General features: G+C 42.2%; 2 protein-coding genes across 2 annotated transcripts; one reads left to right on the forward strand and one right to left on the reverse strand.

Moving 5' to 3' along the window:
- Positions 1 to 18,084: 18,084 nt before the first annotated feature.
- trrap (transformation/transcription domain-associated protein) lies at positions 18,085 to 112,593 on the reverse strand. The gene is made up of 72 exons (XM_085761863.1): positions 112,466 to 112,593; positions 111,719 to 111,900; positions 111,136 to 111,185; positions 110,780 to 110,890; positions 110,526 to 110,630; positions 110,301 to 110,384; positions 110,117 to 110,173; positions 109,876 to 110,001; positions 107,873 to 107,950; positions 107,495 to 107,583; positions 106,842 to 106,938; positions 105,921 to 106,059; positions 105,112 to 105,190; positions 104,262 to 104,496; positions 103,822 to 104,158; positions 103,612 to 103,709; positions 103,287 to 103,481; positions 102,960 to 103,151; positions 102,706 to 102,871; positions 102,356 to 102,612; positions 101,776 to 101,976; positions 98,226 to 98,377; positions 95,967 to 96,166; positions 95,492 to 95,709; positions 95,113 to 95,310; positions 94,656 to 94,916; positions 94,293 to 94,454; positions 93,963 to 94,059; positions 93,496 to 93,617; positions 91,775 to 91,945; positions 90,527 to 90,595; positions 88,657 to 88,776; positions 88,237 to 88,356; positions 87,769 to 87,933; positions 87,399 to 87,580; positions 86,637 to 86,835; positions 80,555 to 80,683; positions 72,789 to 73,055; positions 72,147 to 72,353; positions 68,779 to 68,937; positions 68,395 to 68,532; positions 64,984 to 65,094; positions 64,019 to 64,165; positions 62,045 to 62,258; positions 61,662 to 61,790; positions 60,651 to 60,800; positions 59,053 to 59,252; positions 58,469 to 58,590; positions 56,625 to 56,838; positions 56,245 to 56,424; positions 55,806 to 55,952; positions 55,305 to 55,424; positions 53,541 to 53,828; positions 52,564 to 52,701; positions 52,246 to 52,358; positions 51,380 to 51,515; positions 49,179 to 49,370; positions 46,589 to 46,784; positions 45,833 to 45,951; positions 45,318 to 45,464; positions 43,276 to 43,376; positions 40,681 to 40,882; positions 39,013 to 39,174; positions 34,200 to 34,290; positions 33,603 to 33,808; positions 32,271 to 32,532; positions 25,798 to 26,023; positions 25,167 to 25,384; positions 24,188 to 24,372; positions 22,956 to 23,159; positions 21,083 to 21,277; positions 18,085 to 19,282 (listed from the first exon to the last, which is right to left on the reverse strand). The coding sequence occupies exons 1-72, from the start codon at positions 112,573 to 112,575 to the stop codon at positions 18,998 to 19,000; spliced, it is 11,724 nt and encodes a 3,907-aa protein (XP_085617989.1). The 5' UTR covers positions 112,576 to 112,593; the 3' UTR covers positions 18,085 to 18,997.
- Positions 112,594 to 116,537: 3,944 nt separating this feature from the next.
- Positions 116,538 to 121,639, forward strand: nptx2b (neuronal pentraxin IIb). Its single transcript, XM_085761527.1, has 5 exons — positions 116,538 to 117,281; positions 117,891 to 118,110; positions 118,645 to 118,889; positions 118,993 to 119,172; positions 121,272 to 121,639. The coding sequence occupies exons 1-5, from the start codon at positions 116,820 to 116,822 to the stop codon at positions 121,500 to 121,502; spliced, it is 1,338 nt and encodes a 445-aa protein (XP_085617653.1). The 5' UTR covers positions 116,538 to 116,819; the 3' UTR covers positions 121,503 to 121,639.
- The last annotated feature ends 6,356 nt before the right edge of the window (positions 121,640 to 127,995 follow it).

The following is a 127,995-nucleotide window of genomic DNA, read 5'->3' on the forward strand; positions in this document are numbered from 1 at the left end:
CACTATTTGCTAATTCTGCAACAGTGTTCAGCTGCTTTCAGCATTCACATGCATTTCCATCAGGAAATGCTACTTTATCTAGTTATTTTTCATCTTCCGGACGCTTTTTCGATTCGCTACTAGTCCTGCAACTCGAAGAGGACAAATTATATATCAAAACGTGCGTCCTGATCGGGATCGGTGTGCTATTACTTTTCTCAACAGTGTACGAATTTTTCGCGACGTAAGTGCATTGAAGTTAATGGGACGGGTGGGAAAAAAAGAGCGAAAAAGACCAATCATTGGAGTTTAACAAACGTCTACTGCTCAGGCATACTTTCACCTAGAGACTCCATTTAAACTTTAAACAGTATACACAAGTCTTGTGTATTGTCGTATTACTCCATGTTTTGATAGGTCATATAGTTTTTGATCAATCCCTGACAGGGGTGCAAACTCATCAGGGGTAAAAAAGGTGACAAGATAGCGACCCCCTAGGGGGGTCCGGGGGCATGCTCCCCCGGGGAAATTTTTTTAAAAACCAACTTTAAAGGTGAATTTACAGTCAATTTTAGCACGAGACTAGGGTCCAGATTTACTCAGGTTTGCACAGCTTTTGCTCCTGTTAAACCTGCACAATCTGTCTCTCTGTGTTTGGTTTTGAAATATGTGAAGGGGGTCTTCAGCCTATGCAGGTTTAGCATGAGCAAAAGCTGTGCAAAACTTAGATAATCTGTCCCTCGATGTCCATCAGATGAACCTTGCAAACCTTGCCTTCAAACTAAATCAAATTTAATACAGACTGATTGGTTCATTGTGAAACATTTATTTATTGATGTAAATGTGTTTTCTGTACGTAGGCTATGCTCCGAGGTAGCGCTGCTCTTTCTGTCCAATAACACACATGAAGCTTAAAAATGCCATAGGTTACATAAAACATATTAAGCGGCAATATGTATTTAAAAGATGTTCAAGCAAACGGTTCGGTTCACGGTTTTGTCGTCATGGTTTTCGGTTCGGTTTGGTATACTTTGATCGTTGGGAAAATCAATCATGTCTTGTATATTCAGGTTAAAACTGAAAGAATGAGGCAGTCTGACATCTGATACATCATTGTGACAGTCTGAGGTTAAAAGTAGGTGATCTGGTGGCAAGAGAGGAGACATTGATAGTTCCAACATGATTTTAATTTATTGGGCAAAGAAAGTTATCTAACAAATGCTAAGAACAACTAGAAAATTTCCTCTCGGGAAATTTTGAATGGGCCGCGGGGCTACTGCCGATTTTGCCATCTCTGTCAACATGGGAATCAAACCCACGATCTTAAGCGCAAGACAGAGCTGATCAGACAGACACATGATCATCTTTCTATAAGCACTGATATGGAGGAGCTGTAACCACATTAGGTTAACTGTGTGTGTGTGTGTGTGTGTGTGTGTGTGTGTGTGTGTGTGTGTGTGTGTGTGTGTGTGTGTGTGTGTGTGTGTGTGTGTGTGTGTGTGTGTGTGTGTGTGTGTGTGTGTGTGACACCAACAAGGTTTAACTTTAAAACCAGATGAAATCATGGTTTAAGTTTAAATTCTGTTGCACGTTAACTGTGTTTTAATCACATGAAGGTGTGTGTGTGTTTGTGTGTGTGTGTGTGTGTGTGTGACTGTAATCACATGAAGCTGGCTCTAGAGTCTGTGTGTGTGTGTGTGTGTGTGTGTGTGACTGTAATCACATGAAGCTGGCTCTAGAGTCTGTGTGTGTGTGTGTGACTGACTTGACACATAGTTAGTTAGTAGCTGCATCCTGTGTCAGTCTGATTTAGCTGTGTCTGTGTTTATAAACATTTAAACGAGCGCCAGGTGGATTGTTTATGAAGTTAACGAGCTCTGGCCTGAGGATCAAAGAGGTTACCACGGCGATAGGGGCCCCCGCAGGCTGAGACAGACAGAAACGTGGAGAAAAAGAGCCATTTTCTGCCTCTAAACCGGTCTCACAATTAGGCCTAGCATGAGAAAACGGTAACTCCTATCAGAACAAAACACAGATCAACGTTGCTCTAAGGACTTACTGAAAATTTCGGTACGATTTGGTGTTTCTACAGTAAATATTTTGGCGACGCTGGCAGTTTTAAAACATCAGGCCGTTCTGCTCCTCTCAGAAAATATTTGTATTGGACTCAATGAGGAGCAGAGACAGACGTGGCCGCACTCAGAGGCTGATTCTGTCAATTCTGTAAGTCTCTCTGATATTTTGAGCACATGACATGAGAGATAACAAGTTTGTCTTACAAATTCTGAAAAAATTATGTCTGTAGAGTGTAAATTGTGGCCGTGCTGACAGTTTATCCAGAAAAAATACAGAATGTTTTATTTTTTTTTTTTTTTTTTTTTTTTTTTTTATCTCGTGGTCTTTTATTTATCTTTAATTTCTTTTTTTTTTTTTTTTTTTTTTTTTTTTAATAAACTTTATTTACACAAAGTAGTGTACAAGGCAACTGTCAATAAGAACACGGAATGCTCGAGGTAATGCACTTTGGGAAAATAACAAAACAAAGAAAAGAGAAAAAAAAAAAAACAACATAATAATGACAATAGTGCATGAATCAAATAAAGAGAGCAACAAAGTGAAAATAAATAAATTAAAATAAATCAAATTCATTACATAAGGCTAAAGTTTTTAAAGCTTTGGAGTTTTTGCAAAAATTAAGTGTGTCCAGATATGATTTACAGTAAGAGACGAAGATAAAAAAGTTGGGTTTTTGTTTTGTATATTTGCTGGTATGTATATGGAATTTTGCTAATAGAATAAAAAGGTTGATAATAAATAATTTATTTGTGGGTATTTTCTTATCAAAAAGACCAAATAAAATAAATTCAATTTTGATTTTAAAAGGGGTATCTAATTTTCTATTCAAAAAAAGGTTGAGGTCGCACCAGAAGGTTTGACTGAAGGGACAATCCCAGAAGAGATGACATAGCAATTCATCTGTATGATGACAGAAGGAACAGAGAGGATCAACATGTGCTATATACTTTACAATAGTTGAGTTAACAGGATAACATCTGTGCAATATTTTCAGAGACACTTCTCGCACCTTATTTGAAACAAAAAATTTCCTAGGTAGTAACCATGCTTTTTCCCAGTCAATTTCAAAATACAAATTGTTCCAGACAAATACAGAGGCAGGTTTACTAATTATGTCCCTTTGGATTAATTCCCTTATACATTTGTTATTTGTTTTATTACTCAAAAAAGGATCTGAGTTCCCAATATATATGTCTGTTTGAATAATTTGGAGGGTGAATGTTGGTGGAGGTCTGGTTGTAGAGGATAAAAGAATTTTAATACCTGAGGGAATAGCATCAAAAACAATAGCAAATTCTCTAGGCAGCACAGGAAACGTATACTCTGACAGAAATTCATTATAAGAAAACAGTTGACCTTCCTTGTTAAATAACTGACAGACAAGTATAATGCCATTATCAACCCATTTCTTTAAAAATAATGATTTATGTTTGAAACATATATCCTGGTTATTCCATATATAGTATTTGTGAGGAGAAAAATTATGTTTGTATACCAAGGACCAGCATAAGAGTAACTGTTTATGAAAGTTAGAAAGTTTCACAGGAAGCTTTTCTATATTATAATTACATCTTATTAAAAAATTAAGACCACCTAAGGCATCAAAGACATGTGTTGCAATAAAGTTCCATAAAGAGTTTGGATGTAATAGGTATCTTTTAGTCCATTTAATTTTGAAGGTGGAGTGTAAGGTGTGAAAATCTAAAACATTGAATCCACCATTACAAAATTTATTATACATTACATTTTTTCGAATTAGATGACTTTTTTTTTTCCAAATAAAATCAAGTAAGGCTTTGTCTATTTTTTTAGATAAATTATTTGAAACCTCAAGAGATGAGCTCGCATAAACAAGTCTAGATAAGCCCTCCGCTTTGGAGAGCAGGACTCGACCAGTTATAGTTAGGTCTCTTTGAGTCCATAAGTTAAATCTTTGTTGCAGTAAAGTAATTAATGGATTAAAGTTTTCATTCATTCTCATAACTGGGTCTTTTATTATAATAACACCAAGGTATTTAATTTTAGACTTTACAGGGATTCCTGAGATCTCTCTGTCATTGCAAGTTTTGATGGGAAGCAGATCACATTTAGAAAGATTGAGTTTAAGTCCAGAGGCTGCAGAAAAAGTATCTAATAGTTTTATGGCAATATCAATTTGGTATCTATCTTGTAAAAAGAGAGTTGTGTCATCTGCTAGCTGACTCAGAGAGATGACTTTTCCTGCTATTGAGATACCTTTTACACTACTGTTCTTAATGTAGTTGGCTAAGATTTGCATAGGAAGTAAAAACAAGTATGGGGAGACAGGGCATCCCTGACGGATTCCCCTTTTAATTTCAAATCTTTTAGTAGTTCCATGAGGCAATTTAATAGAGCTATTCCCAAAGGCATATAAGGTGCGTATTGATTTTTTAAAGTGTTCTCCAAAACCAAAAAGATCAAGAGTTTTAAACAGAAATTCATGCTCTATAGAGTCAAATGCCTTGTGAAAATCTAAAAAAAGAATAAAGCTGTCATCTACTACTAAATCGGAATAGTCTAATATATCAAGAACAAGTCTTATATTATCAATTATATATCTTCCTGACATGAAGCCATTTTGTGATTCATCAATGATGTCATTTAGGACTTTTTTTAATTTATTAGCTAAACATATTGCAATAATTTTATAATCATTGTTAAGCAAGGAAATAGGACGCCAGTTGTCCAACATTAAGATGTCTTTCTGGGGCTTTGGGATTAATGTAATTAAACCTTGGGATAGAGAAGGTGGGAGAACTTCATTATTAATACTTTCAATAGAAACATTAAGCAAAAAGGGGGCAAGCTCTGCTGAGAAAAGTTTAAAAAATTCAGCTGTCAGCCCATCTACACCAGGGGATTTGTTCAATTTAAGTTTCTTAATAGCATCTTTAATTTCTAAAATAGTGATTGGAGCATCACATAGTTCTTTACTACCATTTTCAATTGTCCTAATGTTATTTAAAGAGTTAAAAAAGTTCTCAAGTTCATGTATTGATAAATTAGACTCATAGAGAGTTTTATAAAACTGTTCACACATTTCTGCAATGTCTTTAGGGTTACTGATAGATGTTCCGTTCGATGAGAGCTGAGTTATACCATTTTTGTTTTGCCTTTGTTTTTCTAGCTTAAAAAAATAGCTGGAATTTTGCTCCCCCTCCTCTATCCACTTAGCCCTTGAGCGTATAAATGCTCCTTTTGCTCTATTAATATATAACTGATCTAATTTCATTTGTAAAGCTTGTAAACGAACTCTCTGATTCTCAGATAGATTTTCAGGTAATATAGAGGATAAAGAAATTAATTCAGTCATAAGGTTATTTTCTTCATTTTTCTTATTTTTCTTAATACTTGCACCCGTTTCCATTAAAAGCTTCCTTAATTCAAACTTTAAAAGCTCCCAGTATTTTCCATAAAGCCCTTCATTTTCAGCCATTTGTAAGTACTCACTTATCTTGTTCTTAATAACTACAATTAAAGATTCATCAGTTAATATAGAGTTATTAAGCTTCCAATATGCAGGAGTTCTCTTGTTTATTTTATCTGAAGACATATTTAAAAACAAAGAAATGGCTTTATGGTCTGTTAACGGGGTTGGAGTTATTTCAGCTTTGCAGAAAGAGTAGGGTAGGGATTCAGATATTAGCCAAAAATCTATTCTTGACTGTAAAGAGCCAGATTTGTTTTTCCAGGTGAATTCTTTTGCATTTGGATTAGTGAATCTCCATATATCCATCAAGCTTGTGTCACTCATAAAATCAACTATAATGGAGTTCTCTTTATGTTTATGAGGCCATCTATCAATATCATCGTTTATAGTAATGTTAAAGTCTCCACCTAATATAACTTTTATATCAGAGAACCTTTTTGACAAAGAGTCTATGCTAGTGTTTAAAATGTCAAGTAAGGCTTTATTGTTATTGTTGTTATTGTTTTGCTGGTTCATCAGTTGTCCTTCCTGTCAGGTTAGCTACAGATTTCATCTATTTAACCATTACATTTAAACATGCAGAATTTCAATGTTTTCTTCTCCCTTTAGTATTTCTACTGCTTTTTACCTTTCTACAAGTTATATGTTTAAGCTTTTTCCCTCCTAGGGATGAATAAAGTATTCCTCTACTCTCTACTATACTCTACTCTACTCTACTCTACTCTACTCTACTCTACTCTAATCTACTCTACTCTACTCTACTCTACTCTAGCATTAGTCTTTTCAACATTGCTTTAGCAGTTTCGTCAACTAATTTAGCATTGATTCAACAATTTCTTCAGCTCATTCAGCATTGCTTCAGCAACAGCGTTCAGCTGCTTTCAGCATTCACACGCATTTTCTGCAGGAAATGCTATCTTTTTCTAGTTAGTGTGACTGCTGAAGCAGTCACACTATTGTTCTTCTGTTTGGCCATTTTCTTCCGCCTTTTTACGGTCTTCTTCTAGTCCTTCATACTTTGTGCTATTTCAACAATTCATATATCAAAACGTGCAGCTTTTTTTGAACTTTATCGGCATTACTTTTCTCTTTTTAACTATTTATACTTTTTCAAATATTTAACTTTTTCACAAAAAATCTCACATTCATCAAAGTCTCAACCTCTCTTCTTCACAACTCCACTGTAGTGTAGGGGTTAGGGTAACTGCCTGCCAACCCTAAGGTCACTGGTTCGAATCCAAGGGAAGAATTCTTGTAATGTTATGTTCAATTCTGCTCTCCTCCCCCGCCTTCAATTGGTTACAGGTGTTTGTTATCTCCTTGATTACTCATACCAGTTTGCAGCACATCATCACATTACAATGAATGACAACAGATTTGAAAGCAGTGTGCTCTCTGTAGCCGAGTGGCAGAGTAAAGGTTTAGTGATCATATGGTCATGGGTTCGATTCCTGCCTCAGTCTTTTCACTTCATTGCTTGACTTTTGATTCCAATTATTCAGCTGTCATTGGACAGTCTTTGATTCCTCATAGTATAAAGCTCATTGTAACTCAGGTTATCTGTGGCCATATGGTTAGTGTGTTAGGTGTTGTGCTATTTCAACAATTCATATATCAAAACGTGCAGCTTTTTTTGAACTTTATCGGCATTACTTTTCTCTTTTTAACTATTTATACTTTTTCAAATATTTAACTTTTTCTGCAAATTAAACTCTAGACAAATTATTTTCTCCAGTTTTGTAGCCACACTTGTCTTCTGGCTAAAATTCTGGTCAAAAATGCAAAGAGACTTAGATAATAATTTTAAATATTTTTTAAATGCAGCCAGGGAGCTCTCTGCTCTCATTCAGCCCAATGCTGAGAATTCTCCACAACTCTGTCTGAAACATGCTTATGTCTGTGCTCTCTGTGGCGAAGTGGCAGAGTAAAGGTTTATTGATCATGAGGTCATGGGTTCGGTTCCTTACTTTTTTTTTTAAGCAGAAGCCAGTGATCCTCTTATCAAAGGTTTTCTTTACCCCTCACATACTGTCTCTGTCTGTAGCCTAGTGGTTAGCTTGCTGGTCTGGAGACCTGAAGGTTGCTGGTTCAAATCTTGCCTCAACAACAATTATAGTGAATTATTTTCCCAGTTGTCCTCTGTTGACTTCTGATAACTTGCTTCATGTTGAAACTGCTGCTCTCAGCCTGAAATTCACAGAAATTTTCATTCTAAGTCATTCAAGCTTGACTCTCAAGCCTTCTTGATGTCAGAGTGAGACAGTGTGCAGATCATTAACAGACAACAGTCTCTGCAACTGTGTGTGCACTGTGGCCTAGAGGCAGAGTGGAAGTCTAATGACCATGAGGTTGTGGGTTCGATTCTGACCTTGGTCAAACATTTGTATGGTGATCACTGCTTGCACTATTTGCTAATTCTGCAACAGCGTTCAGTTGCTATCAGCAGTCACACCATTTCCATTCTTGGAAATGCTTTTTCTAGTTAGTGTGACTGCTGAAGCAGTCACACTATTGTTCTTCTGTTTGGCCATTTTCTTCCGCCTTTTTACGGTCTTCTTCTAGTCCTTCATACTTTGTGCTATTTCAACAATTCATATATCAAAACGTGCAGCTTTTTTTGAACTTTATCGGCATTACTTTTCTCTTTTTAACTATTTATACTTTTTCAAATATTTAACTTTTTCACAAAAAATCTCACATTCATCAAAGTCTCAACCTCTCTTCTTCACAACTCCACTGTAGTGTAGGGGTTAGGGTGGATGCTTGCCAACCCTAAGGTCACTGGTTCGAATCCAAGGGAAGAACTCTTGTTATGTTATGTTATGTTGAATTCTGCTCTCCTCCCCCGCCTTCAATTGGTTACAGGTGTTTGTTATCTCCTTGATTACTCATACCAGTTTGCAGCACATCATCACATTACAATGAATCACATTGAAAGCAGTGTGCTCTCTGTAGCCGAGTGGCAGAGTAAAGGTTTAGTGATCATATGGTCATGGGTTCGATTCCTGCCTCAGTCTTTTCACTTCATTGCTTGACTTTTGATTCCAATTATTCAGCTGTCATTGGACAGTCTTTGATTCCTCATAGTATAAAGCTCATTGTAACTCAGGTTCTCTGTGGCCATATGGTTAGTGCTCAGCCTGAAATTCACAGACATTTTCATTCTAAGTCATTCAAGCTTGACTCTCAAGCTTTCTTGATGTTGACAGTGTGCAGATCATTAACAGACAACAGTCTCTGCAACTGTGTGTGCACTGTGGCCTAGAGGCAGAGTGGAAGTCTAATGACCACGAGGATGTGGGTTCGATTCTGACCTTGGTCAAACATTTGTATGGTGATCACAGCTTGCACTATTTGCTAATTCTGCAACAGCGTTCAGTTGCTTTCAGCAGTCACACCATTTCCATTCTTGGAAATGCTTTTTCTAGTTAGTGTGACTGCTGAAGCAGTCACACTATTGTTCTTCTGTTTGGCCATTTTCTTCCGCCTTTTTACGGTCTTCTTCTAGTCCTTCATACTTTGTGCTATTTCAACAATTCATATATCAAAACGTGCAGCTTTTTTTGAACTTTATCGGCATTACTTTTCTCTTTTTAACTATTTATACTTTTTAAAATATTTAACTTTTTCACAAAAAATCTCACATTCATCAAAGTCTCAACCTCTCTTCTTCACAACTCCACTGTAGTGTAGGGGTTAGGGTAACTGCTTGCCAACCCTAAGGTCACTGGTTCGAATCCAAGGGAAGAACTCTTGTTATGTTATGTTGAATTCTGCTCTCCTCCACCGCCTTCAATTGGTTACAGGTGTTTGTTATCTCCTTGATTACTCATACCAGTTTGCAGCACATCATCACATTACAATGAATGACAACAGTTTTGAAAGCAGTGTGCTCTCTGTAGCCGAGTGGCAGAGTAAAGGTTTAGTGATCATATGGTCATGGGTTCGATTCCTGCCTCAGTCTTTTCACTTCATTGCTTGACTTTTGATTCCAATTATTCAGCTGTCATTGGACAGTCTTTGATTCCTCATAGTATAAAGCTCATTGTAACTCAGGTTCTCTGTGGCCATATGGTTAGTGCTCAGCCTGAAATTCACAGACATTTTCATTCTAAGTCATCCAAGCTTGACTCTCAAGCTTTCTTGATGTTGACAGTGTGCAGATCATTAACAGACAACAGTCTCTGCAACTGTGTGTGCACTGTGGCCTAGAGGCAGAGTGGAAGTCTAATGACCATGAGGATGTGGGTTCGATTCCGACCTTGGTCAAACATTTGTATGGTGATCACTGCTTGCACTATTTGCTAATTCTGCAACAGCGTTCAGTTGCTGTCAGCAGTCACACCATTTCCATTCTTGGAAATGCTTTTTCTAGTTAGTGTGACTGCTGAAGCAGTCACACTATTGTTCTTCTGTTTGGCCATTTTCTTCCGCCTTTTTACGGTCTTCTTCTAGTCCTTCATACTTTGTGCTATTTCAACAATTCATATATCAAAACGTGCAGCTTTTTTTGAACTTTATCGGCATTACTTTTCTCTTTTTAACTATTTATACTTTTTAAAATATTTAACTTTTTCTGATTTTTTTTGCAGATCATTAACAGACAACAGTCTCTGCAACTGTGTGTGCACTGTGGCCTAGAGGCAGAGTGGAAGTCTAATGACCATGAGGTTGTGGGTTCGATTCCAACCTTGGTCAAACATTTGTATGGTGATCACTGCTTGCACTATTTGCTAATTCTGCAACAGCGTTCAGTTGCTATCAGCAGTCACACCATTTCCATTCTTGGAAATGCTTTTTCTAGTTATTTTTCCACTTCCGGCCGACTTTCGGTCCGCTACTAGTCCTGCAACTCGAAGAGTTGCAGGACATATTATATATCAAAACGTGCGGCTTGATCGGGATCGCTGTGCTATTACTTTTCTCAACAGTGTACGAATATTTCGCGACGTAAGTCGCGATTTACTGCGCAAAATTTTTGCATGTAAGTCAATGGGACGGGCGGAAAAAAAAGACCAATCATTGGAGTTTAACAAACGTCTACTGCTCAGGCATACTTTCACCTAGAGACTCCATTTAAACTTTAAACAGTAGACACAAGTCTTGTGTATTGTCGTATTACTCCACGTTTTGATAGGTCATATAGTTTTTGATCAATCCCTGATCAATGACCAAGATCATTTTTGGAGAAATTATGAGATTATAATGGGTGTGTATTGGACAGAATGTTCGTGTCAGAGTGCGTGACATCATCGGTTAGAGTGGGAGAGAGTGAAGAAACATTCTGTATTTTTTCTGGATAAACTGTCAGCACGGCCACAATTTACACTCTACAAACATAATTTTTTCAGAATTTGTAAGACAAACTTGTTATCTATCAATTCATGTGCTCAAAATATCAGAGAGACTTACAGAACTTACAGAATCAGCCTCTGAGTGCGGCCACGTCTGTCTCTGCTCCTCATTGAGTCCAATACAAATATTTTCTGAGAGAAGCAGAACGGCCTGATGTTTTAAAACTGCCAGCATCGCCAAAATATTTACTGTAGAAACACCAAATCGTACCAAAATTTTCAGGAAGTCCTTAGAGCAATGTGATCTGTGTTTTGTTCTGATAGGAGTTACCGTTTTCTCACCCTAAGCCTAAATGTGAGACCGGTGCAGAGGCAGAAAATGGCTCTTTTTCTCCACGTTTCTGTCTGTCTCAGCCTGCGGGGGCCCCTATCGCCGTGGTAACCTCTGTGATCCTCAGGCCAGAGCTCATTAACTTCATAAACAATCCACCTGGCGCTCGTTTAAATGTTTATAAACAGAGACACAGCTAAATCAGACTGACACAGGATGCAGCTACTAACTAACTATGTGTCAAGTCAGTCACACACACACACACACAGACTCTAGAGCCAGCTTCATGTGATTACAGTCACACACACACACACACACACAAACACACACACCCCTTCATGTGATTAAAACACAGTTAACGTGCAACAGAATTTAAACTTAAACCATGATTTAATCTGGTTTTAAAGTTAAACCTTGTTGGTGTCAAATGCGTCAAATGCCTCTCGTGGGAGCAGCTGATAGAGTCCCCCCCAGCTGAAAGCAGCCCACCCCACCAGCCAGAGGGTCCAGGACCATAGGGACTGCAGTGGAGGAAGGCTGCCTTAACACCCTGCACAATGGCACCCAGTACACAGAAGTTAGACAGGACCAGTCAGCCCATCACCTGGGGCCTCATTTATTATTGTGGATACACGCTTTTTTACACGCTCTTTCCCCCATTTTGTGCGTACGCACTTTTCTCCGCCTAATTTGGGATCTATCAAACCAAAACTTGTCGGGAGTAAGAGCAAAAATTAACGACCAGTCTGACCATGGCGTACCGGCATTTACACGCTTTTTGAAGAACAAGAGGAATTGGCGACGCCGCTGCAGAGTCAGAGAACTGCAGTATGCGAGGGAGAGAGGAGCGCGGACACTGTTTGAAGTAGTGGTGGTGATGATGACCCCCTCCCCCCCACCCCCCCCCCCCACCACCGCCACCACCACCACCACCGCACACGTGTTGACGTCGGCACTTTACATGAAAAGCACAGCGACTCTGATTTTTCCCCTGTGCATTTACACTAGTTTGCTCCTAAATACTGGCTTTATAAAACGAATTTCGTTTTCTTTTGATATCATATTGATATTTTTCCCCTGCATGTAGGCTACACCTCTTCCACAACCCAGTCTGTCCAGTCTGGAAAATAATTTCTGCGACGTGCGTGTGTTACGTAGCCAGACTGGACACACACAAGCAAGCAGCAAGCACAATAATGTCGGCGCAAATCAAAGCAAATGAGAAAACATGATCGATATTTTTTGTGTGAATAATATTTATTGTATTTAACAAAACTGGGTGCTGCCCAACATCATTTTAGGAAAAGTCACAGACTGGTGGACTTCAATGTTTTTTTGTTTTTTTTTTAAATATATAGCTATGCACAAATGAAAATCAAATCTTCCAGTGAACGGAAGTTGGGGGTTAGTGGAAAGGGGTGCAAAGTACTGACTGGCAGTGGAAACCCTGCTTTAAATTATTATGACATAATCTAAAATAAGGGGCAGAATAAATATGATTCTTCTTCTTTCTGTTCTGTTTCATTTAGATTTGGGAGGTTTTTTTGTTTTTATTGTAGCCTTTCAATGCAAGATGATGTTTCTGACTGATATTGCCGTGTTACCGTGTATCTCGCTTTCAGAGAAATTCCGCTTCTTTCTCCGCTCTCCGTCCGTCTGTTGTCTTCACCGTCTTCCACTGACGTCATTCCACACGTTTCCAGAGTGCACATGGCTACTTAATATGCACGTAACTGATTTGCATTGACCACATATGGTTGCGTGGGGCCGTTTAGGGGGCTGGGTATGAGGCGTGTTCTCATCCACGCTTTTCTCAGGTCCGGTGTGATCTATCAAGGGAAATACCGTGCAGCCGTGTGTACGCGGAGTTTGATAGATCTGAAAAGAGTGTATATTTTTTGGTCGTAGAAAAGCGTGGATGAGAACACGCCTCATACCCAGCCCCCTAAACAGCCCCACGCAACCATATGTGGTCAATGCAAATCAGTTACGTGCATATTAAGTAGCCATGTGCACTCTGGAAACGTGTGGAATGACGTCAGTGGAAGACGGTGAAGACAACAGACGGACGGAGAGCGGAGAAAGAAGCGGAATTTCTCTGAAAGCGAGATACACGGTAACACGGCAATATCAGTCAGAAACATCATCTTGCATTGAAAGGCTTCAATAAAAACAAAAAACTCCCAAATCTAAATGAAACAGAACAGAAAGAAGAAGAATCATATTTATTCTGCCCCTTATTTTAGATTATGTCATAATAATTTAAAGCAGAGTTTCCACTGCCAGTCAGTACTTTGCACCCCTTTCCACTAACCCCCAACTTCCGTTCACTGGAAGACTTTGATTTTCATTTGTGCATAGCTATAGCCTATATTTAAAAAAAAACAAAAAAAAAAACATTGAAGTCCACCAGTCTGTGACTTTTCCTAAAATGATGTTGGGCAGCACCCAGTTTTGTTAAATACAATAAATATTATTCACACAAAAAATATGGATCATGTTTTCTCATTTGCTTTGATTTGCGCCGACATTATTGGGCTTGCTGCTTGCTTGTGTGTGTCCAGTCTGGCTACGTAACACACGCACGTCGCAGAAATTATTTTCCAGACTGGACAGACGGGTTGTGGAAGAGGTGTAGCCTACATGCAGGGGAAAAATATCAATATGATATCAAAAGAAAACGAAATTCGTTTTATAAAGCCAGTATTTAGGAGCAAATGCACAGGGGAAAAATCTGAGTCGCTGTGCTTTTCATGTAAAGTGCCGACGTCAACACGTGTGCGGTGGTGGTGGTGGTGGTGGTGGGGGGGGGGTCATCATCACCACCACTTGCTACTTCAAACAGTGTCCGCGCTCCTCTCTCCCTCGCACACTGCAGTTCTCTGACTCTGCAGCGGCGTCGCCAATTCCTCCTGTTCTTCAAAAAGCGTGTAAATGCCGGTACGCCATGGTCGGACTGGTCGTAAATTTTTGCTCTTACTCCCGACAAGTTTTGGTTTGATAGATCCCAAATTAGGCGGAGAAAAGTGCGTACGCACAAAATGGGGGAAAGAGCGTGTAAAAAAGCGTGTATCCACAATGATAAATGAGGCCCCTGGGGCCTCATTTATCAAAGAGCGTGTAAAAGTCCTCTTAAATTTTCAGTACGACGGAAAGGCAAAATGTGCGTACGACCAAAAAATATACACTCTTTTCAGATCTATCAAACTCCGCGTACACACGGCTGCACGGTATTTCCCTTGATAGATCACACCGGACCTGAGAAAAGCGTGGATGAGAACACGCCTCATACCCAGCCCCCTCAACGGCCCCACGCAACCATATGTGGTCAATGCAAATCAGTTACGTGCATATTAAGTAGCCATGTGCACTCTGGAAACCTGTGGAATGACGTCAGTGGAAGACGGTGAAGACAACAGACGGACGGAGAGCGGAGGAAGAAGCGGAATTTCTCTGAAAGCGAGATACACGGTAACACGGCAATATCAGTCAGAAACATCATCTTGCATTGAAAGGCTACAATAAAAACAAAAAACTCCCAAATCTAAATGAAACAGAACAGAAAGAAGAAGAATCATATTTATTCTGCCCCTTATTTTAGATTATGTCATAATAATTTAATGCAGGGTTTCCACTGCCAGTCAGTACTTTGCACCCCTTTCCACTAACCCCCAACTTCCGTTCACTGGAAGACTTTGACTTTCATTTGTGCATAGCTATATATTAAAAAAAAACATTGAAGTCCACCAGTCTGTGACTTTTCCTAAAATGATGTTGGGCAGCACCCAGTTTTGTTAAATACAATAAATATTATTCACACAAAAAATATCGATCATGTTTTCTCATTTGCTTTGATTTGCGCCGACATTATTGTGCTTGCTGCTTGCTTTGTGTGTGTCCAGTCTGGCTACGTAACACACGCACGTCGCAGAAATTATTTTCCAGACTGGACAGACGGGTTGTGGAAGAGGTGTAGCCTACATGCAGGGGGAAATATCAATATGATATCAAAAGAAAACGAAATTCGTTTTATAAAGCCAGTATTTAGGAGCAAACTAGTGTAAATGCACAGGGGAAAAATCTGAGTCGCTGTGCTTTTCATGTAAAGTGCCGACGTCAACACGTGTGCGGTGGTGGTGGTGGTGTGGGAGGGTGGGGGGGGGGGGGGGGGGGGTGGGGGTCATCATCACCACCACTACTTGCTACTTCAAACAGTGTCCGCGCTCCTCTCTCCCTCGCATACTGCAGTTCTCTGACTCTGCAGCGGTGTCGCCAATTCCTCTTGTTCTTCAAAAAGCGTGTAAATGCCGGTACGCCATGGTCGGACTGGTCGTAAATTTTTGCTCTTACTCCCGACAAGTTTTGGTTTGATAGATCCCAAATTAGGCGGAGAAAAGTGCGTACGCACAAAATGGGGGAAAGAGCGTGTAAAAAAGCGTGTATCCACAATGATAAATGAGGCCCCTGGTCCGTTCAACAAATCAGTTTATGCTACTGTGATTTATGTAGCCTAGTTAAATACTACAGTAATCATCATAGTGTATTGGCAGGAAAGACCATTTAAATCTGTATCAAATATCGATTAATGAATTAATCGATAATTTGCATGTTGGTCTTGGTTAAGTACCACCTTGAAAAAAAAAACAATGTTTTGTTGCTTAAGCTATTCAGTCATTCAATGGTATACTAAAGTCCATGTGAAAAAAATGCTTCTCACTGTTCTCAGGTCAAATATTTATATGCGATTAAAATGCAATTAATTAATTACAAAGCCTCTAATTAATTAGATTAATTGTTTTAATTGAGTCCTGGCCCTATTACACAAGATAAACACACACACACACACACACACACACACACAGTTAACCTAATGTGGTTACAGCTCCTCCATATCAGTGCTTATAGAAAGATGATCATGTGTCTGTCTGATCAGCTCTGTCTTGACCTTAAGATCGTGGGTTTGATTCCCATGTTGACAGAGATGGCACAACCGGCAGTAGCCCCGTGGCCCATTCAAAATTTCCCGAGAGGAAATTTTCTAGTTTGTTATTTGCTATTTGCTATTTTCTATTGTCTATATTCTATTTTTGTGTGATATGTGGTTCCTGAGATGTCCTGCGTATGATCATTGTAGTAGTTACTTCTCATGTTATACTTATCATGAGGGAGTCCTACTGTTGGATTATATGCATGTTTGGTCTTCTATATATTGTTAACTTTTCCATGTTTTGTGGTTGGATTGTTCCTTATCTAGCTCAAGGTTATAGGTAATTGAACTTTAAATATGTTAAATCTTTAAACATGAGTAAAATATATAAAATGTAAAAAATGTGATAACCTTGTCCTAGACTTTGAAAATTAGCCATCCTATTACTAGAGGCGCCTCTAATTCATTAGATCTGTATGATGGCCAGTCGGCCTGATGGGTGTTGGTCTATTTAATTATGATGGAGTTTTTGACTGATTTTTGTATGTTTTGGTTTTGCACAAAGATGTGTTTCTGACTTATACATTCCCTTTACCATGTGACTCACCATGTGACCCTCAGGGGCAGGTTTAAAAACGGGGCGTCTGATGTGTATCAGTCAGTCTGATGAAGAGCTATGAGCTCGAAATGTTACTATTGATGTGCTAATAAATATGCACATAAGGGAGCTATTGTGTGCGGTCTCCTTCTTTTGCCTTTCCTGTCTACTATTTTGAGGCCAGCACCTTTTGAACTGGATGTGCGCGACCGTGTCTACTCTTTGAGCTCTATGTATGTAACATTTTGGAGGAACTATGGTGACCGTGGAAGGACACTTGACTATGACATCAACAGGATGTAATACATTTAACACACAGACCTTGTCCTTTGTCATGTTAGCCATTTACCTGATGAAGACCCTCCGGGGCTGAAACATTGTCTCCATTCGCTTCACCTCAAGGCAAGGTTGGTGCTCATGACCATAAAGGACTCTGTGTCTCTACAATGATGTCCAAACATAAAAGAAATAAAATCTGTTAAGTATTTTTAATAGACCTGGTTTATCTTCTCAGGAAACCTTGCAACCTGAATTGAAAGATAAATAAATAAATAAATAAATAAAACGATCTATCAAGCATTTGTAAAGAAACCAATCACAGTCCCACTACACTTATCCAGGAGGGTAAATAAAAAAAATTACGAAAAGAAAATTCATGGTGATTGTTGGAAACCACCTTACAGACCTGAGTGTTTCTTTTATTCTGTGGCTCAGGGAGAAGAGAAATGTTGGAGAGAGTGTGTAAACATGTTGTGAGGCAGAGACTGTGTGTGTGGATTGCATAGAGGCGAACAGAGATATAACCTTTGTTTATGAGTGCAGGCGGGCCTGCTGACAGTGTGTATAAGTCAAGCGAGGCCGGCCCACTCTGAGATCTACTGGCACGCATTAATCAAGCACCAGGGGAGGAGACAAACGCCTCAGCACACCTCTGCAGGACTTTCTAACCAGAGGGGGGGAAATGACCACAAGGTTATTGTACCTCCACAAGACAGAGTCACACTTTTGATTCTGACACTACTGCGCTGAACTGCCTCTCTATAAATGTCGACTAACTGTGAACCACAAGGAAGACGGCAATAGACTGTTTAACGTCAGAGATCGCTTCGTCTGGAGTCATTTCCCAGCATGAGTTATTACTGCAATAATATCCAAGAGTGCGTCCTTCAGGGTGATTATGGCTGCGACAGTGATGCAGTAGATAAGAAGCGCAGATGGGGATTGTGGGTTATTATTGCTGTTTTACAACTGGTAAAAAGACAACTTAGGAAGGGAACTAATTGAGAGTTTCTCTGTATATTACTTAAGAGCACAGTTGATTCATTCTTTGAATTCATGGGTTGAGAGTGTCTTTTTGTACTCTTAATATCAATATTATTTATGAAAAGATAAAAAATAAAGATTGCAAGAGATAAAAGGGAAACGATCTTCTGTATTAAAAAAGAGCATTTTATTAAAACAAAATGCTTATTTACAAGGCAAGAGATAATACCTCTGTTGGAAAAGGCTTTGTACCTTTACAAAAAGGAGAGGAATATGCATACACAGCCAGCTTGGGAATGATATTTGCATTACAGCAGTTTTAGCTTATAACAGTGTCAATTCCACCTTGAAGTTCAACTTTGTCACAACGGGCCTGATGGAAAGACAAAACAAATCCAAAGTAAAATGGCTTTCTGAATAGTCAGACATCTTAATAGAGTTCAAGCAGTGGGTATAAAAAATGAAAGAACATCTATTATTCACAGGACAACAAAATTCCCCATTCGGCAGGGATGGAGAAAGAAGCTACACAGTTTTCTGCTTAAATAAAAATCCAAAATTTGAAGGACAAAATAGTTTTAGATGCAGCTGAAGCACATGACAGGATGTTCCCATCTCATAAGTTTAAAAAAAAATCCATTAGCTTGAGTGAGTGGCTCATTATGATACCTACACCAATATTTGTACAGCCCTCTCGTCAAGTTAAAGACAGGATGACTGGCATCGTAGATAAGACTCCTTGTCATTTTGTTATAAAAATAAATATAAGTCGAAGGAGGAATTGTGTTTTCATAAAAAGGTCATCTATCAGTCCAGGTATGGGTATTCAAATTACTGGCAGGCCCCGTTTACACTGCCACTGTGACAGTCAGGGTCATTGTTTCAACTTGATTCTTCTCAGCCAACGGATTCAGTGTACTGTGATTGAGTCCGACACGTTCGTGTGGTTTCCATCACAAATGAAAAACAACACACATTTAACAGCTGCTGTCCGTTTGTCACGCGTTTAAATAAAAAAACAAAACAAAAAACGGACAAAAAGACCTCGTCTCGCCCTGCTCACTCTCCTCAACCTTTCTCAGAGCCAGGGGTGCCAGGCGGGGTCCATGCGGCACAGATTGTCCAGGCTGTTTGCTGCGGCCACCAGGGTGTTGACTTTACTCTCCCCTCCCTCGAACTGAGCCAAGTTATGAAGGCGGGTCATGATGGCAGTGACAGCCTTCTGGACCAGTGAGACCAACTGCTGGGAGTCCATGTTCTCTGGCTGGCCGGCGGGGGACAAGGGCATGGACGTGTCCTCTTGGGTCTTCTTGTGCCACGCAATGATCTCGTCGCGAAGGACGGCCTTCAGGATGCCGTCCACCTGTCAGACGCAGAGGAAACAAAGACGTGAATTTCTAGAACTAATGTTGCAAAGGTAAGTAGAACAAAATTTAATTTAACATTTTGTCTGTAGCTGGTTCCACAGTCACCGCTCGTGTTGAGACACTTCTCAGCTTGTGTGGTTTTTTGATTCAGGACAAAATGTGCCTGCAAGAGCTACTGTTTTCTTCATCTCATCAAACTCGTCACAAAAAAATGTGAAAATGTGATTATGTTGCTGTTGCTACAAAATAATGATGACAAATGCATCTGGAGGGGGAAAAAAGTCTGGAAAAATATTACTAACTTAATTTAAGGCCAGTCTTTTTACCCAATTCAATCTGTTTTGACAACAACACAAAAATTAAATATTTTCCATATTGTGCATTTTAGTTAATTGTTGACCTTGGAAACAGAGTTTTGGACGTCCCAAAACTAATAAACTAAAGACAAAAAACATCTTCCTCTACCAAACCTCACGGTCCCTTAGAGGTTGTACTCAATAGATGGAGAGTGTGTTTGATTTAAACAGGCGGGATTACAGTTCCCACAAAACACAACTCAAGTTTCATACAACTGAGAACAACCACAAGATGTTGTTGAAAAGCAGCAGAGAAAGTGTGGACCTTAGTGGCTATTGCTGTAAAAACATTTACCACTTTTTCACATATTGTTTTATACTTCAGCAAATATTGCAAAACTCCAGAGGTACATAAACCTCTGCAGTACAACTATATAGGTGGCAACTAATGCATTAATCTGCTCATGAGGTCCCTAGCCAATTTGGTAAGCGCTGCATCTATCTGATTATGTGTCAAGGAATGCTGTTTATATACACTAGGTCTGCCAGTCTCCTGGGCACTCTCCTAAGCCGTGTGTTCAAAATGCCCGTCATGGGAATGTGAGCAATTAAACACGATAAAGCCCCAGTTTATATGAAGCCATTTCCAATCTCAAACATACACATAAAACAAAGCTGTTAACTCCAATTAAGGATGTGTCAATCATTCTCGGGAAAATCTCTGTGTTGTTAAGAGCTCATTATGATGGCACAGAGCTGAAATACATAACCATCCAAACCATGACGGGCCTCAGCTCCAGCAATCATCACCTAACCAGGTACATGCTGTTCCTTACTCTTAGTTTAAGTGTTTATATGGTTTCAGGCAGCACTGGATTGTTTATATGGTTTAAGCCTCCACTATATTGAGTGAATGATTGTTGTGTGTTTGCCGTGTTCTCCTGGAAACGTCCATTTTCTCTGACCGCAAGAAACGCTGGCCTCCGGCACTGGTCCTCAACTTGCTCACATCATTGAGTGAGTGTTTATTTACATCTTAAGTGCTCCTGTTCCCTCCACACCGGCCAGACTTTAAGTACCAGCCGGAGCTATACATAGGCACCACACGCCTGTCATTACTGCCCTGCTGCAGATACATTATGCTACACCCGCACTCTGCTCCATTTTTCATTGCATTGTTTTGGTTGTGCCTCGGATAAAAGCACGGAGGAAGTTCACTCGGTTTAAGTCCAAAACAATACTGGGAAAAACTAGTTGTTAAGACGCCGCCTTAGCACAGAAACCCCAACTGCGTTTTATGTGGACATGCCTGATTAAAGCTCTGAGTATATAACAGCTGAAGTGCAAAAACAGTGGTTCAAACCCTCCATCTTCCACCAAGCCTCTTATTATATGGTTTATTCAATCTCTATGTTTATACGTGTAATAAGATGTTGTAATGGGATGTTGAAAACACTGGATGATCATAATAAAGTCACAAGCTCTTGCAGGGAAATTTACCTTGAAGTTGGGCTGTGCGAAGCAGCGCGCCACGGCAATCATGGAGGCGGTGAGCGGGCCCGACACGCCGATGGTGCTCAGGAACTCGGAGATGTTCGGTGTCAGGCGGAACGGAACGGGCCGATTGGCGTCCAGGTCGCCCGTGGCGTCGTTAATGTCAAAGCGGAAGTAGGAGACGTTGAGTTTTCCAGTGTCCTGGAACAGACAGTGGCTGTTAGAAGTCTGACAAATGAGGGTGTGAGGTGAACTGTACAGGTGAGGGTGACATTTTTTAATAAAGCATTGTTCAGAGGTATCAGCTCAGACAGCGAAACAGGAAAAAAAATATCTATAAATATTCCTCTACATTTTTCTCTCCCTGCGTTCTTAGTCCACGTGGGCCCTAGAAGAAAATGACTCTTCTTCTCCGGGAAGGCTATGGGAGTTACAAAACAAGCTCACGCCGACGAAATGGCTGCCGTTATTGATCCGCGTGCTCTAGACACAGTAACACGTCAAACTATCAGCAGCAGAACATCTATAATCCTCAATTCACTCCCACTCCCCTCTCCTCCGTCGCTCCCCCGCTGACTTAAATTTATACAGCCGAGTTTTCATCTTTAAGCCTGCATTTATGTGCGTGAGGACCGCTACACAAGCAGCCAGCGGGCAGATAAGCTCCCTTATATGAAAAGGTGAGTGGCTCTGACAGCTTTATAGCAGAGCATTTCATTCCAGCTCATGCTCCCTCTCCTCCTCTGCCTCTCCTCCCCTCCCCTCCTTCTCCTTAACCCCCCCCTCTTGTCTCCCTTTCCCTCTCTCCTACTGTGATTTGCTCCCCCGGGCCCCAGAGGAGGGCCTCGAGGCAGTGGGCTGAAACACCAGCCCCCATGAGGCTCCGATACGCCCACAGACAGCTGGATCTGGAGGAGGCGTTCAGAATGCTAAATCACCGGACTAGTGGCCAGCGACGGCTTCATTTTGGGGCTGGTGTGATGACGCAACAGTGATGTGTTGCCCCGTGGCTGTGAACTTGAGTGTGACAAATGACAGATACTCTGTGATTTTTAAGAACAAATGTCAAGTATCAGAGGAGATACAGAAACAATTCCACCGGGCAACTCGGCCGATTCCTCGAGAGATGAGACACCGCCTTATAAAGACGTAAGTTGAGAGAATAAAGGCTGAAACTGAATTAACACACAGCAGGTGCCCTGTGGACCGACGCCTCGCGGCATCACTCTGCTCTATGAGAGACAACTTAAAGGAATTTAAGGTGTCTGTTTAGATGGGGTTAAGCATGGTGCTACTGCTGCGATGTCCTGCCCTTGCACTCTCTCGCTATGTTTGTGTTTGTGTGTGCGTACACGCTCCGCACCGTAATCCTCCTGTGTCTAATGGGATCTGCGGAGTGGAACAGGCAGAGAGGGGGCTTAATACCAGCGCTTAGCTGCCCGGAGGAACGCCTGTCAGCAAAGGCCGATTAGGATCAGAGGGGAGGGGTGGCCGAATGACACAATCATCTTTAATAATGACTTTAAGAAAGCTGTCTGCGGACCCTGAGCACCAGACGGATGCATGTGGACTGAGGCACACAGACACACACACACACAAATATGGACTCTTTAAATTGAAACGTCTTTGATAGCTGTAGAGCAGAGGAACCGAGCAGAACGTTCTGTCAAAACATCCTCCGCATTGACAGTGACTGGCTCAGCGTGAATGTCACAGGGGAGAAAGGTAAATTCATACGGTCGGATACGAGGGGGGTAATGGAGATCTCTTAATGCATCTGTGAGAGTGTATATCTATTCAATTAGCTTCTGTCACATGGATCCCTCTTGCCCTTGACTGAGGGTTTTATCATGTTTCTGTTTGTGGACGTGTTTCCTACCTGTGCTATCTGCAGCATCTCAGGGTTGAGCCTGTTGAGGTGGAGCATGAACTCCGCCAGGCCGATGAGCGCCAGCTGGATGGTGAACATCTTTCTGAAGGTCCAGTAGTCGGTGGCGTTGGGGAAGGTGTGGAGGGCCCACTCCTTCAGCATGCTGCGAGGCACCATGTTGCCCTGCACCTCCTTCAGGATGTCACGCAGGACCTGGTAGTAGAGAAGAAGGAGGTAGAGGTGAGGTATGTGGCTGTGGCTGAGCTCCTACTGCTGAGCACATTCAGACTGGTTTTTACTAAATTATATAGTTATAGTTTAATATAATCTGGTGTCCACATTTCAGCACTTTGACATTTTCTTAATCCTAAAGCCAAAATTTGACAGTATTTTCCAGCTCTCTAAAATATCAACAATAATAACAATATGGCTTTTACATTTACATTTAATAAGATACCAAAGGGTTCTAATTACCACAATGTCACTTCCATCCATCATAGAGGAGGCCATACAACCAAGATGTTAAATTAAAATGAAGCAACCGGCCTAGTGGGCCTTCTTTTTTTTTCCGGATTGATCCTTTAGGGAATAGCCAGTCTCTGGGAGCAGCCACCACAATTTTACAGTTTGTGACCTTGAAGTGTTAGAAAATGACACAGCTAGTAGTGCGTTCAGCCAGTCGGGTGAAGGATTTGTGTTGATGGTTTTTAACGAGGAGCACATTATACGGTTGATGTAGTAGCTTGGCTGACAACCACTGATTAATACAGTTATGAGAGCAAATTAGAGCTATTCAGTGAAAAACCACAACACCACATTTGTTGATTTTAATTTTCTCAAATGAAATGAAAAATCAACTGTTCCCCCATGGGTTGAGAACACAAAACAAAAGCAATTACAAAAAAACTAATTGGACAATCTGAAAAATGAATCGTCACAAATCTGAAAACAGCTGTTTGTCTTAACTTTTCAAGAACTTACATTTGGAAACACGTGGTTTAAACAAGAAATTGCTAAACATGCTCATTAAGCCTTCTGTGGCTACTGTGACATGGCTACACAGTGCTACTCTTAAATTACAATTCAACCACCTTGACTGCATATTAATTCAGGGCATAGAAATGAGGTCACAACTTTACCAAGCATCGCTACTGTGCAAGTGGCATCTATGCTGTGTGAGAGTGTGTGTGTGTGTGTGTGTGTGTGTGTGTGTGTGTGTGTGTATGCAGATGTCTCCATACCTGGTGGCTGGCCTGGGTGCCTCTCGCCTGCACAGTGGCCAGACGATCATAATATCTGGAGATGGGGTTGTCATGTTCGATGCCCTTCTTGGCACAGCGCTGTTTATAGATTTCCACCAGTGACAGAGATGAGGGGTTGTCCTCGACCAGCCGCATCTGAGGCGACACTGCCACCACTCGGGGCACTGGAGAGATGGACGGAGAGGAAGAAGACAGGATACAGGTGGGAAAGAGATGGATAGGGGAAAGGCGATGAAATGAGGAAAAGGGAGAAGAAGAGAGGAGAGAGAGTGGCAGAAAGAAGAAGGCAACAAGAGGGAAAACAACCAAGTCAGTGACACGAGCTGTAAATACCTGGTTGCACCTACTAGTGAAAAGTCCCCGTTTAACCACAGTGTAAACCAGAGATCTAACCCTACAACTAAAACACTCCATGGCTGGGTAACAGCTGCACTGAAGATGTGCCATCCATCAATGCCAGGTAAGGTTAAAGACGGTAAAAAGGCTGTGTATGGGCTGCCCAGTGAAAGCAGTCTCAACATTTACATACACTGGCAACCCAAATCGAATCAATAGCAGCCATTTCAGTTGGGAGGAAATGGGTTGGAAGGGACTGTTGAATTCCCCTTCCATATTTCCCCTTAAACAAACCAATCAAGTGCATAAATGGAGAGTGGGCAAACATCTGGGTGGAGGCAAACCACAAGAGGATGACAAGAGAGGAAATAGCGCTTGAAAGCGAATTGAAATGTGTGTTTGTGTGTGAGTGGGACAGACGCGGCGAGAGAAAAGAAGAAAAATGAAAGGAGCTGGGCAGTGCCAACTATTCCCAGTGGACAAAAAGGCTGGCGATGGTGCTTCAAAAATAAATAAATGAAGATTTGATTTAAAACAAGAAAAATATGCCTAACAACCCTTGCCAGGTTCCGTTCATTGTCCCTATGTTTTGAAACTACATCTCTCTTCTCCCTAGTCCTACCAGTGAAGAAGAGGTGTCTCTTGGTGGTCTCCTTCCTCTTCTCCAGACAGGGGTTGAGGAGGCGCAGGAGCTGCAGGACCCTCTCTTCTCGTCGTGACTCGGTCAGGCAGGCGTCATTCATCACCAGGTAGGGGTAGATTTTGCCATTGTGACCGCGGATATAGAGACGGCGTGCCGCAGTATTGTGTTTCTGAACAATTTCCACTCTGGGCATGAACCTGGAAAAAGGTGCAGAGAAACAGAACTGAAGTAATAAATGGTGTTGGGGGGAATGACACAACAGTTCAGTTCTGTGATTCACTGTGATTCACTGCGCACTGTAGTGAGAACTTTGTGTTTCTGCGTCTAAAAATGATCAGGATTTATCAAATAAGGACTTAAAGTTTGGATTAAAATCACTAGATAATAAGCACGAGGCTTATACTTTGTAAGCATTGTTAATACTATTATATTCGTTTGCCTTTTAAAATCATTTACTGAGAAGTGAGAACGAGTACCTGGAGAAGAGAAAAGAGAATCTAAAATGTAATCTGTGCTTGATGGAGCAGAGCTGGTATTTGGCTCACTGCTGGTGTAAATTCACTCCCTGGTTTATTAGCCCCGGGTGTGTGCGTGTACAAAAGTCCTTTACCTTGCAATCTTGATGTAGTAGTGCGTGGGTTTGGGCATGAGGAATTCCCCGGGGATCTCCACCTCAGCCGTCTGCGCGGAGAAGTTGCTGAGGAAGCGGCATTTCTCCTCGATCAGGAAGAACTTGGGCAGCTGCTTCGTCTTGGCCTCCAGGATTTTGATCCACTTTTTCAGCTTGGAGATGAGATTGTGAAGCTTCATGGAGCCAGGCACGCTGAAGTCAAAGTCTGACGGGGAAGGAGAAGAAAAGTCATGGTTACAACAAAGATCTCATTATAACACTGGACTTTTTTAATCTCCAAAACTCTTCAAGTGTCTCCCACTCTTCTCACCTGTCTTTAAAATAAGGAATAAAAAAAAGGAGAAAAAATATATCACTTGTACATCAAATAGCTTTTAAATTACAAGGACCGGGTGAACTTAATGATTTGATATCAATGACTGAGAGAGCAGAATGTGAAATGAAAATTGGATGAAAAAAGGAACAGAAAACCACAGACAAAAGCATGTGCAGGCAGCTGGTGATTTGATAGTGGCCAGATGAAATCCTCAGGCTGGCTCAGGAGGTCTTTTCAGGAGGTCAATGTGATACACTTTTCCTTCTCTAATTCAACTATCCTCAAAAAAAAGCCCTTCAGCAAGACACTAACCCTCCAACTGCTCCACTGGAGCCGCCAACAATACAAGACCAACAGTAATGCAGCTCCCAGGTGTGTTTGTGTGTGACCTTTAACCTCCCCCACAGCTATGTGCTCCCATACTTGTGCTATAAATACCACTGTTTCTAAATAACCTTGCCAAATAAAATACTATAGATGGTTACAACACAGGCAAACTGGACACGCACATAGTACTGTCAAAATGTACGTTTAAAAAAAATCAAAAAGATTGAACTTGACAGCTTATTGGCCAGCTGATGTTTCTTTGGAGACAGTGCACTGGCTGTTTGAAACCACAAATGGTTAAGATTAATTAAAGTGTGATCTGGGTATTTACTTTCCTGTTATTTACCCAGTAACATGTACTAAGAACACCTTGTTATTCACAGCGATGGCCTGAGGGAGGGCAGCGGTTACACAAACTTACATCTGGGAAATGTCCATTATAAATATTGTGTTGCGCCGTTGGTCACTCCACTCCAGCCGTGTGGTGCAGTGCCTTGCTTAAGAGAACTTCATGGATAAGTTATTCATGGCAGGACGGCAGCACAAGGAGAGCTGTTTGCTCTATCGACTTAAAGCTCCCTGGCGGAGGGAAGGGAGCTGATTAAATTAGAGCTATAAAAATGAGAGTCTTAAAGTATTAAATTCCTGTTTCAAGTCACAACTTATATTGCACATAACATATTGTGATGAGCTGTAGCAATAACAACAGAAGGAGGGGAAGTGAGCCAGGCAGGTTTTCCATTTTAGAGAAAAGCCCCCAGGACATCTCTGTAACATGAATGTGCGCACACACTCGCACACAAACATCCACCTCTCCTATTTCAGTACACCCTGTTGTGCTGCCTGTTATAATGAATCCATGAAACTGCAAGGCCTTGCCATTTCAAACCCGTTCAATCTCTCCCAGAGTGAGACCTCCTAATACTTTAAATAAGCCCTTTAAAACAGCCAATGTTCTTTTCGGAGTGGCCCTATTTCGCTATCCGTCTGCCTGCAATTCACCTGCCTCGATACCAGAGGTAAAATTGAAACAGTCCTGAGAAATTGCAACCCGACAACAATTCAGCACCATAAAAGTGTATAATGCCTACAAATAGAAAAAGCGAGGCATGCTGCACTCCTTCAGAGGCATGAAGCAATATAGTAATATCATTCCATCTTTATTAGATATAAAGCATTTACCTGTTTATCTGGAGACGACTGCACATTGGACAGGCGTTATATTATTAGAACTCTGCCTGAAGATTTTAAGTAGCGAAGACTAAAATGTTTTGTAAAAACACAAACACACAAGTCTTTTCTGGGACAATTAGTGAACTATATTCCACTTGTATTGTGCTCTAAATGTGTCAGAGATAACTTGGGAGTGATCAGCTGCAACACTTCCGCAGTGTTTGTTAAAATCAGATCAGTGGTGCACGCTGCATGACACATTACATGTGAACAAATGATGCACACCCCACCCAACCTGAGGCCACTCAGTGAGGGGAAAAAAAACAATTCCTTGTTTCAGTTAAATCCAATTAGTAAAACTGACACACGCTGAAGTGCCTCCCTCAGGTCGCACTGCACTGCAAAGTGCTTTAGATTCTGCACATGATGCACAGATTGTAGCTACTTCAATTTCAGTATTTTACAATGTATCCACTGTCTCATTATGTTTAGGGTAATATTCTAAATTGTCATAATTAACCCTGTGATAGAAAATTTGTTTTCTTTGGACCTTGAGTCTTAAAGGTGTGACAATGTTAAAAGTACAGACAGGTGCTGTGAGGAACTGCAGAAGGACTCTGTAGTGAGTGCAATTTAGCTTGTAAGACCAGAGGAGAGTTATTTTCAGTCCCCGTGAACTCATCTTTGACCCCTGCTCTGTCAGCTAGCAGGGGGAACGGGATGCTGAGAGAAAGAGTGTGGTGTGGAAAGTAACCAGGCTGCTCTCTGACCTGTGTGTAGAAACCAGGGCTAATATTCTGCCCTACCTGGCTTGCCTGATGGACCACAGCAGAGAATCTGCTCTGCTGTACTAAATTATGGATTCAGACTCCGGGGGTGGGCCACCTCGGTATATAGAACCACCATTCCCCCATGGACTGCCCCGTTACCGAGTGGAGGATAGTATGTGTCCCACGAGCGCAGTGAGATGGAGTCGAGTCGACTTTATTATGTCTGATTGGTGGGTTGTGCTTCTGAGCATTTACAGGTCATGACAGCAGCGAGGGTGGGAGGAGAGGAGTTTCTGGCAATAAAAGTTCACATTCAGAGCTTCTGTCTGCTGACTGAATGACGGTACATAGGTCATAGGTACCGAGCCAAATTGCTAAACAGAATTATATTGATTTACATTTAACTATGTTAAATATAATTTTAGCATGACAAATGACTATTTAGGCCCACAATTCAAAATCCAAGAAACTTGCACTTTTTTTTTTTTTCAGAAAAAGCTCTTCTGACAAAAGTCTCTGGAACAGATCCACTGCTAAAACAGTAACTCATGCAAATAGCATTCGCCGTAATTGGATTTGAATGCCTCCCTGCTGCCAAATGTTATATGTGCAAACATAAACCCATATTTTCCGGCCCACAAACCCTGTGAAAGCGAGTGAGCCACTAACGTGGTGCGGGGAATGGGAGCTTGGCTGCTCAGCAGCTCTGTAAACCCTGTTTGTTCCGCTCTAGAAGGCTTGTGTGGTTTCAGTCTCTGTCGGCCCTGCTCCCACGTCGCCGTGGGGACAGCTGGGTAGCGATGGTCGGCAGGCACCCTGCGAGGCAGAAGCCCCGGTGACGCCTGGCTGCGTGAGCACAGCTGGCACTGCAACATCTGGTAAGATTCATCAGCACAGTGCTCACCGTGAGTCTCAATCAGTCTTGTTTGTGTTGCTCATGCAGTCAGTCCATGTGCTGTTCCCATGCTTTTGCCTGCTAATGTCATCACACCTGTCTTCATGTTTCCTCTTAGGCTCTCATTACTAATGTTACTTATGGTGGGTGATGAATTTTTCTCTGGCTGCTTCTTGTTCACTTGTTCTCCAAGTCCACAGCTCTACTGGCCACTCTCAGGACCAGTGGATGGGGAAAGCACAGTAGACACTGTTTACTACTCTGTGAATATGTATGTGCAGTCGGTCCATAGGAGAGGAGAGGAGCCAGCCAACAGGTTATGTGAACATTGAAAGCTGAAGGAGCTGCGGATGGTCCTCGTTTAAACCAGATCCAGTGGACTGTGTTCAACTCCCTTATGTAACGTAGGAAAACAGCCACGTGGCTTCCAAAAACAGGGGAATGATTGTTTTGAGAAAATGTCTCAGAGGGGGCCTTGGCTTTACAACAACTGCACCTGTCCTGTTGGATTCCACAGCTTGCGTATGAATCTGAACACACAGGCCAAGATACTGGAGGCTTCATCATTAACAAGCAGGCCTCACAAGAACATCCATGAATATCACAGACTTCTTTTTGCTTTCAAATGTGTTTATCCAAAACCCCAAACCTGGGGACAGACCAGAGAACTGCCTCTCACAGAGGACTGTCTTCCAACTCCTGATCTTTGATGCTGCATCAACATCAACAACACCTGAGAGATTACAAAGAATTGGAAAGTAGAAAATGTGCCATAAACGGGGAGTGTGGAGATTCAGCTGGATACAATTTGATATGATAATTCAATGTCGAGTAAAACAAAGACCAACAGATGTTCCTGATGAAAGCCCGGCATTAAAAACCCCTGGATTCACCAAGGATGATACGACAGCACAGCATGAATGGTTACTTGTAGGTAATTTGTTCCCAGCCATGTCTATGGTACGATGACTGATCGTGATTGTATTAAGAATATAATATTTACCCTGGTATTGTTTTGGACTAAAATATAGCAGGTGAATAAAGTGTTTAATCTCTGAGTCAGGTAGAAGTAAACTGATCCAGTATTTTGAAACTATATTCACTTTTGTTGTGGGCAAACAATCTATAAACAGTGCTTTTAATGCAGTGGTTTCCTGACAAAGAAGATAGAACAGCAGGCACAACCTGTAATGTAACAGCAGCTGACTGGGGGCTGGCAGTACTTAGTCTATAGCAATAGATACTTAAATTTACATGTCAGTATAAAGTGGCAAAAGTTGCCCAGTGCCAATATGGTGAAAATCACTTAACTTCCATCGCTATGGCCTTCAGGTGGACTTGGAGTCCATAAAACCTGCATTGGGAATCCATTTTACTCTGACTAGGGATGCACATGATTAACCGTTTAACCGTTAACCGATAACAAGAACTTTGACCGATTAATACTATCGGTTATTTATTTATTTTATTAGATCCTTATGTCGTCAACTCATGGGGGCGTGTCGACACGTGCAGAGTTCACGTGCCTTCAGTCATATTTCGCAGCAAAAAGTTACACAGGAGGACTGACAGTATGTGCAGCAGCCCCCATGAAGGAAGATCAGACAATAAATGTAACCTACACGGACATAGATGTGCATCACCTGTAACAACGGCGCTGGAAAAAAAAAAAAAAAAAAAAAAGAGGACGTCGCTGCTCTCCAGCCTGTTCACCTGCAGCTCTCCTGCAGCTCCACAGAGGAGCTGTCAGAGGAGCTCTGCTGCTTGGCTGCACTTTGTATAAAAACAGTTCTACATTGGACGATCTCCAGAGCGCGATCAGCTGAGACAGAGCGCACTGATCAGCTGTCGCGGCGCACGTGTGTATTTAACGGCAAAAAAAAAAAAAAAATTGAAACCAAAAAAATTTTTTTTTTTTTGGGGCTGTGCGCCGCAAGATTCTTAATCTTATCGGTTAACGGTTAATAATCGGTTAACGAGCGTCGGTTATCGGTCAGAAAAAAAATTCAAAATGTGCATCCCTAACTCTGACACAAAAAACTCCCAAGAAATAAAGTAATTTCATTACAGTGCGTTTCAGTGGAGAGATATATAGTGTTTTACAGACTTGCTACTACTACTCAGACTAAAAACTGAACTTTTACACTTTGAGTTCTTTTGCTTATAGTTTTTGTGGAGGAAGGAGCAAAATTAAGTCTTTTGCTATTTTTCATTAAACCTTGGCAGGTTGTTAAGATCAATGCTGCACCAGCTTAGACTAGAAATGCTATGTAATGAAGACATAGAGCAGACACACACACACAAAACTATTTTTGACCAACCACTAACCCCAACCCCTGACTAAAATCAAATCATCTGTTTGGAAACCATAATTACACCGCACAACACCGATGCTCCAGCTGCTCTAAACGACAGTGCAGTCTCTCCTGACAGCACTAATATGAGCAGCACAAGTGCCCGTGCAGACACAACAAAACCAGTTCAATATATTGCTGCAGAGGCCAGTTGGGCACCTGGCTCATCATATATACTCGTGTTGACTTACAATAACAGGAGAGCTTTATTGTGTGCAGGAAGGTGGTTGATGTCTGAAGGCTTTAGGGAGTGGAGATCAGAGGAGGTGTTGCTGGTTTCACTACCTGGACATTTCTTGCACCTTGTCAGATACTCACAAAGCTGTTTTTTTTTCATTGTCTGAAAACGTATTCCTCACGGTTTTTTTTTTGTCTCTTCAAATTTAAAAGTGTTATGATGAAGTTGGAAAGATGTAATACCAGCGGTGCTGAATGTTAACACGGTTGTCAGGTTTGAAACTTAAGTGAACAAGGAACAAAGTTCAAAAAGCAAACACTGGAAACAGATGGCAGGGATTTGTCAACAACAACCTAAAAAAAAGGGCTCAAAGTTTTGTTTTTCTTTCAATCTGTTATGAATGATTCTGTTTTGTTTTAAAAAAAATAGAGCAATCAACCTGTTGTGAACTGCCCCTTCATCTTCTGGAAAACGGGGTCCTGGGCTGTGGCCTGAGCGCGGCGGGCTAGGGATTCAGAAGCAGCGCTGGAGAACATGGTGGAAACATTGGAGACGTTCTCCAAGCCGACGCCAAAGGTGCTAACCAGCTTCTTGACAAAGTTGAGCGTATGCGGCGTGATCTTGGCGTCTGACACTGCCCCACTCTTTTCAAAGGCCACTGAATAGCATTTAGCCAGGCCCTGCTGGAGCTGTCTCAGGACCTGCAGAGAGAGTTATATTAATATTAATTAACATGATCTTAATGTTATTCTGCAATCTCAGTTAGGTCACATCTTTGTCAAATGGACATAGATTAAAGCTCAAAAAGCTCATCTGACACACATCTATGCAACAAAGACACACACACACACACACACACACAGAAAAGAGAAAGGTGCAGTGGTGTGATGTCGTACAGCAACCGAAGCAGAGGAGCAGGGTGAGGTGATGATGGTGTAGCATTCCTGTGCCCCTGCTTACCCAGTGGAACGAAGCATAGAGCCTGCAGCTGCTGCTGTGCGCCTCAAACCATCACAGATAATCACACGGACACACACACACACATCAAAAAACTTCCAGCCCTAAATCCCTTGCTCCATCCCACACACTCATCGCACCCATCCATCAGCTGTCTCAGTCTTCTCTCCCCCCCCTGCTGCCTCCACCCACCCACGGACAAGTTCCCCAGTGGAGATGCCGTCCAGAATGGCTAAAACAACTGACAACACCGAGTTCAGTTTGGACTATTGCGTAAAGCCTTACTAATGCGCTGGCAGCCACATAACTTGCTAGGGCAAAAAAAGAGTACGAATTGAAAGAGTGATTGAAGTCGACAACAAAAAGGATTTGAGAAAATTCCAGCTGGGACATAATGGTTATGGGGGAAATCTAGTATCTGAAAGTACACTGGCCAATTGGCTATTCTGTCTTCAATATAATCTGTCATTAATATGGTGCCATGGCCTCTTTATGGCAACAGGTTAGTACAGTCAGCGGTGGACAAGACAAGAGATGACCTATTCACAGACAACTTCTATCACCTAAGACTTAAACAGATGTGTTGAACAACAGCAGAGACAGCATCTCCCCAACTGTGGTCATCTGCTTGACCAGGTGGCGTGATACACACATACAAGATTTGCACACCAACTTGCTTTCTCACATATGCACAGGTGCACGACGACAGTCACATCCAGCTGTATTGTTTTCTCACCATCTGATCTGTTGAAATACACAAACGCATGGCGACAAAGTCAGACACACACGCAACCAACACCTTTGTTCTTCTCACCTCTTCGTGCCAGTTCTCCCTGAACCACACCATCTGGTCCACGATGCCCTCCAGGGAAGAGAGCAGGGTGGGGTGTAACTCCCGCTGCATGTGCATGATGCGGCTGCAGCGCCACATCGGGGCAGTGGCCCGGATGGGCCCTGGGTCGGAGGCCCCCGAGTGAGGCTGTGCCCCCACTGAGCTGGGCTGCTGCTGCCCAGATGCATCTGAGGAGAAGAGTGGGTAGGAGGAGGAAAATGGCAGAGAAGGAGATGAGACAGACAGAAAAAAAGGTACACAAAGGAACCAGGAGAAAGAAGGGTTAAAAAAAAAGGATAATCAGGATTGGAGGTGCAAACAGAATGAAAACAAGCTGGCATATTCTACACTTTCTGGCAGTACAAACCATTTTGATGAACAGAAATACAGTCTAGACAGACAACACAGAAGGTTCTGTGGTCCAAAGCACACTGTATTCTATAAACAACTTTTTTTTCACCTATATGTACTTTAAAATGTAATAACTCGGCATGGTAACTGGAGAAATAATTTTAAAAAAGCTTTTAATGTTCAGAGCGTGGTTAAGAAGAAACACTGCACACAGCTATGTTTTCTTACCACTTTTGTAGCGCTCCCTCTGCTCGATCTTGAGCGTCAGGTAAAGGGTGCGGATAGGGAAGTAGACAGCCTGGGGGTACACTCGTCCCACCTACCAGATAAAAGAGGGTCACAGATTACATTTCAAAGACTCCCCCTCAGGACCACAAAGGAGGGAGAGAGAGAGAGAGAAGAGGGAGACAGAGGTGGAGAAGGAGGGGATGGAGAGAGCGAGAGGGACAGAGAGATACTGTTTGTGTCTGGGTGTCAGAGAGAGAGCGAGAGATCGTACTGATACAGCCAGAAACCTCTGCTATAACAGAGGGAGTGTTTGAAGCTTTGAGCCAGGGGAGTTATGGAAGTTAAAAACACGTCATGGCTGATTCACAAAACTGAATGTGACTGATGATGAAATTGCCCTCAAGACTTTCAAGAAAAGTCACTGACAACATTGGAAGGCTTAATGGTTGAAGTCGGGACATATGAGGTTTCAAGTTTTAAACGCATAGCAAATTCACCCCAAACTTAGTGGAGTAGGATTCCTTTGATAAGTAATGCAGCAGGTGAATTCAGTGTGTACCTTTGGTGTATAATTTATAAATCTGTCTCAGGTTACAGCTCCGTGTGAAGGTAGGACTAGTTAGCTACATGGCCTGCAGTTCACCATCCAAGATGCATCATGTTCTGAAGTCAAAAGTCCTGATTTCACTGAAAATCTGAAAATCTATTCTAAACCAAGAAATTAATTAACTTTTCAAAAGAAAATTATTTTAAAATGCACACTTGGATATTCTATTTATTTCTGTTGTTTATTCTAACTCAATTTTGAGTTGTATTTAAAATCACCAATTACTCTCATTATTGCTTCTTAATATGACAGTTTATGGAGGGTGAGTCCTCCATTAGTGAGGGATGCGCAGAACAACACTGTGCCTTTCATAAGGCAACATAGTGCTACTGTAGCTTTCCTTCATTAAAGCAGAAGTAAGCGATCCGGTCGTTTCAGCTAATGCTGCGTTCCAGGCAGGCTTTTGAAACCGTAAATTACAGCTTTAAGTCACAACTTACGACTTTGTAGCGTTCCAGGCAACCCACTCGTGTTTTTCCGACCTGTTTTACCTGTGAAACTGCACTATAACGGCCACTCGTAACTTCCAACCCGTGAACTCGTACCAGATCGAACTGGTACGACTTCACAGGTCGGAAAAACACGAGTTACGGGCTGCCTTGAACGCACCATAACAGTCCTCGTCCCGATGTCACCACATTCACGGCATCCCTTGGCTGCACACACAGCCCTGCATGCCGTTCTCTCTCCTCATTGGATAAAAACTGTAGGATACGAGAAAAGTTTTCTCCTCGGCTCAGAGCAGAGCAGAGTGACTGAGAGACCCGTGTTTCAGACCAAACACTCTATGTAAGTGATTGCTGTCGGAAGATATAACTATTTAAGACTTATATTAACACAAATATTCCGCTTACTTCTGCTTTAATCATTCATTCATTCCTGTAAGCTCAGGTGGCAGGATAGAAACAGTTTATCTAGATACACACCAATTCAGTAAAAGCAGGCAGCAAAATCTCAAACACCCCCCTTCGTTGCCACAATCCCAATTCCACACTTGTCACCAAATTAATTTTTAATTCATAGGAGGGCGCCCACTGTGACACATCGCACACAGAAAATTGCAAAGGAATGAATGAGAGAGGTAAACTAAAGTCGACATTGATGTATGTGTGTGTTTGACACTTGACTATCACCGCGACTGCACAAAGCAAACGCCTAAAGGCACGACATGAGCTGTGACAGAGCTCCCAAAATGCTATGGAGACAAGAGTAAACCCCTGGCATTTTAGCAGAGGTAAAATAAGCTCTTTCCCACAACATTTCCAAATTTGAACACATGAATGAAGAGAAATATATATACAAACATTTTTATAATTTATCTGCTTCATGTCAAGTATCTTATCTTGGAGGTTTATTTATAATGTGTGGGCTTGTCTGACCATTTACATTCCTCCTTGCCCTGGTACACCTTGTTGTGGTGATGTATTAATAATTATTAAAACGATAACTTACAATAATAATGACTGAAAATACAAAAACAATAACTAGGTTGTTAAAAACTAGAGGTGAGTTTTCCATTAGATTCTAGGTGGAAGTCATCTGTAAGCATGGCTTTAGGCCCACTGGTTATTGGGAGAAGACCAAACCACAAGGTTCTCTCAGATCTCAGAGCAAAATTTCACATGCTGCAATTACACAGCTATTTGATCCCTTCTAGGCTCTCTATACGCCTGCAGGGCAGAAAAAGATACTTCCACATCTCAACAACAAAACTGAGCTCAATACTGACTAAAGGTGGGTTGAGGATGGTGGAGGAAGAAGAGAGAAAGAAGGAGAGGGAAACAGAAGAAGCTTTTTTCCCCCCTGATATTTTAACCTAAGGCCAAAACCTTTAGGCTTTTCTTCACTCAGTCGACATTCCTCTGATATCCAGCCCAGGTCTTCAGAGGGGCTTTCAAACTGAACAAATCAAGCTTGCACAAAAACTAGCTCAGGTTTAAGGTTGTGAGAGGTGAGAATAGGTCGGCCAAAAACTAACTAGAACATACTGTTGTTCTCCTTAGAGTTGAGACGACTAAAAGAACTGTTCCAGGTCTCGAGTTCTTCAAAAGAGTCCGGTTTCTTAAATGTGAATAACTTTTATTATTACATGTTCAGTCAGTGGTGTGCTGTAAATGCAGCAGCAAGGCAGGGGAAACTGATGGGATTAACTCAGTGGTAAAGAGGCTGCTGCTGTTGAGGGTCTATGTCTGGGCAGCATGGGCCATACAAAAGGGAAGAAGGAAAATTTGTATGTAATTCACCTACATATAGATAAACATTTTACACTTTCTGTTATAGTTATAATACACATTGGCCACCAGCAAAATACTTAAACTGCTCTTCACTAGCAAAAGAAGAACCACTAAAGCCACAGCCCAAGTCATGAACCACTCAAAATAAATTAGTGTTACCTCTTTCAACTGCAAATTTGCAGTGATATATTAAGAAGCTGGGCTTATGTTTTTAAGTCAAGTGAATACTATACACACATCTCTGCTGCTTATTCAGCAACCACACATTCGCACAAAATGCATGTATCCAGTGTTCTGCAATTGTTTACACTGATATTCCTTAATCTCTCATGTTTCCAATTTTTAGGTAATGAACATACAGTAAATGTTCAGACACATGCAAAATGAAAAAAATTACACCGCCGAGATGAGAAGTGAAGGACTAGAGTCAGGAGTAACGAGAAGAGGGAGTTCTAAGTGGCAGCTAACAGCAGCATTAAAGATGAAAGAGGAAGTACAGCAGAGAGGAAGAGGAGGAACCAGAGATCAGCACGCTAATGGGAAGATAAGAAATGTCATATTTTGGCGAGGTTGAGGTGGGCTGAGGGGAAGAGGGCGAACGGTAGACAAGGAGGAGGCAGCAAGGGAGGATGGAAGTGCATGTGGGGAGGGGTGTTGAGATTCTCTGTTAACTTCTGATTCATCTTCCCGACTGCCCCCAGGCGCTCTTCTCCTCACCTTCATCAATATTTCAACATACGTTTTTTAAACATCCCGCCGCCGCAGAGAAACTCTAAATAATTCAGGGACGCGGCAGAGATAAAGCCTGCCATGCATTAAAATGTGGTTCTCTTTACATAAAAAATGGGAGGAAGAAAAGAGTGCCAACCTTTTACCCTTCAGTCATTACAGGGTGATGAGGCCGACCAAAGGAGGGTTCAGCTGGAAAAACCTCTGCATTCATATACATGCAAAAGGCAGCTGCTAGTTGAAGTGATTCAACTCTAACGCAGAGGCTGCAACCTTGTAACAACCAAATGTCCTGCTGAAGTATTCTTTAGATAGATGAACAAGGTACAAAAGTGTTTTATCCATCTAAAAAAATAATATAATCTAAAAAAAAAAAAAAAAATCCAAGACAAAACAATAAATGCAAATTATTCAACATTTTCATTTAAGATGCATCAAGATAGGTGGTTAATAGGCTTCACAGTAGACCATCTGCATGTTAAAACATGAAACAGATTGTCAAGTGATCATCACTTCATCACAGCCTTGGTCTGTCTTTTCAGGGTCCTTCTACACATGAAAACTGCATTACCCACTTGGATTTCAAAACCCTGTCTCTTCCCTCTCTTCTCCACATTTCTATCATGTGCTCTATACAATATTCCTGCTCTGCTGAGAGGATTGGTTGTTTGTTATAGGAGACTACTCTTTGAAGATCACCCTCTCCAAATTGTGCAGAAATAATACTCCATTAAGCAAAGCAAATTAGTCCTCGGTTTAATTACTAGCTCTGGTCCCGCAGTGCGGATGCGTACGATATTAACTTTATAATCATTTCTTGAACAAATAATTTAAGAACCAATTCAGCAGGGACTGGTGAAAGCCAATAAATTGCTAAAAGGGACAGTGAAAGAGTCTGAATGCTTAGTTTGGTAAATAGAAAGCAGGAGAGAGGCCACTTTGGCGTGAATGCAGTTAATTTATCTTGATTAGAAAGATGTGCTTGAGCACTAATGCTAACACACCAGCCAGATGTGAACCCCCCCTCCCCCAGAAATGGATGGAGGAAGCCAAAGAAAGCATCAATATTTGATCTGAAGGGCAGGCATCCAGACACGAAATTTAAGAACATGAAAAGTAAAAGCAAGAAGCAATTGATGACATATTCAAAATAGAAAGATTATTTGACAGAAGCTGTTTGACGGATGTTTTCATTGGAAGCTGAAACCAATGATTTTGTCTTTTTTGTTTGTTCAGGCCTCACCTGACTGATAAGGTTGAGCAGAGGTTTGCCTTCTGAGCCGACCAGGCAGGTGAGGAGCTGTGGTATCCACGCCAGCCACTGGATGGGTGGGACTCCAATGCAGTACTTGTCCACAGCATCTGCCAGGGTGTTCTTGTCATCAAAGCTGAGCAGCCACAACACCTAGAGGAAAAGACCGGTGAGAAAAGCAGGATTGGAAAAACAAAACAAAACAAATGCAAAACTATCCTGCCAAGGTAGAAATATTCCATGAATTTAACAAAAATAACTATTGTAAGACAAGAGGTAAGGACTCTGTCATTAATCAGACCATTGGTGCTTGGCTTCCCTGGCTCTCTCACAGCAGGGAGGGGACTGCAGAGGAAAGAATGAGTACACCTTCTCCCCATGATCAAAGCTGAGCTAATGTGGAGGTGATCTCTCCTCCCCTGGTGTGCCTCTGTGTGCGTCTAGATTATGATGAAGACATTAACCCCACTCAAACCCCCCAGGCTCTCTTCGGCGAGCCAACCCGGGGTACACAGATTGTGTATAATTACTGATAATGACTGGTCATCTCACTTCATCCATCAGGACTAAGCACTGCCAACCCAGCTTGGCAGCACAATACCAGAGGGGGTCAGCAGAAAAAAAAATCTAACTGGAATAGGAAGCTAGTATGAGCCATTATTAGACCAGATAATGACAGTAATGTCTGATGTTAACACAGAACATGGCAAGACCATATTTACTATTTATCCAACCTGACACACAGTAGTTGGTAGCTTTGGCGCTCTAGCTGAGTCTTTCCAATCCAACTCTCCTGTGGCTCTTTGAAAAAAAGAGACCCAGCGGGCAGTACACTGAAGTTTTCGCAAATTTCTCGTTCCCCTCCAGCCCATAAATTATAGAAAAGAGTCCAATTTTTAAAAGCCCTTTTTAAAAAGTAAAAAAAAAAATCAAGAGAGAATTTAAACTAAATTTGCAATAATTTTCTTGCATTTTGTGCTGTAATTATCCATTTAGATGTTCCTCTTTTTTCTGATATTGAGCACAACCTGACCTGAATATATTATAGCAGAGCACAGGAGCTCTCAACCTAGTATGAGCATAGAGAGGATGCTTGTTAACAACGAGTCTATGCCTTCACCTCCCCACACGGAGCTGAACTGGTAAGTAGTGTAGCGTTAGACTGTTTGCCATTAAGTCTGTTAACCCCCCCCCCACCATGTGCCAGAGGATGGCCTTCACCCCACTATTGATCTGCCATGGGAACCCATCCACATTGTATACCCCAGGACTGTAATCGATCAATCTCTGCTTGTAACTGTGGCAGCATCTGAGAGAGTGGGGGGTGGTGGAGGTGCAGTCCTCTCCTCAGCACCAATAATATATGGACTGGATAGGGTCAGGAAACAAGGGAATTAACTGTGACCCTAGCTGGGGAAAAAAAATCCCAACCGAGGCTTTATTTTTATATATAAAAAAAAACTGATTAGGTGCAGAAACAGTTGCTGACATGCTATTTTCATATGCTCTGGAGGGGGGGGGGGGGGCTTAAGGGTCCAATGAAGACAATAGATAAACAACAGTGATGTATGTTGATTCTACATTTACAAGCAGTCACTAAATTTTGCCCACAACACATACGATCCCCACAACAAGCCTCCTCCTCAGATCCCTTCTCACCTTCGCTAGGTATTTGCGGGACTTGCTTTCGTTCTGGTGGCGACAGGCGTGGAGGTAGCAGGTGATGGCAGAGACCCCCAAGTGGAGCTGGCGGTCCTTGACAAAGATGTTCTCCAGATAGTCGCCCCACATGGCCCAGGCCTTCACCAAGACATCGTGCATCTGTACGGCTGCTGAAAAGGCCTTGTTGGCCTCCTCTGACCTGGAACAAAGAAGCAGGTACAGACGGGTTAAAGTGGCGAGGGCGTGTGAGTGAAGGGAGGCAGCTGGAGGGGGAGGAGAGGGAAATGGATTGAGTGAAAGGGAGGCCAGAGGATAGAGGAGAGACACAAAATAAAGAGGGATGCTAAACAGAGGGGGGGGGGGGGGGGGGTCAGAATGAATTGAAGAGCTGGATGTAATATTTGTGTCAAGACTGGAGAGGGGGGTTGGAGGGGCAAAATAAAAAGAGAGGGATGAAGTGCAGGAAACAGATTATGATGATCATATTCTATATTATGTACTGCACATCAATAAGCGCCATATTTTATTTGCTGTAATCTTCAAGGCCTTTCCACTTGGCATTACAGAGTAAGCATTTAACCCAGCATGAATTAATGTCACCGAGGGTTCAGCTGTTTTGCAAGACTGTAATATGAGTTGAACCCAACTCTATCATACTGTGAAGATCCATTTAATACCGGGTGACATATGAGCTTAACGTCTTCGTATTTAATCAGAAATGACAGAGCCTCAGCAAGGTAAAAAATCTCAGCGCATCATCTGTATACAAATACATTGACCGTGAAGAGCATTGCAACCGCTTAGAGAAATCTGCAGCCTGATAAAACCTGAGGATCCTTGGGATTTTTTTTATCCTGCTAGTGCAATCTAGCAGTCACACTTAAAAGTATTCAATTTGGACACCGTTAAGTAGCAGGTAAGGGAACAGGCAGGTGAAATCTGGCATGAGACCCAAGTTTTGACTGCACCAGTTATGCTGACAGGGAAATATATTCTGACTCATCAGCTGTTTTCACCACGCCAAGCAGTTTCTAACCGCTCGCTGGCACCCACTCTGAATAATCTTCACACACCTTTCAGCCTTTGATTAATAAATAAGATGCAAGAGGCACCTCGAGACGCACTGCCTCGCAGTCAAAACAAGGAGACAGGCCTGTCAATGGAAAAGCCTTCCTGAACTACAGTTGGTAAATGGACCTCCATTTTTAGGAGCGCTTCCAGAACTACTCTCCCACTTACTTACTTATAGTGAAATGGTCTCCCAAGCCAATCAATTAAAATGTGTTATTATAAAAGGCATTTTGGCATGTGATTAAGAAATGGGAGCTTGATTGCTATGGGAGTCAGAGCCGAAGACCCTCCAGTAATACTTAATGGGGTTGCCACAGTCACTTTGCCAGTGTTAAAGTACATTAACAGTTTCTACTACCCGGCTCAACAGGAGCGCAGGCACCCAACAGACTGTCAAATCTCTGACACCCGTTTAATTGAATGATCCCAAAATCCTGTGTGCATGTGGATGCACATGCACACACTCGCGCATTGCACAAGCACACATTGCACATGACGACTCCTTCTCAACCCCTAACCCCCACTCTGCTGTTAATTCTCCCCCAGTGTAGGGGAAACTTAATGATTGCAATAAACCCTGCTGAGGTGGAGGCAAGTTCTGCTGATCCCATAGATTCCTGCAAATTGCCTCGAGTTAATTATTGAGCTGCATATACATTTATTAAGCCTTCCTCAATTTGTCTTTCACCCCTCAGGATGCCATGTCACGTCAAAGATGATGGGTGAAAAGGGGGGTTGCTGAAGGGGAGGGGCTGTTAAAAAGAGCGCTGCTGTGGGGTGTGAACAGCCCAGCAGCATGGAGGGAGCAGTCTAATGCTCCACAGGCAACTCCTGTAGCCAAAAACACATTACTGAGACTGTCACAAGCTGATGACACAGATGTGCATCAACATCAAAGCCACGTCATGGGGGATACCTAGTAACATAATCTCAGAGATGCGTCAGTGAGAAGAGCTTATTAAATACGAATTCCTTGTCCTCGCAGGAGAAAAAAACCACTGACACAGTTTTAGGACAATGCGATAACGAACAAAGGGAAGACATTGACAGAGGGAATTGCTTTACATTGTCAGAAACATAAAAGGTGAAAGAAGCTAATCTAAAGTTGGCCATACAGTGACAGGGCCTGTGTTAAGGTGGAGCAGTACTCAGAAACCCCTGTTACACAGAAATCTGACTGTACTGCTGTTAAAAAGCAGCCTTTGTTACGGTGCCTTTGTTTAGACTGAACCAAACAAGCCGGCGTAACGCTGCCCCGCGTCTGGAATGCAGGTGTGACGGGGAGCACTACGGAGCTGGGCGTCCTGTCTAGCCGTGAAAGCTCTCTTTCACACAGACGTTGGTCCGGCTCCGCGACTACCTCCGCTGCCAACATAGAGGCGGAACAAATGCCCCCCCACTTCTGTGTTTGTACCGTTTTATACTGAACAGCGAGGGGGAATAATAGCACAACATTCCCACCCTGAGCAGCCGCTGTAAAAGCAGCTAAAGACAGACCAGCTGGAGCTCTACTGGACGTACTTGTTGATTTGAGCCAGGAACATGCCCTTCAGAGCGTAGAACTCCGCCGTCATCTCCTTGGTGAAGTACTTCAGGTTGGTGGACTCTATCACCTCCAAACCCTGACAGATAGAGACATATAGAGATTTCACTTCAAACAAAACTGCAGTAAAGGAGATTTGCATTAGAGTGGAACGGAACCCCGGCATTTTGTTTAAGAAGGAGCCATAATTACAGGTGAAAAACAAACAAACTGCAAGGTGTTCATTAAGAAGTAAGAAAAGAGGTGTTAAGGGAACTAAACTTCCATTATGGCGAGCCTCTGATTAGGTGTCCCCTATGTACCGCTGTGACAAACGATGTGTAGCAGGAGAGAGAGACGGAGAGCACCAGAGGATATGAGATAGAAGCGAGAATGAGAGAGAGAGAGAGGAGTGTCTACTGGCACTTTTAATGACTTGTGGTGTGCTGGACTGCTTCTATTAATCAGAGTACTCCATGGGCTTAAGAGCAAGCTCCTGAGTTACACTCTCTTATAAGTCTCCCTGCTATAACTTGTCACCTAGAGCCACCCTTAACACTTCTTGCTCTTACTACTTTTCCCACTCAAAGTATCGCTAACTATGCTTCCAGCTACTGCCAGCAGAAATCCACCCAAGTGCTTAAATGAGACTACATGCATCAAATGTGTTCTTCAGTAGAGATGGGCTCGTTTCAAATTTGGAGCATTCATTACCACGGTCCAAATCTCCTGCAGCTGTGCTAAATTATGGTGCAGATGTTGCATGGGTACGATATATTTATCATGTTTTGATCACACATAATTGGATTGTACAAGCAAAAATGATTTTTGCTCTTTCTGCAGAGTGACTTTGCCAATAAAATATTTCTAGAGTTACTTGAATAAGCTGAAATGAAAATGGTGAAAATATAAAAATGTGTGTATTTGATTGATATTATTTGAAAGATTTTTAACAGGACAAAAAGACTAAATTTATGTGTGTAATATATTACACATTGTGGGGAGAGTCTTCATAAATAATCCTGGAATAAATATACTGAATACATTAATCTAGTGCAAGTATTTCTCTAGGATAATACCACATTGAAAGACTTCAACACTATTAAGTTACAATATCTGAAGTTTTCTTCAGTAAAACATCAAAGAAATGGGAGCAGAATAAGTCATGTAAGTTTATGGTTGCGTATCTATATTTCAGGGATGCAAACGGGTCAGGACCAAAAAAGAGAGGAATTTCCGGGGGGGGCGCTCACCATTAACAAATAAGTACATTACAATATCACGGAAAAGTCAATTTCCAGTAGTTCAACCCCAAGTAAGTATTGAGTGCATATAGATGGACATACTTTTCAGAAGGCCAACATTTCTATATTAAAATGCTTTTAAAAAAAATCCTTTGCAATATTTCCATTTTGGAGATACTTATTTTTAGGTCTTCACTGAATGTTAGTCATAATTATTACTATTAAAATAAACTGAATAAATAAAGACATGGGATGTTTCATTCAGCGTGTAATGGACATATAGCCCTATATAATGTGTTAGTTTCACTTTAATTGAACACATTCTACATCGCGGAGGCGACGTCTTTAGGGCTTCCTTCACCTCTGAAACGGGGCATGTCCGGTGCACAGCTCCACGGACATGCACCGTTAATATAATACATCCATGACACGCACGGGGGAAAAAACAGCGTCGCCGTCGCACCGACTGCACGCGGATACGCGCCGCTTAATGAGCGCGCATGTCGCGCGTCTACGTTTGAGGTCGGCTGTTATCAGTATAATCAGAGACAACCATGAATGAGTTTGCCTCAGTTTCACGTGATTGTCACTGTCAGCCTGTTAGAAAAACATTTTACTGACCCCAGCTGAGACGCTGAGACCCCCCCCCTCTCAAAAACAAAAACTCTTCGGATCTGAACGATTCACACAAGTCACCTAATTGGTCATGAAAAAAGCGAGTTTCGCTTTTCGGCGCGCTGTTTGCATCCCTGATATTTGATGAACAGTAACTGAGAGATGGTCACACCCCATCTTACCTGCATGCATTCATTCTTGCCCATGACGCCAGCCAGCTGTAGATAACATTTGACCTGCTGTCTGATCTTCTGGAAGCAGTCAACAATGGGCACAGTGGGGATGGTGTGGATTCGACTCAGGATGTCCAAAGCCACATTGACCAGACCCTACGGAGACAATAGTGTGATGTCATTTTGCAAATACATTCAAAATTTTTAGAGAACTTAGACTGTTGATACAAATCATGAGTGAGATTGACTGATCCATGGTCTCTCTCTACCAATAATTACTGGCGTTTAAGGTGGTGTGCCTTATATCAGTCTCAAATACTTTGTAAAAGCTCCACATGGCAGGTTCTAACAACAGGTGAACAGTTTTACGGTGATGGTTGACTATAAATAGAAATTGCAATGACCCAATCATATGTTTTTAATGAAAAACTGGCTGACGATGATCAGTGGGTGATCAATCTGGGCATCCCTATTGAGAAAGACAAAGGTTAAACATGTACAACAACAGCAAAGTGAACCATTACCTGTTTGCGTCCTATCTTGCCGTATTGAATGATAGCAGAAGCCGATGCATGAACTCCTAACATGGCATTGTTGTTGTTTGGATCGTGCTGTGTGTTTGTCTCGTACGCTGTCACAATGGCTGTGGAGAGGAACAATACAATCACAAACATGGCATTGTCATGGTTAAAAAAAAAAAAGCAAGAAGAAATGAACTTAGAGCAACGTGAACCCTGGGAATATTCTAGCTCTCTGAAAACGCTGCTGTCACAACACAGAGGGCACTGGGGACACCGAATGTATTGAACATGAACAGTAAATGGGCCATGGCGATGAATTTCATCAGGAATATTTCATTTCACTTTAACATGAGTTTGAAGGCTGTCACGTATAAATGAAGTGGATTTCATTGGCATGGTGCTGCAGAACCAGTGCTATTATTTCAGCTCCTCACAGAGCAAGTTGGAGTTTAAGTTGCTTGAGACATCACATTTTGCAGTGGCTGCCTCTCTGAATGGTTTCAAAGTCACTGCGGGAGAGAGCTGGGGCACTGAGTAAGGTAAATACAGTATGTGTGTGTTACGTCCTGCAGTAAGACAGAGTGCTTTAACAAGCTGACATTTGGAGATGCACAGAGACCCTGAGGTGCTTCTGCACTTTGTTGCCTTTTAAAGAAGACCCCTTTCTGTTAAACATAAGCAGCAAAAAGAGAGGAGGTCTGCATGAGAGCAGCTAACACATAAAAAAATAAATAAAAATCACTTGTGTGTGTGTCCTACCTTGGTAGTGGTGCTGCCGCCACATGAAGATGCTGCTCCAGTGGGACAGGTCATCTGAAACAATGGGCAGTCGGTTCCTCCAGGTTTTCACCACAGTCTTCATGTCGTGCAGGCTGGTGTTGCGGCCCAGGTTAGCTGGCTGAAGCCCTGCATTAATCTGGGCCGCCTCTTGCAGCTCAATTATCTGCTGTGCTGCCTGGAGAGAAATCATAGGGTTAAACCTGAGCCCTCATACGACATCACTTTGACCACACTTCACTCCTTTGACTCTTAACTTTTAACGGCGCATGCCAGATGGCAAATCTGGAGCCACGGCAACTGGTAAATGCTTTTTCGTGATTGCAATGGCTACCTTTTTTGTTTACAAGTAAAATTCTGTGTTTCCAGGCCTGCTCCACAGTCTACTTCAAAGCTTTGGTCCAGACAGTGGACCAGCTGCGCTTAATCTTGTTAATATTTTGTCCACACATCTAAACAAATGTACGCTCCAAGCCAAATTTCCTGCTTGCTTTGCACGGCATTAGACAGCATTGTGTCCATCTGCTGTCCATTCGCAACGGGTCACTTATTTGTAGTTTATGAAATCTCTTTTTCTTTCATGTTCTTTGAATGCTTTAGAATGAAACACAGGTCTTTTGTATTTCTGCCTCATCTTACTCCCAATATATTTTTTTTTCTTTGGTGTTTGATGTCCAGCACAACACCACAGAATATGCCTAAAAATATCTGAATGAATCTGAGGCAAAAGAAAGGTAAAGGAGCATGATAAGAAATAGTAAGATAAGGTGATACCATGGTTAGAAAGCGAGGTGGATGTGGGATATGGGCTGTTCGGAGATCAGGGTTTAAGTGGATAGATGGTGTGGGAGATGTGGTGATATAGATGAAAGAAACCAGAAAAAAAGGTGACAGAAAGACAGAAAAAGAGGGTTCATGAAGCTGCTGCAAAATAAAAGAAAAACTGAAACTCAACACATGGACAGTCAAAAAACATAGAAGTCAAGTAGAAGATGGAGTTAAATTATAAGAAAATACTGTGTGGGTATTGACAGATAAGAAGAAAGAAGACAATGTTAGGGTTTGCCCTCCTCTAGGTCACCAGCTTAAGACTCGTTCTCAACAATCCCATGGACTGAATGCCTCCAAAATGAGATGGATCAAAGCAACCGAAAACCTCTGAGGGCAGCTGAGCTCAGGATCTAAAACACAGCTGCGAAAAAAAGCGATGCTTTCTCTAAGCATCTTGCTGCAAATTAGCACACTTACTGTTTATTAATGACCCAAGGTAATTTGTATCTCCCCTTTCTAATCAATTAGTAGACTTGGGACTGCCCAAAGCACATGTGAACAAAAACATTTTCTTTGGTATCAGAAATGCAGTCCAAGAATATATTTTTACACCACCAAAATAATTTTGCAGGGAAAATCATAATAATTTCCTACAGCGCTTCAATAACTCGAATATGGCACAGAAAAGACAAGGAGATGGGAAAATGATAAGCGAGGGCTTTCTATCTCATTCCATGAAAAGAAGCCTCATTGATTGGCCCAAAGCTGCTTTGTGAACATATGATCAATCATTCCATTATAACTACTCATCAGTCAATATTAATGCCAACTCTCGTAATCAATACGGTGGGTGATAATCCATTGATCGTCAGTTAGTGCTGACAGCTGAGATTTGATGATAACTTGATTCAAATGGTATTTGAACCTTACTGTATTTGTGGAGCCCAGGCTTCTCATTCTCCAAGGCTCATGGAGTCGTGAATGTGAGATATAGAGTTGGGGATGGAGATTTACAACAAGCCGCTTGGCTGGGTAGAGGAATAAATAGCTTGTTTTCTCTCGGCTAGGGTAAATAATTGGACTGCACATATGCGAACGTGCGCATACCCAAATACACACACACAATAACAAAGAGTGTAGTCACCCAATTCAAATACCCATTTTGAAAAGATAAATGTAGTGAATCATAGCTGTACTGAAGACTTACCCCCCCCTCCAAAATCAAATCTCCCAAAACAAAATAAATTAGGCAATACAATATTTTTCACAATTATCTGTTAATATCAGCTGATGGCCCATTTCTAACCTTCATTCAGACCGTCCCATTCATCATGTAAATGTAATTCTGCTGCAGGTATTTAATCAAATGGTATCTGATGGCAGGGAAGTAATTACAGCCATTCTAAACTAACTCCCTTTCTTCCCTCCTCTTCTTCCCTCTCCCTTTCTCCCCATGTCCCCCCTTTCTGCTCTCTTTCCACCTTTTTTCAATTTTCATCGCCTTATCCCTTATTTTCTCATTCTCCTTTTTCATCTTTGCCCCTGTCTATTGTAATCTCCCATGATTTTTTTTTAATCATCTATCTCAATTTTACAAAATGGAGTGAGAGACGGAGATAGAGGCCGTTATCAGTGTTACTCAACAACGCAACGTCTCAGGGCTACGGATGATCTCTCAACATGCATCTCTTCAAGTGCTTATCACAATATAAATGACTTACCGTCACTACTCTCTTCCTGTGTTAGTGACTGCCACGCCACTCTGAATGGAAAAACTACTTTATGCTTCCGATATACTGACCTGAAGCAGCGGCGTGTGCACATGAGAAACGATGTGCGGCAGCCTCCTCCACTCCCGGATGGCCAGGCTGGAGGCCATCTCCACCAGCCGCTCTATGAAAGTCAGCTGCTGCTCCTCTGGGTGGCAAATGGCCAGGTAGCCGCGGTGCATGTTCACCTTCCAAGCCATCTCCTTGGGGCAGCTCAGCTCCACCTAGGAATTCAAGAAGAAGTTACTTTCCATATCTACACACAAATCTATAGCAGCAAATGTTTTTCCTCAGAGAATAACAGACAGACAATGAGTAATCTTTTCTTTTTTTTATGTTGCGCTATCAACATAATTTATAAACCTTGATATATAACTACAGTAAGAAAAGATGAGTTATAGTACAAAGCTCAGCCTTACAATGGCAGTAGTCTTAATGGTTGTGTACAACTGTCTCATACAAGATGATCCATGTCTCTTTACTTTTTTCCCCATCAGTCTTTAATATTCTACCATCTGCCAAAACTAAAATTAAACGTGTGGTTCACTTGACTGCTCTTAATGTTGCCAAGTAATCCTACAATTTTCTTGTAAAATCCATACCAATAGCATCACAGGTGAGAAGGATCACTTTGATGAATCTCACTGAAGGTAATAATAGAGACTGTTTTTATTTCTTAGGTTCTCTGCAGTGTCCTTGTTGACAAAACAATGTTATTGTCTGACTGTAGTGTGTGAATAGCTGACTGACTAACTGACAAAAGCTGTTTGTCGCAGCCAAATAAAGAATGGAGATTGGAAGCACATACAGGATCTATGCCCTCAGTTAATGTATGTCACATGCTGTTTTTCTGTGCGCACTTCACAGCGATGTGAGGGCTTATGACACTTTGCTTGCATAATTTAGTACTTGTATAAACAATGCAGATTCATTTTCTCAATGGTTTCAGCAGGAGTTTTGTACTAATGCCTATTCAACCTGATGAGCCTGACACAGACGGAGGGAAGAGGGAAAAAGGCTCTGCTATCGATTAAAACGCTGAGTGCATTAACACCAAACAAACAACAGCCCCGGGGAGGCTGCGACGTCAAACGTGTGGTCCGCTGTGGGGTGATTATAAGTGAACGAGAGGTAGACGGAATTAAAACCAACAGGAGGACGAGTGAAAAGAGAAAGAGAGTGAGAAAAGCGCAGTTGTGTATTTGTGTAAGCTCTTCCGATGTTGGAGAAAATTACAGTGATCGGTCAAGCGCACTTATCAGGGGTGACGCTTGATGAATATCCTGGAGACAGGCCCGCCCTTATCAAGAGCCAGCTGTAATTGAAAGCAGGGATATTTGGACTTTGGCTCTGAGCTGGTGAGCTTTGGGCAGGCAGGTAACTGAAAGCCTTGCTCCTCTCCTCCGCCATAAAACAAATCACCCTGCAGCAGATGCCAGGGTAATTATTCACACACGCAGCTGTCGTAAATATTAGCTGCTAGAGCCGGAGCTACGGAGCGAGGGATGAAGAGATGGAGGTGGAAGTGAGAGTGGAGAGGGTGGAATTAACAAAGAGACGACCACGTGGAGAGAAGGTGGGGGGGAAGTGAGAGACAAAGGAAAGAGAAATGGGTACACAGAGGAAGGAAGGAATGAAACAAGGAGGAGGGGATATAGCGGAGTTGGTGCTGCCATCCAGACAATTTAATTAGGTGTCACCTTAGGACAGAGCGGCTCAATGGATTGGTTCCAAGTCTCCTTGAAAGAGCAAAGCAGGAGTATTTGTTATATGTCCGGTACTATCACGCGCTCGCCACCCGTCCACACTTTGTTTTAGGAAACACGAGGCCAATAAATTAACGGACCAAACAGCTGAACTGCATTTCCACAGCTTTACGGCCAGCTCTCATTCTCCCCAGGGGTGTGGGGCTGTGTGTGTTTTGTGTGTGTGTGTGGGGACTGGACGGTTTCAATATCAAGTTTCTATATTTCACGCTGACATGAGGCCTGGGCTTAATATACAGCACTGTACCAGAAAATGGGAATAACATGAAAAAAAGAGGACGACAGAGTCTCTAGTTCACAGGGTACAAACCTACAGGCTCCAGTGTGTCTGTGATTGTGTTAGTGAGAACCTGTGGTCACCTTTTGGGAGACAGTGAGAGCGCAACCATGTATAAGAGGGTGTTTGTTTATGTGAGCTGAAATCTATACATGCACACGTTCACACGATGCAACCATGCACTCCTCACCTGTACCAGAGCCTCCTTCATGGCAGCCCAGTTGGAAACCCTCCAAGCACACTCCAGTACCAGATAAGGGTTCGAGTGACCTTTGGATTGGCCGTACTCTGTCAATGGTTCCCACTGGTTCAACTCCTTAGAACAGCTGGATGTGAAGACACAAAGTGGGATGAAAAATTTAGGCAATGGAGATAAAGCAGTTAAATATTTGTGATAAAATATATCCTTTCGTATTTGTCTAATTCAGTGTGTCACTTGAAGCCACCACTGTGGGAGGCTGACTAAAAATTCACTGTTTATCATTCTGACTTTAGAGAAAGAAGAAGGAGAAAAAAAAAAGCCTTCTGGGTTTTCCACATTTGCATGGACCCCCTGAGTTTTCCCAGCCTCACCCATAGTGTTTGTGTGTCTCATTTTAATTTTATGAAAGATTTGCATCCTAGGCTGTGGCAAGTTGGTAAGAAGCCACTTCATTTAGACTGATCACAAAAGGAATGGATTTGATGCAGATTTCCCTGCTGACAGAGACATATTATCCCAGTAACAGCGCCTGTGACACATCCGTATATAAACAAAATTGTGTTACAGGCTGCAAAGAAAAAAGGTGACAAGGACTTGTTTATAGTGGAAAAATATAGATGTAAGGCAATTCTGTTTGTTTATTATATTCTTCAAATATTTTGGTTACTAGATTGCCCTGCTGTATAAATCATTCTGTGGTGAACAGAACGAATAAATGTTCAATATTGCCCAGTCTATATAAAGGTATTAAAGTTAAAATCCACTGTGGTTTTGTTCTCTGGTGGTTTTCACTTGATGTGTAAGACAGAGAGCCCTCAGGGATAACAGCATCTTTTCTGTTCCAGAAGTCTTACCGTATCCAGTGGTCCTCCCAGAGCTGGTACTCAGGGAAGATGGCAGGGGAGACGTTACTCCTCTCATGCTCTTTTCTAGCCTTCTCCATCGCTTTCTCGTAGCTTTCCTGGGCCTGAGTAAACACAGAGTAAAAGTTTTAGCAGTTTTCTAGGAAAATAAACTAAACAGTGCAACATGCCTTCATGATGCAACTTGGTGTAAATACAGAATATTAGAAACACATGAATCGCAATTTAACATCAACCCAAACTACAGCCTCCTAAATAATCATGGTGGTGTGTACTTGGCTTGCAGGAGTCAAAGAAACTTTCTCTAACCTGTTCAAAGAAGCCGTGCTGTTCGTAGGCGATGGCAGTGGCCGTCTCAGGAATCTTGCACCTCTTCTGCCACAGACCTGCCCACATGTCCTCCTCCTGGAGCAGAGAGTAAAGCTCCGCGAGGGAGTCCAAAATCTCCTGTAGTAAAATAGAACAAAAATGTGGATGGCAGCAGAGCAAATTGGAAAATCTGCAGAGAGGAAACTGTGAATTAATTGGGCAGCTTTGTTAATGAACCTAGTTCAGGATAAGAGAAACATGAAGCTGTAACAGACACAAGCTAAATTATATCTCCAGACCTTCCACAGCGGGAGAAAATGATGAATAAAAAGAACATCCACACTTCTGCAATATAATAAACTCTATTAACCTTAATGTTAACAACTGCCGAGTAATTCATGTATGTACAAAATGGTCGAGGCAGTGAGTTAAATTATTAGGTTGATATTGGACTTCAGTAAAATACTTAATCTCAGAAATGAATATAGCTTTAATAATTACATTTATTCCAATGTAGTTTCACCTACAAACACCTCTGAAAAATAATATGTCGCATTTCAGAGGTTAACCCATCAATTAGATTACAGTAGATGAATTAGATGAATTTATTTGTCCTTTTCAAGGAAAATTGTTTTCACTATTGCGTACAAAACGGCCTCGAGAAGTGCAAATTACATTCATTTACATACATTCCCACATTTCATACACCACAAATACATAGAGACATAAGAACATAAGACATAAGACCCCGCACCCCACATTTACATGTACATTCCCCATGGTTATGTTCTTTTCATTGTCTTATTTAGTTCAGCTATGGCAGATGGGATGAAGCTCAAGACAAACATTATATATGACTTATCAGATTTATTGTATAGCATGAGAATGATCAATAGACAGTAAATAATAGTGCAAACTACATAAAGAATATAATCTATCAAATCAGTGGATACTTTAAAAGGTTACAGGTGCATTACCTGCTGAGGTGGTGTGATGCTCTCCTGCTCATAGAACTCGGTGCTCTGCTTGGGTTTGCTGTGCAGGCTGAGGCCCTTTTCAAAGGCCTGCTGCTCCAGCATTAGAGTGGAGCGCAGCCAGAGGTTGTGTGTCTTGCCCAAGTACTTCAGCACACAGGGGCGGATGGGAATAGGGGGCACACACTGAGACATGGCCTCCACAAAGCAGTTCAGAGCGCTGGGCTGGCAGTCCCGCTGGGCCTGGTGGCTGCCACTGCACAGGAATGGACTCATTTCTCCTGACAAAGCCTGAAGAGGCGAGAGAGAGAGAGGGGGAGTTAATCAACTACACAGTTTCACTTGAGCAGCAATACACTGACACAGCATATTGATAAAAGTATTCTGTTGCATGTACACCATGCAACGTGATACTATTTTCCAGTAATAGAGAGTTGTTAAAAAGTTTTTTTTTTTTAATGCAAGAGAAAATAGGTAAGAAGACTGGAAACGACAAATTTTATGCAACCTTCCTGTGTACTGAAATGAAAACAAACATGTTCAACAAGTCACTACTGATGCATTAGTTTCCTGTACGGGTAAGCAACATGTAGTTTGTATATAAATATTTACAGTAGATGTAAATAATACAATAAAAATATTAGTAGTGTCACAGTGACTTTACGTGTGTTTCCCACTTTGCTGAGTTCTATTCGGATGGCTCCCTGTTTTACTATCAATCTATTCACCTATTTCACACTTTTACTTGAGGCAATGAAAGAAAAAAAAACACAGAAGAAAATACATGATTTTCTTGTTGAACTGAACTGCACAGAGCTACACTGTATAATCACAAACCTCTCACAACGCCTACATTTCGATAGAATAGACTTTGAGCGTGACCAGGGGGTGAGTGCACCAATAATCATGACTGACACACACTCAGAAATAAATGATGTATTGGTAATGGATATAATTTTCACTGACTGTTGACAGGCTGGAATAATTAATGCTTTGACGGTCACTTTAATTAGGCTGGTAGTGGAGAAGGCCAATATGTCAAATTCCTCCCTATGAAAAATATGCTTTTCTATCATTCCAATGAAATAATAAGCCCAGACATATAATCGGCGAGCGTGAGTAATCAGTCTATTTTTACCGTAAACTGATATGGTGTAATGGTGGCGTGAAATGCAGAGCTGAGGCACGCATCAGAATAAACGCGTGCCCTATCTGTCACTTAATGTCTGTCACTGGGGGGAAATATTATTCTGAAACCATCTTTTCTCCTCGCTGCATCTTTCAGCTGTTTAAGAGGTCAATCACTTAAAATCAAGGCCTTTTCAATGAGTCTCAAAATACTCTACGCGCATCTCATTCGTTAAACTCATTACAGCTTTCCTCCCTCAGCTTTCTCATTTCCGTATTTAGCAAGAACGAATCTGTCCTCATTAAGTGGAAGTACACACTTTGAGACAGAAAGGGGCGAGCCGAGCTCACGGTTCCTGACGGCTTGTTAATGTCGTTGTTAAAATATCTAAAAGGATATACAAGAACTAGGTGTGTGCATAAAGGATTGTTTTCAAATAAGCACGTTTCGGGTCAAAATTACTTAGAAAAAAAAAACATGTCTGTGTTTATGATTTCTATTTGGCCTTTTTTGTTTGTCAACCAATCAACCTTGCTCGTTGACACAGGAAGCATACTAAAACATGCTGTCTAGATATCTCAAGTTTCCACTTATCTGCTTTGGTTGCAACTAAACAGAAACTACTAAGTTATACTCACATGCTGCTGCCTGTCAGACAGGATCTTCCAGAGGCGAGGGAAGAGCTGAACCCAGGTCCTCTCAGCCAGCGGCGTGGAGATGTGACAGAGCTGGACCAGAGCGTTCAGAAGTGCCCCCGTCTAAAACGCAGACCAGAGAAAAATTATAGCTGCTGACTTGGCGATCTCTGCTTCTTTACTGTCCTACTGGGTGGTTAATTGTATTTGACTGATGTCCAGCGTCAAAATCAGGTTTTGATTTTATAGCCGGAATAAAAAAATCAGCAGGGTTCTGAAAAACTTCTGCACAATAAAGTTTTAACACCTCAAACACTGCAGTATCTTGTAATGCCAGTAGTTACCGCTGAGTAATCGGGGGAAATTTAAAATCCCTTAACATAATGGTCAGATATATCACCCCCCCCCCAGCCTTGTCAAAACCCAGTCAGTTTAATCAACCCTGCAATGCGCTCTGAAGTAACAGTCAGCGTACGAGCTGGTTCCATGAGGACAAAACCTTACCTTGACTTCCCGCAGCGAGTCAAGGAACTTGTCGTGGCGGTTGGTGAGCATGTGCAGTTGGTTGCCCGTGTCTCTCTCGGCCTGCTCCTTAGTCTTTGGGATGGCAGTCTGGTCACCTGGAGCTAACTCGATGTCTATTTCCACATCCTGGGAGAGGAAAACAATTATCTTTTCAGAGCGCTTTGACATTTAGTTTCATGTTGGACACAATGCTGTTTTGAAAGGGGATTACATGACATCAACAACCGACAGCCTCTTGGTAATGGCCGAGGGATGAGAACAGAGACTTATTTAACAGACAGACAAAGAGGCAAAGCTTTAATCTTTTTCAGGATCACAGTATGTAACACACTCCTAATGGGATAATGTGATGATTTGTGTGGGAGACCATTCCTCCTGATGCATTATGCTATCTTTGTGTCTGTTTTGTGCGTCTCACCTCCTCCTTGGTCTCACTGTTCTCCCTCTCGCGCGGCTCCTGTTTAACATGCGTTGCCATGGCGAAGGCGGCGCGGTCGTGGCTGTCAGCCAGGTTGATGACGTTGGTGATAGACGGCAGCATGGATCCCTGGCAGCTGGTGCCGATGATGGTGTTTCGTTCACACACCGCCAGCAGCAGCTAATATACACATAGCGCAAACACACACACGCCAAGACGATCAGTAACAGAAAACATGACAAGTGATGGGCAAGACAAGAGGCTGCTGGAACTGGAAAACAAAAGAAAGATTTATTCTCTGAGTCAACAACACATTCTTTTATATTGCTGGATAAAAGCTTAAAGGCCTGCTGAAAGATCACAGACAGTACTCTGTTTACCTCTATGCACTGTTTGATCCAGAAGTGGCTGCCCATGGCCTCCCAGTTCTGAGAGCAGCAGATGTAGAGCAGCCTCTCGTAGACGCGCCGCTTCATGGAGGCATCAAACACCTCAAAGAATTTGGCTCTGATCAGTGGCTGAGTGCAGCGAAGCCCTGAGAGGAACGCCGGCTCTAGCTTGGATGTGATATCGCTTCCCGAAAGGCTCTCATCCCTGAATAATGTGGGGGACAAAACATCTATTTAGCGGAGCCTGCATGCCGCCTTGTACCCATTTTACTTCCATGATTCATGAAAGCAGAATACAGACATTTTGTTGTTGATGAAACATTTAATGCACTTCTGAAACGCATTGAAAGAAGTCACGGCATCGATGCCGAAAACTACACCGAGGCGACTGTGGAAAACAAGTTGCAGTATCAAACAAACCTATGAGCTCAGAAACTCAGAAAAATGAGAGCACCTATACCCTGCACTAACTTCACGCTTGTGAAACTTATATTCCAACTTATATGCTTTCAATTATTAACAGTGTTTCTAAAATATTGCTACATGAGTGCAATAAGTTTTTTTCCAAGGACAAGAAGTAATTTCCTTTTTAACACACAGGCATATATTGATTTTCTTTTTTTGGTCATGTTTTTACAACATATTTCAAGGAATTATCTGATAAACTGTTAAAACAATCAAAAGAAAATTAATCAATATTTGCAGCTCTTTTTCTTTTATTTCTGCGTAATTGCTCCTAATCAAAAATATATATCAATGACCGAATCAATTTTTATTATATTTAAGAGGCATTTGTAAACAGGGCAGGTAGATTCTAGTATAAAGGGTTATCTAATAGCAACAGTCAAATGCAAGGTGCCAGGAGGTCTGAACAGCCTTGTTGCTGAAGATCAGTGAAATGTGCGGAGACGGCAGTTCACGCTAAATATTGGAGGAAATTAAATCTCTTTGATGTGGATATTGCAGTGGTAGTAAATCATTAACAGCCATGCATTAAACACTTAAATAACAAATGTCATCACTTTGACATCATCCTGCTGCGGTGGATGCGCCTCATGGGTATGATTCACACAACAGAAGGGGAGAGTGGAAGGTGGGATAAAAGCGACAACAAAAAGGCACGGCTACACCAGCTGCACACTGCCTCTATTTGTGCTACTCTCTTAATCACACATTGTTCGGGAACAGCTGCTTTATCATTTCATTATGATTACTCGCTGTCCATCATGGCTTTACTGCTCGTTTTAAACCTTCTGACATGAAGAGCAGATGGGGTGGAGGGATACAGGCTACATTTGGCTGATTAAATGTGTATGTGTGTAAGACAGAGAGGAAAAAAGAGCGGTGGTTTGATGAATAGCTGGCAGTAGGACAGTCTCTCCCCTTTGGCCTCCACCTGCTGGGTGTCCTGTCATGAGTTGGCCGGAACCTGGCACTACTGTAGCACTCTGAAAGATCAGCTCGCAATATCTATATCACTATCTGCTGTCTGTCTCGCCCCCCTCTGCAGAACAACACCCTCCTCTTCGGCTCCCTTTTTCTATCTACAGCTACAATTGCGCACTGTTTCTATGTCCCAACTCTAGGCCTTTTCATGATCTATCTTTTTTCATCTTTACTTCTATCTTTCAACAACAACAAAGTAGAATGGTTCACTGCCCATGCTTCAAACACCCTCCTCCTCATCTCCACTCTCCATTGCTCCTTGACCCAACCTCCCGTGTCGTTTCCCGCCTCAACCTCCCGACCTTCATCCCTCCTGTGAAGATGGATGCAAGGGCGGCATGGCTTTTGCGGCACGGCCATTTGGCCATGTGATGAATGGCAGTAATTACCTGTAGACGTAATTAACGAGGTCCAGGAACTGGGCATTTAACTCAAGTTCATCGGGGAAACGCTTCTCTATATAGGTCATCATCTTCACCAGCAGGATGGACTTCTCGCGCAGGTTCGGCATCTGAAAGGAAGAAGAATGTCGATTAGAAAATAGAAATAAAGGGAGAGGATATAAAAATAAAAGAGATGGAGCAAAGGGAGAGGAGAGAAAATGAAACACACAGATAATCCCTTTAGTTATTTTCCTATAACTGCATTATTGTCCACCTCAGTCCTGTAGTGCTCGCTCTCATTCTACAGCTTAAAAGAAAATAGAGACAGAGACAGCTGTTTGGGTATTATGCTAATTTTAACCTGACTGGATGTAGAAAATATGCTTTGCTTGTTGTTTGTCGAAGGTTTCACACCTTTTAAAATGTACACTGCTGATTCAGTTCTTGGCCCCCCTCCCCCTTCCATTATAAGAGAAATAATTCGATTATGTACTGAATCAAGTGTTTACTTTGTTTGTAGGCACAATGTTTAAATATTTAACCCTAAAACTTGAGGTTGTTTCAGAGTCTGAGAAATGCGGCTTCCCTACCTGGTTGGCAGCCATGGGCGAGTTGTTTTTCACCCACTCTTCCACGATCTTGACGACAGCGCGGAGGATCTTGGGGTCAGGTGACTTCTCAATCAGCGAGGTGAGGATGACCTGGATGAAGTTCTTCCTCATTTCCATGCTCATGACCGACAATCGAGTCTTCACCAGGTCAAGACTCAGCATTACCAGCTCACTGGTCACTATGAGCACAGAGAAAGCAGAAATATTAATAATTTTAGCATTTTAGCATTTGTACTGCTCCAAGATCAGATATGTAACCTGCCGTTTTATTTTATAGGAAATGGCTTTTGTTATTTCCTTCTTTTATTGCTCTTTTAAATCTTCACCTCATGTCCTGAGAGTCAAGTAAACCTTTGACACATCTACACTATATCACCAAAATGGTATGTTAATTACATGGATGTTAAAAAGACAATGGAACAATACAAAGAGTACATCAGTAAAAAAATATTAGATTAGAGACACAGCCTTTAGCAGCAACAACCTTGATGGTCAAACAGCCTCTGGTGTTGGTGACTATAACTGCTCCTAGTGGAGAGTTAATGCCTGCGTTTCCTGATACAGTCATTACGGTCCCATTTAAACCTCAGATAGCATTGTACAACTATTACCTCCTGTCTGAGGTAGCATCAGGAATTATGTACTGCCTGTTTCTACAAACCTGGTAAAGCTTAGCTCACAAAAAAGTGAATAGAACACTTTAATGAATTTTGTTATAGTCATGATAAAACTAGAAAGCCCAAAGCTTTTAAAAAACAAGACTCAACCTCGTGAAAATCTTCACTCGTGCTGGCAGAAAGAACAGTTGTGTTTCCTCGGCAAACAGTGTCTACGCTCTCAAACCCAGAGCAGAACAACACAAGGTGACCGTCTGTTTGCTGTATCCAAAGAGAGGCTGGGACACAATACAGGCTGGGAACTAGAGCTGAGGAACATTCCCTGTGAAACCGGCCTATCTGTGAAGTGGATCTCCCCGAACCACGACACCTATTGAGAACACAGCTGGGGCGACTGATATTAAACTTTTCAAAAGGGGTCTTCAAATGCAGTCAGGCACAGCTGAGATACATGGGATATCCGAGCTCCTCGGGAGTCTGGGGAAGGTCACCCAGTGAGAGGGCGTGTGTGTGTGCGCCACCAAGCTCACACACATTCAACCCCCTTGTCAGTTCAGGGTTGGCGAACACACGCAAACTGACCATCTTGATAATGTCAGCAACCTTTAACTGCAGCCGTGCAGAAGAAGTTCAACAGAAACACGAGCTGAACACAAGACCTGAGGTAAATATTTAAACCAGGTGGCAATAAAAATGCAGTTACCAGGGCAAGACCGAGTGTGGGATGGCTATGTTTGGCAACATTTATTTGCATGTGTTGCAAATGTGTTCGGGTTTGTGTGGACACATGAGTGAGTTGTTTGAATTCATGCTGTATTGTCATGTTGCCAACCAGCCAATACAAGCTCCTCTTAATCATAAAACTAGTTGATCGATTTCTATAATGGCCAAGCATGCTTTATGTGCTTGTTCTTTATGTTCGTGTGTGTGTTTTCTCAGATGTCCCATTCTCCTATGTACCTGTGCTGTTTTCGGTGACCCCTGGGTTGGCCTGCTGGGGGCTCAGGTGTTCCCGCACCATCTTTTGCAGCGAGCGCATGAACACGGAGATGAGGCGGTCGATGTAACTGGCATTGTAGCTGCAGGCCGACTTCAGTATCATCAGTGTTCCTGGAGGACAGACAAACGTGAGGGGGAGGCAGATGAAGGAGGGGGAAAAAATTGGAAATACAATAATCTAGACAAGATCCTCAACCTCTGTGCAGCAAGGTAACTGACACATACGCCTGCGGTGAGCTTGTGTTCATTCTCAGAGAACGACTAGGGCTGGATTTCTAACAAAAAAAGTTCCAGCGTGTCTCAGAGGCAGAGGAGAGGTATGAGTAACATCCCTCTCTGTTTCTGCTCTCTGGAAGGTGGACAAAACGTTAAAATGTCATCCCCCTGGCCAGATGGATGCATCACATTAGTGCTACCTCTTTTTGACAGCAGGATACAAAAAGCTGTTCATTGACCACAACTGCCACTTTGGTAAACCATTTCAAATAGTGTTACCTTTGGACTTCTCTCCAATAGCCATCTGGTCACTGGAGGGCTCTTTATTTGGAGAGCTACTGTACTGTGTTTTAGAACAGCCGCAATTCTCTTAGAATAAGCTTTGATGTGAACTTTTCTCATAAATACTCTGCTACATCTGGGTGGATAACAGTAATGTCTGTACAGGGAGGATGGCCGAAAGAAGCAATCCTTCCCAAGACGACCTTTCCCAAGCCACTGGACTGTGGCCTGAGTTTAAACAGGCCAGATGTTAGCCGGAGCAGCAGCGCCCACCGGCTTGCATTTTAACGACCCACTCACCAGTTTAATTGCTCAAAGTAACCGAGAGGTGGCTCGATTTTGTAGGAAAAAGAGTGGGAGTTTTTTTTTTAAAACAGGGTTTATGAGCAACAAAGTAAGTGTAACAGAGCGCAAGAGGGCAGAGAGGGATTAATGAGAAGAAAGAAGGGACAACCAGAATGCTTAAGTTCTTACCAAAGAGCTGCGTGGGGTTTGTGTTACTTGTGGCTTTTTCGTAGTTGGTAAGTCCCTCATAGATAACTTTGCCCACAGCTGCATACAGACACTCCAATTCCTCATACTTAGACGCCACAGTTGATGTGCCTGGAGAAAGAAAGCAACATTTGTTATAAACAAAGAACAGCTGAAAAGGGAATATATTGCTTTAAACACATGGCATGGCAAAACAAGCTGAAGAACTGAAGCATTAATGATCATAAACAAACAGAACAACGGTCCAAATATTTTGGCATTCTTTAATGAACACAGCAGGGAGTGAAAGGCAGAGATTCAGTATTAAGTATTACTGCTCTGACTCACTCCCTGTCTGATTTAGGTATTTGGCTCTGGAAACTTACTAGGCTCAGTGGGGAAGATGCTCATGAGGCGAGAGAGGAGGGAGTGGACGGCCCGCAGGACTTTGGTGTTGCCGCAGGTCATGCACGCTGCGATGCCCCGCTGGAGTGGTTTGAAGTGGGCCAGGATGGCTGGGGACTGCAGCACAGTCAGCAGGAAGCACAGGATCTCCAGTCCAGTGCAGATGTTGGAGATGTTTGCCTGCGCCGGTTGCTCCTAAGTGGACACAGAAGAAACAGTGAAACCAGGAGTTAAGCAGAGTAAAAGAAGTATGCACATCAATAATGTGTGTGATTTTTCTTTTTGTTATAAAACAGAAATATTAAGCACTTTCCCAATAGAGAAGTGTTCTCAGACTTTAACATCTACTATACCTACTACAGTAATGTTTCAAGTTTTAATACAAAGTCAAGTCAACAACCAAAAAAGAAAAGGAAGGAAAAAAAGAAAATCAATATTCTACACACAGAGGTATTTCTCACACAAAAGAACCAAGGCATCGGGATCACTGCTAAACCAAAGATCAATGGCCAACATCAGGTAGTAATTTTGTCTAAATTGCAATCAAGGTTTACGACAATGGCAGGGCCAAGAGGATAATCTGGGACAGATCCATGGCACTAATCTTGGCTAATGAACAAGGTGACGCTTCTGATAAGACTGCTAGTAGATATTAGGGTCCTATTGATTTTTGCACTGTATTAACAGAACGGGACCTTGTCTCTGGGCAGATAGAGCATATGCATGTATTTGCCTGTGTGACTGTGTGCATCTTTTTTTTGGTGGATGTCCTCTGCCCCCTCCTAATTTGCCCTCTCACGCCACTCCTCCTGACTCTTAATCACTGTCATGCCAGTACAATGAGATGATAAAAGGTAATCCGATTTAGAGCATTGTTCATTAGTCTGAGTAAGACGGCTGAGCAGGTAAAGCAAGTTCCTGAGGGGGAACGGCCTGTGTATGTGCATCTGCGTAAGACCTACAGTAAGCCTTGTTTGTCAGACCATTCCTATGGGATCTGGAGGGGGATGATTGTGTATGTGTGTGTGTTCATAGGCAGAGAGAAAGGCGTGGCCGAACCCCCAGTAGAGAACAAGGGAAGTACGTGACAATTGTCGGCACATGGCGATAACCTCGTCGAACAGTGGCACTGAATCAGACTGGAGAGATGAGTAGAGAGGAGGAGAGCAAGAGATAAAGTGAGAGAAAAGAGGCAGTGATAAGGAGCTGAAAAGAAAAGAGGAGATGAGAGGAAGAAGAGACACAGAGGGAGTGGAGGAGAGATGCAGAGAGTCACAGTGGGGCGATGCAGAAGGCAAGGATGAAGAGTTTAGGATGAGGAGGACTGTGGGGTTGAATGAGAAGGCACAGGCCAACCCGGATAGACTCCTGTTATCTCACCACTGTCATTATTTTGTCATTATGGCAGTTTGCGCCTCACTTCATGTATTACAGATAACAGACAAAGGACTTGGAGGCATTAGAGCAAATACTAAGAGCTTATGCGGGAGAGGGAAACTTCGGGAAGGCGAAAAGCAGAGACACATTACTTATTCTTTACTGTTTGCTGCTTATTGCTTTGAGTCGAAAACAACAAGTCTGAATATTTTGAATTCTTCAACGCGCTTGCCTAAAACACTTGTGATATACGCTTTCAATAGCAATTTAAAATAATCCCTAACATGCTCACATAAACAAATAAAGTTGCGGGACTTAACATAAGAACAACAATAGTTTTCATCACTGAACAGAAAATAAAAGCCAGACACTTCCATCAAACGGGAAAAGCTATCACAGGTTTGGACACGGTGATCTTTGACAAAAGTTGTGCAGAAATGAAGCAGTAATGACAGTTTACAAGGCTGCAGACCAACTCTGTCATACCAGAAATGTCACTAACACAAGCATGTCTGGCTGTATGAAATATGCAGACAGCCTAATAAGGTACAGCCGTTCTGAGGGCATCATCGCCTTACCACTGTCATAAGCAGCTTGTCAAACCACTGTAGCTTGAGCTCAGCACGAGGCCACATGTCAGGCCTGAGGGCAGTCTTCATCAGGCTAACGCAGCGGCGGGACAGCAGCTCCCCCGGTGAGCCCGCCACGTTGGTGCTGTCGTTCACCTGGAACAGAAGAAAAAGGGGGAGATTGGTATGATTATCTTCTTCGGCGACAATGTGTCTTTTATCCTCAATATCAGAATGGTGCTCTGATAAGGTAACAAATCACATCAGACACGAGGAGATGAGGCCTTTTGCCATTTATTGTCATTTAATTGTAGCAGCTATACTTCAACAATGGCATAGCCTGGAAGGAGGTCGTCCTTCAATCAGAAAAGCTGTGTTCAAGTCCGCATAGCGACAAGCATCACCCTCTGAGCTGTAAGCATCCCTGAATAAAAAACATGAATCCCTCTTAGCTCTAGGAGTGATGTTCTTTGGTTGCTGGGAATCCCTGGAGCCAGGCAAAGATACACTGTTTTTACAGGGATACATTTTGTATCACAATACACTCTGATTAAGCAGAATACAAAGAAAAGATCATGTTTCTATAGACTATTCTGCGAGCAGTGAGTGATCCCCACCGGTTATATTTCACAGAGATGGTTGGGTGAACAGTGAGAATGGAGCTTGGCCCAAAAACAAGAAGTAGGAAAGTCAAGGTGAGTGAAATCTCAACAGTCTATTTCAGGCGTGTGACCAAGGTCATCACTGCCACTAGACCGAGGGACAGCTGTGTGAGGACACGCACACAAAGGACTCTGTGTGTGCGAGATGCGTTCAGGACAGCCACCAGGTGCGTCCGACCTTCGCCGCTGAGAGGTTGGGATGGCTGTGTTCTACCTGGCAGGCGCTATGGATGGTGGAGCTGTACCTGGTGTGTGTCTGTGTGTGAGTGAGATGGAGTGCTGTATGTGAGGCGGTGCTGGTGTAGGTGTTACCTGGCACGCGATCCTGATGAGGAAGTTGACCACGGTGTCCGTATGTTGTTTCTCAACAGGCTTGGTGAGCATCGTCTCTGTGCCTGGCATGGACTGGCTGCGGCCAAACACCTAAAATAAACATACAAGGATATTCAATTAACATGTCAAGGATTTTTTTTTTCCTTTGAAAATTGAGCAAAGAAAGCTTCTACTACAAGAGAAGACTTCAACTTTGATTGGCTAGGAAACTGCAGACATTCGTAATAAGACTCTGTGACGGCAGTGCTAACACCACATCGTCTTTCGTTAGAGGGGAATATCAAAGAGCCTGCATTAAGTCAGATTTTGCAATGCACTGCTTGCAGGGAAAAGGAGAATGAAGCCATGGTTTCCTGATAATTATCCTGGCAACTTTCTGAGGAATTAACATTTCCATGGCTCCAGCAGAAACAAATGCTACTGTTGCATTTCCTGACATCAGGCAAAGGAGGCTGGAAATCACGACGGCATTAAGGCCGTAACTACTGAGCCTTGTTCTAGTTTCCTGAAAGAACGGTTTAGGTATGAAAGGGATTTTTAACACATCATTATGTACAACGAGCCATCTTAAAGGCACAGTCTGTAATTTGCAGGATGTTGTGTACATAAGGGAACACAACATTGTTGCATTTGCAGTTTTGTTTCCAGAGTATTAATTATATAAACAACATGCATAATTTGCAATGTATTATACCATATTTCACCAAGAGAAACTGGGTACCATCATTAGAGTGCCATGACAGTGAGCTAGTTTTGCTCTTAACTCTTTGAGTGCCAGCCCTTTTATAAAATGGTCAGTGCCATGTGCCAGCGTTTCGGGGCATTTTGAGTAATATTTTAAGACCAAGAGAATATTTTGTATTATGACTCTGAAAACACAAAATAGCTCAAAGGAAAGAGGAGACTCTCTATTTAACTAGGGAAAAAAACATTTGTTTGTACCTTGTTCCATTCTTAATTTATCTTAAGTTGAATAGAGCCTGGTTGCACCAAAAAGACCACTTTTTTTCTAGAAAGCTGAGAAAAATGCATTTTTGTTAAAGAGAGTCTCTCAAGAAAAACAGTGATTTATCCGTTTTAATTTTGGCTTCAAAAACATGTAAGACATCTGAAAATTTCATTTCACATGTTTTTTCATTGTACAAAAAAAAAAAAAAAACTAAAATACAACAAGTAGGAGTCCTACTATGCAGAGTGATGCCTGCTCTCCTACTCCTCCTGCAGTTGCTGCCCCCTCACCCTCTCCTCCCCCCTCCTCTCCCCCTCCCCTCACCCCCTCTCTGCCCCTCCCCTCTCCTCTCCTCCTTCTCCTCCTGCTGCTTCCCCTCGTCTCTGCAGTAGGGAGGGAGACGTCGTGGCGTCTTCAGCCTCTCTGCTGGACGCGGCCGCGGCAGCGACGCACCGCGCTGATCTCTCGGTTCGTCGTCACGTCGGTTAGACAGCAACTGGTGAAACTGACTCCGCGATCCGCTTTCGCTTCGGCATTTCGGTGCTGATCATCTAGATGAGTTTACCTTTCCTGCCTCCTCTGATCACTTCATGCTGGAGCTATGCTAATAGCACCGTGGCTAAGCTTTCCTCCAGCTCCACGTTACACTTGTTCCAGGCTCTGCCCGTCGTTTTTCTCTAGAAATAGAAACTTTTCCCAGCTTTTTTATCTCTGTACCGATCACACTCGTCTTCTCCTTCCTCTTCACTTCTTGCTCTGATCTACAGTCTCCTTCGTTCTACACATCCCAGAAGCCCCAAAATTACTCACAGTGGCCCTCATTTATGAAACTTGCGTACACCAAAAAAATGGGTGTACACCAAATTCACCGCAAGGATCGGCATTTATTAATCTGAGCGTGAGCGTACGGTACGCACAAATCTCACGCCAGCTCTGACCAGGTGTACGCACATTTGGAACCAGCGTAGAACATGCAGGAAGGAGTGCTGCTGTGTCAGAATGATTATTAAACCATAGTCTAATAACGCAGCGATGTGGACCACATGTTGTTGTCGTTTATATTGATAAAAAGATAAAACGTAGCCAAAAAAAAAAAAAAGAAACGATAAAACCAAGTCCGTGTTGAAAATATAACTCGACTTTTATTTTGGGCAACTGAGATGAATTAAAAACCACGACGTGACAGATGCTCGTTAATCAGCTGTGTCAACAGTCAATGACAGACAGACCTGTTATTGTAGATCACACACACAAACCAACATCTGCAGCACCAGAGCATGACCGGACGGCTCCTCAGTCTCTCTCTCTGCCGGACACCGGAGCCTCCGCTACCTGTCCAGGTGCAGCTGATCTCGGCGGAGTGTTTTTCTTTTCTTTTTTTTTTCCCTCGCCACCGGGACCTGTCAGCGGGAGATCGGGCCGGTGTTTCACATCCCTCCATCAGCCGAACCATGCCAGCGGTACTGATGGTCATAAAGTCGCGTTCGCAGCAGTAATATACCTATATGATTTCTCCTCAGTCACTTGTGTTTAGTAAACTGCAGGAGCATTTCATGAGGTCGCTGGGTTTCCTGACGTGGTCGGTGACACGTGCGTCTGCAGCCTCCATCCACCGGGATGACGCTTATCAATCACAAAATCTATCAATCTATCAATGTCCAGATATTTAATGTTGCCGCCCTCTCCCTGTTCAACGCGGTAACGCCAGTAAAGTCCCTCTTCTTGGCCGTCTTCCGTGTCTCCATGTCGTAAAAGGGGCAGGGCGACGCCTCTAAAGCAGGAATATATCGGGGCGTGACATTTAAATGAAGCTCGTTTTCAGCCGCCGTATTTATCACCACCACGCCGGTTCTACGCCGAAATCAGCAGCGTACACACTTTTAGTAAATCACACGTGACACTTGCCGTACACTGATATTTACACCAGAATCTACACCAGATCCTGCGCAAGTTTAATAAATGAGGGCCAGTGTGCGCAACAGCGTCCCCATTTACCAGCCGCAGAAAACAGCATTTGACGTATATATACGTCAATGGCACTCAATGAGTTAATATGAAAAACTGATTTTTGACTTATTAAAGTACTGTATCTAACTTGTATCACAGAAAAACAAATGCAGATTGTAAAAAGGCATGTCTTGCAAAGCGAGCATCTTATTCAGTTTCGGGGCTACAAAGACGACGCACCACAGGCAATTTTTGTCTCAGACGGATGTAAATTAGTTGTTTGAATGATTATAGAACACTTTGAAAGATACTTTCATCAGAGACATGCGGAACGCAGGGACACCTTATGTCGACAGTAAGAAATGTACCTGTTAATTAAAAAGTAATTAATTAAGGTGTTATATTGAAGCGCTCTTGGAGAGACTGAGCACTGGGGTTTAAACCAGCCACGGGCACATTTTACTGGTATCTGAGAGACGGCTGATCGAACTCACCGTGGAGGCAGCTCCAGCTGCTGTGCGGAACCTCTTGACATCCTGCCCACCGGTAACACCTTCTAGAGAGAGTCCTCTTTTCACAGCTGCCCCGCTGGTTCCTTCACCACCACTAGCCACTTCAGCCTCAGACTCAGGCTGCCATAACGAAAAGACGGTCAGACAGGAGCAGGGAGAGGAGGCCGGGTTAAATTAAACATACATCCAGACCAACTCCTACAAGATTATTAATCATGAGCATCTATGGAATATGGGTAAGAACGTGTAATATTTCAATGTTTTAGATTAATAGCTGTACCTTGTGAAACTGTGTTATGTTCAGGCAGCTTCTCTGTTTGTGTTTGAGTGTTTTTGTGTATGCATTTACATAATTGAATAACACACCTGTTGGTCTTTGATTCTCTGTAGTTCCCACTTGATGACCACCTCAGCCAGGTCAACAGCCAGTTTCCTTTGCTCTATGGTCACACTGGGGGTGAAACCCAGACGCTGCATTGCACTGATCATGTGCTGCACCAAGTGGTGGCGAACCGGGTAGTACACCTGGAAAAAAAATTAAAGTAATAATGAATTAAATTAATACAAAAATCTAAAATTAAGCATGGAGTTAAAAGACTGAATATCTAGTTCATAGAAGTTTGTGATCTAAACACAAACTGTTAGGTGGGAATAAACTGCATCTTTTAGTCCTGGAGCATCAATGGCAGATGGTCATTGATGCCAATGACATGAGCGATGATAGAAGCAAGGCTGAACAGATGAAAGAGCGGTACGTAGAGAAGTCAAAACTTTGATGTAAAATGCCACTGCAGCTATGCGCCTGTTTTGGTAGTCAGGACAACACGCAACTTGACTCAACTCTTTGTAAAAAAAAATAAAAAACTCATTCTGATTCTGGTCTGACAGCGAGAGCTGCTGCTGGTCTATGTATCTCAAAAGAGCAACTGCATCCATGTTAATGTACAATTCTTCACCCAGAATGACACAAGACGACCAAACACACATATACACTATATAATGCCTGAATATTTTTGGTGAACTTAGTCTGCTGAACTAACCACGGCCACCAAATTGAGTCAACTTCATCTTTATTAAGATTAAATAATTATCTAAAAAAAGAGAAATGATCAAAAATCAAAGGTGACTACATTCATTGTCAGGAAAAGTGTAATTTCTTTCACACTGCCCACACTCTGCTTTCGATTTTGGGATGACAACACAAGCAAAGTTAAACAGGGTCCTCAATCACTCAGACACTTAGTCAGAAAAGGCAAACTCTGAAGTTGTATTCCCACTTGGTCTCAAGGACATGATGACACACACTTAGCCCCGAACATTCACACTCACTCACTTAGCTTCAGCGCAAACCGAACTGGGACTCTCAAACACAGAGACGCGCATAGACAAAAGAGCAAGAGATGAGATGTCTATCTGAGGGCTGCTGCCAGTGTCAAAGAATATTAAAGCTTCTCACTTTGAGGGTAATTATGGTCGATAGAGCAGGACTTCACAGCCCCTTAATGACAGAGTGGCTAAGCCCTGTCCATCACGTGTGCACACAGACAAACACGCACGCAATCTCTCCATTTCTTTTATCACACGCATACACACAATCGCACACACACGCACACACAAAGTCTCTCATCTGTCTGTCATTATCTCCTCCCCAGTGTAATTATGCTGATGTGATTACATTAGATTAGTCATCTGGCCCAGTGAGAGCAGCCTGTCAGTGAGATAGAGAGGGGAGCTGAGGAAAATGTCAGTCTTCTGCTAAGAGACTGTCGCTCTCTGACTGGTGAGGCGGCGAAACACTGGCTGAAGGAGCGAGCGGGCAGAAAAGTGCCTTTGAAGTTTAAGGAAGAAGGCGAACATAAAGGCCAATGATCCTTCGCTGGTGTTGACTCGAGCACAGAAAAAGTCTCTTTTTGACTCGGCTGATCATCGCTGTCGGGGCGAGTCTGAGAATGTATCTGCGTTAAGGCGATTACAGGCAGCAGGCGGTTATTATCAACTTCACTGCTCAGAGTTAATGATGCAGAGTTTGACTAGGAGACAACAGAGCACAGAACCATTGTAACCGTTAACACCAACATGGAACTTGAGTTTAAATAACCAAATTAAAACCTGGATGATTTTGTACGGCGTGGTGCAATATCATTCAGAGCGCTCAGTTCATCAGCACAGCAAAAGGAGCTCAAAGAAGGACAGCTAAATGAACCAATGAGCAGACACCGTTTCCAGAAATAAGTTTTAAAATGCATTACTAGGCCTGTCACAATTATTACAGAATCGCCTGATCACAATTATTTGAGCTAACCACAATTATTTTGCATGATCCTTAAAATTGTTTCCATTGATCTGACTTTTATGCAGACTGTATAAAAACCACTGGATGAAACTAACAGAAATGTCACATTTCCATTCCATCCACTATTTCCACACCGTTTGAGGTTTGACTGGTCCTCTTTTAATAACATCACATTGCCCTCCCTTCTTCTATGGTTTAATTGCACATGAGTGGAGCACCACAAACTGTTTATCTCAAGGCTCTTAATTTCTAATATTCGACGAGTGCATTTCGATGAGCATCTATCATGGATTTAATTTGCCTTTAGGCTTTGTACTAAAGGCAAACAGAAATGCAGTTCTTATTTATATGCGTCAGTGTTTAATGTCAATGTCTCTTCTTCCTCATAAGGTGTATATGTATTAGGGTTGTGCCGATTGGCGATCCAATCGTCTATCGGCGATTGGAAGGACGATCGGCGATGTTTTGTTTTCTTGCCGATTTTACACACACACATACTCGCTACTTTTTTATTGATCTAATGCGCAATCTGTTTGTTTTGTTTTAATGAAGCCGCTTGGCTTGCTGCTTCCAACTATACTCTGTCAAATGACAGTGTTTCACCAATCAAATGCAGCCACTGGCGATGTCCAATCAGACGGAGCCAGGTAGTCATATGACCGCACACAACATCTCTGTGGTAAACAGGGTGGCCACTCCGCCTCAAATTTGAGGAAACACGTTTAGCTGGTGTTGTGGCTGTGACTAGGCTGCCGACGCCAGCTCTGTATGTCACAGCCCGACGAGGTGTTCACTAAGACGTCCGGTGAATTACGTCCGCCATGAATAGATTTTTTGGCTTTCGGCAACGCAATAGCGTTTCATTCATTGATCATAGCGCTCTTTCTCCGTTATTAGCCCTCACACACACACAGAGAGAGAGAGAAGCGCGCATGCATGACAGCATGACAGCAGGGCACGGTAAAAGCGATACTCATACGCCCCCCCCCCCCCCGTCGAACGAACACGTGGAATGGCTGCCGCTGCCGCCAACCCCCCCCCCGAGGGCGATTGGGACGATCTGAGAATGTCAAAATCGCCCAACACTAATATGTATTATCAAACTATGTTTAGGCTTATACTATAATAGTGGCATAAAATGACAGGAAAAGGCAATTCAATCGTTGATCTCAATTAATTGCGTGGCATTTAATCGTCACCTAGAATTTCATGATTGTGACAGCCATATGTATTACTATGCATAGTCTCTGTTGAGCGTTATGGCGAATCACGCAGACAAGTCGATCATGATTATTGTAAAACACAGGGACAGGAATCAGATTTGTTTTGACTCTTCCGTCTGCACCGCCCCTGCAGGGAATCGATACCTTCAATAATGATGGATTGACGGGAGGAAGTGAACTACTGACCGGTGCGCCATTGTTCGTTTCTAGCGGCTTACCCTGAAGTGTTGCACGATGAGATGCAGTATGTGGACCAGCTGCGGCACGGTGTGGCCCTCCTCCACGATGATTTTGCGAGTCCAGTGGGTCAACATCTGGTGGCCGTCCTCCATGCGGGCGGGCACAGCTGGTGTCAGGATGGCCATGGCCTGTCGGACGATGGCGCGTGCCTCCATGGTGTGCGCCTTCAGCAGGCTGTGGAATACCTATACAAAGCACACAAACCACAGTGTATAGTTTGGAGAGACACCTAGGTTCTTCTTTTCTTAACTCTCCTTTAACTATTATTTTCCTTTCTACACATTCATATTTCATTAGGTGTGGGATTTCAGGCAGTACAGACAAACACACACTCTTTTGCTTTCTCTTGCAAGCACATGAACACACCCTACCACATGCTCAGTTCCACTATAGCATCTCTCTCTACATAAACACTATTCCCTGTAACTGCCCCTATTTTAAGTATTGTGTATTCAGCTGTTATTTCAGTTCAGTTGAGCCATTGTCATCTGGATGATTTCCTTGTTTTGTCTGCATCCGCACATATATGTTTTACAAATTTGTTGGGTTGTGTTTTAAATCCACTACAAATTTTCATTATGCCTCTTCATATTCCTTTCTCTCGTGGCGTTCCTCCTCACCTGCAGGACAATCTTCTTGTGAATGGCGAACTTTGCGATGATGTGGGCCAGAAGTAAATGGCCACTGTATTTACAGGCGGGGTCCACGCAGGCTTTGGGCAGCAGGCACGGCCAGGCGAACGTCATGAGGCGGCGCAGCTTGCTGTTGCGCGATTTGTTGTTGTCATGAATGTGGTGGGGGGCATGCTCTACCAGCAGGGTGGAGAACTGCAGCAAGCAGATTCGAAGCGAGTCCAGCAGGTCGGCTTGCTTCTCTGGGTCCAGAACCTGAAGAGGGAGGGGACAAATGTGAAGTTAAAGACAGACATGAAAAAAAAAAATTCTAACAAAAGGTTTCTCAGCTGTTTTTTATAGTATTAGATGACCTTAATAACATACTAAAAGTTTACCAAAATTTGACCACTAGAAAGGTGTCATTTTCAAGATGGCGTCCAAGATGGATTATCCAGGATAGGAAGCCTGGGGAGACACCAGAGGTGAATCCGGTAAAAAATTTTAACTAACAGATATCACCATGAAACTTCCCAAGTTTATCACTTACATTAAAGGGGACCTATTATGCTCCTTTTTGCACAAACTATAATAGTTCCTGGGTGTCTTAAAGACATGTCTGTGACGTGCTTCGGTCAAAATACCCCAAAGATCAAACATCACAGCACTCTCAAAAACAGGGCTCTGCAAAACGGTCTGTTTCAGTGGCCCCTCCCTTTAAATGCAAATGAACCACTCCCTCAGCATTGCGTTACCATGACGATGTCTACTACTAGTACCTATCCACCTTATTCCTAGCCCCCATGATGCTTTGCGGGAATTATGGGCGCAGCTTCCAGTGCGAACCGGGAGTAGCGTTTGTTTACATGCTAACAGTACGCGCTAATCCACTTTCTGCGAGCGTTAGAGACATAAAACACCACCTTTTACAACTCAAACGAGACAATATCATAATACCGCTGCCTACTAATATTGTGAGGTGTGAGGACGACTTAAAAAAGTGGCCAAAGATAAAAAGATAACGTACAGTAGCATATTTAGCTACTTAACTTGTTGCTTCAGTTGTTGAGGCAACGAGCTATCTGCTAGCTCTGGAAAGTTGCCTCATAAGTTGGAATAATTTTATTTTAAAACACATTCCTCTTTTATAAAGAAATGCATATGTGTGTGTGGGGGGGGTCTCTCTCTCACTTACCTCTTTACTGTCTGCTCTCAGGGATTGTGTGTGTGTGGTGGTGGGGGAGTATTTTACTGTAGGTTCTCACCATGGATCTATTATAAGACCACACACAGACACATCCGAGTGTCCAACCAACAAAGTTGTAGTAAAAAAAAAATCCATTTAGTTTATTTTAATCATAAAGACCTATACTTTTGATACAGAGGGGTGTGTCAGTGTACACAACGTTTACACGGAATGAAACAGTAAACATAAAATTGCGTGTATCATTTAGGGATATAAAAACCCCTAAATGATACACGCAATTTTTTATACATATTTGTATACATATAGTCTTATAGATTCGGGGTCTAGATATGTATGTACCTGTGCAAATCAGCGGGTGACACCAAACAACGTCTGCCCAAGCAAGTCACAGCTTTTATTTCTCTCACACTCACACACACCAGTGTCCTGGAGAGATGCAGCCGCATCTGAGGGGACGATGGCGCGTGTGCGTGTGTGCGCATAGCGTGTGTTGCCCCTTCTCCACTACACAGTTACAGCTCAGCTCTACTCCACTTGGTTTAGGTTCTTTCAATCACAGTCATAGTTTGTCATATTGAAGCGGGTTCGTCAGCACCGCGGAGCTGATCGCTGTCTCTCTAATCAATGAGCATTTCCCACCGACTCTCTTTTTTCTCTCCTTTCGTCAGCTCCAAACTCACTCTTCTGCACCGCGATTACGAACCGCAGCGTGGTTTCAAACACAGCTGTTATTTAACTCATTTGTCAGAATAACAATAATCTCGAGGGGGGGCTGTTACATTCATTACAATGCATTTCTCCTCTGTGACGGGCGGCGCGCCCCCTCACTCCCGTCACAACACACACACACGCCCAGTGGCTGCCTCTCTCCCGGTTCAGCCCCGTCCACTTCTCGGTCTCCTGCCCAGATTACGTTGTACGAGCGGACCTGTTGGTCCGAGTGGCCACGGTCCAAGCGGACCTGTTGGTCTGACTCGTCCAACACAGTCCAGTCCTCCACCCGCAGCCCCCAGAAGCTGCAGACGGGTCAACCAAACAGCACTACTCCCTCTCTTCACTCGAGCTGATTTTTTAATTACGAGCGCTCACCACCATGGATCAATAACCGATCTATTATCACCACATGAATTGCCTCATCTACCGAATTAACTAAGAAAACAGAAAACAATGTGAAAACTTTCAAATAAACCGCTAACAGTAATGAAGACCGCTAGCAACCACTGCTGTTAGCCAATGGCTCACTGCTACTTCCGGTGCTGACCGGAAGTTCCACCCATAACCGTTTCTACAGTAACGACTGTCACTACCCGATTTGCGACGCTACCCGATCTGTGACAAAACTGGTCTGCGCATGCGCAGACCGGCCGCCATCTTGGACAGCTGCCTACGGCAACTCCACTTGGACAAACTTCATTTGGGCACTGCCCGATTTGCGTACATGCTTAAAGTTCTGTGAAATTAAAATACGGTACTGTGAAAATGATTAAAAAATAAAATAAAATAAAAACCGCGGAGGTCCGTCATAAGACAGCCGCGGCAGACTCGTTTATTCAGTGAGTGTTGTGGTAGTTGTGATTGTTTGTGGTTGTCATGGTGATGAGGCCGGCGAGAAAAGAGGACAGTAAACATTAAAAGTCCGCCTGTGTTCCTGTTTTCTGAGCATCAAGATCCAGACCACCACAACCAACCCTCAATTTACATTACTAATAAAGTATTTAAAAAAATAAATAAAAAGATAAACCGTCTCTGGCGACGCACATAGGGCAGTGGTCCTAAGTCAATTCAACTAAGTTTGTCCAAGTGGAGTTGCCGTACGTGGCTGTCACAGATCGGGTAGCGTCGCAGATCGGGTAGCGACACCGACCCCAGGAATAAGGTGGATACTGATTTGGCCGGAATGTAGTATGCAAACAAAAGCTAAATCTGCAGTAGGCAAATTGCCAGATCTCCAGTATGCATCTGACCAGTCTACATTGTGTAATGAAATGTGCCCATGACCTAGTCTCACCCTAACCAAAGATGGTATGGAGTAGTCTTTGCCATGTAGGCTACTGTAACCATGTAACATGTAATATAAAAATGCAAAAATAAATATATAAAATAAATTAAAAATATATGCAGAATGGTCAGTTCATTGTTAAACAGTTATTTATTGATGTAAATGTGGTGATTTGTGCACATAGACTACAGCAGCACTGCTCCTCTCCTCCTCCTTCTCACAGCTTCACTTTTCATTCAAACTAATTCAACTGCCACAAGATTTCATCAATGAGACCAACATTCTGCTAAATAGACTAACCACGCGGCGGTAAACGTCTAAAAAACCTGCGGGTATGTTTATTAGCGATGGTTTTCTCTACCGCGATGAGCACGGACGCCTGCCCGGCCAAGGAGGCCTGCAGACGGGCTCTGCCTGTGTGAGGAGCCGCTGCAGCTCCAGAGCTCCGGTGCTCCGGCGGTCCAGCGTTACGTCGGTCCGGCGAACAACGTCGCCCCGGCGGTACGTCGCTCCTCACACAGGTACAGCTTCACTTACATGAAACGTCGGCGTAAACTTCTAAATAAAACTTAAAGTGACGCTACAGCGCTACAACATGCAGGGAAGAAGCAGGAAGTAGTCCGCTCCGCTCTCCGCTGTGACACCAGCCACAACAGAGCAGCATGGGAGGAGGCGGGGCCGGCTGGAGCAGAGACCTCGGCATGACCATGTAGGGGAGTCCGGCACGCCATGACGTAGACGCGAGCTCATGTAAAAAAAAACTCAGCGCAACCGAGTGTAACAGGTGTGCAGAGAAATCCCAATTATCTAGCAGGGTTTACCTCCAAATGCATTAACCTCATGATATGACACTTCCACGGCCTCTAGAACCATTATCCAACATTTTAAACATATATAAAAGTCTGAAAAGCTGGAAAAGCATAATAGGTCCCCTTTAAGACAAATATTTTTTGTATTACAAGTTTTGTCAAATTGTATGTTTAAATATGTAAATGAGGCAATATCTCATTAAATATGCTCTAATTTGCATACATTTCCAGAACCGAAAACTGAGCAATGGATAAAGCTACTTTCAAAATGATTGTTTTATTTTGTTGACATACTAGAGTCAGAGGTTTTTACAGAGGGGATTTTGGATATCTCTTTTTATCACTCTGTAAATGAGAAAATACTGTCACCAGCCCTAAAAATTCAAATATCGCCATGTTTTTAGGAGTAAAATGTTGTATAAATCAGGCTATGAATGATATATCAACAAACCCCTCTATAAAAACCTTCAGAATATAGAAAGGGATCAAACTGGAAGGTTTGGTGTCTGTAAGTGCTGCTGAAGTGGAGATTTTGGGCTCAGAGTCTGAGGAAAAACTCATTTTGAGAAAACATGTACATGTAAAATTCCATGTAAATTGTACTTTTATGATTGGTTGCGGATACGGAGGAATTTTGGAGCCAACATAATTGTTCAGGAGAGAGAGCTTTACAATGATACCTGACATGACATGGGTCAGACAACAGGTACAGCACAGTATGTCACAATAGCATGTTCACTTGTGGTGAATTTAGGAGAAATCTACAGACAAAAGAGACAAAATGAGGTAAAATAACCACCTTAATGTGGATTTTCTATCATTTCTTTTGACTTTTCTGAAAAAAGACATGTTAAGAAAGAAAAATAGCCCAAAATCTCAAAATTATCAGTGCATGCAAAATGTTACAAGAAAATACTAATACCACTACAGTGCACAATTTCCATCATAGAATTAATGTCTTTTTTTTTTTTTAGAAAGCATCTAACTAGGCCCTATTTCTACCTTACGTGTCAACCACCCATTCCAATAAGAATAAATTCATTAGAACTGTGTGGTACTTTAAGTAAGTATGTAATCTTGTCAGCACAATTTAGACAAGTCCAATGGATTCACAGACCCAGAAAACATGGGGTTAGACACCAATATTACTTGGCTAGGTCAAATAATGAAAGAGTTAGGATAAAGGCAAAAACTAGTGGCGAAAACCCTGTTTTTTCATGCACTGATAATTTTGAGATTTTGGGCTATTTTTCTTTCTTAACATGTCTTTTTTCAGAAAAGTCAAAAGAAATGGTAGAAAATCCACATTAAGGTGGTTATTTTACTTCATTTTGTCTCTTTTGTCTGTAGATTTCTCCTAAATTCACCACAAGTGAACATGCTATTGTGACATACTGTGTCGTGCCTGTTGTCTGACCCATGTCATGTCAGGTATCATTGTAAAGCTCTCTCTCTCCTGAACAATTATGTTGGCTCCAAAATTCCTCCGTATCCGCAACCAATCATAAAAGTACAATTTACATGGAATTTTACATACATGTTTTCTCTGAGCCCAAAATCTCCACTTCAGCAGCACTTAGGCTACAGACACCAAACCTTCCAGTTTGATCCCTTTCTATATTCTGAAGGTTTTTACAGAGGGGTTTGTTGATATATCATTCATAGCCTGATTTATACAACATTTTACTCCTAAAAACATAGCGATATTTGAATTTTTAGGGCTGGTGACAGTATTTTCACCATTCATTTTTACAGAGTGATAAAAAGAGATATCCAAAATCCCCTCTGTAAAAACTTCTGACTCTAGTATGTCAACTAAATAAAACAAGAATTTTGAAAGTAGCTTTATCCATTGTTCAGATTTCGGTTCTGGAAATGTATGCAAATTAGCGCATATTTAATGAGATATTGCCTCATTTACATATTTAAACATACAATTTGACAAAACTTGTAATACAAAAAATATTTGTCTTAATGTAAGTGATAAACTTGGGAAGTTTCATGGTGATATCTGTTAGTTAAATTTTTTTACCGGATTCACCTCTGGTGTCTCCCCAGGCTTCCTATCCATCTTGGACGCCATCTTGAAAATTACACCTTTCTAGTGGTCAAATTTTGGTAAACTTTTAGTATGTTATTAAGGTCATCTAATACTATAAAAAACAGCTGAGAAACCTTTTGTTAGAATTTTTTCATATATGCACCCGCCTATAGCGCTCTTTCTCTGTTCACTCACTCTCACACACACAGAGAGAGAGATAGAGAGAGAGAGAGAAGCGCGCATGCATGCTAGTGGTGGTAAAAACGAAACTTATCATCCAGCAGTGTTTGCATTAATTAACGTGTCTGTGGCGGCCCCTCTCTCTCTAGCACGCTGGTGCACACACACACAAACACAGGCACATGGACAGGTCGCGCTGTAACGGCTCAAATTACAATGTGGCGACTTCACGCAGCGGCGTCACCGCGGCCGCCGCTCTGGACTGCACAGTAGCTACAATTCACAACCCAATCAGGTGCTCTCGCGCTTGTGGGTGTTTTCATTTCTTCTTCTACTTTTTTTCTCTTCTCAATTCAAGGCTCTCGTACTCTATACCTCCAAATCCCGATCACTTGCCACTTGACCCCCCCCCCCTCAAAAATATTTTCTCATCGGATCTGCACGATTCACGTAGGTCATCTATTTTGGTTTCAAAACGGCGAATTTCGCCGAAAGGTGAGTGATTTTCATGCCTGTAAAGAGCGGTAGGTGGAGGTACAGTTTTTGTTGCCAACAGCAAAGAGTGGCTGGTTTTTGAATGGGTTGCTGATTAATTAATAAGTGGTGAGATGTTCTATGTATAAAACATATGTACTTTATTGTGTGTATAGAACAAAAAGGGCAGAGAACTGTTGTAATTCTTGAGAGTTACCGACAGAGGTCAACACAAGTCTTAGATTACTTGATGCACCTCATCTACATGGATATGAAATAAAACCACATTCTATTGGATATGCTGTGTCCTGAATTACCCAAGTATATTGCACTTCTGAGCAATGTTTACTTTCCAAAATTACATTTGAATGACACTGAAGCACAAGAGCAATCTCCTTTCTTTTACATATAGAGAACCCCTTTCAAAAAAAAAAAAAAAAGGAAAAAGGTCCTCATTCAAAAATACCCATCAACATCTGAATTCCCTGGAGAGGAGTTAAAGAGGAGAGCAGACAGAAAGAGGGAAGTGAGTGAGGAAATTAGTTTTAACCAGACCGTAGAGGAGCCATTAGCAGCCATTACGACTGGTGTTAGTGATGAGATCTGCCACAGCGCAAACAAACACGCTGACCTTTAGCATGGTCACAGCATGACATTTACACCAGGAATTATAGTGCGGCCTTATGAATGAAACGTGATGGAAGAGAGGGACTGCTGGGATGGTGGGAGGGAGAGAGAAAACAAAGATTGATGGAAGAGATGAAAATGAAGAGGAGAAAGATGGGAAACCGGCAATTATGTGATCGAGTAGAGAAGAATCAGACTAAGTAGGATGTAGTAGCTACTAGCAACGGACTGAGTGTATGGAGATGTGTTGGGCTGATAAGACATTGTGAGAGGAAATGCAGCAACTGATGAAATCAGAAAAGATGATGGAGAGCCACAGTTGTCGAATAATGAACAGAGAAAGCAGAGGGACAAAGTGAGAGAGGGGGCTTAATGTAAAGAAAGACTTTGAGATGAGAAGAGAAAAAAATGACTGCAGACATTCGTGTGCCTGTATACCTTAGTGATGAAGACACTGGTAATGCTTTCTGGATTGTCTCCTTCAGGGTTGGGTGGTCCAAGCAGCTGCTCGCCTTCCCCCTTCTCAAAGCTGTGCAGGAAGGCTGGATTCAATATGTGTTGCAGCACCTATAAAAATGGGGGTAAAAAAAAAAACAATGATAAGAAACCCAAAAACATTTTTGCAGTCAATTAGGGGAATGTGCAACCTTCACTCTCTCAGGTTTTAAAAGCCTAGAATGGATGATTTCACTCAGAGCACACCATCAAGAAAGGAGAAACTAATCAGTGAAATCACCTGGTGTGGTCTCTCCAAAGCTGCTTAAAAAGGAAAAAACCTGCACAGCTCTTCATGGTACATAATTGAGTGATGAAACAGTAATCTACTCCAGATCTATTCTAAAATCAGAAGGACACAGGCCTTTTGCAGATTGATAATAATCGAGGGGGAAACATTTTTGATTCATCAGCAACTGAAAAAAGGAACTTAGGCCCCGTCCACACGAATCAGTTTTTTTCGAATCCGGATAAATACTTTATCGGATTGGCCTCGCGTCCAGACGAATACGGCGTTTTCAGGGGGTGAAAACCATATTTTTTGAAAACGGGTCCCAGAGTGGGAAAATTTGAAAACGCCACCCCAGCATTTTCGTCTGGACGGCCAATACGGATTTTTTCTGAAACGATGATGTCATGCCCCCCGCCGCTCTACCTGTAACCTGAGACACACACACACACACACACCGCTGCAGCAGCTGCACAGTCTATGGACGTAACAACAACAACGGCCGACTAACGTCGCGTCGCTCAGACGCTGCAGCTGAATCGCGCCTGTTTAATCATCACTGATCGTCATATTTACACTGACACGACTCGACTCCCTGTCAACATTTAATCCATGTTTGAGTTTGAATACAGCGGGGAACTTCTTCTATTGAATTACAGCGGGGACTTCCCGTCTTCTTCTCTGTCTTAAGTGTTTATGTGTGGCAGCGCTGCAGCGCCACACACGCCTGCAGTATGTAGGTACTACAGCGTTTTGGGTCGTTTTCAGGTGATCCGTGTGGACGCAGATATTTCTGAAAACTATGCCGTGTTTACGGAGATTTTTTTCAAAACGATTAAGAAAAAGATCGGATTCGGTGAAGCCGCGTATTCGTCTGGACGGGGCAGCGGCTAACGCATAGACAGTTTTGAGGTAGAGTGATGTCAAATATGACCTAAAACGATGGTAATGAAAGAGGCATGTTGTTTAAAGAATGACAGAAGAATACAATTTAAACTAGAGATAAAGTTTGAGAAGGATTACTATGGGCAGAAATATGTGCCACCAGAAACTGAATTTGAATCATTCATATTTGAATTTGAATTGCTGAACTTGAATAATCGAATTGAAAATTTGAATTTGAATCACATAATTTGAAATTGTACTGTTTAATTTGAATCATTGCATTGAAAAACTGTATCTGAATAGTATAATTTGAAATTGAAAGCCAATGAAATTTGATCCTCACTGAAAATACAACTCTCTCACAATTCAAATTCAGTTTTCAAAATTCAGATTAAAAATTTCAAAATTCAAATTCAAATTCAAATTCAAATTTATTGTGACAGACATCCGGGTACTTGAAGGATGAAGGAAGAGCAATCGAGCTCAGATACACAGGACTCCTCGCCTGTGTATCTGATTCATGGATCTATCTGAGCTCGTAGAGAGTGTAGCTGTTCAACTCTGGTGCCTCCACAGAAATCAGAGTCACGCTCCTCATACAGGAGCTGCTCCTGTCTTTGCTGCTGCAGCGGCGGCGACAATTCTCAGTCTGAACGTGGCTGAAAAAAGAAAAAAGGAAGCCGTCTTCGCCGTGACCGGCAACTCCGTTGTGACGGCGACATGTTTTGATATCAGCGTTAGCTGCTAACTAGCTGCTAATCTGATCCAGCTCCACTGGACTTTCAAAGTAAAGTTGACGCCAGCTGTAAATGAGTTAAATCGTTAAACAGCGGCGCGTTTATAGCCGATTTTAACCTGGTTGCGACCAGGTTACGAGCTAAGCATAAGTTACATGGTGATCTAGCCGGGTTAAAAGAGCCACCTTTGTAGTACAGGAGAGCCCGGCTTTAGACTCAACATACCTCGCTAACACACAAAACTTGCTTCGTACACCCATGGATAATATAATACATCCATGAGTAAACCCCTCAGGTCTGCTAAGGTCTGTTAATCGATGTAAACGCAGTTAACGCTAAGTAGCCGCTCGGCTACAGGCAGCGTTAGCCGCTGCTAGCCTGGCTAATTAGCAGCTGTCGAAACATGTCGCCGTCACAACGGAGTTGCCGGTCACGGCGAAGACGGCTTCCTTTTTTCTTTTTTCAGCCGAGTTGTATTTTCAGTGAGGATCAAATTTCATTGACTTTCAATTTCAAATTATACTATTCAGATACAGTTTTTCAATGCAATGATTCAAATTAAACAATACAATTTCAAATTGAATCATTCATATTTGAATTTGAATTGCTGAACTTGAATAATCAAATTGAAAATTTGAATTTGAATCAAATTCAAATTTTCAATTCGATTATTCAAGTTCAGCAATTCAAATTCAAATATGAATGACTCAAATTCAGTTTCTGGTGGCACATATTTCTGCCCATAGATTACATGCTTTTTTGTCTACATGCTTTGAAAGAAACAAAACTAAACTCTGCTGAGGCAAAGCTTAGAAGGCTGTTTACCAGCCCAACCCCCCTTGAAAACCTGTGGGGATGGTTACCAAATGAAGACAAAGGCTTGATTAGCTAGTAAAATGCCGAATAACCCCACCCCAGTACAACTAACGACTGCATTTATTAAAGAAGCTGCTATCTGTTAATGAACCCTCATATTCAATCCATCATTTGGGGGGGAACAGGGCATCGCTCAGTGGAGAACGAGCTGTGCCAGCATATGTTTCCGACTCCCCCATTAGCGCATTATTCACACGCACTCTGCACAACGACGTACATGCATGGTCGATAGATTCACACGTGCACACAGAAAAATGCTCAGACACTCCTAAATGAAGACACAAAGAAAATGCATTGAGCCCCAAGTCTGTTCTCCAGTCTCATCTGTTCCTTTATGCCAATTATAGGATGGGATCCTGCAGGCTGTGTGTGTTGGTGCATGTGTGCACACATAATACCTCTGGGCAAGTCGCCTAAATCTCGTTCTGCAGGTGTCTTAATTATCGTAAATCCCATTTCCATACCCTTAAACAAATAACAAGAGCCTGCTGTGTGTGCCTGTGTGTGTGTGCTTTTTACTGCGGTAATGCTAGGATTCCTCACCCACCACAATAGAGACGAGATGGTGGCAAAGGGGACCCAGAATAATGAAATGCCCCTACACACACTAGGTATGTGCAAATAATATATGGCTTTTATTGTGAAGAAGCCACAGGTAGTCTTGAATAATAATAATAATAGTGTGCCAGAACTACAAGCACCTTTAAAAACTATTTGGCAGTGGAACATTTCTCTCAAAGTGAAGGGCGTCTTTATTGTAAGTGTGTGGTCTCAAACCTCACATAATGCCTCAATCATGTGTAGTCATTCAGCTGCTTTTGTCATTTGTTGACTGCTTCTTAAACAAGCTAATTAAGAGGCTTAATACAGTTGCACTCAGGTGTTAATCTGGTTTACAATCAGAAGTTATATTATATATATATATATAACAGGTCTTGGTGTTAATCATCTATGTCGTTGTTTAATGTGTTATTTGTAAATGTGCAAAACAAACAATTTCAACTAGAATGAAAAACTTGGAACAGAATAGGTTCCACTCAGCTTGACTTCAATCAGCACTGAGGAGATGTTACCAACTCAGCATGTAGACACTAGACACATTCGGATGTTGTAGAAAACTTTGCTACACTGTACATCTTGTTGTGAACAAAAAAAGAAAGGGGGGGGGGGGGGGGGGGCAGCAGAATGTGAAACAGACGTGCTGTGCTTCATAAATTTCATATACTTGTTTGTTTGCTTGTCTGCTCAAAATCTATTGCATGAATAGTCAACGGTTTTGAACGGGGAAAAAAGGAGCACAAAAGCAGTTTTCTGTGAGAATGGTTTGGAAAGAACAAAAGATGCAATACAGGAGCAGCGTGAGGTCAGTCTGTGGTATCATAGATGATTCATTGCTGCTGTCATACACTGTCTCTCTTCTCCCTCTTACACACTCCTCTGTGCCTCGCTAGAAGTGAAATATTCTCCCAGACCCCCCTGATGCTACACAAGAACATGAGCCTCTATGCAACTCCCAGGGAAACTGAGAATTGTGCGCACAACACAGACACCTTTCCCGGTAATATAAGGCCGCTGGAAAAACTCTAAAGGCAATTATTTAAATGTTAGTGGACGTAACACCCACACTCATTTTCTTCCTCATGACTCATACACCAATCAACACAGACGACTTGCACAGAAACACATCTTTTCTCTGTATGTCTGTCTCTCTGTCTCACACAAACACACAACTAGCATCTGCTGTACACCAGAGGAGAACAATTAAGTGAATAAAACAATATTCTATTGTTTTTTGTTTTGTTTTGTTTTTAACTCTGCACTGCTAGAAATCTCATCCTGGAAGAAAATACAGCACAATGTGTTGGCTGGACACTGCCTGCTTTCATTCAGACTTTTTCCACTCCATATGCTACTAGAGGAACAAAAGCTGAAAATGAGCAAAAAAAAGAGCAGAGTGAAGTGAGCAGCATCAAAAACACAAGTGTGTGTCCTTGCATTAGGGTACATTTGCCTGCTTCTTGTATTTGTGTGTGTGTGTGTGTGTGTGTGTGTGTGTGTGTGTGTGTGTGTGTGTGTGTGTGTGTGTGTGTGTGTGTGTGTGTGGGTGTGTGTGTGTGTGGCTTTGTGCAACTGAGTGCCAGGGCAGGCCTTCCCCCCACTGACCCGTTTGTACTTAACAGCAGTGCTGTTGCTCCTCTGTGCCAGGTTGTGTGTGCTGTTACAGCCCATGCAAAAATATGTGTGTGCGCATCTGTCTGTGCAAGTGAGCTTAATTAAAAAGCAGCCCGAACGATTGTAACCACAGCAGGTCAGGTAGGGAGGACAGAGGCATTCATCTGTGAGCCTCTGAGGGTCTAAAACCAGACTGAATGACCTTCCTGACTCGATCAAAGAACTTCTGCTACAAAACACGCCAACCATAAAAGTCACACAGATCAGGTCCCTAAACGGCTGCATTTCCCATTTGATGCTCAAAAAATCCAGCAACATGATATATGATGCATCTTTCAGCCAAGCACTGGGAAAATATGGTCCATATTTTTTATCAATTTACTAGCAAAAATCCAAAACAACTTAATATGTATTTTTTTCCTCTTTACCAGGTTTTCTAAGCAGGCAAAGCTTAATTTATGCAGCACATTTCATTCTAGGTGGAAGTACAGTGTGCTGTGGAAAGCATCAACTATCACCACATAAATGTTATATATGAATTAAAACCCATTAAGAAAATATATTAATGAAGACCTACAACTAATCAGTAAAAAATAATGAGAAATGCAAATTAAAATTTAAACAGTAGAAATAAAAACATAAAATAATAATGAGACAAACAAGATAAGACATGTAACCAATAAAAGCAATGGAAAAAAATAAAACAGCAATTAAAACCAGGAACCCACAACTCAAAGGCACAAAACTGAAAAGAAAACTTCAAGCTCTATAATTCCTTCTTTTAAACTTCAGTACTTCAAGAAAAAAGAGATATAACAAACTATTTTACGCATTGTTCAAAACAAACACTCAAACTTATCCATTAGTGCAATCTGATCCTCTGCTTACTTTCTTTTCATGCTTTTCAGATGGCCGATTCAAGTGTGTTAACAACTGTTGTGGTCACATTATATCCATAAAGCCAAGCCAAGCCACAAGTGCTGGTAATATTTTCCTGAGTGGTAAGTCGGTAAGTCTACCTCCAACCACGATTTGAATGTTCCTTCTCAAAGATGATTAGCAAAATTGTAAAAAAAAAAAAAAAAAGACATCAGGCATGTAGCCTATTAAATGCCAATATGCATACCTTCGCTTTGAGCTCGTCATTGAAGTGTGGATCGTTGAATTCGACAAAGCGGAAGAACAGGGCCCGTTTCTGTGCGATTGAGTAGTTCCTGGGAATCTCCTCCTCCATGTATTCCTTCAGGAAGGTCATGTTGCATAAGAAACGACCCGTGAAGGCCCGAAGGAGCTGGAACAGCAGCTCGATCTCCGAGTAGTTTCGCCTTCAGAGCAGAGACAAGAGTCAAATTCAGTTCAGTGTACAGGTGTGTAAATGTCTACAACTGTGGCACTGCATGATGTAATTTTCAAATAATCTTTGATAACAACGTGATTCTGGTAATTAGCATTAAAAGGAAGAGTGACTGAACTCATACTCTCTAAAAGTACTCTGAAGTGGTAGGAGGTTAATTGCAGGGTCTAAAACAAACATCTGTTGAGTGTCTAGCTAAGTGGGTTAGTTCATTCTCAGTAGACAGAGAGGTGGGGGAGGAGGTCATTCAGGATTGGAATTCTGTTAATTAGTAAAAGTTGGGAAATTTAATAACTTTTAAAATCATTACAATTATTAACTTTTAGTCCATATACAGGCTAATAACTCAAATATGTGACTAACATGGTTATTTTAGGTTTTAACACTCTACATATATCAATATATTTCAGACTGAAGTCCTTCTGTTACTCTTGAGGGACTGTTGATGGTGTCATCATTTCATACAAGAACCTTACAACACAGTTTCCTCTTGAACTTTTCACTTTCCATCACAATTTAAATAGCCCTACTTACTTGCAGTAGCTTAAGAGGCAGTAGGCCAGCAGCTTGGGCTCCTTCCAGTTGGTGGCAGCCATGTTGTCTTTGCGGTGTCTCTCCTGGAAGGCCTCACTGACCCAGACTCGTCTGAGTTGGCTGACCAGAGAGTGCTGCCCCGCCAGCCAGCCCTCATCATTCTTCACTATGATGCTGATGATCTGAGCAAATAGGAAGAAGGAGTATGGTTAGAAGTTAAGTGGTGGAAATCACGGAGAGTCATGTAGTAATTATAGGATTCAATACCACGGCTAGGTTAGTTTTACACATGTACATATCTCACCTGTCAAGACATGGCTATGCATACAGTAGGTTCACTTTAGTGTAATTGTATTGAAAATGTGCATACTTTGATGGCTTGAAACTGCAGGTCCAGTCGGGCCGTGGTGGTGGAGGGAGACCCAGGTCGGACAGTTGCTGCAGTGCCCGCAGGAACCAGCAGAGGGACGAAGCGGTTGGGATTAGAGGCCAACACATCTCTTAATGGTTTGGCGTCTTTGTGTTTCAGAAAACTCTGGATATGAAAAAATAGACTTGGTGTAAGTATAACGCAAAATCACACATTAAGAGAAAGATGGTCCGTGAACCGTTGCAACAAATGGTAGCAAGACACATGATACAGAAAATTAAGAATTTTTACTGGGAGGGATCCATCTCAATTTGGTTTTAAAAGGACCACTGAGCCTTGCAACGCCCAATATATCCCTGATTAAAGTCCATTACTGAGGCAGCAAAAAAAAGCAAAATGCTGTTCTAATGGCTAATGTGTCGATGAAAAGACTGAAGGGACTGCTACTTAGAGCTGCTAGTCTCTGACCATGAACATGCGGCTCCACTGGGGGTCGTTGAGTGTAGCCTCCATCATGAACAGCTCCACAGTCTGAGATGGGTGACGTGTCAGGAACTTGATCAAAGGCTCCCTGAATGGACTGCCGGCCTGACGCAGGGAAGGAAGAGTGAGGGAGAAGAAGAGAAATAGCAAAGGAAACAGACAGACCAGGGAAAATTGAGGTGATTATATGAATGCAAATGTATATTCTATCAAGGTCTTCTGAAGAAATGTACCAAGAAACAGAGTTTACAGATGTTCACATCCATTTAAGCATAGATATTTATCATCAAGCTTTTCCTTAAATTTAGGGAGAGCTGTAAGAGCTCCCTACTTTTTCATTGTACATTGTTACTTGTAATAAAAAAGGGTTGGAAAAGCTTTCAAAGAATGGAGAAGATGTCCTACCTCTATGAGCATGGCCCTCTCCGTCTTCATGACTACCTCCAGCAGAGGTTTGACCAGGGTCTGAGGTGCAGCTGGGATCAGGTGGAAAAGGTTAATGATGGCAGAACAGATCTTCATCTCCTACAGAAAGAGTCAGAGAGAGAGAGAACAGAGAGAAGAAGGGAGAGGATGAAGTTTCTGGAGAGACATTGGGACCCGAAACAGACAAAATTTCTGACAGACAGTCTTGATGGACAGCCACTGTGGAAAGACAAAGATGAATCTTAGTCAAAAGACGACTACCATCATCAGGTAACATGACTCCCACCAGGAAAGGTGCGGAGCATCCTGCTCAGATGACTTCTTGCATCAAACGCACAAGGTACAAACAAATAAAAGACAGCATGTACAATAATCTTCATTAACCTAGTATTAGCAAAAAGAGCAGAATTAGACGATTTAATTATTATAAATGTGGGGTTAGAACAAGGCTGAGATGACAGTTGTTTCTGAAGACAATCACAGACACATGGACACAAAAGGACAGGGCAACTTCACCAGCACCACTACTACAACATTGGTTCATAATCACCACCACAACATTGGTTTAACTATGTTTCAATCACTGACAGAAAGTCACCAACAGGGGGCGCAACACCGGGTCAACATCTCACCTCAACGCCCTCCAACGCAGGCTGTACCGGAACGGAAACAATGATCAGAGTCAGCAGAACAGTTTGTGTGTATTTTTGAGTGGTTGTGTGTGTTTGTCTGTCTTTGTTCCATATGGGGGGTGAGGAGATAAGACAGGTTGATAGTGAAATGAATGGGACAGCAGCAACCTTTACGGGTGACCTAGGGAACAAGTGCTGTCAGAACTGGGTGAATAACTGCGGCGGGGGGCCACGGTAGAGTGTCCGTGGAGAATCCAACACAGAATCCATGACATTTGCAAGAAAACACTCCAACAGATATCAGGTCATGAATACAGAAACTGACATTTGTTTTTGGTCAAACCATTTCGGTGAAGTAATCATAGTTTTTTTCTTTATATACTCCTCCTCACACCTCCTTACTCCACTCCATATTCTCCTTCCCTCTGTCAAAACCCTCTTTAATGCCTACATGTCTTCAGGACGTCATTCTCGGCCCAGCTTCATCCGTCTTTCTCCAATTTTTTGTCTTTATCATGCTTGGCTAATTGACCTCCTGACCCTTGCTTTATTGTCAGTGCCAGCTTTGCTGTCAACAGGCACAAAGACCACGAGCTGGAGGGAGGGAGAGACAAAGGACCAATTTGCATCTAATTAAACAGACCATTTTCAGATGGGGCAGGATGAACTTGCATAAAAGAGAAGGCAGGAAAAAAAGGAGGTTGCTTGATTTCTATGAGGGGGGTGGGGCGGCCGCAAACCACCTCTTTCTCTCTGACCTTTCCTTCGCCTTTACAAGGTTATCTGTCGGGGAGGATAATGAGGAGACGCAGAGCTGGGCCCACCACCGCCTGCCTGGCGCCTAATTAATCATTGATTGTAATATGGCCACTCACAACTCATCTGGGAGGAGGCCACATTGAGGAGGTGTTGACTACATGCGACTATGGCTTTTATGTGTATAAGGGGCTGTTTCTCTACTCCCCTCTGTGACAGCTGTTTGGTTTAGGCAGGATAGATCAACTGAATTAAAAAAGGTTCCAGTAGACAGCTGTATTGACCCGTTCTTACAGGAGGCCAAAGCTGCTTCTGTAATATTGCATTACAGCAGGAGTTAAGCTCATGTAGGGGAAAGAAAGAAGACATAATAACAGTTTTATTAGCAATGAAAGCGCCACATTTGTATTACATTTCTCAGCGGCGTGAGATGTGGGGCGGTCTGAACTGTGTGTACTTACGCTGCCATCACTGCGCTGGCCTCCTTTGTGTGTTATTACAACCACCTCCATCCACTTCCTCAGATGTTGCTGAGAAAGACAGAGACAACAAGATGAGATGTGATTGTGTAATGTGTGTGTATCTGTCTACCTCAATAGGTAGAGCATGACACCAAACAAGAACTGAATATTTACTCAAGAGATTCAAGTAATAAATAACACATGTTCACCTAATAAACAAAACATCTGCTGCAAAGGCTCCTTTAATTATGTAATTATTATAGAGTCACAAGTGCACAGACAACAGTCAAGAGCATCACTGTGTAATAAACATGCGAGCTCTGCTGGCTTTGTTACCCCAGAACTATGAATCTACCACACAACTGCCAAAAAGGATTGTGTCAGCTTGGGTCATACACATTTAAAGCAGAAGTAAGTGGTCCGGTCGTTTTCGCTAATGCTGCGTTCCAGGCAGGCTTTTGAAATTGTAAATTACAGCTTCAAGTTACAACTTACGACTTTGTAGCGTTCCAGGCAACCCACTCGTGTTTTTCCAACCTGTTTTACCGGTGAAAGTCACTATAACGGCCACTCGTAACTTCCGACCGGTGAACTCGTACCAGATCGAACTGGTACGACTTCACGGTCGGAAAAATACGAGTTTCCTTGAACGCACCATAACAGTCCTCGTCCCTACGTCGCCACATTCACGGCGTTCCTTGGCTGCACACACAGCCCTGCATGCCGTTCTCTCTCCTCATTGGATAAAAACTGTAGGATACGATAAATGTTTTCTCCTCGGCTCAGAGCAGAGCAGAGTGACTGACAGACCCGTGTTTCAGTCCAAACACTCTATGTAAGTGATTGCTGTCGGAAGATATAACTATTTAAGACTTATATTAACACAAATATATCACTTACTTCTGCTTCAAATACTTTTTTTACCACTCTTTACTGTGGCTGTAAATAATATGAATATATTTTTATAATGTTAACTACTATTTACTAATTTTGAAGACAAATAGCAAACCTAATTCTGCTCTGCTGACTCTAATTTTTACAATTTTCAAGATACACATATTCTTAGTAACTTACACAATCTAAAGTTCAAAACGTGTAATTAAAAATTGTTAAAAATGTTAGTTGTCATATTTGCCACACTGATGGCCTGAGAAAATTAATTCTATGCTGTGAAGTGTTTTGAATAAATAGACAGTAAATAAATATTATGGGATGAGGAGGAGGAGGAGGACAGGGTGGGCTTCTCACCATCATCTGGTCACAGAACTTGTCGTTGAAAGAGTTGGGGAAAAGCCGGGTGACAGAGGTTAGGCGGTTCACCACGTTGAGTGTCAGGCTGCGGTAGTCACCCAGCATCATTAGGAGCGGACGCATGTGAGTGTGGATCTGGTCCACTTCAATGGTGGCACCTTCAAGGAACTAAAATAGAACATAGGAACATCCTCATTTACAGTTTCACAAATTCCAAATACATTTTTGTCACTCTTAGTTAAATACTGAAAAAGAAACAAGGTCGAAAATCAATACAGGGTATGGTAATGCAGTTCAAAAACTGTAGGTGTTGTTTATCAACTGAATTTACAAAGTGTTATTATCATAAATCAAACTGAAGGCTTGTTTTTCTCCGATGAACCTATTCAAGCTATACATGTATATCTTTTCCCCAAAGCATTAAACCAAATCATTTTAATTTCCCTTCCAGAAATTATTTTCCTTCCACATCAGACCTGACCTTGTCAGCTTTCTAGTCCCATGAACTGCTCACTACCCCTTGTGTCTCCATTAAGGAACTAAGTCCACTCAAAGAAGGGCATGGCCAGCCGTAAACAAGCACACATGCCAACACCGAACACTGATGACGCACACCCACACCCTCACACAGACGGGAGGGGAATGATGCATGGCAGCCACATTCATTTTCCTCTCAGCACTGAGAACAAACACTCCATCCTGTATCGATTGGGCCATGGCAACACTCATTAAGGCTGGCAGGGCAGAGATGAAAGAATGGCGAGAGAGCAGAGAATGGCCAGGCAAAAAATATATAAATAAATCACAGGATAGTGAAAAGGAGTGACAGTGGTAAGGAAAGAAAATGAAGAACATAGAAATGGAGGGAAAAGGGGCTTGGGGGGTAGATGGATAGAGGTTACGATGGTATGGATACTTTGATGAATAGAGGAAGGGCTGGTTCAGGGAGAGTGTGATAAAGCAGAGGGAGGTCCATATGAAGATAACTAGGTGGGGAAATGGTAAGAGGGGAGGATTAACAAAAGACGTCTAAGATGACAAATGATGGGAATGAAACAGATAAATCAATAAGGAAAAGAATAATGAAAAACTAGATAAAAAGAAAAAACATTAAATGAAATAGAGATGCAAGTAGATAAATTAAAAGGTGAGAGCATCAGGGTGACCCAGTAGAGGTCCACTTCAAAGAGTCTTCAATCCTGATTAGGAAAGGTCATGTCTGTGTGTCTCAGGCTATGTTTTTGCTCAAAGGGAGTTTGACTCTCAGAGTGCGATATGTGCGGTCTGAGCTTTCAGAGTAAATCGATTAAGTCTTGAAATTAATTCAAAATCAACTGAAAAACAAACAGGTAGTAAATATAAAGATGCCAAGGTCAAAGTGAAGTAAAAACAGCGTTGCCTGGTGACAAACATGGCTGGATTGTGGATGATGAAAATCTCAAAATACAGCCTCCCAAAGAATTTCCAGAGCTTTGTGATGGTAAATGTCAACTATTAAAAAGGACAAAAAACAACATTTTCCTCCTCTGTGTACAATGAAAACCACAATATTAGAAAACCACCAAGTCTAATAAGTGATTTTGGAATTTAGATTTTTTTTTCTGTACTTAAAAAGTCCACAACAAAATATTATGATTAATATGTCAATATGTAAAATGTTATCACCTGATTCTAAGTCAATTACAAAGCAACAAGGAAGTGCTAAATGTTGCCCTGACCTTCCTCATGCACGCCTCTCCTGCTTCCTGTAGTTCATTGTTGGTGGAGTTGAGGGCTTTAAACAGTGCAGCGATGATCTTCTCTCTGGACTGTGGCAAGTAATTACAGGCTGCCAGGGCATCTATGCACAAAAGACAGAATATCAATAAGACAGACATGAGATGATGATCAAATTAATAAATAATCCTAACATAACAAGATTCTGATCTTTTAAGATCTGAATGAGCTGTTATTAATCAAGTTCATAGAGGAAAAACAAAGACTCAGCGAAGAACAATAATTATCAAAAAAAATCTCTCCAAACGTGAAAGTAAATAGACTTATAAGTTCTATTATAAAATTCTCATGGTAATTTCCCGGAGGATGAGGATTATAGTTTGCATGAAGATTAAGGAACAATTTGCAATGAACACAAAAGGCAGGAGAGCATCAATACCAAAACTCAATATTATACTATCCTACTCACTAAGGGCAGCGATGCGGAGGGGAACCAGGGAGGGGAGACTCTTGTAACATGGCAGTTTCATTAGAGCAGCATCCTCAGCTTCACACAGGTTCAACAGCTTGAAAAAGAAAGGGAAAAAACACACAAGGTCAATGATCAGGTATAAAAGCAATGATTATTTAGGTCCACCGTGTGTGCATGTCACCACATGTGCAGAAAACTGGTTACTACAATTAACTACAATGTCCTGTATAACAATGTGCTGATTGACACAATTCTTAATATGGTGTATTAGCAAACAATCTGAAAAGGTGATGTGCGCTCGATGTGTGACTTCGGCATCAGGCGTACCTCAGTGTAGAACACCTTGTGCTCCATGACATTAAGGTCCATTGTGAAGAGACGGGGCTGCAGGGTGGTGCAGAAGGTGTTCCCTTCCATTAGGCCGATCTGGGCGTTGGCGGGCTGGTGGCGCAGCAGGTGTTTCTTGGGAGGAACCATGTCTTGCAACACCTGAAGAGAAGGGAACTCCATTAAAACACTCAGAAGAAGGCTCAGGCCAGGGTGATCAGACACATTTGTTTACTATCTATCTTTTGTTCAAAGTGAAAAGAGGTGGATCGTATATACAAGTCTTGTTTAGCAAAGCAGGAAATCACAACATACACATGTAAAAAAAAAATTAAAAAAAACCTTTACAGTTCCTGGGTTTACCTCTTTGTGTGGTTCCATGATGACAGTAACGCTCTTGCCGGTGACCTGAGCAAGCACCTGCAGAGAGTGCATGGCCTGCTTTCTAACAGTGGAGTTGGGGGAGGTGACCTCTCGGACCAAGTCGTGTGTGACCATGTGGAAAGACTTGTCCTGGGCGGCCAGCAGCTCCTCTGTCTTCTCTTCATCCTTCAGTGGAGTGGCACAACGCACCAGTAACTGCTCCAGGGTGGTCTTGGCCATGGCGACTGCTCCATTTGACACCTGTGTGAAAATCAATAAGTTCACAGGTACAATGCCGTGGCAGTTACACAAGAATCATGGGAGAACAAAGGGCAACCAAAGATGGGAATGGATAAATCTTTGCATTTAGTTAAAAAACTAAAAAACAGCTAAGTCACATCTATCTTTTTCAAATTGTTGTTGAATATTACATAATGCACTTATTTACTCTATTTACCTCTCCTGTGAGGTCCATCATGACAAAGAGCAAGGCCTTAAGGAAGGTGAGCTGGTTCTGCAGCACCCAGATCAGAGGCAATCTCTCCATCAGGAACTTAATGGACACCACACCACCGAGCTTGGCGTACCAGGCCTGCTCATAGCAGCAGGCACACAGTCGCTCCACAATGTACGAGAACAAGGGCAGCTGGCATGCCTGCAGATGTAAACAAGAGGCCAGAGTGATTACCTGATTGTCACTGAAAAACTAAACGTACATTTTAAATGAACACATAAATCAAAACACTCAGAGTTATCTTAATAGCCAACATAGGAAGAAACACCTTTCAGGAATTTACAAATGCATGATCCCTCCGACGCCCCCTTTAGTTACTTACCCTCTCCTTTGAACCGAGGATGATACTGGCCACGTCAAAGATGACAGCCAGTGCCACCTCGCCAATCTTACACAGCTCCTTCTCCTCATAGGCCATGCAGATAGCTATGGCATCAATCAGAACCAAGGGATCCATTCCCTTTGAGCCATTCTCCTCACTATGAAACATGGCTGTGCTTGGCTGGCTGCCGAGCTGGTAGCACTGCAGCAAGAATGGCCCTGAGGTCAAAGGATAGGACAAAAATTATGTTGATTAATGTGAATATTCATTTTAATATATGCATGTAACTTGAATTTAACTTTCTATACAGCTTTCGTGTTTAATGCAAAATCAAAAAGCCGGGGTTTACGTCAGAGAAAGGACAAAATTGGAAAGTGATAGATTTTCTTGTGCAGTTGGGAATAGATGGCGATGCCAGGGCAAAACAGAAAGCTAATATTAGACGAAAAGAATACGAAGAGCAGTGGTCCCTCACCACACTGCTGGGCCACGGCGACCATGGTATAATGGCGAATCAGGCTGGCTACGAAGGGCAGCGCGCTGGGCCTCAGGTCCTTTATCACGGCAGACATGAATGCCCCAGTCAGGGCCTGTTCAAACGTTCTGCGGGCAGGCGTGTCTTGTGCTTTATAGCGGTGAGAGATGATGACATTGGGGATCCACTTCTCAGTGAAGCTAATGGGGGAGAAAACCAAACAATGGATTAGAGGATTACATATTAACAAGGACAACATATTAATATGCGACAATGGCGATGAAACTTCCTTTAAGCCGGAAGCCCAAAAAAATCATTTAATGGTTTACATTCAGCCCATTTGCTCGATATTCCAGAGTAAAGATCCATCTCCATTACTTCTCTGCAGTCCCCCAACCCCGTTATCCCTGATTCTTTTAGTCCTCACATTTTCTTTCTCCTCTTGGTTCCTGCTGCCTTTCTTTCCCTCTGCCTCCCTCATTGTCCCCTGTTGGTATTTTTGTTATTTACTGCAGCTGAAGGCAACTGGGCCGTGGTGTGATTGAGCAGCTGTTTTCTCCATGCTTGAGCTTGTGTTTTATAATGCCACACGCCAGGGGCAGACCTGATGGATCACTTCATTTCATTATTGCCATTTAAAAGACTGCTCTTTGGAGGAGGAGAGAGAAGAAGGGGGACTGAGAGGAAAGGAAAAAGCCAAGTGAGGACTGCAGCGGGTGAAGAAAGTGGGGGTGGCCCAGAATGTCAGATCAATTGCCCTTCATTCATTTGGAGGCTTGCCACTCCACTGCTGCCACGTTCTCCCCTGGTTGGCATTTTATGAATTGCTCTGTGTTGCCTTTTTTTCTAAACTGAAAGGCTTTATTTACAGTGACCAAATACTGAGGCAGAGAGAGATGGTGTGAAGAAAATAAAGGATGGCAGAAAGAAAAAACAAAAGAGTCAAAATCCTTCAGGAGAGAGACAATTCGAAACGAGACATCAGACAAGAGGCGGCGGCAGCGAGGCCTCCTTGATCATAACTGACACACTTCATTATCCCCTCAGAAATCTGCACACAGACGCATTCATGCGCATGTGTGCGTTGGCGCGTAATGACAGGAGAGTGTAAGGGGCATGGTGTAGCGTAAACAGACAGGGGAAAGTCAATTAGCCCCTGCCCAGAGATCAATGATGGTAATGTGACTAACCCACCCGGCACACACCTTCCCCTTCTTGTTTCTCTGCTCATGTATGTGTCTGCTTCGCACTGAAGCCTGCCAGAGGGTAAAGGAGCGCCTGCAAGTGTGTAATTAGCAATTCTCGCCCCTGAGACGGAATTGATGAGCCAATATGTGTTGGGGAGAGCAGGGAAGACAATGACGTGAGAGACTGGAAAATAGGGCATGTCAGCAGGTGGTCAGATCAGACAGGGTGGGTAGAGGTGCTGAGGAAGGGATACAGAGCTGGTGCAGTGGGCGGGGTGGAGAGATGACAGACAGGGAGGGAAGGGGGTAAACCGTGAACATGGGCTAGAGGTCAAGCTCAGGTTAGGCCGTGTAAAGGTTAAAGAGGGGGATGATTGATTGGAGACCTGTTTGTGTGTGGACATAATGTCAAACACATGACATGTAGTTTTATCACCTGCGGTTTATGTAAGACTAAAGCAGCCATCTCTGGCAGCAGCAGCACAAACATAAACATACTGAACATGTCCTGAAAAACAGATCTGCCAAATATATAAAGTCATGGTAGCAGGGCCAGGAGCACCTGAGTCTAACTACATTTTGGGAGTACAAACAGAGAATTTAGGGGCACAAATTGACTTGTAAAGCAAATATTCACATTTCCTTTTTATTCATGGTCCTCATATACTTCAGATAATACCTGTAATGACAGAGTCCAGGTTCTTTGAGTGTTAGAAAAAAATAAAACTGCACATTTACTACCAGCGGATGAAATCTTTACTTGCACCGTCTCAAATTTTAGGGGCTAAATGTCCTCATTTAGGGGCAGTCTGGAGCCTGTGGTAGCTGTATTCATTCTACACAAATCTGTCCACTCACTGTTAGTAGATACATGCACCATCAAGGATATTCCTTACAATACATCTGACTTTATTCACCTGGTAAAGAAAAGTCTATCCGTATTTCAGTGCTGAATAGTGCATTGCTACTGAATTAACAATGAACTGATTGCAAGTTAATGCTACAGTAGCTGCAGCATCCAGCATCCAGGCAGATGTCAGAGACAAAAATCAAACCCAGATTGTTTACTCACTTGGGATGAGACAGAAGCTGGTAAAGGGCATGCTTGTTGTCATCCAGACTGGTCATGGCCACCAGGAAACACTTAATGACCTCCCAGGCCTGTCGTCTGTAGTAGGGCTCCGTGTTGGCGCTCTTCAGACAGTCCAGAGCCGTCTCTATGGCCTTGGATAGAATATAACAAGCAAATCATTTGCATTCAGAAAAGACAAGTTCCTATGCATGTCGATATTCTTCAATTACTAATGTGAGAATAGAACTGCAGTATGTAACTACATACATAAATATATATGATTATATTTGCAGGAAGTAACATAGACGCCATCTGGCCAAGCAAAGGTCATGATGATTTCTATATTATGGGCTGACAAGCCACAGCAGCCTGGCACTTAAAAGGGAGAAAATGAACTAATTAACGCCACTCAGAACAGAGGAGGGAAGATTAGGAGGATGCGAGAATAGAAAAGGGATGAGAGGAGAGATGAGGACACAGCATAATTGAATTGTGGACCTGTCAGTGTATGAGGATATCAGGATTGTTCTGTCAGGACCAGGACTAGGACAAATATTCTTTTATAAATAGTAGCAGTGGCTTCAGCGCATTGTGACCCAGAATTGTAAATTGGCATTTTGTTAGGTCCGTCTAACTTCCAAATCCTACACAATGACGAAGTGAAAACATGATTCTAGAAAATGTGCAACTTTATTAGCAATCAAAATCTCAGACGTAATATTTATGAAAGCAATACCAACATCCCTTATGTTATCAACAAGGTATGTAGATCTATCAGTTTGGCCAATTATTAATTACTTAATAAATCCCTTTCCCAGCAATAACAGCTTTGAGCTTTTCTGGATGTGTCTCTACAAGCGTTAACACCTGAATTTGTGCAATTGATCTCATTCTTCCTGGAAGATCTTCTAAAGCTCAGTCAGATTAGATGGGAAATGTTTGAACTACCATCTTCAGGTCACTCTATACATGTTCTATTAGGGTGAAATCTGCACAGCTCATCACCAGCGAAAAACAGGCAAGATTCCAAATTTCTAGTTCGCACATGACAGTAGCAAAGCATCACAGTGTCTCTTCAAATTCTAAAGAGGAGATTTCAAAAATAAGATCACATCATCACGATATTATGCTGTATATCACAGCATCCTTCAGGTATGTTTCAGTCATGTTTTTCTCCGCTGATCTATAAGTGAGATTTATCAGCATGCATTGCAGGTGGTTTATGTTATATCACAGACAGTTGCTCCTGTGTAGCCACTGACTCAATCATGAAGGCCTGACTGGTGGTCATCCTTACAGCAGGTCCTGTCAGATCTGGTTTTGTTGCAAGCTCTGTACTCAGCATCCTGGTGGCTTCAAAGATCTTCTATTTCTAAATTATTGAGTCCACTGTTTTCCTGGAGACACTCAATACTTGGAGTTTTGTGCCTTTAGCCTGATCTACACCTCACAACAATTTTATTTAGGAGCTGAATTTCTTCATGGCTTAGTTTTTGTCCAAAGATGCAGGGTGAATTGTGCCACATATGGTCTCCAGTCAAGTAAGTACACCCAATTTGCAGAAATCTTTAAGAAAAAAACATGTTTTCACTTTACCACTGGATCATTAACTGTAGTCTGATGGAGAAATGGCAATTGACCCTTCGCGTAAGCCCCGCCCCCTTGGTTACTGTTGCTACGGCGGGCAAGCTTTCACTCCCAGCCATGCTCCTGGCAGTATTTGGTATCGATTTCAAAGGAAATATCAGCAAATTTCTGGATAAACTGTTCTGAGATAATAGAGAGAAGAAGTCACAAAGATCATTAATAGTTTTCAGTGAAGTGACTCGCGCAGGAGGATAAAAAATCTGTTCAACGACACGACTGGACAATGTACAGAGCAGCAGTAAGGACCGGTAATTTTACTGTCTATCAACCCACCAAGACTTACGTCATCTCACTGGTCATGAAACGTTGTAAAACTCTAAGTTTTTGGGCGATTGTGAACCACATACAGCTTTGGCTGCTGTTTTGTTTTCTCCCACCGCTGTATCAGTCAGTGAAAGCAGTCCCTGCCTGGAGGATCCCTCGCCTAAAAGCCCAGGTAAAAGCCCTAAAAGTACAGCTGTCATTTCGGAGGTGAACATATGGTTATCCCCATATTTACACTTGCTCAAGTCGAAAAAAAAGTCCGCTGGTATCTGAACATCTCTATATTGCTGCTGCCGCCGCCGCCGCCACCATAGTAGCAGCAGCAGCAACAACATCCTTCTCTACAAACAAATGTTTTTCGTTTTTAGTCTCAAAATGTGTCCACAAAAGCAAACGTAATGACTCACTGCGGAAAGCTTGCCAGGCCTATAGTTACGGTTGCTAACGTAGGATTGGACAATAGCCGTTTGTGGGAGGAGTTGGCGAAGGGTCAATTGAGATTGACATTTATATGAATACAATACAATAAAGTCGCCAAAAAGTGAAGGGATCTGAATACTCTGAATAAAGTTGCTGCAGATATACATAAAAAAAAAGAAGACTTTGAAAGCAAACCTCTAAGAAAACACTGCTTTCTACTTGAGCCTTTTAAGAGTTCAAACTTGGGGCGGAGTTTAGCTCAGTTGGTAGAGCACCCGCCCCATGTGTTGAGGCTATAGTCCTCGCTGCAGGCGGCCCCGGTTCGAGTCCCGCGTCGGACGGCCCTATCCTGCATGTCATTCCCCCCATCTCTGCCTCCCATTTCCTGTCACACTCTCAACTGTCCTATCAAATAAAGGCATGAAAAGCCAAAAAATATATACTTTAAAGAGTTCAAACTTGCAGGCAGAACATTTCTTAAGTGTTCACAAAGAAAATAAGATTCAAGAGGAAAACGGGAATTGGAAAAGAACTTGAAAGGTAAAAGAAGCAAGAGAAAGTCAGAGATATGCATCTTAAATCCCCTGCGAGTGTTTTTACACGTTCTACCTTGATGAGTTTCAAGTTATTCAGATCACTGTTATTTGATCTCTCCCTCTACCTTAGAGCACTTTAAGCCTTCTCTCCCTCAACGTGCCAGCTAACCGTATGGCTGCACCAAGAGCCTGCAAGAGATTCATGCCTTCAGTCTGTGCATGTGGGTGTGTGCAGCATGTGAGTGTGTGCGATGCCTCTGCTCGTGATGATGGCAAACACACAGATGGATAGCCAGAAAGAAGGAGCAGCCATTAGACAGAGTAAATAATGCCGTCATGGTGGCCCACACTAGATTGATGATTACTGACTGGGGATGAGGAGGAGAAACAGGAGATGAATTTAATTACCTGGAGGACACACACACATCCCCTCACTCACTCCACTCTCTCACACACACAAAGCCCTGACAAGGATATATGGGTCTCTGTGGAGAACAATAATGAGGAATATCAAGCTGTTTTACGTTTAATTCTTTCTCTCTAAAACTGAAATACAAAAGTGTAAAGGGTGAGAGAGGGGCTTCTCACTGGTTTCTAGTAGTGTTGCAGAGGGAAAACTTTCCTCAGCATTGTGCTGCAAACAACACAAATCAACATTGTCAGTGTCTATGTGTGTATCTTACCTTCTCCATGGGCAGCTGTATGGACGCCTTGCAGTCAGTGAACTCGGCCTTGATGCTGGGCCCCTGGACCTCAGTCACCACGTAGTGCAGCCTCTGAGACTCCTTCAGCATCTTCCTGTTGCTGCCTCCAAACTTCCCCAACACCCGATATGCTACGTGAGAGATGCTCTCTGCTGGATTACGGAGGGTACGCCACAAGGCCTGAAGAGAGGAGGAGAAAAAACATAAATGGAGGAAAGAGAGTAAGGGCACTGTGCTGCATATGAAAAGATATGTGGGAGAGCTACAAGCTATTAGAAATACTGGTATGGAATCGTATAATCTATTTGGCTTGTGAAAAGGTCAGAATTTCTGGATGAGAGACTTAAGCACAATATTACAAACATGAGATACCTCCCATAGTTCAGTATTACAAAGGAGAAAGAAGTGAGACATGTCCACATGTTGCACCACTGTCTACTGACCACTAGAGAGCACATTTGCTAACGGGAACTGTGATTCAGTAATTGTCAGATCAGCTCTATAAGAACAGCATTCGGCTGTGCAGTGATTGGTCATGATGAACTGAACAACGTCCCACCTGCATGAGCTCAGCCCTGACCGGCTGAATGTGGTCGTAGAGGAAGTCAGGCTGTAGGTTGTCCACGCACAGCTCCAGGGTGCGCAGACCCTGACTGACCAGAGTCTGAGAGCCGTTGAGGGCAGACACCAGTGGATCCATCAGCATGGGTAAGTAGGGCAGCAAGGAGCTCAGACGCACAGGCACCGTCAAACACAACTCCACAAACAGGTCCTTCATGTGCTGCTTGTGAAGACCACTCTGCAGCATGTTCAGACCTAGATGCATAAAAAGGAGATTGGAGAAAAATGAGTACACGTTCTCACCTTTGTTAAATACAACTTGAGAGAAATGATGTGTGAGGTTTTTACCTTGCAGAAGGTTCGGCAGAAGGGGCAGAAACTCCTGGTAGAGAAGGTCATGGCTGCCTCCACCAATAGAGCGGAAGAGGGCGCGGAGGAGCAGGAAGTAGTTGTAGGGTTCCTTGGCCGACTGGGCCAATTCCATAGAGCTGTTCACTATCTTGTGGAGGTGTGGCTGAGGAAAAAAAGGCAGTCAAACTTGTAAAAATGCCTGAGATATAGGAAGAAAGTATTACAAAAATAGGCAAAAAACCTCTTCTTACCTTAAGCATTTGTTCATTCTCTGCAGCAAACAGTGACACTGAGCCAAAGACTAGTTTGAAGAGCTTGAGGTAGAGGTTTGAGAGCTCAACATTTGAGCCCATCTCTGGCAGTCTTTCAAGAAGATACTCCACTAGGATTGTGGCAAAGAGCGCAGACGTTGAGAGGTTGGCCAGGAAAGAGTTTGCCACAATCTAGGAAAAATCAGAGAGCAAGACACGGAAATTGAGCAGGTGAGCAATTCAGACTGAGTATTTCATTAACTGGGGGGGAAAAAAATCACCAATGTTTATAAAACTTGCACATTTTTTGTATGCAATTGCATGTACCTGTAGTGCATAGTTCTTGGAGATTCTCTCCACCATGTATGGCACAGTGGTTTGAAAAATCTCCTTGAATGTGAGGGGATTCATCATGGTGAAGACCCCAGCAAAGTGCTCCAGCACCTCCTTCTCCTCCTTCATGCGCACAGTCTGACAGTTGGCCACCCTGATGTACGTCTGCTGGTTGTTAGCAACCTGTACCTAGTCAAAAGAAACAGTTGTTACACTGGGCCACTGAGTCTGAAACCATTCTCTTCATCAGACCCACATCTTATTGACTCATGCATATTTTTATCACTGATACTGATACAGTCAATGTCTTTTGTGATACCTGGTAGATGTCCAAAGCCTGCATGGCATATTTGACCAGTTTGATATAGATTTGGGTCTCCTTTGGCTGAAGCTGCTTGTTAGGAATGAACTGAGCCTCTGGAGAAAATGCAAAAACATAAACAAGAAGTTAGACTGTGCATGTAGTTAACTCGAAATTTAACCAAATAATCATTGATGCATTTTTATGCTCTGTGTCAAATTCTCTCACCCCCTGGCGCCTTGCAAGAGGTGATGCCCCATGTAATCGTCTTCACTCCACATACTAGCGTCTTGACAAGGCTGCGGCAGTCAGACACCTGAAAAGTCTGCTTGTCTTCTTTCTCCCCGGGCCGGTCAAAGGGTGTTGCTGGGGGTTGAGGCGCTGCGGCGACGGGTGTGGGAGGAGCAGGAGGAGGAAGAGCAGGGGTGGTGGATGGAGTGGGAGTGGCTGGTACGCCAGGTAAAGCCCCGGGGTCTACTACGCCCATCTCCGACTGAGGCTTGCACTTTTTGAAGATGGAAACGAGCTGGTAGCGGGCGATGGTGTGGAACTTCAACACAAACACCTGATGTGAAAGAGAGATGGAAAAAAAATGCTCAAAATTTCTTCATTGTGCATCAAATATGCACCGCTGCTTTTTGTATCGATCCCAGCTCTGAGCTGCTTACCTCCAGCATCCTCATCAGGATGTCCCGCCCGTTGCCGTTCTCCTGCTCTGACTTTGAGCGGATGCAGTCCACCAGGTTGAGCAGCAGTTTGCAGGACATGGTTTGGATGTTACTCGGAAGTGACTCATCATCGATGTTTTTGGCAAAGAGCTGCACGGCCAGGGATAAATCTGTCAGGGGCAGGTTCTGCCGAACGTGGTGCACCAAGTCTGCTAGTGTGCTGTAGGCCAAGGGTCTGGAAAGAAACGAGAGCCATGTCACTGTGGCATTTGCAGGCAGAATTATAGTCATATTTCATGACTGAATGGTAGTGAAAACTGAAAAGTCTGCGCTCCAGTGAACTGGCACCTTCTAAAAAGGCAGAAGTAGTAATCACTAAAGTTTGACAGATAGGGAAAGTAGCTGCAGATGCAACTGAAACTGGCATATGTGAGGAAGAAAGAGGGGGTGAGGTAATGAGTGACACAGATAGTCCTGCCAGTTCTCATCCAGCTGCCTCATTTGCTATATGGCACTAATGTGAAATGACAGCTATTTTGTTGATGAGGTGAGCCGCTTTGGCATCTGTGGAGGGTTCAAGGACGTTTTCGACCTCAGGGACGATGCGCGGGCAGTTTGCCCTCTGGAGATGCAGGTGTACATGACAGTTTGACAGTGTGATCCTTGCTGCAGTGTTGCAGTTGCAGTCGGCTTCCCTGAGAAGTTTGGCAGCACTGAGAGCCGCCTGATTAATATGCTAGGACACTTAACATGCACCTGGCTGAGCAATCAACCTCGGGAGAGAAAAAGAAAAGGGGGGGGGCTAGCACCCGAGAGATCGAGTCATCGTGCACAGACACACAAAACTCACCTAAGAGTCTCCCGTGCAGTGTAGCCAGAACCGATCAGGATGGATTCATCGAACAGTTTATCCATACAAGGAATAAACTCTGCAACACAAAAGACGTATTTTAATGGCATGCTTCAAAAATACTGTTTTCCCAAGAAAAAGAAGTGCAGCAATACATGTTTGCACCGAATACCAACAAGAGCACAAGGAATGATAGATATGAATATAAATAATAGAAATGCTTGTTGTATTAAATACAATCATTCTGTGGCAGAAAGAGATTTACTAAAACCTAAACACATAATTTTGGTTACATAGTTTCCCGAGTTTTAAGCAGTTCTACAATGCTAAATCTCCTGCAGAAAATGAGGCAAAAACACTGAAAATAGTTTCAGCTACAGAAGCAAACGTAAACTCACAGCATAATTCAGAAAATCAGCCAAACTGTGCGTCACGGTCTCAAGATTTCTATGATGGGTGGTTGAGCTTTCATTCCATTTCATTCAGTCTCACTTTCCACTGCTTAGTCTCCCAATCTGAATTAGGTTCTACGGCCACACTTTGACAGCAGCTCAAAAAAAAAGTTTTTCAGAAGTGTGAAATGTGAAAATCTAAGCGCGAGCTGGCAAGAACATCTATGCTGTTAATGTCGTGATCAGGACGTAGACCTTTAACTACACACACTTTCTTTGAGGAGAAAAAAAAAAGTGCTGAAAAAAAACATTATGTGCATTATGAAAGAAAAATGACCCTGTGAAATAAATTCACCCAGCCTCCCCACATTTCTCTTTCACACCACCTTATATGAATGTGTGCTTGTGTGTACGTACGGCTGCGTAGGTCAGTTGTGAGAATGTGCTTGGCTGCGATGAGAAGTTCCTTGCGGAGGTGCGCCGTCTCCGAGGGGCAGTTGGACAGCAGCTGCAGCATGCCCTTTACCATCTGCTGAGAGTATTTCCCTACCAGGTCCTGATACGCCAGACACACACACAACAAAATATGTTTAAAAGCACAGTTAATTAAAAATATGCCAATACCGACATCAACTAATTTTCTCCACTACAATTACCCACATATCTAGGTCAACACCTCATATTTAGGTGTTCAATATCTTAGTTTAACTTTTAATTTCTGCAATGACACAAACTCCCATATTAATGGAATTCTTCTAGGTGAGCTGGAAGTTCTTGATGCAGTATTATCATTGTTTTTTTATGTTTGTGCCAATTGTGGGTGTTTATTGACTCCTATCCCTGCCTGTGAATAGTCAGTAAAGTAGGACATGGTTAAAGAGGTGCCATTCGAGCCTGTTTGGTTTAAAAACGTAAAGTAAATACAAAGTCTCAATTAAATTTTTCAAAGAATCCATTTTATCTTTATTCTACCCAGCTTCCCTGTCTTCGTATCATATAACACTTTGCTTCCTGCCAATCACCTGGCACCCACAGGGAGAAATGATATCTTAACAAAACAAGCCTTCAAAACCACCTTTACTGGATTCATTCCATCTAACATCTTTATATTCAAGGGATGTTTCCTAGTCATTAACTTTAAGCCACATTTGTCTAAAGGCTGAAATTTGAAATGCATCTATGGAGGTATATAAGGTGTAGGATGAAGGAACCACATAATGGTGCTAAGGAAATGGCTTTTACTATTAAAGGCGACCATTTTGCTTTAATGTAGGATGACTCATTGAACCTATTCATCAGCAACGGATGATGAAACACGCAGCCATCAAACAGCTGTACCTGGTAGATTCGAATGATGTAGGCCAGAAACGACAGTGTCTTGATCTGAGCAGCAATGAAGTCTGCATACAGCTCCTTGTTATAAAGCTTGTGTTGCCTGCAAAGGAAACAGAGCGATTTACATACAAAAGCCATTAACTCCCATCAAGGACATTAATGATGTTGTATACCTGCAGTAGGTGGCAATTACACGGGTTGAAATTCTGCATCTACATTTGGGAGCCAATTCTACATGGGTGGCTTGTTTGTTTGCGTCACAGCTGTTACTGCATGTCAGAAAGAAACTCTCCCTATACCTGCCAGACACTGCTGAGGTCTTTTATTCTAAATCAACTCTGCTCCATTTCCTTCTTGTTCAAAACGCTTAACGCAACTCTCTTCCCACCCTGAGAGGGTTTCACCTCCTGCTAAGCCAATTCCTACAATTTTAACTTCTCCAAATGGATTTTAACTCAGTCACTGGCAGGCAAAGTGCCGACCAACACTATCAACAAACTTAGTGTGAGAGAGGAAGAGGGGGGAAAAAATCAATTCTGTTAAACGTGCCCGTTGAAATTTGTTAAAGGCTCGCTCAAACACCTCTCAGACACACTTGCATAGCACACGTACAATATGAGAGTGCATGTTAACAAGCATTCACAGATGCATCTTACCTGGCCTGTGGTGACACCTGGAGCATGATGGTGTTCATGATGAGGGGCACAAACTCCGACACCACGTTATGGATGTTCAGTTTATACAGCTGAGGGGAGAGAGCAAACACACAATCCCAGTTAATGAGAAACTAACCTCATTTTAATATAGACATCATCACAGCTGAAGGAATTCATTCCAAAAAAATAATTTATTTATATGTAGTTATAGCCGAAAATATGCTGAAAAATGTTTTGTTTCCAATTAAATTGCAGATGAGTCAACTGTGTTTCTGATGTTGAAATCTTTGCAATTTAATTTTCATCTCCATAATTCAGTAAATTTGTTTCTTTTGCATTTACACTGCTAACTTCACACTCTGGTAGTATTTCACTCACCTGATACATCAGCACCACTATGATGGGCAGCTCTGCCAGCACCTTGAGAGACAAAGACCCCCGTGGAATGATGGTGTGCTAGAGGCAGACATAAAAGGAGAAACATAATAAGACCACTGTAATGAGCGAGTGATCTAACAGCGGGACACACAAGGTGATTGTGATAAATACACCAGCGCTGCAGGACAGATATACAGGTCAAGTTTTAGGATAAAATGTGCGTTGCCTCTAATGTTTCCAGCAGTCTCGTTGTAATAAAAATAAAATTTAATTGGAAGAAAATCTCAGTAAAGGACCAAGTTTCTCAGTGAAACAGATCTTAAGTGCATGTGTTGTAAAACCTTTAGATTACCCTTAGCAGACTGCTGTTTATTTAGTCTTATTAGAATTCCTTTGACCCCACTAACAGTAATTGCTGGCTGATTTAATGTCACACTACCAACTTCACTTTACATTTATTTAGGGATCCCTCAGTGGGCGATGATCACATATCTAATCATGTGAAACAGGCGACTGCTCAATGAGAGCATAGTCAGACCTGCAAACTCCAGAGAGTAAAAAAGGTGACAAGGCCCGAAAAACCAAACCAACCCCCCCCCCCCCCCGGGAGAAAATTTTTGTGATTTTAATATGCAAGTTATGCTTTTGGGAGCGTTCCCAGTTAAACAGAGAGCAAATCTCTCATTAAAAAGACAGCTTTGAGAGAATAAGTACACCTCAATCAGGTGGGGTCAGCTGCAGAAAATGTTCACATTATTTGACTAAAAATTATGCATCAGTTTGGATGACCACATGACCTGTGGCTTTCAGCTTTCTATGATTATATTTAGCCTACTGTTTACAGCTGAGAATATCAGGTATTGTCCCCCCTCCATTAAATACAGTGCTGTGAAAAAGTATTTCCCCCCTTCCTGATTTCTTACTTTTTTGCAGATTTGTCACACAATGTTTTTATTTATTTGTATAATATTTTGATGGGGCAGCCATCTTGGGAAGGTTTTCACCACTGTTCCAAGCTTTCTCCATTAGTGGATAAAGGCTCTCACCATGGATCACTGGAGCCTGGATGTGAAGAGTGAAATTGAACCAGCTTTCCAAAAAAAATAAAAAGGTTTATCAAAGTTAGTTCATGATTTAACAAGAGGGGGCAATTACTTTTTCACATAGGATCAGGTAGGTTTGCATAGCTTTTTTCCCCTTAATAAATGAAATCATAATTTAAAAAGTGCATTTTATATTTACCGTACTTCGGTCATCTTTGTCTAGGCTATTAAAAGTTGTTTGATGACTAATAACAAGTTTGAGTAAGAAATCAGGAAGGGGAAAATACTTTTTCACAGCATTGTATGTAGCCTGGGGGTTGAAAATCACAGCACATAAAATGAGTGTGTATCACGTCTTTCCACATACGTTCTTCCTTCGCCTTTCAAACGGAGCAGAACCGGTCTGACAGAACACCAGCGGTAGAAGCAGGTCCATGGAGCTGTGTGCCGCGAACGTGCATGAAAAAACAAGCACGGCGAATGTGCGGCGCGCCGCGTGCATAACTCGCGCCTACATTGAAAGTATGTGAGCAAAAGACGCTACAGCTGAATGGCCCCGATGCACACACACACGCTTATCCAAGGCGCCCGTCATCATAGTTTTCTGCGTTCCACCGATACATCAGATAACTTCCCGCGTGTCGTTTCAAAATAAAAGCTGTCCGATATGTTTATCAAGACTCTATCACCCCCCCCCCTTGAAAAAAACTCCCCGGTTCTGCACGATTCACGTAAACGACCCAGTTGACCAGAAAAACGGCGATTATAGCCGAAAGGTGACTAGTTTGCAGGTATGATAGTGTAGTCTCTACATCTGACTATTTAGAGACTAAGTGCACTTCATGGTATTCTCTGTTGGTGTGTCAAGACAGAACACTACTACCATCCAGTGGTTGGAGACAGTACTGTAAAGGTATTGGGCATAAACACAGGACAAACTGTTGGGTTGGGTTAGCTTACTGTTCGGGTTTCGCTGTCTTCCCTCTCAGGTGCAGTCTTAACCAACACGGAGGTGATCATCCCCACCATTTCTGGAGAGGGAACTGTGTTCTCTGCAATCACCTGTGGGTTCTCAAAGTACCTTGCCTAGTGGGAGCATAGAGAGACGTGGTTAGACAGACATGTTTAGAAAGAGAGAACAGCAGAGGAAAGGACGATGACAAGTTGTCTCCTGTAAGAACATGATGCAGGATGTACTTACAACAACTTTGGGAAGGTCTTTATAAATCTGCTTCACAAAGTCAAGAAAGTGATGAATCTGAAAAGAGAGGAAAATGGAAAACATGATAATCCAAAAGTCCAGATTGTTTCCTTTAAATAGGCATCGAACCAGGAAAGATCACTCTTTCCAACCTGACTGATTCTTTCACAACTCAAGAACTCACCTCCTGAGAGATTGGAGGGCGGAACTGTTTGTGCAGCTCAATAATGATGCGAAGGCATATTAGCACATTTTCCTCACTTTCAATCTGGAAAAAATACAGGGAAAAATTGTGTGACATAACAATACAAAAGTTCATATATGTGTGCCAGTTTAGTTTTAAGGTAACTAAACTGGTGCAAAACAATAATATGCAAAATGTTGTGTTGTGAGAGATTAGGACTCATACCTCCAGGAAGCGAAACATCACAGAGAGGATGTTCTTGGTGTGTGGACGAAGGTGTTCATTTGTTGGGATGCGGTGGATGATCTCCAATACCAGCTTTCTCAATTGCTGAACAAATGGATTACATGTTAAAGCAAATTACCTCACACCTGTTATATAGCTGTATTGTCCTACTGCCGATTTGTTACTAAACATCAGTGAAAAGAAAAGGTGTAAGTGAAGTGCAAGAGAGGGCCATTGTATCTTTAGCCACATACCTGTGTAGGTTTTTCTTGAAGGAACTGCACCTCTCCATCTTGAAGAAATGTGAGGAAGCGAGGGATGATGTGCTCCAAGAAGGTGGAGTACTGAGGTGAAGATGTCACATTCTGAAATTGACAAATCAAGACAATGTATGATATGAAGCAACACAGAAAGAACAATGTTTAAATCTAATTAACATTCATCATTCATTGCTATATTTTCTTCAATGCATCAGAGAAGTATTATTCTAGTTTTTATAGTTTAAAAGAAACTTGAAGAATTAAAAAAAACTTAATCACTTAAAAATTCATCAGCAGAGACAAAGAAAATGAATCCTCTCCATCACACTCAGAACATCCATCAAACTCACCTCAAAGTTCTCGCTGACCTCCTGCATCATCTTCAACTTAGTTTCATCGGCTGGAAGTTGAAGGACAGAGCACCGCCATTAATCACACTTGCTAATGATACGTTTTCACTTTTCATGGCCGTCTCCATGTGCTCAGCAGGGGCTCTCAGATCTTATCAGTTTTACTTTCAGCGTCCAGTTTGATCAAGAGGTAGATCAAGAAACACACTCACTCAAACACACCCACACAGACAGGCACTCTCCCACATCACACGTACCCTTGACTGGACTAAAGCGTATCGCTCTCATCACATCGCCCATGCTAAGCACATGAATCATAATTTATTTGTTGACACTAAACAGAAATAAGTTATATCCAATAACATGCCATGTATTATTATTGTGAAGGGGAAATGTACTCTTTGAATTTGCAACCACCGGTATGTCAATCCAGACAATAACAGAAATGTTGGAAGAATAATTCGAGAATAATCGTTTTCATGTTTACACTTAATTAATCATGTAAATAACCATAGAATTTGACAAATAACGGACTAAAACATCACTCATATCTCGCAAAATACTTAAATATCTATGAACTTACGAGTGTTGGTGTCAGTGAGCGCTGCAACAAACTGCAGGTACTTCTTCATGAGTGTGGTCTGGTCGACCACAGTGGGGCTGGGAGCAGGCACAAAGGCCATGGTTGCAGCTGGGACAGACAGGGTAGCTGTGGGAAAGCGGGCAGACAGGAGTCTGCACGGTCTCAGTGTGATCTCATGTACACTGCAGAGATGAGAGGGGAGATATGACTTAAATACATTTGCACTGAGAGCGATGCCAAGTCTCTCAGGTAATGCAGTAAGTAAAGTTATACTTTCTCAATATTTAGATTGGGCGTTGTTACATCAAAAGATAACAAAATCTACAAACAACATGCCTCTTACTGGGGCGCACAATGATGACATCACCGTGAGCATCAGCTAGCACATTTTTTGACAGCATTAGTGAATTAAAACTGGTCGTTTCGGGATTGGAATTGCTTGTCTTGTGTTAATAAGAGGTCTTACGACCTTATTCACGCACTCGAGAAGCTAAAAAAAAGTCATAGATAACATTAATTCTGCAAAACACATTAGCAACCGTTAGCTAATAGGCTAGCTTCCATAAAGAAAGAAAGCGCTCGCGCATCCCCCTGACGGTAAACTCTGTTCCAAACAAACCAAACACAGACAGCGGAAAATAGCCACTCCTTCTCGGCATTAAAAACTGTAATACTACCCATGGAGACTGCGGGGAATAGCCAATATTCCGTTAAGTTTATAGTAAAAAGCAAACGGTTTGCACTTACCGAGCGCCACAGACAGGAAGCTGTCGTTCCGTATCCGCCGCGCTCGTGCTGCTGCTGCCCGGAGCCTGCGACCGGTGAAGATGAGTGATATCCCTCCGCGGATTGTTCATCACATGTTCACTTTAAATGTATATGCATCGTGTAATATGTTTAATACACATGTATTCGCACGTTGAAATTATGCAATCGATGTTCAGTTCCGTGGAAACAGGATTTTTTGTTCCACCGGTTTATTCTAGTGCTGACGGAAGGATACAGCATCAAAACCAGTGGTTATAAGACCATCGTTTTCGAAGGTCTTCGGGCTCCAGGGGAAGTCGCTGTGCAGACCACTGCGCATGCGCGGTGGCGGCAGATCCTTAGATTTACGTTCAAACTTGGATTTGAACCAGAACTTCATATTCTGAAATCAAGGTCTATTTGAGGCTGATGCCAGTGTTTCTCTACTTCGTGAAAAAAGCAGCTCATGCCTGGCTGCCACTGCCACGGAGTTCCTTCATTTAAATAGACCTAGACCACAACTATACGAGTTCTTCCTTCAAACCACGGCTGCTATGTCCCATCTACATATTTCGTTGTGGCTTTTGTGTGAGAATACTTTGAATAAACTGTGTTTCATTGTTGTTATGATACCTTCTTTTCACAGTGCAAATAGCAAACAAACATCTGTGCACCTGTCACCACAGACAGCAGAACTGAGGAGGTAGCCTACAGACATTGTAACCATGCATACTGGTATCTCTTGCATGTAAAGTAAAGAGCAGGTACCAGTGTTGGAGTCATAAAGGTCAGCATGGCATTTATGGATTGTTTTAACTAGAACAATTGAGAATGTTTATCGGTTGTTAAATTATTTATGTTTAATATCAGTTATTTTTCAGAGGGTCAGAGGTCGACTTTGAGGAGGAGTCTTCCGAAAGAATTAAAGAGCTTAAAATGCATTAAAGGAGAATAAACAAGAGCACAAAGGAAGTCAAGATATCTTGATTACAATGGCTAAAAAGTGACTAATGAAAGATTGTCATAATATGGAATTATGCATGAGGAGCTAAAGTCACCTACTTAATTTATTCTCTGTTTTATAACCAATGTGTCCATACTGTTGCACTAGTTGGTGTGGTTTCTTACCACAAGATGGCAGCCCACTGAAGGTGATTTGGGACTGCAGATTCTATTGTGACTTCTTCAGTGCTCAAGGTAAAACAAGCAGAATGCCATGTCTTTCTGAACTATGAACGCATTTATTGATCTGAGCCTATCATTTGCCATGAGATCCTTTTGATTTAAATGTATGAACATGGGCAAACATTAACTACAGCATTATAAACTGTGTTTTTGAGAACAACACTGGACACCAGGCTGAGTGCTTGGTCTTCAGGGCTTTTTCTTTTCTTTTTTTTCAAATTACAGATTTTCATATGAGGGACAGTGCCCATGGAAAGATGTGCAACATTTAGTAGAGGCGAGCCAGGAGGAGTGGGGAGTATTGGGGTTTAATAATTGATCTTTTTCTTTTCTTTTCAGTTGCCGAAAAATGTTGATGTTTAGTGGTTCTCTGTTTTCATTGATCCCCTGGACTGCTTTTTCATCTCTTCTCTTTCCATTGAGTTGGTCAGTCGAATAAGAATAAACACACCAGTTATGACCGAATATCACTCTACAGTTCATGATCATTTCAAAGACTGTCCCATATCTCGTGACCAAATTTAACTGCTTTCATGTGTGCTTTGTTGGTTCATAAATAACACTGTGTGAGTAAGGCAGCAAGAATTTAGTTTTTTCTCTCTCTCTCTTTCCCATGACACTTGTTTCAATAGCTTTGGAAATAATGAAGTCTCGTTGAAAGATGGTTTTTATTTTTCTGGCCTAATCTATCAGGACTGTCTCCTGCTCACATGCTTTGCTAATGGGTTTTAATTCACAATTCTCTCCCTGCACAACATCCTCCTCCATCTATAGAGTGAAGCCACTGGCAAAAGACTGCAGAATGAGATGCTCCTTTCACTGAATGTCACAAATAATGTTCTAGATAATTTGACGTATAGTATGACATTCTCATTCTCTTTTGCACCCCCTGTTCCATAAGTGGTAATGATCTGCTAAAAGATGTTTGTCTCAGGCTTATTGCACTGTCCTGTTGATTTCATTAATGTTTTTTCTCCCTTTTCCTGATGGGGGCTTTATTCTGAAAGGGAAAGAGAGGAGAGTGGATGACACACTGGTTCTGCAGCTTTCCAAAACTACTCATCTGTCCATTAGATCTATGTTTTTTTCAGTGCACTGTTCCGGCTGCTGATACTCTTATCATGAAGCTGGATCGCCCCTGCATTATTTTCCCTATAAAAAGAAGTGCACTTTCCTTGAGACTGAGTCTGAATAACCAATAATCAACCCTGAAAATCTATTCTTGTATCTAAAGCACCCATACACATTCACTTTTTATTCATCCAACTGCGCTCCTGGTTTCTGCAGAATAAGAGGATGCGTTCCGCCATGCAGGCAAACTGCACAGCATGTCTCCAACTCTGTCAGTACATGGTTGTTAGTGGAAAAATTGATTTCATAATGACAGTGTCGTAGATAGTTTAATCAAAGTTGATTTTCTCATTTCCCGGAGCTGTTTATTATGAGTCATATGGTTTATCTTGAACCAGCAGGTAGCTTTTGTCTTTAACACCTGGAGACCAGAAAATAGGCATGATGTCAGAGTAAAATATTCAGTTGAACCGAGGGAGGCAAGTCTGTCACTGATGATGGTAATTGGTTTGCACAGCAACCCCTGTGTTCTGTAATAGGTATGGTGTTACAGAATTTATAAAATATTGAAAGCTTACTTGACTAGTTTGCACAGTAAAAATTCTTAGCTACATCTGTACAATGCTCTTTCCACCACTGACAAATAAAACCTGCTTTAATCATGCTTTTATGATGCATTATCATTATCCTTTTTTTTAATGAGTTAAAAAGTTAGTCGTTGAATAATGGCAGAATAGCCTCACTGATTGACTGGTGACTACATGCATCTCAAAGAAATTTAAATCGAAACAGCTGGACTTGGTTATTTGTCTAGGAAGACGTTTCACCTCTCATCCAAGAGGCTTCATCAGTTCATGTTTGCATCTGACCAGGCTGAGACTGGTCCGACTGACATGCAGTTTCTTTAATTTAAGACTAAGTGATGAGAACATGAAAAAAGGGCTTTTCCCTTTCAGATGGTTCAAACTGGCTGGACAGCCAGTCCTGACAGTGAGCTGATCCCAAACACCCAAACACCCAAACACACACTGGTAAGTATGAAAGTGAGCATAAGAATCATGGCTCTAATTAACCAAATAGCAATCCTGTCCTCATGTGATATATACAAGCTCCTACACCTGACCTCCCTTAGGATGTCTGCTTTAAAGGCCAAAACCTATTCTCAAATCCAAACAGCTTCTTTGTTTTGTTTTTTTCTTCTTCTCTTTCTTTTTGTCATCCCTGAATTTCATTTATGAAAATCCACAGAGTATGATGGTGGATGCTCAAAGCACAGTGGTAGGTCTAGCAGTCTGCACCCCAGGCCTCATTGACCTTTCACTGGCAGGCAGGTAGCTGATGCTAATTGTTTATCACCACATCCTGTTTCTTCACCATCTGGTTCATTGAAGAGACTCATCTGCCTTAATGACTTGTCATGGTTTTGAAAATATGTAATTGTGGCATTAATTTGGCTTGTAAAATACTTTCATATAGCTATTCTGATTTATATTGGAGCAAATATTACTCTATACCACCTTCTATAGCGCACATAGGCAACAATGAGGTAAATGAATCAGGGAAAGGGAAAGTGACCCATGTGTCTTTCTTTTTTTCTTTTGTTTTCAGTCCCGGTGGCTCTTCCCTCATCAGCTCCATTGTTGAGATCATTAACTCCTCGCTGTCTCCATTGCTTAATTAACTCGCCGCACAAATTAATAATCTAAAGTATGTCCCAGCCGGTCCGTGCCGTCATCCTACTACAACCAATCCAGGAGCTTCCACAGACGCTTTTTTTTGGTAATCCTCTTTTCCTTAGAGGAGCTGTCCGATCAGCGCCACACTGCGCTCTGCTTGTACCAGGAATAGTCCCGTTTACACAAGTCACATTAACCGGGCTTAAAGTGACCCGAATCGTTCTTTATCGGATTTTCTACTCGGAAATTTCTCAAAGTTGCTGGTTAGGTATGGAGCTGCTTTGTAGAAATAGATATACATGATGTTTTCTTTGGAGTAGAGCGCGCTAGAGTACACTTTTGCGCACCGTACTTAAGGGTGGATATCATTAGAGAGTGTTAAGGCTTAAGTGGGAGGCTCTTCACCCTGCCTTTCGTTTCCCATGGCGGTGAACGCTGCCGGTATGTTTTCACTTTTGTACGGATTGTTCTGTTTTTGTGCGCTGGGCTCGGGTCAACCGGCGAGCGGCCAGCCGGACGATGGGAAGCGGTACATCTGCCGGGCAATACCCCTCAGCGGCGATGCCAGTTGCCCCGTGACGTTGTTGCCCGAGCTTAACGCCGGGAGCCAAGAAGAGGAGCTCAGAAACACCGTCATGCAGCTACGGGAAACAATTTTACAGCAGAAAGAAACCATTTCCAAACAGGTTGGCACCATCAACGAGTTAACCACCAAACTGTCCCTCTGCGCCTCAGCCACCGACGACAGGAAGTACGACAAGGGGGGCTCATGGGGCAAAGAAAAACAAAATACAATGGGAGATGTTCCCAGAGATCCGAATGACTCAATTGATAGTCTTGGAAAAACCATGCAAGGGCTGAAGGACCGGCTGGAGAACCTGGAGGTAAGGTGCCACCAGTTGCGCAAAGGATATGCCACCCCTGTGCCAAGTCCATGCCATGCCATGCGTAAAAGCACTGTTTGTTTGTTAGTGCGGATTTATAGGATTAGGACACATTGTAAATGCACAGCTCAGCAGCACACCGGCACTTCTGAGAATCCTTAGTGGGCATGGTGGAGATCAATCACAGGAACCAGTGGGAAGAGATTAAATTTCTACCTGGCCAAAGTCAGAGTTCCTATCACATGTATGTTTATATGTGATGGGTATAATGTGGTCTGTTGAAAAAGCTTAAAGAATATCTTTCTCACTGTATTTAAATGACAGCCTTACAACATGGAAGCTATAGGTCATTTAGATTGTTTACAGTATTTTCTATTATTCACATACATGTGCTTTACATGAGCAATGATCAGGATAATAAAACTGATCAAAACAATGCAGAAAATGCACTTTTCTCCAATTTCCACTAATGGAAAAATCCTGAATGTATATTTAATGGCCTTTCACTCCATCACAGTGATGCAAGGCGTCACTTCTCAGGAGACTCATTGTCCCTGATTATTCCTGTGTACTTCCTGCTTATCTTTGCTCTGTCCATCCCTTCCTTAGCAACATCAGATGCGCGCCAACGTATCCGGAGCTGCTTTCCCCAGTGAGCTCCGCGACCTGCTGCAGCGACGGCTCGGGGAGCTGGAGAAACAGCTCCTGAAGAAAGTCAGCAACCTGGAGCAGGAGAAGAGCATGCTGTCCAACGCCACAGCTGCTTACAGGCTGAAGACGGAGAGTACGCTGAACGCCCTCGTGGACAGGATCAGTGAGCTGGAGAAAGGTGCAGTCAGATCTACATCACCGATGCTGCACAGATAGTCATGATAAAATAGTGTATGGGGACAGATATAGCACATTAGTGGATATGCTGAGTGAATCGGAGAATGGTACATGACGCTACTAACGCATCCAACCTGGTTTTTCCTATGACACACTAATGGAAATGAAGCAGAGGAGGGCACTCAGGTGTATAAAGAAGTTGAGAGAGCCTGATGAATCAGAGACTGGCGAATAAAATAGAGAGATATGCATATTTTTGACATAAAAGGAACCTTTTGTCAAGGCTGCTTTTCAACCACTACTGTGTGTGTGTGTGTGTGTGTGTGTGTGTGTGTGTGTGTGTGTGTGTGTGTGTGTGTGTGTGTGTGTGTGTGTGTGTGTGTGTGTGTGTGTGTGTATGAAACACAAAGAAAGGGGTTTTCACTCTTTCACTCTCAGACCGAGATTTACAAGTTTAAGAAAAGACCTCATAGGACACATCTCACCCTTAACGTCCCCGTCCCTGTCTCATCTCTCCCTGCCCGTCTCATTACAGGAGGGGGAGACTTCAAGTCCCCGGAGCAGTTTAAGCTGTCCCTACCCCAGAGGACCAACTACCTGTACGGCCGCATCACAAAGAGCCTGCCAGAGATGTATGCCTTCACTCTCTGCATGTGGATCAAGTCCAGCGCCACTCCCGGCATAGGGACGCCCTTCTCATACGGAGTGCCAGGCCAAGCGAATGAAATTGTGCTTATCGAATGGGGCAATAACCCAATAGAGCTTCTCATCAATGACAAGGCAAGCTGCCTCGGGTTTATTATCAATTCACCTGTTTAATGTGTTGTTATTCACATAATGAATGTTTAAACCACAGCTAAGTGCAAAGTTTTGTGACCTTTAGGTTGCCCAGTTGCCTTTAGAGGTGCGTGATGGAAGGTGGCACCACATCTGCATCTCCTGGACCACGAGGGACGGACAATGGGAGGCCTACCAAAACGGAGCAAAGCTGGGAACCGGTGACAACCTGGCGGCCTGGCACCCGATCAAACCAGGGGGAGTCATCATACTGGGGCAGGAGCAGGTAAAGAAGCCAAAACGTCTTTGAGAATGAGTCATCATGTTTGATGCGTTCCTGTGTCTCTTCGCATGTAGACATCAATCTGTGATGATCAAAGAAAGCCGCCACCTACCTGAAATCACATCTTAACAAAGACAACAACGCACACTCACAATTTACCATCAGCTCTTCAGTGCAGCATGTTCATATCACCATGAGATAAACACTTGAAAGCCCAATGTCACAGAGCTCTGCCAGTAAGCAGTGTTATTTATGATGCTCCTTGTCCCTTTGCAAACTGCAGGTGAAAACAAGAAAATCAGCCAGACCTAAAGCAGCAGTAATAAGACGGTGGCAGGTTATCATGACAAAGTAATTATCAAGACAACAGCAGACCCGTCACTGCACACACAAGCTGTGTTCTCCCTCTGGACCAATCAGTGCATTATTAGCAATGTGGAAATGGAGAAATGAGCTGCATCCTCTGTATAGTTCTGTGGAAATCCACTCAGCAGTGTTTGAAAACCTCTCTCGCCACACGCTGACAACAAAGTACCAAAAGCAGCATCTGGTGAATTTGAATTTAGATGTGTGTTATATAAATGTCATAGTTAGATCATCATAAGAGTTGCTACAAGCATTCACTCATCCTCTGAATCAGTAGTGATAACTTTTTATCTAATGCCATCATCAGGTTGCAGTTTCCATTTGCCTCACTTACTTTGATTTATGCAGCAAATATCTTCAAAACTGATCACATTTCCATCACCCCATCACCCACAGCTGTGCTAAATATAACCATGTGTGTGAATGCTTACTATAGCCTCTAGCTCAAAGCATCACTGTGCATAAGCTTGGCCTCGGAGAGCGACTAGCGTGGCTGAAGACTTTCAGTCTTGTTGACAGTAAAAAGAAAAAAAGCTAAGTGTGATAGTGTTATTAAAATCCAATTGTACAAAATACACATAGCAAACTATGTCCTGTGTAAGAACAGTATGCATTAACAGTAATATACTTACACTGTAGGTTTGTGGAACATAGAGAGACAGTTTCACATTTGCATTTAAAATGCTGAAGGAAAGTAATGAGATACATAATTTCCAGAAGTTTAATCAAAATCCAATCAGTTGATCGCAAATTGTTTTAATCATTTGGATTTTTCATTTTTTATTGAATTATCAGTATGTTTTATCCTCCAGCATGAGGTTCTGTCACATCGGAGAAATTCTGATAAAAGCATGAAGTTCCAGTTTAATATAGTGAGTCTAGAGATCATGGACTCAACTTATAAAATGCTCGCCATGTATTAGTTTTTTAATCATATATTGTAACCTTCCCCTAAAGGCTGCTAAGATCAAGATAGTCCCAGAAATGAGCATCAAAGATTTGACCTCAGTGTTCTTGCTGGTGTGTGTGCAGCCCAGATAAGTCTAAGGTAATAACACACATTAAAGCAGAAGTAAGCAATATTTTTGTGTTAATATAAGTCTTAAATAGTTATATCTTCCGACAGCAATCACTTACATAGAGTGTTTGGACCGAAACACGGGTCTGTCAGTCACTCTGCTCTGCTCTGAGCCGAGGAGAAAACTTTTCTCGTATCCTACAATTTTTATCCAATGAGGAGAGAGAACGGCATGCAGGGCTGTGTGTGCAGCCAAGGGATGCGCGTGAAGCGGTGACGTAGGGACGAGGACTGTTATGGTGCGTTCAAGGCAACTCGTAACTCGTGTTTTTCCGACCTGTGAAGTTGTACCAGTTCAATCTGGTACGAGTTCACGGGTCGGAAGTTACGAGTGGCCGTTATAGTGCACTTTCACAGGTAAAACAGGTCGGAAAAACACGAGTGGGTTGCCTGGAACGCTACAAAGTCGTAAGTTGTGACTTGAAGCTGTAATTTACGGTTTCAAAAGCCGGCCTGGAACGCAGCATTAGCCAAAACGACCGGATCGCTTACTTCTGCTTTAAACCCAGGAACTATAAGTTTAATCACCAGTCCATCCATTGTCCCACAGATGACCTCCTCCCCCTCACATAAAGATAATTACCTTTCATAATGGTGTTGTTGTTGTTGTTATTGTCTGTGCAGTAAATGTACACCGTCCTGTTTATGGCCCTTACAGGATGTGGTGGGCGGGCGCTTCGACGCCGGACAGGCCTTTGTGGGCGAGCTGAGTCAGGTGAACATATGGGACCGCATTCTGAAGCCGGTGGAGATCCAGTCCATGGCCAACTGTAGTTCTTACATACCTGGGAACGTGGTCTCCTGGCTCGCGAGCAACGTGGAAGTCTTTGGAAGGGGAGCGTTCAAACGGCCCCTGGAGGTGTGTCAGGAGCGGCTGCCTAATGCTTAAAAACTGCCTCTGTGCTCCTCTCTTCATTAAGTGTTTCCATCCACTTAGAGTTTTTTTTATTACCTGCTCTCACTGATAGGCAGTTTATGGACTTCATGTTGGTGTCTGCTTTGCACAGAGATACATTAGGTATATGTGAACCATTTGAAAATCAAATACACTGCAAAAACTCAAAATCTTACCAAGAATATGTGTCTTATTTCTAGTCAAAATGTATTTTCTAGTCAAAACAAATCAAATTATACTCAAACGAAGACTAGACTTAGACACTTTTTACTTCATTCAAGCATATTTTCACTTGAAATAAGTAGAAAAATCTGATAGTGGAGCAAGTTTTTCTTTCTTATTACAAGCACAAAAAACTTGCTTTCACTGGCAGATTTTTCTGCTTATTTCAAGTGAAAATTTGTTTGAAAATTATCTAAAAACAAGTTACTTTATAGGTGGTGAGGTGGAAAGAGATTAGTTTTGACTACAAATTACATTTTGACAAGAAATAAGACAAATATTCTTGGAAAGTTTTTGCAGTGTAGTTACAGTTAAAGTTGTAGACAACTGGATCCTGTAGCGATGAAATGTGGTAACACACCAAAGTGCAAATCTTTCTGTGGAGGCAGAACAGTGGCAATCAGAGAGTTACAGTACAGACCGACTTGTTCTCCGCCAGGATTACGGTACTTTACAACTTCACTACACCCACTGTGGGAAAAAAAAAGGTCCCCTCAGGTATTCCAGCTAACACCCACTTTGCCCCTCCCTCCACACTCGAAAGCTTTGAAGTAATGAAAATCCACCCTGGTCCAGCACAGACGCACGCGTGTGCTGCTACTACTACAAATACATCGAGGTCCAGACTAGCTGACTGTTTGGCAGGGGCATGTGAGCTGGTGTTTGCGTGCTGTGTGGGAGGAAAGATTAAAGGTCTGGCTAATGTTATGTCTCTACCTTAACTAGGAAATGGGCTTAGAGCCAACATCAATCAAACCTCTGATTCTGAAGTGTTCGGGTCATTTTTAAGGGGAAATGAAACTAGGGAAAAAAACACTTGGCACTTTAACATTTGTGTAGTAATGGAGCATACGTGCAATAGCTTTAACTCTCTGATAGAAGTTAGTGAAACCCTCAAGCTATTGGGAAGCTATTCTTCATTTACATTGATACCAGTGATACTAGTGAGTCTATCACAGTGCTTTTCCTCCTGCCTTGTCCATTGGAACAAACTTGGTGAATCATGTTAAAAGTATTATTATTATTATTGATATATAAATCCATCGCTGCTGTGATATATTTTCATCTGGGATTTGTGATGTTGTTGCTGTGGATATTGTAACCAAGCATTCAACACAAAGATGTTATAGACTATCAAAACCCTCACAAATGTACATGGTGTACCTTAATCATTTGTATCTGTTGTGTAATTTTCCGTCATTTAGTGTCGATGTCTAAAAAATATTTGAGTTCAGTACTCCTATATGGCGTTAACCACATTGTCTTGTGGCCTTGTAATGGAGACTTAAGTGCCATTAAATGTTTTGTAAGTGGTGAGAATTATTTGCTTTGCCAATAAATATGGAAAATAAAGGAAACTACTGCTGCAAAATGAATTCACTAGTGCCTGTCTTTTGTCTAGAAAGCTATTACTTTGGATCTCCTTCCCCTGGCAGACTTTGTCTACGCACATGGCAGAGTGTAAAATCACCTTTCGCTCTTATCAGCGATATCTGTCAAGCTGTTAAGGTGACACAGGAGTGACATGAGCAGTTAGTAACACAGGCTGAGCAGGGTCTTTAGACTCAGAAGGCTTTGGTCAAGACAACAACAGGTGTCCTGGGTGGCATTAGCAATGCTTAACAGATGAGAGAGGCCGAAAGGTCAGGGGTGACGTCACACACAGACTCCCTTGGACCAAGCAAGTTCTTCAAACCACACATTCCTCTGAAAACATCTTATTTAGGACTCAACATTATAAAGGGTTTTGTTGTGGCAGCCTTCTCAAGTTGTCATGTACTTCAAAGTTTTCCTATTTTTACAATGGCCTTGTCTAGGGACATCATTTATTGAGCTTGAGTGTTCATGCTCCATATATATATTATGCACACATATATGTTCCTCTATTCACAACACGTCATGTTATAGCCTTTTTTCTGTGGGGAATAACATAAAAGCCCTCATACTGTATCAACTCAATCAATAATGTTCATGGGAATGGAAAAGATGTCCAATGGCGGCATGTATCTGTTCAAAGTTTAGCAGCGTGTGTTTTATGTCTGATGTTACAAAGCTGAATAAATGGTTAATGGCTGATTTTCACTGTGCCATTTTAAAAGTAATGAGCCATCAGAATGATAATAAATAATAATAACGTTTATTAAATTTATATAGCACTGTTCACAGACAAGGGAAAATATAAAAGTTGTTTCAGCAGTCCACACAAAACAGACACACACAATGGTACTGTATACATAGACACAATCATATATATAAGACTGGGATAAAATTCAAAAAATGAAAAGCTAAGAACATAATGACAAAGGTTAAAGGTTACCCAAACGCCTGCCTAAACACCATATTAGAAAGACAAAACTGAGGTGTAATGAATAATTCTTACAAGAACATTACTTGAAACTAAAACAGCATGCAAACACAAAACTTAACAAATAAATCAATGTCACAAGGTGCGACAGAAACAAGTTGTAGAGCAAAGGTAGAAATAATGATGTGTAAAATGGAACATCACAGATGGATGTGTAAGTGGGCTTGGCAGTTTCATTATTGACTGGAGAACCACTTGAAATTCACATTAGTCTGGGAAGCTGCACTCATCATTTTTTGTATATCAACAATGCAACAAATGTGTGTTATATTAATAGGGGCGCTTGAAGTGACTCAGAGAACCGTGCAGTTCCTGTACGTGTTTAAGCATTTGTCCACTCGTTGTTTTGGTTCTGTCCGCAGCTTTAATATTTGTTTTACTCTCACCGTCTCTGTTTTCAGCACTAAAAACACTAAAAACCCACTGCACACTGTCTGCACACTGTCAGACACGGTTAGCGGCTGGCTGATGAGCTGTGGGGAGAGTAGCTAGACATGACTCTAACTGAATTCTAATGGGTTTGCTGAAAATGTAAATAAATAACTGTTTGCTAATGCGTCCCCCATATGAGTTTAATAAAGTTTATACTGGATACTGGTGTTGTGCTCACAGCTTAGCTACCCCCAAATGACCAATTAAAAAGAATCTGTCGATGCCGCTTGAATCACAGTGGTCGTGTTTTAGTATTAGGTAGAACATTTCCAACCTGAGAGCTCACAGACATTATTCCACCCACACTGTTGTGAAGACATAATCAAGTTACATTATTACAGAAACACAAACAAATTGCTTCAACTCACTTGTCCTTAATATGATATTTATGGTGACAGTTGTGCTTGCTGTTGTGTTATGGGGAGGAGCTGGAAAGATCATTTACAGATAGTGTTGCAAAGGCCTTGTTTTATGTAACGTAGCAATGAATTTACAAACCAAAAGTTTTTCACCACAAGGTCGATTCTCAGATAGAAGTGAGGCGTTCGCCGCAGCACCTGCAGCTCCTAACCGCATCTCTGACAGCTGGCATTCATCAGCATCCTCACAATTAATAATGTTGTGACACCTCCAGCCGAGGACAAGCTGTCATTAAACACCATCAAGGTACTAAACAGCATAAAACTGATCTGACTGACGTCAGCGCTGTTGGAAATGATTCAAGGATTCTGTTTTGTCTGAGCTAATCCATCTTTTTTGTTTGGCTAAATCAGCTTGAAACACTTTGATGTTTCCTCACTTAGTATAATGCAATATTTGACAGGATAGGCACCTGAGGGTATCTATCTATCTATCTATCTATCTATCTATCTATCTATCTATCTATCTATCTATCTATCTATCTATCTATCTATCTATCTATCTATCTATCTATCTATCTATCTATCTATCTATCCATCTATCTATCTATCTATCTATCTATCTATCTATCTTTAGCACTGCACAAGAAACTTAAAGCAGATATCATCGGCACGGCCGTTTCGGCTAATGCTGTGTTCAAGGCAGGCTTTTGAAACCGTAAGTTACAGCTTCAAGTCACAACTACGACTTGGTAGCGTTCCAGGTAACCCGTAGCTCGTGTTTTTACCGTCCTGTTGTCTGTGAAAGTTCCCTATAACGGCCACTCGTAACTTCCGACCCGTGAACTCGTACCAGATCGAACTGGTATGACTTCACAGGAAGGAAAAACACAAAGTACGAGTTTCCTTGAACGCACCATGAGTTAGCAGCCCCCGCCCTTGTCAGGCATCAATTGGTCCTCGTGCTACGTCACCACATTCACGCGCATCCCTTGGCTGCACACACAGCCCTTCATGCCGTTCTCTCCCCTCATTGGATAACACTTGTATCCCACAAGGAAAATTTTCTCCTCGGGTTACAGCAGAGCAGAGTGACGGAGAGACTCGTGTTTAGGCTGAAATACTTCATGTAAGTGATTGCTGACGGAAAATAGGACTATTTAGGACTTATATTAACAAAAACATTCCACTGATATCTGCTTTAATACAAATGGAACATACTTTAATTCTTTATCTTGAAAGCAAAGCAAAGCAATTCCCAAATGTACACATCAATATGAAAAAGAAGAAAAAAATAAATGAGCAGTCTGGTGCATTCACAGCATGACCTGAAATTAAAACTCATTGTTTAAACATGAGCTGCACTTGAGCCATGAATTTATCATGAGATCATCTGAATGTCAGCCTGAGCTCAGTAACTCAGATCACTATCACCTACTTTAGAAAAAATGCACAAGTATTTACAGTAACTCACTAAGCAAGATCGACTAAACCTATAATTTACACTGCTTAGACCATAGTCTTAAACAGGCACTGCGCTTATACAACGTGATTTATTAAAAATCCGTATCAGGCTATATGTTTTGCACAGATTTTTACACATCTTTTATGGCGATATGTAATAAGATGACAAATAGTACTATTGCAAAAGTATAATTGCGTACTCTTCTGACAAAACAAGTATATCTAGCAACAGTTGCCTACACTGTAACACAGATAGCAGACAGATAAGTGTTTAGATGGTTAAGATGAGTACTGAGTCCCATACTGCAGGATAAGTGGCTCTTTCTCTCCTCGTCCCTGGTTGGCAAAGTTGAAGAGAATCGTGCTTTGATCATCTGCGTCTTGGTTCTTCAGGAATAAAGCATTACTGGCAGTTGCAATCTGCAAAATGGCATTGATACAGACAGATGTCAGTCAGTGAAATGTCCTGTTGTTTTTTTAATTGTTTTTTGTTTTAGATTAAATAGAATTACATAAACATCAAAAGTCAATTCAATATTCACTGTGCATTGACTTTTCCAGGTGTTTATACACTGCACAGAATCAGGTGTAATCTATTTCTGGGCTCAGACAGCCTCCTTGTGGTCATTTACAGCATTCAAGTGCAGTCACTGATTCTGTCAATTACACTTGAGATACTTTACACAAACTGATACAAAATAATTATTTAATATTAACCAAAATCATTTTAACCACAATTTATTACGTAATTTGGCCTGGAGGATCTTTATCTAAAATGCTGAACCTAGTTTTCTAATAAGTATCCTGTCATAATTTTTTAACCCAGAATAATGACAAGTTACACTTGTTCATGTATGATAAAAAAAAAAAAAACCTTTTATGTAATTCACAGCAAGACAGAGCTACAAATTGGGTCCTTTAGGTACCTGAAGTCTGTTGTAATGACGAGGGCGGCAGGCGATGACTGTGATGAAGGAGAAAGTTGCAACAAGAACAGCAGCACATGTCAAGATGAAGAACATGTGAGGGTTGGCTGAAAATAACACAAAAACACACGTGTTACCTGTGAATGCAGTAATAAGTAAGTACCTGAGTGAGAGGAAGAAAGCTGTAATGTAATATGAAGTCCAGCTTTTCTCATTTTCAACGTAACTTAGTTAGAAACTGACATTAAAAGCTGGTTATCGTGATTTTCTGTTGTATAACAGCTTCAGTGGAGTCACAGAGGCAGCTAATCCATTGAGCACAGTAGATGTGCTGACCAGTCAGCTCGCTCTATGCCTGGATTCCTCCATTTTCACTGCTGCTTCTCTCTCTGTGGAACTAAAACAGATAAATGGCACATGCAAAGTTTTATCTGAAACACCTCATGACCGCTCATTTCAGTTTCAGAAATGCTTTTGATAAATAGAAAAATAAAAACATTTAGCTGTGTGCATCCAGTACTATGAATCATCTTGAGGGGACATTGGGATTTAGATTTATTCTTATTCATTCAAATAAAACTGTGAATAATAACGAGTCACATCGTTCTTCTCTGAGATATTAAAGAAATCAATTTGGTAAAGGATGATTGGTAACTCTTTAATCTAAGGACAGTGTAGTTATTATATAGTAGCCTGCCTATATAGTACTGTAAAGTAAA

The sequence above is a fragment of the Trachurus japonicus genome, chromosome 19 (genome assembly GCF_045865225.1).
Source record: "Trachurus japonicus isolate A0001 chromosome 19, Traja_1.0".
Taxonomy (NCBI): domain Eukaryota; kingdom Metazoa; phylum Chordata; class Actinopteri; order Carangiformes; family Carangidae; genus Trachurus; species Trachurus japonicus.

Coding starts and splice junctions, on each gene's coding strand:
- trrap (XM_085761863.1), bottom strand. CDS start 112,575: ATGAACAATCCGCGGAGGGATATCACTCATCTTCACCGGTCGCAGGCT. Junction 102,872..102,959: donor AGAATGAACAAATGCTTAAG/GTAAGAAGAGGT, acceptor TTTTTTCCTCAG/CCACACCTCCACAAGATAGT. Junction 95,710..95,966: donor CGCCGTGGCCCAGCAGTGTG/GTGAGGGACCAC, acceptor CTTTGACCTCAG/GGCCATTCTTGCTGCAGTGC.
- nptx2b (XM_085761527.1), top strand. CDS start 116,820: ATGGCGGTGAACGCTGCCGGTATGTTTTCACTTTTGTACGGATTGTTC. Junction 118,890..118,992: donor AGCTTCTCATCAATGACAAG/GCAAGCTGCCTC, acceptor TGTGACCTTTAG/GTTGCCCAGTTGCCTTTAGA. Junction 119,173..121,271: donor TCATACTGGGGCAGGAGCAG/GTAAAGAAGCCA, acceptor TGGCCCTTACAG/GATGTGGTGGGCGGGCGCTT.